The sequence below is a fragment of the Nuphar pumila genome, chromosome 6, assembly GCF_984573655.1.
Source record: "Nuphar pumila chromosome 6, dmNupPumi1.hap1.1, whole genome shotgun sequence".
Lineage (NCBI taxonomy): Eukaryota > Viridiplantae > Streptophyta > Magnoliopsida > Nymphaeales > Nymphaeaceae > Nuphar > Nuphar pumila.
The window spans coordinates 44,193,243-44,337,421 of NC_143254.1; the positions used below are offsets into that span (position 1 = coordinate 44,193,243).

Sequence of the window (144,179 nt, forward strand, 5' to 3'; positions counted from 1 at the left end):
TAATTGGGTGAAAATAAAATTGATAAATTATCTTTACATCTAGCAGGTCACACATCAATTAATTTTTCTAAAATTTTCCATCGAGATTAGCTGGTTTATGTGAAAGCAAAATCTAAGATGAGCATAACATCACAATATGACAAAAAATCACACAAAAAACCAACATCCTCACGCCTAACAATGAAGACATCATCTTCCAGTGCAGTTGCAATGAAGACATCTTCCATATTGCATTTGATTACCCAACCATGAATTCTCTGACCCAAGTCCAATTCTTCCAATCCAGCACAAGCTGTTAAGGCACTTGAAAACGTAAAGGAATTTGGCAACTAATCAGTAATTGTGCATAAATATAACTGCTCAAAAATCAGTAAAAATTGCAAAACAACATTAGCTGAAAACGCAACTGATCAACAAGAGAGGTTAGGAAACCTAAGGCACCAATAAACAACAAACTTATTCCAGATGTATGGAGGCAAAAAATGCAATTGATCAAAATGACTTGTACTTACACTATTGATCAGAAAAAAAAACACTCACTATTAGCCAAAACTATATCTTTTAATTGCATGTTCATCATATACAATAACTCAATACATGCACAAAAATGCATTTTGAATAGCAAAAGGTTTGATAACTGAGAATTAGAAAAAAGGAAGAACACACACCTCATTAACTGCAAGTGTTTGCCCATTACTCTTCACTTTCTTCAGCTTCCTCAAGCCTAACCAAAATGCAGTCTCCAAACCAATTAACGAAACAAATAAAAATAAGAAACCAGAAAAGACTAAGGGAATATTCTCTCAAAAAGCTCACTGAATCTCCCAGCATTGCATATTCTCTCAACATTAGCTCACCGTCAGAAGCATATTCCATTACTATGGCTCACTGAGTTGGTGTAAGGCTAAGAAACACCTGGAACAGTCAAGTTGGTATTCCACTAAGAATACCAAGCTACCAACAGAGGGAAAAAATACATGACTAAAAATCAATCATCCATGTGAAGTTGTATTCCCAGATCTTAAGTTGAGTCAGAGGTATGATACATATATCTTAAGAGGCTAACCCAGATCTTAGAGAAGCTGTATTCCCTGGATAAGAAGTAGACCAAATGCATATTCCACCCCTGAAATGAGAAAAACATATTGTAGAAAAAAAGAAAAGCACATAGAAGATACTTTTCATATGCCACTGACCTGATTCTTCAAAATCGTGCACAAATATTTGATTAGGACCAAATGTAAATGCTAATATGTGCTTATGTTTGTGCCAACTTATAGCTTGAACACCAATTTTTGATGGTAACTACACCTAAAAAGCATGAAGTGATACCAAAATATCATCAAATGTATATATTCTCATCTATCAACATGACCATATGCCATACTAGGATATGTTTTTTTGAATTATCGATGAAAACACACTTGAATCAATTCAAGTGGCCAGGCAAGAATTTTTAGGAAATGAAGATGGACATATACAAGATGACAAAACATTGCATAAAAAAAGATGAGAAAAATAAAACCATTAGCAACTTTTTATAATGTTTTGGAATCTATTTAACCCATAATGTATATTTATTGGCAACACAGCGTGCACATGAATCATAGTATGCAGAGCACACGATTAAAATCACTAAAAAAATGGCTCCTATATGCAACAGAAATTGATAAGTCTTATGAAGACCCTTGGTGATCCCGGATTTCTGGTGGCCTATTATGAAGAAAAATAAAAAGACCCAAGCATTACCGTCATAAGGTTTCAACCAACACTAGAGAGAGAGCAGTAATATACCAGTGTGACAGTGCCGCCAAACGATGGGAATGGGAAGACCTTTAAAAAAAGCGAAGAACAAACCCCATACTTATTCCAACTCCTCCTTCAAGATAAAAAAAATGAGGTGCCTTCAGCGGGAGAGATGAAACGTTGGATTGAACTTGCTTTGCTTGGGTGCCATTGCCAAACCAAGAGGAGGAACAAGTTGCCAAACCAAGAGGAGGAACAAGAGGGAGGAGAGAAGAGGGTGGTGGTGTGCGCCTGTGCGGTGAATCGTGATGGCAACGAGAGGTGGAGAGGACTCAGAGGAGACTCAGGAGAGGTCTCCGACTCTTCGGCTCTCGGCTGCGGCTGGGTAGGAAGAATGGATTACACTTTAGGAAATTAGGGTTAGATAATGAAACATATACGGGTTGCGGGTGGTCGGGTTTGGGTAAACAGGTTGACCCGCCCGCCTAACCCGTTTATTAAACGGGTCAGCCGGGTTGGCGGGTTGGCATACCCCTAACCCGAACCCGACCTGTTTAATAAACGGGTTACGCGAGTCGACCCGTTTATTAAACGGGTTGGCTTAAGCCCAACCCGAACCCGCCTAAGAGGCGGGTTGGCGGGTCGTGTCAGAAATTGCCACCCCTAGTGAGCACTGATCGATCTTTTGATTGATTGCCTGAGTTTTAGGCTTGATTGATCACCGATTTACTGAGTTTCCGGTTTGATCGGTTGCTATCTACTGATATCTCCGGTGAATATTGATCGACTGATCTCAGGAGTTCTGGATCGGGTTTGAGTAGCAAGATACTGATTTTCGGATCAGTTTTATTGATTGATCGACTGATCTTAGGAGTTCTGGATCGGGTTTGAGTAGCAAGATACTGATTTTCGGATCAGTTTTATTGAATGATTTACTATTGGATTTCTAAGCATTATGCAACTTCCGATGATAGGGTGTCATCTACTGAGTTTTTCGATTAGCTATTAGTTAATTGATGTGTTAACTGTTAGTAATTGATTTGTTAATTGAATTGATTAATTGTTAAAATGATTTGTTAGTCAAATTGAGTTGTTAGTTGATTGAATAATATTGTTAACTGATTTGCAATTTCATTTACTTAGTTGAGTAATGTAAGATTTAAGGTAGTTAGCATTAATTTTTTTTCTTTTCTTAGATGATTAGTATTATTACTTTATAATCAATTACATTAGTGTTTAGCATTTAGTTTAACAGTATTTGATTTCATTAGTATTTGTTCAATTTAGCATATAGTTTCATTTAGTGAACATTGCATGTATAGTTATACTTACACTCATTTAGCATTATCATTGCTTATTTCAAGATAATTTTTAGCATTCATTTAGTGCATTTTAGATAGCATCATTCTAGTCTTTTCTCGTGTACTGCTTGTATGTTGTTGCATTGTGCAGGAAAGCACGGAGCAGAAGCAAGTGTTACGTTGATGCAAGCTTTCAATTATATTACACGAGAAGCACAAGCATAAAAGACTTTTGCTTTTATTTTAAAATTAGGAATTTAATTCTTGGTTCGTAAATATTGCATTTTATGCCCTCTGCGAAGGGTATTCATTTGTTGTAATAGTTAGTTGTTCTTACTTTTCTCGTACATTTTACATTCTGGCAATAAAGAAATAGTTTAGTTGTTTGTTTGAATACGAAATATTCCCATTACCTGAGTTCGACCCGGTCTCATCCACTAGTGAGAACAGGTTTTAATTATTTGATGTCTGGTTTTCACATGTTTTACATATAAAAATCTTTTCAAAATTACAACGATTTCAAAATAGACATCAAATTTTTGGAGCCGTTGCCAGGGAACGATGAAATACTAGTATTCACTTTATTGCCTAGTGTTTGTTGCATTTAGGTTTAGAACCACGTATATGCATATCGTAGAGACAAGCTTACTTTTCTGCACAACCCACCAACTAGGATCCCCTTAGAGGTGACTGTGTACGATTGGTCCCGTATACATAGATTTCATATTTTCTTTGCACAATCTCTGCTATGTGCAACTGCATGGTGTTTGTTTAGCTTTTATTGTTTTAGTTTACTCGCTTTGTGGTTTGTGTGGTTTGGCCGCTAGCGCGTTAGTTAGGAAGAAAACCCAAAAATTAGGACATGTGCTACATCGGTCTACTTTGAGGTGTATGCACGGGCCACAATCACTCGACCCAAGCTAATTGAGTCTCGAGTTTCTTGTTAGGAGAACCCCTCATCCTATCACCATGGTCGAAAATCGGTCGTTGTTCCGTACCCTTAAGGAGTACTTCATGCCTAACATATACACTCCCACCTCTTGCATCACGAGACCTGATATAGGAGCCAATCAATTTGAAATAAAGGCCAGTATCATTCAAATGCTATCATCCTTTCATGGCCTTAGCAACGAAGACCCATATACTCATCTTGATGATTTTCAAGAGATCTACTCGACAGTGCGAATCAACAACTTTGGAGATGACGCATTGAGGTTGACGTTGTTTCCGTTCTCTCTCAAAGATAAAGCTAAGCATTGGCTAAAGGCTCTCAATACAGTTCAGATTACCACTTGGGAAGGAATGCAGCGCGAGTTTCTTAAAAAGTAGTTCCCAATTGGTAAGACGAATCAGTTTCGTAAATCCATAATCAGTTTTTCACAGATTGAGGGCGAACAATTCTACGAGACTTGGGAGAGGATGAAAGATCTTCTCCACAAGTGTCCCCACCAACAGGTGCCTCGCTGGCAACTAGTGCAGTATTTTTACGATGGCCTGACCGAGAAGGACATGGAAATAGTGGATTCGTCATGTGGGGGCACTTTTATGCTAAAAAGTGAGGATAAAGCGTGGTCGCTTTTTGAGACATTGAGCGAGAATTCGATGCACCATGCAACAACTTCACGGTTTGATAGGGCTGCACCTGCACAAGATAGTACTAAGAAGGCAAGTATTTTTGAAATAGGGGTAAACCTTGAGTTGAGCAACAAGGTAGACCAACTGTCCCAGAAATTAGATCAGTTTTTTTTGTCCCTCTGCTGCCATGCAAGTGTGCCCGTTGTGTGCGAGTTCTGCACACCATGTCCTCGAGTGCCCAGTTGCGCCGCAGTACCCTGAGTTTGTCCAAGAGCAAGCTCAGATGGCTCAAAACTTTGCTAGGCCCGCACCCAATCTATTTGCCAACACTTATAACCCGGGCTGGCGAAACCACCCCAATTTCTCATGGCGCAACCCACATGCCTAACCCCTTAACCCTTCCCAGAGCCAACTCAGGCAAGGCGGTTATGCGCCTAGATTTCAGCAATCAAGTTATCCTCCAAACCAACCTGCTTATACTCAACCCCATTTTCAGAAGCCTTCACCTAGTCAGTCCTTTGAGGACAAAATTTTGCAAGCGTTGAGCTCACATACCCAGTCTATTGCAAAACTAGAAACCCAAATGGGGCAGCTTGCTGAGGCACTTAGCAGGCGAAGTGAGGAGACATTGCCTAGCCAGCCTATAGTTAACCCTAGGAGTAAAGAGCCAATTCATAGCCTGCATATGACCGATGCACATCAAGAGCAGGCTCAAGTGGTAACCCTTAGGAGTGGGAAGCAGTACCAAGCGAGGGAGGTTGCAGAAGAAAGAGAGAAAATAAGTGAGAAGCAGTCTGTCCCTAATGATGTACCTCAGGAAAGCGAGAGGGTTCTTCCATCTGAGCCTTCACCATCCTACATTCCCAAAGCTCCCTTTCCTGAGGTGTTAGAGAGACTGAGAGCACTAGGTAAGTCCGGAGTGAACATGCAAGAGATGCTTGAGATATTCAAGCCCGTTCAGATAAACCTTCCCTTACTAGATGCCATCCAGCAAGTCCCTGCATATGGAAAGTTCCTCAAAGAGCTTTGTACGCAGAAAAGGAAGTTGAGGTCCCATGCGCAAAAAAAGATTTATTTAACTGGGCAGGTGAGCACAGTATTGCAACACCAAACCCCACCTAAGCTCAAGGACCCAGGGACTCCTATCATCTCATGTGTCATAGGAAATATCACTGTTGGGCGTGCATTGCTCGACCTTGAGGCAAGTGTTAACATCTTGCCAGGTTTCTTCTATGACCAATTTGGATTGAAAGAGATGAAACCTACACCTATGACTCTTCAGCTTGCGGATAGATCGATCAAGGTTCCGAGAGGGATACTTGAAGATGTTTTAGTCAAGGTGGAAGATTGTTATTTCCCTGTTGACTTTGTGATATTAGATATGGAGGGAGCTGATAGCCTACGACAGACCCCTTTTATTCTTGGTCGACCATTCCTAGCTACCGCCAATGCGTGCATTAATTGCCGCACTGGTGCGATGGATGTGTCATTCGAAAATAGGAAGATGAGGCTGAACATTTTTCGTGCTGCTATGGGGTCTGCTGTTGAGGAGGCTTCTTTCGAGGTTGATGCTGTTCAAGACCTCTTAGAAGCAGAATATGCTTGGTTATTGAGTGATCCACCTCAGAAGGAGGATAATGAATCACTCAAAGAGGATCACCTAGGATTACTTAAGAATCAAATAGGTGATTTGAGTTGGATCGGGCACTTCGAGCCATTTAGAGGTAGACGGGATGGGAACACAGTGCGCAGTGTCATAGATGACACTATTTTTCATAGAGAGCCCGATTGAGCCTGACTTTATGTCCATTGATCTCATGGACGATGAAGGTTTTTCCAGGTATCCGTCTGGCTGGGGACGTGAAACTTAGCGCTTTATGGAAGGCAACCCATATTTTGTACAGTATTACATTCGTTTTTAGGATTTGTAGATTTTATTTGGTTTTATTTTTCATTTTCTATCTCTTTTTATGAGTTTCATGTTTTGTCATGTACACATTGCATTCATATAACATGTATTTTTAAGTTGTTTCTACTCTTTTCCCTCATTTATTTTGTCTCATGTGCATTCATGTAGTTTCATATAAGCATGGGGGAGTGTCACTGGGACAGTGTCATTCAAGCATGGGAGAGGGTGTAGTTTGCTCACTTGATATTTCTGTTTACGTTCTTGCACATGTTTACACATCTCTCATGAAAAGTAGGTTTTTAAAGAAAGAGTTTGAACTTATATGAATGCTATTTCAAATCTAATGTTTTTAGAGGATTTTTAAGCCCCATGAAAATTTTTTCTAACATGAATCTAGAAATTATGGTTGTTTATGCGAATTTTGAAGAAATGATGATATATACATGTTAGAATTTATTTTGAATCGCAAATATGAATATGCACAGTTGTATTTTTGAAAAACTAAGCAAATGAACAAAAGCGAAAAAAATGAGCTCAAAAAGTGAAAAAGAGCATGTGTTAGGTTGTTTGAATAATTCCACAATCCTTAGTAGATGGGACTTAGATGTAAGTTGAAACTTTTGGATTCCATTTCGAAAAGGAGAGTGGAAAACTTCGTGATCCTAAGTAGCTGAGAACAGATACAAGTTGAAGTGTTTGACTCTCATGTTGCAAAGGTAAATGAAGGAAGTCACTTTTATGTCTTAGTTGATATCTTTTGGTATACATTGAAAAGGTATAAAAGATATTGACATTGCACAAGGCATAAAAGCAGACCACACGCAAGCTATAAGAGAAGAATGAATGCTCAAAAAGGAAAAGAAAATGCGTGAAAAATGAAAAATCAAGAAAAGAGCTTAAAAAGAAAGAAAAGTTTAGTGCTTAGAAGTGTGATTGAGAAAATTTGTGCAGAAAATATATGAATGAGGATAAGTAAATAATAACTTGTTTTTATTGGATTTTCTAAGAATAAAACATAAATAATTGTGATATTTAGAAAAGTGAAAGAAATTCTTTTTCTGTGGTGGGATATAAAAGACTCTAATTATGTTTTGATTTTTTTTGTAACATGAAATATTTGTGAAAACAAAGTCTTTAATTAACTACTACTTATAAGGATGTGTAATATTTTGCATACATGACAGAGATGTTTGTGGGTAGCATCACTGCAAACCCTCACGAGACCTTACTCGTCCACTGGGGTAACCCAGGGGTTGAAAGGGCTTGTTGCATGAGCTAAATGCAACCGTGATTCCTACGAAAGTGGGTTAGGTGATAGTTTGATTTCTTGCATTTTTCTAGTTTGCTCGAGGACTAGCAAAACATAAGCATGGGGGTATTTGATCATGCATATATTTTAGGGATATTTCAGATAAAAATATGCATGATTTCATGAGAAAATGATTTAAAAACCCAATTTTATGTTAGTTTCGAGTAAAAGTGCTAAAATGATTTAAAAATAGAAAATGCTTGAAAATTAGTGTTATTTTGCAATTTAATGAATATTTTAATATTTGTCATTAATGTAGCATTGTGAGTTTCTAAAAATAAAATAAAAATTAGAGTTAAAATAGAGTTAGTTTAGTTTTGTTTAAAAACAAAAGTCAAAATGAGGCATTTTGTAAATAATTTTTTAGAAAGTTTTTTTTAGAATTTTAAAATTTCAAAATGACCATCTGATGGCTTTGAAAACTCAACGAAGGGAATTTTTCAAAGGGTATTTCCCCTTTGCCTATTTCCCTCTCTTTTTCCCCTTCCTCTCCACCACTTCTTCTTCTTCTTCTTCTTCTTCTCCCTCTTTCTCTTCTCTTTCCCCTTCCTTCCTTCTGGTGGAGATCTTAAATCTAGCGGCAGCAATCGTGGAAGTCCGATTTCTCTTCTAACCCCTCTTTACAGTAAGTCTTTCTCATCTTTATGTTCTTCCCTCTTCTCCTCTTTCATTTCTAGTTTTCTTTTCATTTTAGTTTTAGAGAGAGTTAGATTAGATCATTGAATTCAAAATTAAAATAAAAAAAATCACATCATGTGAAATTCGTCATCGTGCATCATAGTTTTCTTTGCAATCTGCATAATCAAAGAGTAGCAATTTCTTTTTTTGTTTTATCTTGTATCATGCATCATATTTTCATTTTTGAAGCATCTTATGCATCTATCATCGCATCATGTGAAATCCTTCATCGTAAAGAGTAAGGTTACTGAAATCATTACTGGCCGGAATCCAATTTGCTGTAATAGGAATCCACTCTGCTTTGCCGGAAATTTTTTTCTTCACCGTGAAAATCTGTTTCATGGTGGAATAAGATCATCAGACTTTTGGCAATTGAAACCTGACCTGTGTGAGCACTGATCGATCTTTTGATCGATTGCCTGAGTTTTAGGCTTGATTGATCACCGATTTACTGAGTTTGTGGTTTGATCGGTTGCTATCTACTGATATCTCCGATGAATATTGATTGACTGATCTCAGGAGTTCTGGATCAGAGTTCTGGATCAGAGTTCTGGATCGGGTTTGAGTAGCAAGATACTGATTTTCGGATCAGTTTTATTGATTGATCGACTGATGTCAGGAGTTCTGGATCGGGTTTGAGTAGCAAGATACTGATTTTCGGATCAGTTTTATTGAATGATTTACTATTGGATTTCTAATCATTATGCAACTTCCGATGATAGGGTGTCATCTACTGAGTTTTTCGATTAGCTATTAGTTAATTGATGTGTTAATTGTTAGTAATTGATTTGTTAATTGAATTGATTAGCTGTTAAAATGATTTGTTAGTCAAATTGAGTTGTTAGTTGATTGAATACTATTGTTAACTCATTTGCAATTTCATTTACTTAGTTGAGTAATGTAAGATTTAAGGTAGTTAGCATTATTTTTTTCTTTTCTTAGATGATTAGTATTATTACTTTGTAATCAATTACATTAGTGTTTAGCATTTAGTTTGGCAGTACTTGATTTCATTAGTATCTGTTCAATTCAGCATATAGTTTCATTTAGTGAACATTGCATGCATAGTTATACTTACACTCATTTAGCATTATCATTGCTTATTTCAAGAAAATTTTTAGCATTCATTTAGTGCATTTTAGATAGCACCATTCTAGTCTTTTCTCGTGTACTGCTTGTGTGTTGTTGCATTGTGCAGGAAAGCACAGAGCAGAAGCAAGTGTTACGTTGATGCAAGCTTTCAATTATATTACACGAGAAGCAAAAGCATAAAAGATTTTTGCTTTTATTTTAAAATTAGGAATTTAATTCTGGGTTTGTAAATATCGCATTTTACGCCCTCTACGAAGGGTATTCATTTGTTGTAATAGTTAGTTATTCTTACTTTTCTCGTACATTTTACATTCTGGCAAGAAGGTCATCTGGGTAGGATATTACTGAAAAACCATGCAGCAAGACTGCCATCGATTTGTGAAGAAGTGCGTCAAATGCCAAATGCATGTGTCTTCCATCCATGCGTCCGTCGCATATTTGCAGTCTGTGGTTTCTCCTTGGCCTTTTTCAATGTGGGTCTTCGATGTCGTAAGCCCAATTACTCCTGCTTCTAATGGCCACAGATATTTTCTTGTTGCAATGAAATACTTCACCAAATGAGTTGAAGCTGTTATTTTGCGTACAATAGATGGCCGACATGTGGTTTCTTTTATTCACAAGAACATTCTATGTCGTTTTGGCATACCACATGATATTGTTTCAGACAATGACAACCACTTCAAGAACGAGAAGATGAAAACCTTTTGTTCTAAATTCAGAATTTGCCATAATTTCTAAGCTCCCTACTATCCTCAAGGGAATGGTCAGGCAGAGGCCACCAACAAGACCCTGATTCGTATTTTGGAGAGAACTGTGAAAACAGGCCATGATTGACACGAGAAAATGCACGATGCACTTTGGGCATGCCGAACTACCATTCAGACTCCAACCAACGCTACTCCTGCAGAGGTTGTTTATGAGACCGAGGTGGTATTATCTCTCCACGTTTAAAAGCCTGCATTCAAATTTGCATCGTTCATAGAGCTACCACTTGATCAGTATCAACAACAGAGGTTGGTACAACTTGATCTACTAGACGAAACAAGACTCAAGGCAGCAAAGCATGCTCAAGCTTATCGTCAAAGGATAGCTCGGCATTACGCCAAGTCTGTCATCGAGAGGAAATTTTGAGTTAATGATCTAGTCCTCAGATCGACAACTCATATCAAGCATCGCCTGCGGGGCAAATGGTCACCCAATTGGGAAGGTCCTTATGTGGTTAAGGAAGCATTACCCCACAATTCATATCGTCTGATCAATGCAGATAGGGTGAAACTGCTGGATCCTATCAATGCTCTGCATCTAAAGAAATTTTACACCTAAATTATCTATTCTATCTTTGTATTCTTCAAAGAGCTTCCTTCAAATACAATGATCAGTCACTCTTTTGTCCAATGTCTTCCTTCCTTGTTATACTGGGGCATCTTTTGTTATGAGGATTTATCTTCCTTTCAAAATTTCCATGTGCAGGCAAGATAAAGCAAACACTTTTTCCTTAATTTTCTATCGATTTTCATTAATCAATTCTTGTCAATATTTTCAATTTCTATCAATTTTTAATAATTTTATCATTTTTATCAATTTTTATCAATTTCCATCAATTTTTCATCAATCTTTATCATTTTTCATCACATTTTTTTATTCTTTATGAATTTTTATTGATTCTTTATCAACTTTTTATCAATTTTTGTCAATTTTTATTCCCTTTCAGGTTAAGGGATAAACCTGAACCTCATTCTTTGAGGTCTTATTCCCTTTCAGGTTAAGGGATAAACCTAAACCTCATTCTTCGAGGTCTTATTCCCTTTCAGGTTAAGGAATAAACCTGAATCATTTTTCATGATTTCCTCAAAATTCTCATCAATTTTATTTTCTCGTTCAGGATAAGGGAATCCTGAGACCATTATGAACAATTCTAATCTTAAGCTGTTTTGGATCAAGAATTTTGAATAAATTTCTCATCTTTGGAAAATTCATAATCTTCGGATTCAATTCATAGGTTTTGTCTATCTCTCTCAAATCCAACTTCCAGGTTAGAATTATTATTAGTTTTTTTTTTTTGAAAATCCGAGTTTTGACTCTGGTTTTCCTTCAATTTAATTTTCTTTTAAGGTCTGGGTTCCGACTCGGGTCTTTCTTCAAATTATTTTTCCTTTTGAAGATCTGAGTTCCGACTCGAGTTTTCCTCCAATTTAATTTTCTTTTAAGGTCCAGGTTTCGACTTGGGTCTTCCTTCAAACTCTTTTTTTTTCTTTGAAGTTCCAAGTTCTGACTCAACCTTCCTTTTTAATCCAATGCTCGAGTTGGACTAATTCTTTTTCCTTTGAAGTTTCGAGTTGACTCGACCTTCCTTTTTATCCAACACTCGAGTTGGACTAATCTTTTTCCCTTTGAAGTTCTGAGTTCCGACTCAACCTTCCTTTTTAAAATCCAACACTCGAGTTGGACTAATTCTTTTTCCTTTGAAGTTCTGAGTTTTGACTCGGCCTTCCTTTTAATCCAACGCTCGAGTTGGACTAATCTTTTTTTCCTTTGAAGTTTTGAGTTCCGACTCGGCCATCCTTCTTAAAATCCAACGCTCGAGTTGGACTAATATTTTTTCTCTGACGATCCAAGTTCTGACTCAGATTTTTCCTTCAAATTATTTTCTCTTTGAATATCCGAGTTCCGACTCAGGTTTTTCTTTGAAGTTTCAAGTTCTGACTCAGGCTTTCTTTTCCAAAAATCCAACTTTTAAGTTGGTCTGATTTTTCATTAAAAAGTTCCAAGTTCCGACTTGAGCTTTCTCTCCCCGAAATCCAACTTCTAAGTTAGACCTTCCTTCGAGATCCAGCTTTTCGGTTGGTCCCTTCCAAGTCCAACCTTCAGGTTGACTCTCTTCAAAATCCTTTCATTCTCCTTTCAGGTTAAGGGATAAACCGAAACCTCATCCTTAGAGGTATTTTCATCCCCTTTCAGGTTAAGGGATAAATCTGAACCTCGTCCTTCGAGGTATTTTCATCCCCTTTCAGGATAGGGGATAAACCTGAATCTCATCCTTCGAGGTACTCTCATCCCCTTTCAGGTTAAGGGATAAACCTGAACCTCGTCCTTCAAGGTATTTCATTCTCATTCAGAATAAGGGATAATCCTGAAACCATTCATAGAAGTAACATGGTTTCTCTATAATGGTTAAACCTCATGCTTGATGACAAATTTTTACAAACAGAACTCCGAGTCGACTAATCATTTTCAAACCTTTGGGTTGCAATCTTACCAATGTCAATCATTTTTCAGCCTTCAAGTTACAGCTTTATCAAAAATCAATCATTTTCTCTTGCGAATGTCCCTTTTTCTAGGAAGAGTTTGAGGAAGCTCGTTCCTTTCGCATGCAATCATTTTTATTGTTCGCAAGAACCCTTTTTCCAGAGAGAGATTGAAGGGACTCTTTTCTTCGCGAACTGTTTGCAAAACAACAACCCAATTTTTACACAAAGAAACCCTTTTTTCAGAGAGAGCTTCGACGGAAGCCCGTTTCTTTTTGTGGCCCATGAATCGGTCTAGAAAAAACCTGAACAAGAGTGGCATGCATTGGTGACTAACGTTGATGTCCAGACCCAGCTGGCCATCAACGGACGACGTTGACTCAAACTCGAGCGGCATGAACTCGATGGAAAAGAAGAGAAACAAGAGGAAGATTCTAGTGAGCACATGTACGTCTTTGCACCCACAACCATAATACGCACAACAAAAGCCTGGTGAGCCTATAACCTAATGCTAGAATAAAAGACTAGGATAATGCCACTTACTAGAAGCGGCCATTGTCAATCCAAATGATGCTTCAGTGGAGGTGAGTTGTCAGCATTCTCCTCAGTCAATCAACGCCTTTGATGAGCCCAAACCATCAAGTCATGAGGTGAGCAAGACCCTTGAACCCTAGAGATTGGGAGAAACCAATATCACATAGCCCCCATCAAACTTTTGTGGTGATTTATATACTGGGAGGTTTTCATGCATGGACAATTATGTAATCTCTTCATATTCTGATAATTTTTCTGTAACTGAAACCTCCAAAACTGAAAACCTTACATCTTTTATGTCTTCTCTTGATGTTCCCATGTCAATACAGGTCACATCAAGTTGATTATGATCCCAACATGATCATGCCATACATTTGATGTCTTATGCCTTTTCATTATATTAACATATGCAGCTTCTGGTGATAGAACATACACTAATTAGACTTTCCTTCATTTGAGGATATGAGTGCCCTTAATGTCTATATCCTTTAAGACCTTCATATCCTTCAGTTCGAATAACACAAAGTATCATGCAATAATTATTTGAGGCACAAATATAATTTTTTAGTCATACCTAGAACATGGTAAACTTCTCGTATAATATGATTTTTACTTAATCTTGACTTTCAGATTTACTAAAAACATTGTTGATTAGTGCATATACTTTAAGGCTAATGGGAGTAAGTTCATAACTTTGATTTTGTATGTTAATGATGTTCTTCTTACATTTAATGATTTGAGTCTACTATATAAGATAAAATACTTTCTTTTATCTCATTTTGATATGAAGGACATGAGTAAGGTCATTTATGTCCTTGGAATTGCGATCTGTCATGATAAAATTAAGGGTGTACTTAACCTTTCTAAAAAATCCTATATCCTTAAATTTCTTAAAAGATATGGGATAGAGAATTGCTCTCCATATTCATCACCTATAGTAAAAGAGAATAAATTGAGCTTAAAGGATTGTTCTCATGATGATAATAAAAAGGTTCAAATGGCAAGCATCTTGTACGCTTCGACGATTGAGAGTTTATAATATGCATATACTTGCACGCAACCTGATATTGTATTTGTTGTTGGAATGCTTGGTAGATATTAGTTTAATCCAGGCATTGCACAATGTAAGATTGTGAAGAAGGTCATGCGTTATTTGTAAGGAACAAAGGACTATATGTTGACCTCTAGAAAGGTAGACCACTTAGAGGTCGTTAGATATTCGGATGCGAATTTAGGAAGAAGTCTCGACAGTGGAAAGTCTATTATAGGATACATCTTTCTGTTAGCAGGTAGTGTTGTCTCATGGAGAAACAAAAAGTAGTCTACAACCACATATCACACCATGGAGGCAAAAATTATTACTCTATATAAGACTCCATCTCAGGTCATATGGATTAAAAACTTTATTTTGGGTCTTGGTATTATACTCTATTGAGAGGTCACTAAAGATCTTTTGTGATAATAAAGTTGTGTATTTCTCTAATAACAAAATGAGTTCTACTTCATGTAGACACATGGAGTTAAAATACTTTATTATTAAAGAAAAAATTGAGAATCATTTAGTATAAATTGATGCAATTAGTATAAAGAAAATGATTACATATCCTCTTACTAAAGGGTTAGCATTGGATTGTATTCCCAAAATGTAATGTAGATGAGTTTATTTGATTCATTTTGATGTATGGCAATACATTATAGTTTAATGTGATCACATTATTAAAAGTAAATTGATTCTCTATATTTTGTGCATTGTTGAATTCTTTGTAAAGTGTCTCGTTTTAGAAGAGATAATAGCAGAATAACAATATTAAAAGGACAAAAAAGGATGGGTCAAAGATCACCCTATTCATAAAGGTACTCTTAACATGCCAAACACTTAAAATGAATGATATTGTAGTACATGAAAATATGATATCTCATATAAAGATGTTCATTTTCATGAATTGTATGATTCATTCTCGTGATTCAATATAGCATATTAACCCACATGAAACTTGATTTGAGATAACAGTAAATAACTTTGATAATGAGTTTTTTTCATGTCAATGGGTCAAGTAAGAGAGTGTTGGACTTTAGATCAGATCCACTAATGTGACCCGTATTGATCCGAGTTTGGACCCACCCATTTTAACGGGGTCCAGCCCATTGACACTCTAAACCCGCAACAAAGGACTTAGGGTAAAGAATGCAATGTCACCAACAAATTGGTGATCTCGCTATGACACCAGCTCTGCCTTGCCCAACAAAGAGTACCCCTAGATTTGGAGGGCAGATCAGGTACAATTACATTGCACATTTTGAGGCTGCACTTGACCACCCTCCATCTCCACGGTACAAGTTGTACGCCTGCAGCGGCATACTGAAGTGCACAATGTGATTGCACTTAGACCGTCTGCCTAGCGGCCTAGCGGCCTAGAGGCCTAGGGCCCAAACCCCATTGGGGCAAGACGAGTAGAGCCTTATGAGTGCAAAGTTGTCAAAGTTAGCCAATATTTCCTAGCAATTAAAAGATAGAAGCTTGACTTTTATGTACTACACTTGACATAATTCACTCACCTAAGTATATCAAAAAGGTCACAAACATCAGCGACATTGTATCAGTATTGTTACCATCTTTGTTTTGATGCTCAATGAATGCATTTTCTTTATGTAAAAACGAAAAAACATAACACCGTATAAAGTGAACACATATATCCACCAAGTTATTGCACCATTTATTCACACCCAACAAACAATTTTTCACAAAAATTATGAACGAAAAATAGGTCTACAAGCAGCACTCTTATCTAGCATCTAGCTCAGAAATGGTCACATCATTTATAGAATGAGGCATTGAGCCACCCTTTGATGCATCAGATTTCATTGTTACCGCAGAGGATCCACTGGTCGATGTTTAGGAGTCCATCGTGCTTCTCCCCACAAAGAAGGGAGGGGCGGAAGGAGCAGGAAGGGTCATAGAATTGCTACTGAGCATGAGAATAACCGAGGACATTGTTGGCCTCTTTAATGGATCCTCTTGAACACATAGCAAGCCGATATGAATGCTCCTTAATACTTCACTTGTTTGGTACGACTCAGCCAATGCCTCATCCAATAGTTCTGTCGCCCTGTTTTCCCTCCAAAGCCTCCATGCCTGCATTTTTCCACCATGGGCATCAAAATTTGAAAGCGGAATATGTATGACCATGTTTAGAAGCAAGAAAATTTCTCATAGAAAAAAACAATTTTGCCTATGAGTTTTGATAACTTTTTCAAATGCAAAATTTTCAGTTGTTTGTGTAGCATGAAAAAAACTGTGAAATTTTTTGAGAAAAAGAGAGACCTGAAAATGGTAGTGGGTGAAACGAAGATGAATATGGAGGAAGCTCTTCCTGTGGCAGCCCAAAGAATGAGGTGTGCTGTTGGTGAAAATTTGCTGTAATTTTCTATAAAAAATCAGACCTTTTAGAAAATCTTTTATTCCAAAAAATTTATTTAATTTGGAACGATTGAAAAATTAATAATTTTTTCTCTTTCCTACTTTCACTTTTCCTACTGTTTTCTCACTTTCAAACCTTCCCTTATAAATCTATAGTACTTACATAGCCAAGGAGGTCTTGAGCATGCTGGGATTGATAGAAAGATGCGTTCTGCTGACCGCTCACAATCTCTAGTAGCAATACCCCAAAGCTGAACACATCTGACTTAATGGAAAATTGGCCTTGCATTGCATACTCCGGTGACATATAACCACTGGCATAGTACAAGCAAAATGAGCTATTGTTAGTAATTTGTAGTATGATAATCATTAGAAATATGCTTGCACTTTGCAACAATGAAAACAGATTAGCTGATTAAAGCCTTTCTAGCATTAGGGTTTTTCCCAAGGTAGTGTTACTGTATATTCAAAGATACTGAAAGGGGAGGCTTGGATAAGCCCAAGTTGAAGTGAAGACTTAATGAACTGACATAGTCATTGACTGAGCATTATCTGTGATTTTCAATTTCCAAACGTGGTGTCTGTTCTGCTGCATGTTAAGCTTTATCTTAGAATATTCAACTCAAAATCACAAAATAACCACATACTTAATAACGCTAATAATAATGCTAATAGTGAAACAAAATTATAGTTGATTCAGTGGTATCTGACTTCTAAATTACTGAGTGCTTGTAATCTAATGCATTGAGGTAAGATTTAGAGCTTACTATGTCCCAGCAATCTTACTTGTACTGCCTCGTGTTTCATCCATCCCGACAAGCTTTGCCATTCCAAAGTCTGAAATCTTTGGGTTCATGTCCTTATCTAATAATATGTTGCTGGCCTTGAGGTCCCTGTGGATGATCTTGAGTCGTGAATCTTCATGGAGATATAGAAGCCCTCTTGATATGCCAACTACGATCTTGGTCCTTGTCAGCCAGTCTAATTGCACCCTTTTAATTGGATCTGCTCAGCAGGAAGCAAAATTTGCAAAACTATCATGCCTGAAGAAAAAGTATATATTATACCAACTTTTTCTGTTGTCATGTAGAAAAAATGAACAGACAGAACAATCCAGCAGACAAAATAAACTGGTATTGGGACGTTTGGAGAATGAGGTAGGACAGTGAAGGCTGAACGATATGCCACCAGGAACTGCCAATTACAAGGGACTTTTACACGAAGATCACTCTCACGTATTCTGACCCCACACACTTCACTAGTCACTCACCATACTCACGAGGCCCCCCACACGATTTCACTTGTTTGCAGGGGCCAAGCCAGAAATCCCAGCTAAGGTGGGCACACACACACATATATACAACAACAACTATGCCTTCATCCCAAAACAATTGGGGTCGGCGATATGAACCAAAAAAGAAAATCATTCTGGGTCTTCCACATGAATCCTTCTCCTCCAATCATTTCTATCCAATGTCATGTCCTCGGTGAGGTTCAAAGCATTCATATCCTTTCCTATCATCTCCATCCAAGTCTTCCAAGGCCTACCCCGACCTCTTTTAACTAATATATATATATATATATATATATATATATATATATATATATATATATATATATATATATATATATGTATATATATGGTTGAATTTAATATGCCCCAGAATGAAAATATGAACAATGGTCAAATTGTCATGTCTAGGCATCTTTATTGGGAGAACGAAATAAGATAAGTTAGGGTACTAAAGGTAGATCTCCTATTTATAGTTAAAGGTGTGGTGACCAGTACCACCCTTTAATAGAAACATACGAAAATAAAAATATTATTTTATTTTATTGTAACCCATACCAACTAAAGATAGTCGGTAGGAGTATTCACGAACCTGATCTACCGACTTCAAAGAATCACTGAGACTCTTCGAGAGAGTTGGTATTTGCAGACTTCTTAAGAGTCGAACATGTTGAAAAAATTGTGTGGGCCTACATACGTTGAACCACACATTATAGATTGTCTTAGATTCAGGCCTGGTTTATGTGATCGAATATGGTTGATCCCTGTGATATCTCATATGGTATGGTACATCATGTGGAGAGACTTGTTCTGTCTACAATTCTGTAATGGGTTGAATTGAAGACAGACTTCTAATCGCATTAGGTTATGGTTCCCAAACCTTATTTAATGATCATATCTTCAAACCCCCTATTATCAGAAAGAGAATTCAGTCCCTCTCTCATTAGGTTTAGAGAAAGGAAAATAATCATATATATATAGGTTCTGGAAGATCATACCTGTCAATGATCTACCGAAGCGCTTATGGATTCAGGGACACTGCCACATTAAGTTTTGTTTCAGTTTTGATCTCAACGGTTTAGTGAGAACATGAAAATCAATCCTCTTTAGTTATTTTGGTGGATTTACAAATCCAACAATTGGTATCAGAGCACATGTTCCCGATTAATCGTTGAAATAATTATGATTTCATATATTTTGTATTTCTTTTCTTTTCGGCGATGATCCATCGGGATCGTCGGATCGCCGCCAAGCATAATGGGGTTATTGTTCCCCCATTCAGATTGTCAGACAACACCTATCCATTCAGATCGTCGGACGGTGCTCGTCTATTCAGATCGCCAGACATCACTTGTCCATTCAGATCACTGGATGTCACCTATCCATTTAGATCTTTGGACGATGCTTGTCTGTTCAGATCATCAGATGGAGCCTGTCTGTTCAGATCATCAGATGCAGCCTGCCTATTCAGATCATTGAAAGAAACTTACCTGTTCAAATCTTCGGATGGTGCTGGTAGGCAGCCAATCAGTCTAGACAATCTAAGGTTTAGTGATATCTCAGTGCCAGTTTTGGGCTAGCGCTGATGACTTTCACCAACTAGCGCCTTATGTAGTGTGATTCGGTCCTTCGGGCCGGCAGACATTGGCATCCGGATTCGCCGTCCGCCGACAGGATCTTGAGTTGGGCTTGGTCTTCAAGCACGTCTTTCGATCGGTAACCCTCGACTGATTCGCAAACCTGTCATTATGTCATCCCTGGCCGGTTCAGTCGTTTGGTCAGGGTCGTCACTCCACCGACTGTTGTGACTCACCAAATAAGCATTTGGTTGATATAGCATAACTCGGTTCAGTTCGGCTTTCAACCGAATCGACAACCTGGGTTATAAAGTGTTGCATCAATGTGCAAGCCAGTTTAGCATATTGTCGGGCGTCTCGACTGGGGCAAACCGACTTGGCTGACTGTCCCAAGCCGGTTCGACTTATGGTATGGGACGGATCAGCATTTTTTGAAGTTGCTGCCTGGCCGATTCGACCTTTGTGCACGAGACCGAATCAATCACCTGGTTCAGTCCTGATGCACATGGTCGGTTTGGCCCATTGATGTGCAGGGTGCTGATTTCACCTGCAACCCGAGCCAATCTAGTGCTCAGTTAGAGGCCAGACCGGATGAGACTGCATACGGAAAGTGGCAGGGTCTCATGACCTGGTTTAACCCCATTCAGTTATGGGGTTGAGCCATGTCAGATGGCATACTTTATGGGTTGGGCCTGGTGAAGACCCGACCCACTACTTAGGTCATCATCTGACTGTGTATAAGATGGTCAGACCCGATTTGGGTCAGACTATTTTTTTTGGACCCATGCACTATGCATTATAAAAAAAAAATGAGGATTTTATAGGGCTATTTGGCGTGCATTACGGGTCACTTTAGTGGGCCGATATTCAATTACTTTTCGGCTCATGTATATTATTGTGCTTGCTTTATTCTTTATATGCACTTATTGACATATTTAAACATTGGTATTATTTTTTATTCTGGGTCCAATATTCTAAATTGAATTAGTTGAATTAATACGTCTCCAAAATAACCTCTGCTGTGTAAATTAGTTTATTTTGGAATATTCTGATGCGTATATGTTTGCGGTTCATGCAAATAGTGATCGGCCCAAAAGAAGATTACTATTTGGCCGAACCCAAATATATACTTTCAGTAATAAATATGGGACGATTGTACAGTTTTTTTCATGTGAATAACGAGTCGGTCTAAAGAAAGGCGCATTGTTTGACAGGACTAATTGTCCATATTTGATTATTATATGGAGAGTATCACTTACAAGTTTACACTTTTGTCCAAAGACTAAGTGTCAATGTTGTGTTGGGTATCTTGTAATGGGGTTTACCATTGTTTAAATATGTTACTTTTTATATTATTGCATGTGAAAATGTATGTTAATCGTGAGCCTGTTTGTTCTTGATTCAGTTAATGCTTCTGCTTCTATGATATCTGCAAACATTAATTATATTCATGTTTTGAGTGGTTCTAATTTTAAAAATTAGAAAGAAAACATTATGATTGTTCTTGGATGCATGAATTTAGATCTTACACTAAGAGAAGATCAACCCCCTGCTCTTACGGATAGAAATTTTGTTGAAGATAAAAAGAACTCTGAGCTGTAGGATCAATCTAATCGCATGACACTACAAAAAAACAATTGATTAGCGACGAAATTTAGCGACGGCGTTATATCGTCGCTACTTAGCGACGGATTAACGAGAGAAATGAATTCGTTGCTATAATTGGAGAATTTTACGAAACTAGCGACAAATTATATTCCCTCGCAAAATCCGTCCCTAAGTAGTGACGGATTTTGCGAGAGAATATTTTGTCGCAATAAAGACGGCAGTTCGCGACGGAATTGCGACGGATAAAATTCCATCGCGAAATAGCGACGGCCTAGGCGACATAATATTTTCTGTCGCCTTTTTCATTTTTTGAATTACGAAATTAATCCGTCGCTAAATGTCGCATTACCCCTAATCCCAGCCCTCTTTTTCCTTTCTTCTTTCGCTGCTCCCGCCCGCCGCCCTCTCCCTCCTACTGCCCTCTTCCTTCGGCCACCCTATCCATCCCGTCGACCTCTCTGCCGGCCCCCACCGTTCGCCGGAAGTCGATCTCCGTCAACCTTCCGCCGCCGCCGCCCGGAGGAAGCGCAGGTATTTCTGGGCCCCACCGTTAAATGGATTGGGGGTCGACCCCCTGCCGTGTTCGGCCGGGGGTCAACCCCTTGTCATGTCCGGCAGGGGGTCAACCCCGGTAGAGGGTCGACCCCGGCAGGCGCTCGACCCCGTCAGGGGGTCGACCCCGGCAAGGAAAAGCCCTTTCCCATTGCACCCTCTCCTTCGTTGCGCTTGAGTTCAACCCTCACACCTCTCCATCCGCAACCTCTTGAGCCTCTCCCATGTCCATCGGAGCCTCATCGGAGTCATCTACATGTGCCTCCAATCGCCAGAGCCACCTCAACTCATCTTCCACAAGAGCTGAGCCCCGTTGAATGCTCAGCGGGGCCCCTCCACACCTCATTTTCCAAATGGCGCTGCCCATTAGGTCTGATAATAAAAATATAATTAAAAAAAGTAAAGTTCTAATGTTAAGTGCATTTTCAGCATCAAGAAAGTTTGATTTCACATTTAGAAAAACAAATTTTTCATTTTTGAGAAGTGTCATTATAAGGTTTTATAAGCATAAAAAAAGTTGTTTGAAACAAGCTTCTTACCTTCCGCATGGCAATTTCTGCCATCCCTAGTATTCATTGATTCTTTGTAAAGGTTTTTTTCTCCATTACAATGGGGAGGTCATCCGAATGACTTCTAACTGGTTCAAGTCATGAGCAGTGATGTGTTGTTAATGGATAGAACCTAGAAGTAACCAGCGTGGTGAAACTCGAGCAGTACTATAGTTAGGTGTGAGCACCAAAGGTGGATGAGATAGGAGATTTGGTTCCTATGCTAGGCTAAGTTGGCTTAGCTAGGCTAGAGGTATTAGGTCTAGTGCAGATAATTCAATAGTGTAGTTATGTCCAGATCTCATACTTCATATACTGGAATACTGGTGGGGTAGACCCCAATTTATAACTTTTCTAGCAAATTTAGTCACAATTCCTACAAATATGATATTCGTGGATCCATATCCGCCCAAGGATGAGTTGGCAGGATCCTATTGTCCTAAGTTTGAAAGGGTTTTTTTTCATGGTGACTTCATTTTAAAACATCATTTTTTTTGTGCAGATTTCTCAACGGAACTCGCTTGTGCCCCGCCACCCGTGGTAAGTAAGTGACAAAAACAATGTAAATCGGGTAAATACCCGTGGTGAGTAAGTGATGCAAGCGCATCACATGTTATTTAATTTATTAAATGTAACACTTTATTGTTCACACACTCACTTAGTTGTTGATATCTAGGACTGCTTTGTTGGAGTTCGGAGATCATGCTGAGCATGATTTTAATATATGAATATGGAAGTGTTCTTATTTTTTGAGTACGGAGTCCATGCTAGGCATGGTAGTAGTTAGTGGGATATTGAAGTGTGTTTGCTGCAGGTACATGTTTGACATTTATTTGATATGAATTATTTCGATGTATTGTAATGTTTGATGTGATTGTATCCATGCTTACATGTAGTTACTTTCAATTTGATTATGTCTTTCATGTGAAATTGTATACTGAAGGCATGCTTCAAATGAATGTATCGTGTCATGAATAGTTTGCACATGAAAATATTAAGTTATCAATGCATGCATCATAATTCTTGTGATTGTATGACATCATATATTGCATGATAAATTTGATATTTTCTTCATCATAGCATTCTGATGGTTCTCTTTTAACTGGTTAGGATACTATTCGTAACATCATACGACAAAATGACTGCAAACCGTGAATGGATGTACCGTAGGATAGTGGACAATGAGTTATCGCATGAATATATGGATGGTGTTGACAATTTTATTGAATTTGCAACGGCAAGTGTCAGTACAGTAGAACCCACAGGTCGGATTAGGTGTCCCTGCAAGATTTGTAAGAATAATTGATTTGTAGAACCTCATGGCGTTAGACATCACCTATACAGGAAGGGTTTTGTGAGTGATTATCAGAACTTGACGTTTCATGGAGAAGAATTTAGAAACGATTTTGATGCACGGGTGAATATGGTGCACGATAATCCATATACGAATTTGATATTTGATGCCGCAGGAACAGAACTGGGTTCTGCTATGAGTTCTAGTGATGTAAGAACTACCGTAGATGAAGAATCACCAAACGATGCAGCTAGTAGATTTTATGATTTACTTAGAGATGCTGATGAGCCACTTTGGAATGGTTGTGAGAGTCACACTATCTTGTCTGCAGTTCTTCAACTAATGAATTTGAAGTCCGAGTATAATTTGAGTCAATCATGTTTTGACCGTTTGTGCATGATTGTGAAGAGTATGTTGCCCAAAGATGAGAAATTGCCACAAAATTTCTATCGTGCGAAAGTTATGGTCAACGCTCTAGGTATGGGTTACAAAAAGATTGATGCTTGTCCAAATCACTGCATGTTGTATTTCAAGGAGCAGTAAAACAACATATCATGCCCGTCATGTGGGCATCCTCGGTTCAAGCCAAAGACAAGAGGCAATGGTAGCATGAGATCAAAGGAAGTTTCATACAAGTCGCTCCGCTACTTTCCTATCACTCCTAGATTGCAGTGATTGTATATGTCTTCAAGGACAGCTAAACACATGAGATGACATACAAATAAAGTTCGACACGATGAAAACAAGATCACGCATCCTGTTGACGCTGAAGCTTGGAAGCACTTTGATCGTACTCATCAGAACTTCGCAATGGAAGTGTGAAATGTTAGACTCGGTCTATGTACAGATGGATTTAATCCATTTTGGGGTAGATCAACTATATACTCATGCTGACCAGTATTTGTAACTCCATACAACCTTCCACCAAGCTTGTGTATGAAACGTCCAAATCTTTTTTTGTCTCTGTTGATCCTTGGTCCGACCTCACCTGGCCAAAATCTTGATGTATATCTAAGGCCATTGATTAATGAACTAAAAGTACTGTGGGATGACGGTGTTACCACGTATGATGCCCACAAAAAACAAAATTTCAACATGAAGGCCGCTGTTCTATGGACAATCAGTGACTTCCCTGCATATGGTATGTTATCTGGTTGGAGCACACATGGGAGGTTGGCTTGTCCATACTGCATGGAGGATTCCAAAGCTTTTAGATTGAGGCATGAAAGGAAGCCTTGCTGGTTTGAGTGCCATCGTCGATTTCTACCCAGAGATCATCCGTTCCGACGTCAAAAGAATGCATTTAAATCAGGCACAACTGAAATGGAAGGTCCATCCTCAAGATTGTCCGGCATAGAGATTCTAAGAATATTGCGATACTTTCCAGATGTATTAACAGATGCCCGCAGTCCTACACCCTTCCATGGATTTGGGAAGGATCACAATTGGACGAAAAAAACTATTTTTTGGGAACTACCGTATTGGCCGACCCTATTGATACGACATAATTTGGATGTGATGCATGTAGAGAAAAATGTGTTTGATAATGTGTTCAATACAATAATGAATATTAAAGGAAAAATGAAGGATAATCCGAAGGCCCGTATGGATTTAAAATTAATATGTAAAAGACCAGAATTGGAACTCAAAGAGTATAATGGCAAAGTACTGAAACCAAAGGCGAAGTACGTGCTCGGACCTGATCAAATAAAACATGTATGTCAATGGTTGAGACAACTGAGATTTCCAGATGGATATGTCTCTAACATTGCTCGGGCTGTGAAGATTGACGATGGACAGTTATATGGGTTGAAGAGCCATGATTGTCATATCTTTATGCAACGATTGATACCCCTAGCATTCCATGATATGTTAGACAAACCTATATGGGGGGTATTGTCTGAGTTGAGCGGATTTTTCAGAACATTGTGCGCATCGAAGGTCGTTGTATCAGATGTAAAGAATCTCGAGGACTCTATCATCACCACTGTTTGTCTGCTAGAAAAGATATTTCCGCCAGCATTTTTCGATGTTATAGAACATTTGATGATACATCTGCCATATGAACTAAGGGTTGGTGGCCCTGTGCAATATCGATGGATGTACCCATTTGAAAGGTATATGTTTTTTTATATTTGTCTCTTTAATGACAAATATTTAAAATTTGAAATGTATATTCTTGTCAGATGCATGTTCGACCTAAAAAAAAAGGTTCGTAATAAAGCAAGAGTAGAAGGCTCTATTTGTGAGGCGTACACTTTAGAAGAGATTTCAAATTTCTCATCTATGTACTTCGAACCTCATATTCCAACACGTTACACATGCCCGTCCCGTAACGATGATGGAGAACAAGTAACTGTAGCTGACAAGCTGTCGATATTTCAACCACTTGGGCATGCATTTGGTAGTTGCCGATCAAGGCTATTGACAGATCGAGAGCAAGATGCAGCACACATCTATATTCTTTTTAATTGCTCAGCGATCGACCCATACATCGAGTAAGTATATGTATATGCAACTTAATTATAAATCCTTTTATGTTCTATATGTAGATACATGGCTCGGTAATATAAGTATTTGTGGTTTGCAGACGATTTGATCTGGAGTTGTAAAGCGAAGTTTCACATCTCACTAATGCAGAAGTACAAAAAGAACATGAAACTAAGTTTGTGGAGTGGTTGAAACAGTTGGTAAAGAAGCTAACATAAATTTTGTACTTATAAACAACACTAAGTTACTTAATTGATCGTGATCACAATCATTGTTTATGTTTGTGCGTAGGTTCGCCATGGTGATGTTAAAGATCAAGGAATATGTGATTTAGAAAATGGTTCCATCAAAGTTGTGCAATGCTACAACGGGTATATCGTAAATGGTTATCGATTCCATACAAAAGACTACGGTATAAACAAATCAATGATAAATAGTGGTGTGTGTGTCAAGGGTAGCAGCTACGGTGAAAATGAACATGATTACTATGGTGTTATAGAGGAAATAATGAAGTTGACTTACTTAGGCATGAATAACAGGGTTACGATATTCAAGTGTCATTGGTTTGATCCAACTGCAACAAGACTCGACAAAGCTTCAGGCATTGTGGAGGTGAATCATAAATCCAGGTTTGGAACATATGAACCATTCATATTAGCCTCGCAAGCTCAACAAGTTTATTATACTTCATATCTGAGTATAAAAAAGTCAGATAGAAATGAATGGTGGGCAGTTTGCAAGGTGAAGTCCAAACTATACCCCGAGTATGATCAGTTACAGGAAGATGAGTTAGCTGAAGACAGCGATTACTATCAATCAGATGATGTCTATGACTTCGCTTATGGTCACGATGTTGCGCATGATATGCATGTCATATCTCCATTGGCCGATGAAACATTCATAGAGGAATGTGATCCAAATGATGTACCAAGTGGATGGGCAAACAATGAAGAAGAAGAAGAAGAAGAAGAAGAAGAAGAAGAAGAAGAAGAAGCAGAAGAAGAAGAAGAAGAAGAAGAAAAAGAAGAAGAAGAAGAAAAAAAAAGTCAAACTAGTGACGAGGAAGAATTCTCAAGCTAGTGAGCAAAATCTTATACTACAAACCTCTATTTAAATGCATTGCAGTACTTGATGTGAGTTGTATTGCAATACTTGGTGTGAATGATTAAAAATTTTATTTGAATGTATTGTAATACTTGATACGAATGATTCGAATGCATTGTAATACTTGATGTGAATGATTTGAATTATTTGAATGTATTGTAATACTTGATACGAATGATTCGAATGCATTGTAATACTTGATGTGAATGATTTCAATTATTTGAATGTATTATAATTTATGCAACGAATGATTTGAATTATTGCAATACTTGATGTGAATGATTTGAATTATTTGAATGCATTGTAATACTTAATGCGAATGATTTGAATGCATTGCAATGCTTGATGTGAATGACTTGAATGCATTGTAATACTTGATGTGAATTATTTGAATGTATTGTATGACATATGTTATTTGTTAGAATATGGTTCGTGGAGGTTATAGTGGTCGCTCATCCAGTAGTAGCCAGGCTCAACCTTCATCTTCATGGGCTCCTGTGATAGGTATATCATATAACTAATTGGATGCTTGATTAGTTCAAATGCGCATTCTAAGAATTTCTAATGTATTTTTTTACAGATGATGTTGCGTCTGTACACGACCCACCTATACCAGTTGATCACACAAGTCAAGAGCCAACACAGGAAATAGGGTCTTCTCAGGCTGGCACAAGAAGACTCATTCGAATAGTGTATATCGATAATCGACCGTAAGTATTTTGTTTTCAATTATTGCATATCTTTTAAATATTTTATATTGATATTTATTGTGTAACAATTCATGTGCAACATGAGGTTTGAGCCACAAGAAGTAGTACGGGAGATTAGGAATTCACTTCTTCAACATCTACCAGGACCAGTTGCTCAATGGAAAGAGTACCCAAAGGAGGTATTAGACAGATTGTGGTCCTCATTCATGGTATACAGTTGTTCCTCATAGTTAATGTGTTTCATATTTAATTTATTTAAGTAATGTCTACTAACTTTCTAAAAATATTTGTAGGCTTCGAATCGCTTCGCAACTACGGTGGAAGAAAATGATGCAAGGAAGGTGTGGCAGAAGGTGGCTGCCAATCGATTTGCAGACATGCTGCACACTATGAAGACTGCAGCAAAAAAAGCATCTGACATAGTAGATGATCCATTACTGTGGAAGGGCCATGGTCCTATTATTATCAGGAGAGATTACTGGGATGAAATGTGCGATAAGTGGGCGGGAAATGCATTTAGAAATCGCTCTGCGAAGGCTGCACAAAATCGATCGAAGATGCCCGAAGCCCATCTACACACAGATGGATCTAGGACATTTGGGAGCCACCTGAAGAAAATGGTAACTCATTAATATGTAATATTAATTTTATAAGTATTGTTGCAAACTTGTGTACTAAATCTTTTGTTATTTAACTTCACAGGAAGCAGAAAAAGAGGCAGTGTACCATGAAAGGATGTGTTTGTTGAAACACATAAACGGAAGACCACGGGAGTCTTCGTATCAGAGAAGGCGAGAATGACAACGGTATGTATTAATTCTATTAATAATCATTGCAATATATATGCAAGTTATCATAATGTTATCATTAATTATTAATGAATACTTTAAACATTATTTTATAGGAGGCATATGAGCAACAGATGGTAGAGCGATATGGCGATGACGCTACTCAGCATCCATCATTTGATCCTACAGCATGGGTGACTGCAGCAGGTGAACCCAAAAAAGGTCGCGTGTTCGGGTTTGGGAGTAATATGAACACTTCACCAGTTATTGGTTCTTCCAATTACGGCTCACCGACTTCTTGCGCCGACATAAGCTCCAAGCAGCCGACTATTCTTTCCGGTGATGATGTACGCCAGATCGTTAATGAATCACTGAATAACTACTTCCAATACACCGTCGCCCCCATTCTTCGAAATGAGATCAACAATCTTGTTCTGAACAGGGGATCTTCGATTCCAGGTCCCTCTCAGGTATAATCACATAATCAGTTTTTTGTCTACCTTAGAACACATATGAGCATAATCGAATCACATATATAACTTTTTGTCTGCCTTAGAGCATATATGAGCATGATAGAATCACATAGAGTTTTTTGCCTGCCTTAGAGCACATATGAGCATGCTATAATAACATATAGAGTTTTTTTATTGCCTTAGAGCACATATGAGCATGCTATAATCACATATAGAGTTTTTTTGACTGCCTTAGAGCACATATGAGCATGCTATAATCACATATTCAGTTTTTTGACTGCCTAATAACACATATGAGCATGATAGAATCACATATAAAGTTTTTTTGACTGCCTTAGAACACATATGAGCATGATAGAATCACATATAAAGTTTTTTTGACTGCCTAAGAACACATATGAGCATGCTATAATCATATATTCAGTTTTTTGACTGCCTAAGAACACATATGAGCATGTTATAATCACATATTCAGTTTTTTGACTGCCTTAGCACACATATGAGCATGATAGAATCACATATAGAGTTTTTTTATTGCCTTAGAGCACATATGAGCATGCTATAATCACATATAAAGTTTTTTTGCCTGCCTTAGAGCACATATGAGCATGTTATAATCACATATTCAGTTTTTTGACTGCCTAAGAACACATATGAGCATGTTATAATCACATATTCAGTTTTTTGACTACCTTAAAACACATATGAGCATGCACAAATCACATATAGAGTTTTTTTACTGCCTTAGAACATATATCATTTATGATAGAATCACATATAAATTTTTTTGCTTTGCCTGCCTTAGAGCACATATGAGCATGCTATAATCACATATTCAATTTTTTGACTGCCTTAGCACACATACGAGCATGATTGAATCACATATATAGTTTTTTGTCTACCTTAAAGCACATCTGAGCATGGTAGAATCACATATAGAGTTTTTCTAGCTGCCTTAGAACACATATGAACATGCTATAATCACATATTCAATTTTTTGACTGCCTTAGCACACATATGAGCATGATAGAATCACATATATATAACTTTTTGTCTGCCTTAGAGTATATATGAGCATGATAGAATCACATATAGAGTTTTTTTATTGCCTTAGATCACACATGAGCACATGATAGAATCACATATAGTGTGTAATTTATTTCATTATATTTTGTTTATCAATACTGATTGTTCTTTTCTTGTGTAGGCTGCTAGCGATAATCAGCGTAGTGGAGTTGAAGGGACAAATAAAGACAATGAACAAGAAGACGCACAAAATCTTGGCGATGATTAGAGAACTGTGTTGAAGAAGTTCTATTTTTTTATGTTTCTTAATTGTAATTGTTGAATTGTAAATAATTAAACTTGTTAAATTTAAGGTGAAACGATTAATTTTTGTAGATTCTTGTTATATGGAATTTTTTGTGTGGTTTGTTTTTTATTTACCGGAAATATAAATTGTACCGTTCTCGGTATTTAATTTTCAAATAAAATTTTTTTTTTTATTTTTTTTCGTGTTTGCGACGGCTTGGCGACGGAACCATCCGTCGCTATTCATATAAATCTAGCGACGGCATAGCGACGGAAGTAAATCCGTCGCCAAGCCGTGGTCACCGTTTAGTACCGGTGGATTGGCGACGGAATATAGCGCTCGTTAGTCTATCGCAATTAGCGACAGACCTGGCGACAGAATAAATCCATCGCCAGTTAGCATCGAAATATTCGCGACGTAAGCATACCGTCGCCTCGTTGTCGCTAATCCGTTGCTAACATGCGTAGCAACGGATTAGCGACGGAATGTGGTCGTCGCTAATCTACTGCTTTGTTGTAGTGTGAGTCTCATGATCATGAAACATGTAATTCTTGAATTCTTCAGGGGCACCATGTTTGAAGAAGTGAATGTCAAACATTTTCTTAAAGAAATTGAAAAACATTTTGCGAAAAACGAAAAGGCTGAGACAAGTACTCATCTTTTGAGTCTTGTCTCAATAAGGTATATGGGCAAAAAGAACATTAGGAAGTACATTATAGAGATATCCCATCTTGCTTCAAAACTCAAGGCACTAAAGTTAGAGTTGTCTGAGGACTTGCTCGTGCACTTGGTTTTGATATTACTTTCTATACAATACAATCAGTTTAAAGTCAGTTATAACTTTTAGAAGGAAAAACAGACTCTTAATGAGCTCATTTTACACTATGTGCAAGAGGATGATAGGATGAAACAAGAGAAGACTGAGAGTGCTCATTTGGCAGTATCCTCTAAGAATAGGTTTAAGAAAATAAAAGGACTAAAGAAGCTACAGTTGACCCTCAATCACAGAAGAAACAAAAAAGACATCAGGACCCAAAGTGTAGTTGTTTCTTTTATAAAATGGAGGGTCACATGAAGAAGGATTGTACCAAGTATCATGCTTGGCGTGAGAAGATAGGTACACTCCTTACTTTGGTTTGTTCTGAAGTTAATTTGACTTTTGTGCTCGAACACACTTGGTGGATGGATTCTGGTGCTACCACTCACATAAGTGTATCTATGTAGGGTTGCCTAAGTTGTTGACTATCAATTGGTGCTGAAAGATTCATCTATGTGGGCGATGGCAAAACAAATGCAATTAAGGCAATAAAGACTTTTAGGTTACTTTTAAATACTAGAAATTATTTATATTTAAAATAAACATTTATTGTGTCATCTTTTAGGTAGAATTTGGTTTCTATTTCTATGTTAGACAAATACGGTTATTCTTGTTTATTTAAAAATAATAAATTTAAATTATTTATTGATTCAAATCTTATTGAGATTGATTCTTTATTTGTGGTTGATAACCTTTATTTGCTTGATATTGTTGTCGCATATAATGCAATCTTGCATTCTAGTTCATGTGGTACAAAACAAAAATTAACAAATAAGAATTTTGCTTTATGCATAAGCGCTTAAGTCACATTTCTAAACCAAGAATTGAAAGGCTTGTGTCGAGTGAGATTCTTGATTCCCTTGATTTCACTAACTTTTAGGTTTGTATTGAGTGTATAAAAAGGAAAAGAACAAACATAAGAAAATTAGGTGCAGAAAGGAGAACATACGTCTTAGAACTAATTCATACAAATATGTGGGTCCTTCCCTACGACTTCTTGGAATGGTCGATAATATTTTATTACGTTTATAGATGACTATTCTCGTTATGAGTACCTATATTTAATTCATGAAAAGTCTCAGTCCCTGGATATGTTCAAGTCATTTCAGGCCAAAGTTGAAAACCAACTTGGCAAAAGAATTAAGGTCATCAGATCTAACCATGGTGATGAGTACTATGGTAGATATGATGTATCAGGTGAACAACGTCCAAGGCCCTTTGCTAAATTCCTAGAGGAATGTGGGATCGTCCATCAGTATACCATGTCAAGCACTCATAGCATGAATGGTGTTGCTGAGAGACGAAACAAGACTCTTAAGGATATGGTAAGGAGTATGATTTCTCATTCTACTTTACCAGAATCCCACTAGGGAGAAGCATTAAAGACTGTAGCCTATGTATTGAACAGAGTACCCTCTAAAGCAGTAACCAAGACCACATATGAGTTGTGGACAAGCAGAAAGCCTAGTATGAAACACTTTCATATTTGGGGATGTCCAGCTGAAGCTAGGCCCCACATGCCATATGAAAAGAAACTGGATTTCAGAACGGTTAACTGCTATTTTGTTGGGTATTCTGAAAGGTCCATGGGTTATAAGTTTTATGACCTTGTGAATAAGTCTTTTTTCAAAACAGGAAATACTTGTTTCTTTGAGGGTGTTGAGTCTGGGGGGAGTGATAAAGTAAAAGACATTACTTTTGAAGAAAAATCTATTTCTCTTCCTACAGTTGTGGTTGACAATGATCAGATTTTTATTCCTGACATTGTTTCCACAAATTCGGATGAAGGCAATGCTTTAGATCTCCCTGTCCAAAATCAAGCTTTTACTTCTGGAGTTCAAACTCAACAACCTCAAGAACCAGTATCATTAAGAAAATCCATTAGAGAGAGAAGAAGAAAAATTTTAGATGATTATATTGTCTTTCTACAAGAACATGAGGGTGATACTGGCCTAAGGAAAGTTGATCCAATCAACTTCCAACAAGCCACACAAAGTTCTAACTCTCAAAAGTAGATTAAAGCAATGCATGAGGAGATTAAATCCATAAGAGACAATGACGTATAGGATCTTATCTCATTATCAGAAGGTGTGAAACCCATTGGTTGCAAATGGATATTTAAAACCAAAAAGGATTCAAAGGGTAATATGGAAAGATATAAGGCCCACCATGTTGCAAAAGGGTTTATGACAGAGACTTTCTCTTCGATTTTTATGAAAGACTCTTTTAGGATTATGATGGCACTTGTGGCTCATTATGATTTAGAGTTGCATCATATGGATATTAAGACCGCATTCCTTAATAGGGACATCGATGAGACAATTTATTTCAAGTGATGCTAAGAAAATGGTTTGCAAACTAAAGAAATCCATTTATGAACTTAAGCAAGCTTTTCATCAGTGGTATCATAAATTTTATCAAGTTGTTCTCTCATTTAGTTTTGAGATGAATGTAGTTGATGAATGCGATTGATGAATGCATATACCATAAGTTCAGTGAGAGTAAATTTATTTTCTTGGTTTTGTATGTGAATGGCATATTGCTTGCCAGTAATGATATAGGTATACTGCACCAAACCAAGAGATTTCTGACAAAGAAATTTGAAATGAAAGATCTTAGGGACTTTTCTTTTGTATTAGGGATCTAAATACATCGAGTCCGTTCTCGAGGTATTCTTGAATTATCGCAAAAGAGCTATATTGAAAGGATTATGGATAGATATGGCATGAAGGATTGTAAACCAGGGGATACTCCTGTTGCTAAGGGAGACAAGTTTAGTCTTGCTCAGTGCCCCAAACACTAGTCTGAAATTAAGGTTATGGAACAAATTACCTATGCATCTGTTGTGTGGAGTCTTATGTATGCTCAAGTATGTACACGTTCGAATTTAGCGTATATTGTTGGGATGTTAGGCAGATATCTTAGTAACCCAAGTATAGATCATTGGAAAGCAACCAAACGGGTTATACTGTATTTACAGAGAACAAAAGGTTACATGCTCACATACAGGAAGTCAGATCAGTTGGAGATCATTGGGTATTCTGATTCTGACTTTACGGGATGCCAAGACAGTCGCAGATCCACGTCAAGTTATGTTTTTCTATTGGTCAGGAAAGTTATTTCCTGGAGGAGTTCCAAGCAGACACTCCATGCTTCTTCTACCATGGCAGCAAAATTTATAGCTTGTTATGAGGCATCCAATCATGGGATATGGCTACGTAATTTTGTCACAGGGTTGCGGTTTTGGATAATGTTGAAAGACCGCTAAAGTTATTTTATGACAATAATTCAGAAGTGTTATATTCCAATAACAACAAGAGTTCCTCGAAGTCAAAGCATATTGACATTAAATTCCTTGTTGTTAAAAAAAGAGTGCATAATGATCAGATATTGATAGAACATATTGGCACAAACTCCATGATTGTGAATCCACTTACTAAAGGTTTGCCACCCAAAGTCTTTCACCAGCATACTGCTTGAATGGGTGTTTTATCATTTTATGAGATGTTGGTTTAGTAAGAGTTTGTATTTAGACATTCTATAATATAATAAAGTTCTTTGTTTGCAACTTTAGTATAAAGTTAAAGTTTCAGTTTCATTCTTTACTCATTATGTTGTGATCTCACTAAAGTTTCCAAGAATGACCAGTTGGAAATAGGCATGTTTGATCACATTGCATGTAATTTCCATGTTTCATATCCATACTTGATCCATGTTATTTGGTTATGTCGATATACGCAATCATTGATGGGTCCAATTATGTTAGTTGTAATGAAGATCACTTTGGTTCTATGTTGGCATGATCAATGAACCGGATTGGTAGATATATCAATTGATAAGACAATATTTTTGAGCTCATAAAGATATAATGTGTGATTATAAGGGTACGTATGTGGCCCAAGTGGGAGATTGTTGGAAAAATTGTGTGGGCCTACATACGTTGAACCACACATTGTAGATTGTTTTAGGTTTAGGCCCGGTTTATGTGATCGAATTCAGTTGGGCCCTGTGATATCTCATATGATATGGTATACCATTTGGAGAGACTTGTTCTGTCTAATTTTGTAATGGGCTGAATTGGAGACAGACCTCTAATCACATTAGATTATGGTCCCCAAACCTTATATAATGGCCCTCTTTTCAGACTCTCCCATTATCAGAAAGAGAATCCAGTCCCTCACTTATTAGGTTTAGAGAAAGGAAAATAGTCACGTATGCATGTTCTGAAAGATCATACCCGTCAACAATCTATCGGAGCGCTTATAGATTCAGGTACGCTTCTGCATTAAATTCTGTTTCAATTTTGATCTCAATGGTTTAACGAGAACATAAAAATTGGTCATCTTTAGTTATTTCGATGGATTCACAAATCCAACAGAACAATGACTTCATTCCCTCATTGCCGATCCTTTATTCATAATGCCGAGCATGCTCCTGAATTTTAAGAACTTTGGAAATGGTAGTCCTTTAGTGAAGATATCTGCAAGTTGTTTATCTAAAGATGCCGACAGAAAATCTCTCTCCTCAAAGCACTTTTTCTTGAATGAAGTGATGTTGCACCTCCATGTGCTTAGTTCTTATATAAAACACTAGATTTTTTGCAAGTTTGAGGGCACTCTTATTGTTGCCATAAATCCTATTGCGTAACTCATATATTTCTTGATATGTGCCATCAACTGCATGAGCCAAACACTTTCTTATACTGCCATTGACGCTGCTCGGTACTCTGCTTGAGTAAAAAATAGTGAAACACTCTATTGTCTCTTGTTGCACCATGAAACTGCTCCAGATCCTAAGCTGAAGGTGTAACCAGTGATCGATCTTCGAGTTTATGTGTCTCCAGCATAGTCCACATCATAATAACTGACTATTTTACATGTAGCTCATTTTTTTTTTGTAGAGAATGCCATAATGAGTTGTGCCTTTCACGTACCTTAATATCCTCTTGATAGCTTCCAAGTGTGACTTTATTGGACTTTTCATAAATCTACTAATGGGTCACGTACCTTTCCAAGGATATCTGAAGGAACTATCACCAAAGGCGCTTTTGCCAAGTATTTTGACTCCTGAAATGGTTGCCTATGTGTTTTGTCATACTGACACCCATCACACACCTTGTTAGTACAAACTTCAAGCTTTGGCATACCAACCAATTGACCTTACTTTGACATTTCAAGCAGCTTGTTGTACCCAACATGATCGTGCCATAAATTCAACGTCTTATGCTTTTTCATTCTATGAACATATGTAGCTTCTGGTGATAGAACATACACCAATTAGACTTTCCTTCATTTAAGGATAGGAGTGACCTTGATGTCCACATCCTTGAAGACCTTTACGTCCTTCAGTCTGAATAACACAAAGTATCATGCACTAATTGTTTGAGGCACAAATAACAAGTTCTTGGTCATACCTAGAACATGGTAAACTTCTTGTATAATCTGATTTCCACTGATGTTGCTTGGGATCTCTGCTTTTCCAACATGCATAACTGGGAGCTTTATGTTGTTAGTGGTAACAACTACTCGATTGCCTCCCTATTTCTTCATATTTACAAATTTGCTCTCATCAGCAATCATGTGATTTGAGCATCCAGAGTCAACAATCCAATTATTTTGATAATTAATTTTTTTTCTCTAGTGGAGGTATAAAACGCTAACAGAATTACAATGCTCAGTTCTTCCTGAACTTTCAGAATTTTTGACTTTCATAGAATACAGGAAAGCATTTTCCTGTATCTCACATCGAGCTCCCTCATACTTTGAACTAGTGGAAGCTATTGCATTTCCTTTGGCAAACTTCACTCTGCAAGCTCAAAAAAAGTGTCAATTCTTTTCTTCTTGTTGTTGCCAAGTATTTTTTTCTCTCGTCACCTTGCATTCAAGGCTCTATTTGTTCTTTTCTATACTTTTGTTAAGGTTTCAGCATAGGCCCTGCACTTCTTTTCAAGTTCTGACCTTTACTAAAAAGAGCCTCATCATTATCTTTAATCGACAGCCCTGCCATTTGCTTAACAAGAGTTTCCTGATTAGCTAATAAATGCTCTAATTCCAATAGAGAAGGTTTGTGTGGACCGTCATCTATGATCTGCTGCTATAAATTCAGTGTACTCGTTTTAATCCTCTGATAAGGATTTACCTCATACGTGTATATATATATATATATATATATATATATATATATATATATATATATATATATATATATATATATATATTGTAAACCCAAATACCCATCAAGGGTATTTTGGTCTTTTTATTGTAATAGGGATCAGCCCAAGACTGACAACCTTTTTCTTTTTCTTTTATTTTTTGTATTTTTTATATTTTTGTTTTTTGTGTTTTTAGGGCAGCTCCAAAGTAGCTGCTGGAGCTACTCCTAACGGTTATAAATATGATATGACCGTTGGGAGCCGCCCAACAGCCACTTTAGGCTGCTCCCTGGTGGTCCCATTCATTATAAATAGGCCCCAAGGCCTTATATTGTTGTAGCTCTCTCAAGAGAGGATTTTTATTGAATAACAAATATATTTGACCCTTGCGTGGGTGTTGTGGCTTATTCAATCAAGTGTTATACTTGATTGAAGTGTGTTCTTGTAAGTCCATAAGTGACGTATTTTGGTTTTGATCCATTTCATTATATGGTATCAGGGCTTTAGTGCTCTAAAAGCAATTTTTTAGAGGAAAGATCATGATAGCATCAAGAGAAGGATCATGAGCTTAGTGAATTCAATGAATCATGGATAGTTGCATCGGGAAGAGCACCACCTCTCAAGCAAATCTTGTATTGCATTCTCTTTGTCTTCTTCTTTTTTTTACTCTCTTTCCCTCTATCTCTTCTCTTCGTATTGTAAAGAAATGGAGAATGAGAGGGAAGTAATAGTCTTCATTTCATTATGCCTAAATGATACGAACTATGTGATGTGGGCATTCATAGTAAAACACAAAATATGGAAAAAGGGACTATAGGGTTTGGTGGATGGTACAGAAAAAGAGCCTAAACTCATTCTTACAAAAAATGAGAATGAAAAGAAAGTTGTTATTCAAGGAGAGAAAATGGCTAAAGCCATTTCTGATTATGAAAAAAGATGGAAAGAATGAAGGATGGGTCATTCCAAGATAATTGGATGGCTCATCAATAGTGTGGACATCCACAAGTGTTCTAGTTTGATGAAATTTGATTTCGCTAGTGATGCATGGAAATATTTTAAAGACATATATAGTCTTAAAGATATTGCTCACATATGCAATGTTCAAAACAAGGTAAGAACCATGATTCAAAGATAGATGAGCATTAAGGAATACTACAATGGCCTCTTTCTTCTTTAGGATGAATTGACTCTTCTTGAGCCAAAATAACATTATCCACAAGATGTAGAACACCGTAAAAATCAAATTAAAATAGAGCACTTCTACCAATTTATTAATGGGCTTAGGCCTTAATTTGAAGGAACCAAGTCGGCTCTCCTTAATAGAGAAAGTGTACCATCTATAGTAGAAACTCTTGAAGAATTGACTATGAAAGAAAATATATTGAAGAAGCCTTATGCTTCAAAAGATGAAGAATTCGTGCTTGCCATATCAAAGCCTGGTAATCATATTAGAAACTATAAACCTCCTCATTTTGTAAAAAATGAGAATAAAAGAAACCCCAACAACTATGAAAGGAATGAAAAGAGGGGTGACCATGAATACAAAAATGGCAGAAAAATCATTTGCTATCACTGCTATGAACCGAGACATATCAAGTCATTTTGTCCCCAAAAAAAGAAAGAAGATCATAGAGATGATAAGAGAGTTGCTTCGATTGAAAGCCATGATGTAGACGACTCCAAGTGTATTGACTCACTATCTTTGGCTCAACTAATAGAAGCACTACAATCGATGCTCAAAGGTCAAACTTCTTCCTTCTTGTGAGAGATCATATCTACAAACGGGGACCTTGGTAAGACTTCTTAGATACTTGACTCTGGTGCCTCTTTTCACATGACTCCAAATGAGTTCATATTATCCAAATGTCATACTAACTCAAATGATTCTTATGTTTCAACCACCAATGGAATATTTTTGAAAATCAAAAGTCTTGGAGTATTTAAAAAACAATCAATTTTTCACTTACCAAATATTCGAGCGGTACCAAAATTGAATTTAAATCTTTTATCCGTTTATCAAATTACGAATCATTGATGCAAATTCTTGTTTTTATCTAATGATTGTTTAATACAGGATCTCCAGTTTGGGAAGTCTATTGAGCAAGGCCATAGAAGAGGAGATCTCTATGTAATGGGCAATCATGAGCTATCAAAACATAGTTTTATAATTTTATAAAAAAGAAAAATAAAAAAAATTGGTACAAAAGACTAGGACATTGTGATCATCGCAAAATTTTTCCTCTCGTTCCTCTTTTCCTTTCTCTTTGCCTTTCTAGCCTCTATTCCCTTTTTGAAGGGGAATAAAAGATAGAAAAGAAGAGAGAATGAGAAAAGGAAGAAGAGAGAGGAACTCTTTTGCAAGGTCTCATTTGACCAAGGAAATGTTTTGAAAATCACTCGCCTCTGTTTTGAAAATTTGCGGAAAAATGGAGAGACAAGATTCGCTCGTCGGTACGAGGTTCGACCGTTCCTGGCGCCTTTACCAGGGGTAATCGAACCAAGGATCGAATTTATGCCTTTTTTGCTTTGCTAAAATATTATCTAAGAATTTATTCTAAGTCTAAAAATGCACAGAGAATCATGCTTGTGCAATGTAAATGCAGAAATGTATGCTTTTGAGAAAACACTTTTGGAAATCTGAGATTTTCCAAGTGTTTCTGAAGTAAATGTGATAATGGAATGAAGAAATGATTTTTGAATAGTTGAATCTAACTTAGAACTTGAGATAGATTTGAAAAGATATTTGAAGTTCTGAGTCTTGAAATAATCAGATTTGGGAAAATAAGTCTAGAATTGAAAAGAATGAAGAGAAAGGGGATTTGAAGCTGAGATAGAAAAAATGAAGTTTCAAAATCAAAATGGACTTTGAATTTTGAATCTGGATTTCGAAGTAAAGATGGAATTTTGAAATGGAATTGGATTCCATATTTAAAGTTTGAAATCAGGATGGAATTTTGGATTTAAGAAATCCAAATGGAATTTGAAAATAGAATTGGATTTAAGAAGTCCAGATGTGATCTGAAAATGGAATTTTGGTTTTTAAATCTGAAATTGGGAATAGAATTGGATTTGAAATTTGGAATTCCAGATGAAATTTGAATTTGAAGTATGAATCCTACATGGAATTGGATCCGAAGTCTGGGATCCAAGATGGAACTGAATCCAAAATCTGGAATCCTAAATGGGATTGGATCCGAAAACTTGAATCCAAGATGAAGTTGGATCCAAAATTTGAAATCCTAAATGGAATTGGATCCGAAGTTTGGGATCCAAAAATGGAGTTGAATCCAAAATCTAGGATCTTAAATGGAATTGGATCCGAAGTCTGGAATCCAAAATGGAGTTGAATTCTGGAATTTTAAATGGAATTGGATCCGAAGTCTGGATCCAAAATGAAGATTGGATTTGGAAGTCTGGATCCAAAGTGAAATTGGGTTCTAATTTTGGAATTGGATTTTGAAAATCCAAATGGGATTTTTGAAGATGGATCTGGGTTTTTAAAAACCCAGATTGAATTTAAAACTTAGGAAAAATCGAATTTTGAGATTCAAAATCAATCTCAAAACTTTGATTTTGAATTTGAGAATCAAGACTCAATCTTTATGTAGAACTTTGAAGATAAAGAATAAACCTGATTTTAAAGTTTGAATTTGAAATCAGAAGATGAATCAGAAATTTCAAAGTTAAATTGAACTTTGAAATTGAATTTTGAGATGATTTGAATTTGAAATTGAATCCTGAAAATGAATTTGGAATTTCAAAGTCAAATTGAACTTTGAAATTTGATTTGAATTGGAATTTTGAATATAAAATGAATTTGAAATTTCAAAGTCAAATTGGACTTTGAAATCGGATTTTGAACTTTTGAAATGAGATAGAATTGATGAATTGAAATAAAAATTGAAGAAAGATATTCAAGATTACTTGGATTTTTGAAAAGGAATTTTGAAAAGGAATTTTGAAAATATGATGCAATTCTATCCTAAATGATGAAAAGATTTTTGAGAATGTATTTTGAAAAAACATATTTGATTCTTTAAATGAATTGAAATAAGATTGAAGATATAATACATCCCTGACTATGGTCATTGAATGTATTATATAATAATCATATTTGAATTCAGGTGAAGAATGAAACATATTTTGGTGCTTTTATAGAGTTTAAAATGAAATTAACTCTCAATATATCCTGACTATGGCCATTGATATATATCTTGAGTTAATTTTAAATTAAACTCTAATAAAGGAAGAAAATATTTGAAAATATGATGATTTTGAAAAGAGATCCAGTGTGGATCCAAGGTTATTCCATAAAAGATGAAAACCCTAAGTTTTGTTCACACCTTGACTATGGTGATTGATGCAAATCATCAACTTAGGATTTAATCACCTATTATTAGAATGGTGCACGTGCCATTCATATTCCCATTCATGAATTTTTGAAAAAAGGAAAATGATATGAGACAAGCATTTCTAGAAAATATGCATGCTCATACATTCTAATCTACTACTCGAAATATAAAATTTTCATTATAAGCTAGCTATTACCTTTTCGAAATTGCATTGGAATTTAGATACTTAATCTAGAAAAAGGAAATTCAACAATTTACAGCTCTCCTGCAAAGGTAGAGTTAGTTTAAAACAAGCTTGCAAATCTAAGGCAAAATCTAGATATCATATTTACATTGAATGAGAAATGCATGAAGGCATTCATATCTAAACAGGAAACGTATGAAGGCATTCATCTAAACATATAAAAAAATACATTTATCTAACTGAAGATAATGATGGAACAAGAAGTAAGATGAGGCCATGGATTAATCATTATAACAACACTTCAATTTCGAAAAAAAGTGAGATTAGTAGCACAACATCCTATGGATTCCACATATCACGACAATACATTGATTTTAGCAAAATGAGATCAACAACGTAGCAGCATTTTTATTCTCAGCAAGGTAAAACAATGATCATCATAGCAATATAGTGATTTTGGCAAGATGAAGATAGTGGGTGCATTGTGTATATATTCAGTGATGTTTAGTGATATTATCAAATGATACCTGGTGATTCACTGGAAGCATGAGTGCTTATGCTGATGAACAGAGGTGATGCCGAGATGACATGGACTGATATCCCTAGATGTATCATGATGCAAAAATGCAAGTATGGGTGCAGTAGATGGATGAGCATAAGTGGTGGGATACCTGTGTTATGTAATGAGTGAAGTGGGTGGCAGTTGGAGTGGCTATAGATATGAATATTACAGGCAAATGAGTGAAGACGGATTTGCAGCAGCTCATGATAGTGATGTTAGCATGTGCTGGAGTTGGAAGAAGATGGATGCTATGAAGGGTGAGTGAAGGGCTGGTGCACAGTGGAGCTGGGGTAATGAGTTGGGTAATAAGGTGTAGTTGTAGTGTTATACCTATATACAGATGGAGATTATCACATGTATTAGTCTAATAATATTCAGAAAATGCAGGTGGTTCGGAGAATGTGGTATACATCCATTCAGATTTTTAAATCAATCCACAGCAGGATGGTGTATCCCATGGGCAGCAGCATTGAAAGCTACTGCAAATGAATTACAGCAGGTTGATTTGCTAAAAAAAAGATGGGTTACTTGGCAGCAAACTGGTCTACAGTGAGTCGATTGCCCCCAGCAAATCGACCCCTGTAAACTGACTTCTGCATATTGATTCCAAAGGGTAGCCATTACCATGACTAGCGATATGCCAGAATATACAGATAGAAACGTACAGATATAATAATGCTTGTTATTACACAGATGCAAATTATGTACAATATAAGGCAACATGCAGGAAATGTAATACATAAAAGGAAAAGTAAAGAATTAACTCTACTGTTGCACGACTTTGGTATGGAGATTTATAATACCTGGAATTCCCAAATGAGCGAGAGACATGGGTCCTATCATCCAATTCTTTGCTTCCCCACGAACACCATGGAGCTTGGCATCGAAAATAGATGAAAACCTCTGGATATTGATTGCTTGTCTTCCCTTCCAATGTCGATCATAGAATAACACTAGCAGGAGGTCTTACCAATAGGCCAGGAGTTTATCGCCCACAACCCCAACCCTTTCTCAAATACCAGAACCATAAGAAATAAGGGTATATATTAATGAGTAATGATCTGCCCAAGTAAAGATAAGAAAGAGATGAAGAATAAAAGGGAAGAGAAAAAAAGGGAAAAGGAAAGAAGGACACACGATCCCAATACCTGGCAAGAAATATTTGGCATAGGCCTTTATGAGTATTTTGATTCAAGCAGACATCAAACCAACACGAAACATATAATGGTATTCACAGGGTTACAAAAAAAAAGTATATATATATATATATATATATATGGATTAAATTCAATATACAGGGTAAGGAATTAGAATGAGCTACACAGAAATATGTGCCGAAATCAGTGTCATATGATGCTGGGTGTTTGACACATTCTGCAAAGTGAACATATCAAAATGAATACAGCAGGAAAACTAATTGAAAACAGGAGAATGATGGAATCTACTAACTCTACAGTTCTGAGAAAGTGTCCAGACTGTGACAATGATTTTCCAGTTGATTACAGGAATCAAAACATGGTTATATTGCAAAGGGGTGCACAATATCCTCAATACCAGTATAAGGGTAAAGGTGAATACTCATGCTTAATATATTACAGATTCAACTTTATGGATGCAGGGGATATTAACAAGATGCAGACGCTGATGAAGGTGTGATGGGTGGAATGCTTCCATAAGTGGGAGGGTATAGCTAATGGGATTTGATCCCACAAAGGGTTTAATCACGCAAAGGATCCATGCAACTATGACCCTTAGTGAAATCTGAGTGGACTATGCGACACATTCACAGAAAAATATAAGATCAAAACCAGAGATTCATGAGAGATTTAGGCTAGTGTAAATAGTGTGATGCTATGAGAGTGAAATGGATTAGCGGGAATGAAGTTAGAATTTGGTGGAACGCTAGCTGAACTAGAGCTTAGTACCTGAACCAATCATGGAAGAAATGGCGTCAGCATCTGTGCTCACGAAGATGGGAGGCTCAAGGGAGCGCATCTCAACAAGTGATTCAATAATCAACAAGCCACATACATGAACCCAACAGACGAACCAACAAATTTAAATGATTGTTAATAACCCAGCACGTGAGCCAACAAGTAAATCTGTGAATTCAAACCTCTGTTAGTGGAGAAAATTTGTAGATCCCACGAGGAGCTCAATGGGTATAAATGACAATTGATTAGCAAAGTGGTCAGCAAATTTTTACAACTGATCAACAAACACAAGCAGATGGATCGAGGGATTAACTAAGTAGTCATTCTCCAAAATCACCTGCCATAAAACCCAGACTTCTCATATCTGTCAACTAACGGTGATCAAAGAGAGAAAGAAAAAAAATGATAGAAGGGATTGTCAATTATATGAAATGCCTTACAGAATCAAAAGAAAAGGGAAGACGATGATGATAACATGACATCAAAACAGGAAATTAACTATGCAGAGACCGAAAAATAAATAATAAATGGAATTATCGATTAATCTAAAAGGAAATTAAAAAAAAAAGGAAAAAAAAAGAATTGAAGAGCAAATAAATTGATGTCAGAATCAGAAGACTCTGATAATGTAGCAGTAGGTGGATCAACACTGCTATATGCAGATTGATCCTACCCTAGATGCATGAGAAAAAAGAAGAAGGAAATAGCTAAAGGGAAACAAAAACCGTAACAAAACAATGCGGTAAAAAAAAAGGAGAAAAGGGAAATCAAAATAAAATTATATACAAATTGGAAGATGTAGATCGACGATAGTATTGAGTTAAAGCAGAACAATAATGAATTGCCAAAAAAAAAAATGTCGGATAAAGAAAATGGCGAAATCAGAAAGGGAATTGTAGGAACATGAGTGTTTCGTTGATGTCGCATGGAGATGTGTTGGGGTTGCTACAGGCAACCCAACATTCATCTATGGTGCGTTGATAAGGGCAAGAATCAGGAAATCAGAATAGACCCAAGAAAATAAAGGGGAAGTAGTAAAATGAATGGAGAGGCAAAATCAAAATCCTGATGAATCAATGATGCCATTACAAGGCATCGTTGATCATCTATATGTAAGGAAGGATATTCAATGAAATCAGAAATCCACGAAAACAGATACTGGAAATCAAAATGCAAAATGAAGAAAACGAATAACAAAAATGAAAACAAAAAAAAAGTTGAAATGTGTGTGTGTGTGGGGGTGGGGGGTGGGAGGTGTGGGGGGGGGGGGCTTCTTACCTTGGTTTCGCAGAAACTCTGAAGGAGGGAGGAAAGGGGAAGTGAAGACAGATCACAGAGGCGCAAGAAGGGAGAAGGGTACTGGGGGAGAAGAGCAGATCTGAGGGAAGAAGAAGGAAGAGAAGCCCGATGGTGGGGTGAAGCTGGATGGGATATCGGTGATCTGCGGTTGCTTATGTAGAAACGGGAGGAAGGGTCGAGAATGGAGAGCAACGGTTAGGGATGGACGGGTTGAGGAAGATGCCATCGATCGGAGGGTCATGAAGAAGTTGATGGAGGGATCGGGCGAGGTTGTTGGTGATGGAGGGATAAAGGAGAGAGTGCGATGGAGAGAGAGAGAGAGAGAGCTGGAAGAGGGAGCCACCCGACTTTCTCAAAACCCAGCGTGGTTAGGGTTTTCTCTTTTTTGAAGTTTCTCAAAACAATGGTTCTTTTGTAAAAAAAATTTCTAAAAGAAGGTTTTCACTAAAACAACTTTCATAAAAAGGGGTTTCTCAACCATTTTTTTTGTATTTTTCTTTTCTATTTTTTATTTTTTTGGTTCTTTTCTTTGCATTTTCTATATTTTTTTTTGTATTTTTGAAAATAAAAACTCTAAAACTATGGGATTTCTAAACTATTTATAAAAATTTACAAATATTTTACAAAAGAGGGCTTTTCTGAGAGTTTGAGTTTATCTTTTGGAATTTTCTTTAGAAAACGGGTTTACATCCGAATTTTGAGGAAATATTCGAGTTTTGGATCTCAAATCGAGAAATATGAGACAACGGATCCAAATGGATACCAAATGGATGGATCTGAGCCTGTCAAAATTTATTTTTGATATTTTTGTAAATTTTGGTTTAAAACTTGGATAACGAGGCTCAGATTTAGATTTTGACACTGGATCCGAATCTGAAATCGAGTCAGGTATATAAAATGGAGTTTATTTCAGAAAATCCGCAGAATAACTAAAATTTATATTGAAATTGACTCAACTTTCTCAGAAAAATGAGCCCATGGGCAAAAAGGAAATATTTACAAAATTTTTAAAAATTTGGGGTGTTCACAGACATCCTAGCGTATCCAAATTATAATTGTTTCTATTTCTTATAAGTTATAAAAGAAAAAAGTGTTTTTGAAGATTACATTCTTGGTAAAATGAAATCCTTATCATTTGGACCAAGACATTTTATATCTAAAAATTCATTTGATTTAGTACATTCGAACGTATGGGGACCGACTCCAGTTGTATCTAAAGGAGGTGTATCTTATTATATTGTATTTGTGGACAACTATAATAGACACTCTTGGATAAAAAAAAATTAACAAAAATCAGAAGTGTTTGATTGTTTTAAAAAATTCTATCACTATACAAAGACTCAATTTAAAACCAATATTCAAATATTTAGAACTGATTCTGGAGGAGAATTTGTGTCAAAAGAGTTAAAAAATTACCTTGGCCTACATAGGATTATTCATTAAAAATCATGTTCATACACTTCTCAACAAAATGGACTAGCCGAAAGAAAGCATAGATATCATTAAGACAACTAGAACACTTCTTATTTCAAGAAATGTTTCAAAAAGTTTTTTGGTCGAAGCCGCCCTTACGACAGTTTATCTGATAAATATAATGCCTTCAAAAAACATTGAAAATGTCTCTCCAATTGAAAAAATACTTAAAACATCACTCGATTATAATAGGTTAAGAGTCTTTGAATGTAAATGTTTTATCCTTACTAATAAAAATGACAAACTTTTCCCAAAAGTATCCCTTGTGTCTTCTTAAGCTATGTCGAAAACCAAAATGGATATATATATATATATATATATATATATATATATATATATGTTATGACATTGAAAGAAACAAATTATATGTTTCACGAAATATTATGTTTCTTGAAAATAAAAATGGTTTTATCAAAGAAAAAATCCAAGAGAGTTGTGATTATTCATTTCTGTTTGACTTTATCAATGAACATGAAACATGTATTCACGATGTGCATGAGAGTAAAAATATAGATGGTCTTAGTAATGAAGACATATCTCATGATAATATACAAACCTATATTAGACATACAGAAGACCACCCACCATGTGCTTTGGAAAGATATTTACAAAATCAAGATATTAATTCTTCTAGTATTAGAAGATCCATAAGAATTTCAAAAGCTCCTAATAGATTTGTATCCTATGATTCTTTTGAACCAAGGTATAAATCATGTCTTATGGTCATACATTCATATATAGAACAAACATCCTACTACGAAGCCAAAAATCATAAAGAGTGGATTAAGATGATGAATTAGAAGCATTAGAAAAAACAAAAACTTGAAAAATCCAAACATTACTTAAAGGTAGGAAAACTATAGGATGTAGATGGGTCTACAAGGTTAAAACTAAATGGGATGAAATATTAGAAATACATAAAGTTAGGCTAGTAGCCAAGGGATACAGTCAAGAATATGCGATAGATTATGATGAGATATTTGCTCCCGTCGCCCGAATAACCACTGTTAGAGCCCTGAATTCTATAGCCTCAATTGAAAAATGGTCAATCTTTCAAATGAATGTAAAAAATGTCTTTTTAATTGGTAATCTGGATGAGGAGTTGTACATGGATCCTCCACCAGGTTTAAGTTTAGCACATGGAAAAATTCTTCATCTACGCAAAGCCTTGTATGGTTTGAAGCAAGCTCCCAAAGCTTGGTATGATAAATTTAGTAGTATGATGACACAATTTCATTTTAGATCTTGTTATGCTAACACTGCATTGTTTGTTAAGTCTTCCTATGCAGAAATAGTGATATTACTACTCTACGTAAATGACATAATTATCACAGGAGGTGACAAGCAAGGAGTAAATTAGATAAAAAAATGCCCTTAAAGATAACTTTGAAATGGTAGATCTTAGTTTTTTATGTTACTTTCTTGGAATAGAAGTGACTTACTCACCTCGTGGTTATTTTTTGTCACAGACTAAGTATGCAACAAAAATTATAAAACGATCAGGACTTTCAGATGACAAACAAGTTGATACTTCAGAGGTCATCAATGCAAAAATGAAGCTAGATGATGGAGAACCTCTGAAGAATCTAACTCCATACAGACAAATGATTAGCACCTTGTCTTATCTCTCAATTACTCGTCCTGATATTTCTCATGCTATTCATTATGTTAGTCAGTTTCAACATACTCTCACTACAGTATATATAAGTACTGTAATAAGAATTATTAGATATATTAAAAATTCTATTACTTATGGATTATTTATATCATATTCTTTCTCATTAGAAGTCATTGCATACTCTGATTCTGATTGGGGAGGGAATATAAATGATAGACGCTCAACCACTGGTTCTTGTGTTTTTGTAAGTAGTTCTTTAATTTCATAGTGATGCAAAAAGTAGTAGGTGTCTCTCTCCTCCACTGAAGTTGAGTATCGTGCCATGACAACAACTACGTCTGAGTTGGTGTGGCTGAGACAACTTCAAGAAGACTTGGGAGTTCATATTGCAGAACCTTCAAGATTATATTATAACAACAACAGCGATGTATACATTGCAAGCAATTATACATTTCATGAGATGACAAAACATAGTGAAATGGATCGTCACTACGTTCGTAAAGAATTTTTGAGAAAGACCATTACATTGCCCTATGTTTCGTCTGAGTATCAACAAGCAGACTTCTTCACCAAAGCGCTCTTGTCCCCCAGATTTCATTTCCTACTTGGCAAACTCTCGATTGTTCCACAATGAGTTTGAGGGGGGGGGGTTAAGATACATATATATATATACACATACATATATTGTAAACCGAAATACCCATCAAGGGTATTTCAATCTTTTTACTATAATAGGTGTTAGCTCAGTGGTCCCATTCATTATAAATAGGCCCCAAGGCCTTGTATTGTTATAGCTCTCTCAAGAGAGGATTTTTATTAATAACAAATATATTTGACCCTTGTGTGGGTGTTTGGCTTATTCAATGAGGTGTTATACTTGATTGAAGTGTGTTCTTGCAAGTCCATAAGTGACGTATTTTGGTTTTGCACTACAAGAAAAATGTGGATTAACGACGGACATTTGCGACAGATTTTTTCTACGGCTGAGACAGAAAAAATCTGTCGCAAATGTGTGACAGATTAGCGAGAGAAAACTATCCGTCACTGACATTCAAAATATTTTGAAAATTAGCAACGGAAATATCTCCCTCGTAATTCCATCGCTAATGAGCGACAGATTAGTGATGGAATCTTTCTGTCGCCAAACACTATAAGAAAAAATGCTAATTAACGACGGAATTAGCGAGGGAATTATTTCGTAATTAATCTGTCGCTAATTAGCGAGGGATTAAAGAGGGAATTTTTCCCTCGCTAATTAACGATGGATTAGCGACGGAAAAATTCCATCGCTAAATTTCGATTTAAACTGTCCCATCTGAGGCACAAAATTTTTCCTCTCTCTTCATTCAAAATTTAAATCGATGATGACTTATTGTACATCGTGGCGGAGGAACGCGAGGAAGAAGAGGAGTCAGAGTCGCCCGCCGGTGCTGGAGGACCAGGTCAGCCCGAACTCTCCGGTCCGGTAAGTCATTTTCTTTTCTGAGCGTCTCGTGGCTACCCTCTTCAGCAATCACTCCATTCTTCACCACGGCGATCACGTCGGTGCCCCTGATCGTGGAGAGGCAGTGGGCGATGGAGACGGTCGACCTGCTCACCATCACTCTGTCCAGAGCCTCCTGGACTACGCACTCTGACTCCGCATCGAGCGCAGAGGTGGCCTCATTGAAGAGGAGGATCTTGGGGTCCTTGATGATGGCGATCCTCTACTTCTGCCCGCCGAAGAGTTGGACGATATGCTCGCCCATGTGAGTGTCGTAGCCCCATGGGAGAGCCGAGATCAACCGGTGAGCATTCGTTGCCTCTGCGGCGGCGACGATCTCATCTTCAGAGACAGAGTCGTGCTTGTCGTAGACGATCTCGTCTTCAAAGACGGAGTCGTGCTTTTCGTCGCCTATTGCTGCCGGAATACCGCCCCGGTAGGGATCAATTTTTTTTTAAATTTTTTAAAAAAATTTAGCGACGAATAATATCCGTCGCTAATTTAAAATAGCGACGTACTCGCGACGGGTCATGTTTGCAAATTAGCGACAGAAGTAGCGACAGATAAGTTCTATCTCTAATTAGCGACCAGGATTATGCGACGAACGCTATCCATCATTAATCCGTCGCCAATCAGTCGCTAAACTGTTTAGCGATGGATTAGCGACGGATAGCGTCCGTCGCTAATCCACATTTTTCTTGTAGTGTTGATCCATTTCATTACAATACGAATCTCACTAATCTTAGACTTGGGATTAATCTAAGATATCTCACTACATATATTCTTAACTTTCATAAAATATTGAAATATTGACTTGTTACCTTGTGTGAGCATACCGATCTCATTTTCAAGCAGTTGTAACTGAGCATCATTTGCTCATGAAAATAACAACACAAATGAGTCCCAAAGCATCTTTAGGAATTTGAGCTTCTCTTATATGCTCCAATAATTCTTTCTGAAATGTGGCCTTAATTTTTATTTTTATAGTTAGTGGCCTTAATTGCAAACAATGTCTTACCTACTTTAAATTTTCATTTATTTGCTACTTCAAGCTCGATAAACATCGTTGTCTTATTGCCTAACACAACATTTCAAAGACCCTGAACATGGAAGTAAGATTTCATGCAGAACTTCCATTAACCATAATTATTATGGTTTAACTTCTCAATTCTACTTAATGTAACTGTCAAATCTACCATTATCTCTTTATAATACCACCATCAAATGGAGCTGAAGTATTTGTTAAGATACTTGACTTAGCTCTGATACCATTTGTTGAGTTCAGTGAACTCTCACTGAGCACTCACCAATACTAATTATAGACATTCTAGACCTATACTCTCAATACTAAACTAAGTAATAGACCCTACACGAAGTGTGTATTTAATGATCTAATGCCAAAAAGCTCATTTGTTCTAAAACCAATTTGGATTAAGATTCAATAGAGATCCGCTATCCAAGATCCAAAATAATATATCCACAAAATAAGAATCCAATATCCAAATAGTATATCCAGAGATGATGAGTGAGGACGTACTTGACATCGTGCAATAGCTTAACCGTGAGCTAAACTATACCGAGTTGTGTCGAAGTCAAAGTGCTCACATAGTGAGCTTAAGGAAGAATGAAGATTAATAAAATTAAATAAGGTTTTATTTCTTCGACAACCAATTACAAGGGACTCACTCTTACGAAAGATCACTCTCGGATGTACACTCGACCCCTAACACTTCACTCATCACTCACCATACTCACGGGGCCCAACATCACTTCACTTTGCATGCAAATATTATAGGCAGATCCCCTATCTATAATTACAAGGGGCGGTGACCATCACTGCCATTCAACAAAAACATGCAAAAAAACAATATTTCTATTCTCTACAACAACAATGCCTTTATCCCAAACAATTGGGGTCGGCGATATGAACCAAAAAGAAAATCATTTTGGGTCCTCCACATGAATCCTTCTCCTCCAATCATTTCTATCCAATGTCATGTCCTCAGTGAGGTTCAAAGCCTTCATATCCTTTCTTATCATCTCCATCCAAGTCTTCTTAGGCCTACCCCGACCTCTTTTAGCTAATATAGTTTTCCATTTCTCCATCCTTTTAACTGGAGCATCATTAGGCCTTCGCCGAATATGCCCAAACCATCGTAAACGATGCTCACTCATCTTATTTTCAATGGGTGCAACGCCTACCTTCTTACGTATTTCCTCGTTCTGAATCTTATCTTTTAGTGTCTTTCCACACATCCATCAAAGCATACGCATCTCAGTTACACTCATTTTTTGAAAATGATGTCTCTTGGTAGCCAAACATTTTGTACCATATAGTAAAGCGGGTCTAATTGTCGTCCTATAAAACTTTCCCTTCAACCGCAATGGCATCCTACGATCGCACAACACTCCAGTTGCACTTTTCCATTTCATCCACCAAACCTTAATCCTATGATTTACATCTCCATCAATTTCTCCATTCTTTTGAATGATAGATCCCAAATATTTAAAACAGTCCTCCACCGCTATTTTTTGCTCACCAAGCTTCACTACACTCTCATCACTACTTCGTTGCTTACTAAACCGACATTCCATATATTTTGTCTTACTCTTACTCAACGTAAAACCTCTTGCTTCCAAAGTCTGTCTCCATAATTCTAACTTAGCATTAACCCCAGCTCTAGACTCCTCAATCAAAACAATATCATCAACAAACAATATACACCACGGCACATTTTCTTGAATTGATCTCGTAAGTTCATCTAACACTATAGCAAAAAGGAAATGGCTTAATGCAGATCCTTGATGTAACCCAACCGTTATAGGAAAATTGTTTGTCACCCCTCCACAAGAGCGGGCATTGGTTACTACTCCTTCGTACATATCTTTAATTATACTAATGTACTTGAGAGAGATACCTTTCTTCATCATTGTCCACCAGAGAACATCCCTAGGTACTCTATCGTATGCCTTCTCCAAATCAATAAAAACCATATTCAAATCTTTGTTCCCCTCTCTATATCTCTCAATAAGTTGTCTAAGAAGATGTATAGCTTTCATAGTTGATCTTCCAGGCATAAAACCAAATTGATTCTCCGATATCATGGCAACCTTCCTCAACCGATACTCAATCACCCTCTCCCAAAGTTTCATAGTATGACTCATGAGTTTTATACCACGATAGTTTGTGCAATCTTGTATATCACCCTTATTCTTATAGAGAGGTACCAAAGTACTCTTCCTCCACTCATTAGGCATCTTATTTGTCCGTCAAATCTTGTTAAAAAGATTTTCCAACCATACTAAACCTTTCTCACCCAAGCATTTCCAAGCCTCGATAGGTATACCATCCGGGCCTACTGCCTTTCTGGATTGCATTTTCTTCAAAGCCTCTGCAATTTCTTTCTTTTGAATCTTGCGCATGAAGTCACGATTCATCTCATGAAAAGGAATGGAGAAGTCTCTAAGATCCTGGGCATGCCTTCCATTAAATAACTTATCAAAATAATCTTTTCATCTCTCCTTAATCTCCTCATCTTTAACTAAAACCCTTTGCGTTTCATCTTTGATACATCTAACCATACCCAGATCCCTCGATTTCATATCTCTTATCTTTGCAAGCCTATAAATATCTTTTTCGCCCTCCATGGTATCCAACTTGTCATAGATCTCCTTATATACCTTATCCCTCGCGTTTCGAACTACTTTTTTAGCTTCCTTCTTTGCTACCATATACTTCTCCAAATTCTCATTATCACGACTCTTAGATTTCTATAACACTCTCTTTTAACCTTAATAGTTAATTTGACATCTCCGTTCCACCATGATGTATCCTTACCTAGATGTGCACCGCCTTTAGACTCACCCAAAACCTCCTTCGTCACCTTTCGCTTGCAACCCGCTATCTTATTCCACATTGATTCTGCATCCTCCTTGAGACACCAATTAGCTTCCTTAGCTACCCGTTCTACAAACATTCCTTGTTTAGCTCCTTTCAGTGCCCACCACTTAATTCTAGGATCAATCCTATGTCTATCCCTTTTGTGGCATTTTCTAATTTTAAGATTTAAAATTAAGACTCTATGTTGTGTAGCTATACTTTCTCCCGGTATAACCTTACAATCGATGCAACAACCCCTATCTCTCTTTCTGAGTAGGAAAAAATCTATCTGACTCTTATTAACCCCACTTTTAAATGTTACTAGGTGAGACTCTCTCTTCCTAAACCACGTGTTGGCTAAGATCAAATCATAGAACAAACCAAAATCTAAAATCATTTCTCCACTTTCGTTTCTTTCTCCTATACCATAGCCTCCATGGATACTCTCAAATCCATCCCTACTAATGCCTACATGTCCATTAAGGTCTCCGCCGATGAAAATCTTTTCTCCATGAGATATCCCTTGTACTACTCTGTCTAAATCTTCCCAAAATTGACGCTTAATGAAATAATCTAAACCGACTTGTGGTGCATAAACACTAATAAAATTAATAATATCCGTACCTACTACTAATCTAATAAGTATAATCCTATCCCCCTTCCTACAGACCTCAACTACATTATCTATAAACTCACGACTGATAACAATCCCAACTCCATTCCTATTCCTCTGTATTCCTGAATACCAAATCTTATATCCCCAATGTTGTATTACTTTTGCTTTCTCACCTACCCATTTGGTCTCTTGTAAACATAAAATATCAATCTTTCTCCAATACATAACATCTACTAACTCTACCAACTTACCAGTTAAAGACCCTATGTTCCAAGTGACTAACCTAATTGTATGGTCTTGAACTATCTTTTTTACCCTCACCTGTCCAACAAAGTGCGGGAACCCTTGCCTATTTGACCCCACCCCCGGGCGTCGGTTTGACGCATCGCTTCTAGGCAATGTCCTAGCTACCCTTGCCCACTTATCACTGTCTCCAGGCCTATAGAGTATAGAGCGTCGCTTAGTAGGGAATGCCCCAACGAAATTCGCATATTGGTTTATATTCATAGGGTGTGACTAAGTTTTTACGTTGGCTGTCACTGGCCTACCGCAACCCTCCGCCGTTATCCGGGCTTGGGACAGACAGTGTATAACTAAACAGTTATGCACAGGATAAAAAAACACTGCCTAAAAATATATAAAAAGCAAGTTTTTTTTTTTTGAAAAGAAACAACATGAAAATGTCACAAAAGGAGAATTTGGCGGAAGTACATAAAAAATACTTTGAATCGTCGCTCATCGAGGGGGGCTACCTCCGTTGCCTGTGTCGGATCTCCCAAGGCGTGAAAACCTCCTCCCTCTCGCTGAAAGAGAGAGAGAGAGATGTACGGTGGGAGCTTCGTCTGCCTTCGGCGACCCTGGTTTCGACGAGCTTCCTGCAGGAGAGAGAGAGAGAGAGAGAGAGAGAGAGAGAGAGAGAGAGAGAGAGAGAGAGAGAGCAGTTAATCGGGTTTGAGGGTTGGGGGAAGGCACCGACGAGCTTCGTTTGCCTCCGGCGACCCAAAGAGAGAGAGAGAGTATCCGGTAGTCGAGGGTTTCAGATTGCGTCCCTGCTCTGGTTCAGGCTACCCCAAAAAGAGAGAGAGAGTATCTGTTAGTCGATGGTTTTGCTTCACTGTTAGTCGGCGACCCAGGTTCCGACAACCCAAATAGAGAGAGAGAGAGTATCCAGTAGTAAAGGGTTTCAGATTGCGCCCTGCTCTGGTTCAAGCGACCCCCCTTGATTTACACCAAAAAATTGAATGAGAATCCCCGAGCCTTTCAGAAATCCACGAAATCCCCAAATCCACTACGCCTATGAATGCCGATTCACGAAAATCTCAACCCCTCCTGGTTACACTCATCAAAGAAGAATGAAATCCCTACCGTACCGGAGGGTGGGAGAAAGAAATAGGCCCAGTGATGAAGCCAGTCGGCCACAGGGGCGGTCCGGCGACGGGAATTGCAGCGAGAGGGAGACGGTCAGGGTAGTCAAGGAGCCTTCGGGATGCAGAGAAAGGGCAGTCCGATGGGTGAGAGAGGGGTAGTCGCAGAGAAGGGGTGGGTGAGAGAGGGGCAGTCCGACGACGGCACTGCAGTGAGAGAGGAGCAGTCTGCTTCCTATGAGACTTAAATAAACCTTAGATCATATCAATATTTCTATTCTCTAAAAAAAATATATAAACATACAAAAAATAAAATAGGCGATACGACTGTTCACGAACCCAATCATCTGACTTCAAAGAATCATCGGCACTCTTCCAGCAAGTGGGTATTTGTCGGCTTCTTAAGAGTCAGACAATGACTGTTCAAAAAAAAATTTGTTTTTCTCGGGAAAGTCCTGAAACTTTATCAGATCATGTAAAAAAGTATTTACAAATATAGAAAAATAAAATAAAAAAAGTATTTTTATTGCATTAATATTGCAATAAAATCATATTATTTTTGAAATATCCAATATATTTATTGTTGTGGCTGGAATTGGCAAGAGATTTGAGTTGAGTCGCCATAATTTGACTATGTTACCTGACTATGTGCTAACAAAAGTGACAGATGACTGGAGATGTAGTCCAGGATCTGACATTAAGTGTACCTTAAGGGCATGTTTAATGGCTCATTCAAGATTGGACAGAATGAACGAATATAATAGACAGAACTCATGTTATGTCTGTTCTGTAACAACTATACTAAGACCAATATTTGTTTTCATTGTACAAGAAGTTGTGCTCCTTGTATTCAATGTTTGTTTTACGTACACACGAATAATGGGTCGGATAACTTCGTTTTGAATCGTACGACTCAATACGCCCAACCATATGAGTGTTTTAACAAACACATTATTGATTCCAGCCCCGAAAATGGATCTCAGATTTGATCTAAAAATTAAAAAATATTTAAAATTTAGATAATTTGAGAAAAAATAAGAATTGATATTTTTTGATATATAAATGATTTAATCAATGTCATATTACATCTAATTATGAAAGTTTATCATAAAAATATCAAACTCTAACATCAAATTAACTATAAAAATTAAATAATCAAACATATTAAATCATAAAACCATAAAATATAAGAAAATAAATCATAAATAAACCAAAAAACCTAAACTATAAAAAATAAACAATAAAATTAAATGAAAATTCCTAATTTAAAAAATTTGATTCAAAGCCCTAGTCAAAGAAAATCAAATAAAAAAACCTCAATCAAATTAATTATAAAAAGCCCTAATTTAAAATTTTTGATTCGAAGTCATAAATAAAAAAATCTAATCAAATTAACTATAAAAAGCCCTAATTTAAAAAATTTGATTCAAAAACATAAATAAATAAAAACTAATCAAATTAACTATAAAAAATCTTAATATAAAAAATTTGATTCAAAGCCCTAAATAAAAAAAATCTAATCAAATTAAATATAAAAAGCCCTAATTTAAAAAATTTGATTCAAAGATCTAATCAAAGAAAAAAAATCAAATTAACTGCAAAAAATACTAACTTAAGAAATTTGGTTCAATTTTCTACCAAGAAGCGAAAAGAAAAAGAAAAACTAAAAATGAAGAACAAAGAAGAAGGGGGTTGAGAGAGAGGGAAGAACGAAGAAGAGGGGAAAGAAAAAAAAGGGGAAAGAAGGGAAAATGAAAAAGAAAAGGAGAGAGAGAGAGAGATAAAGATACAGGAACAAAGAACGAAGAAGAAGAGCCTAGAAGAGCCTGGGCGCTGCTTCACCCCCGTCAGTCTCACCCCTCGCTGCCTAGCTGCAAAAGAGAGAGAGAAGAGAGAGAGAGAGTTGGGGGACCCCTCCCCTGACTTTTAAAAAAAAATGTCCCCCCGTCCCCCGTTCTAACCCTAAAGGGGGTGAAACTAAAATTACCTTGTAAAAAGGACGCAGCTGACGCGTTCTGCACATCAGCCGCGTCCTTAGTTTGTTATATCCCCCTTCCCCACACTATTCAGGTCTTTGCTATGGTTCCAAATGTACTTGGGTTTGGGATGAAACACGTCTTATCTGGCTTTACGAGAACTAGTTCAGGGCAACCTGCAACCTAAATCTAAGCAGGACATATCTGGTTCAGGTCCAACTAGTACCGCACATCCAACCAAAGAAATATATTAGGTGCTCATAATGGGTTAAACTCATGGAATTTTCCACGTGGCATAGGCAGGTGACTAGCAAATTTAGTTTTACTATCAAATTGAAATGACTGTGTACCCGCTCTTTGGGGCTTTGCTGTTTCTATGGTTGTTGGTTTTCTTCTTGTTTAATGCTTGAGTGTGACCATAGAAGGACGGTGGATTTCCACGAGAAATGCAACATCATTACCTAACGAACAAAGTAGAGAAAAAAAAAGCTTGGAAACTATTTGAGATATGGACAGAATTGACTGACCAAATAAAATTGTATCTAAGCTTCTGTTGGCTATATATTCATAGACGAGTATCTTCTCATGTCCTTCCAGGCAACAACCAAGAAGCCGAACCAGGTTCCTGTGTTGGAGCTTTGCGACCAACAGCACCTCATTCTTGAACTCATTTGTTCCTTGCCCTGAATTGCTAGACAGCCTTTTCACTGCTATTTCTTGACCATCTGCCAACTTGCCCTACAAAACAACCCCACATTGAGATCAGATTTGACTGAAGTAGTTGATAGTAAAGAAAACTAGGGGTTCTTAAAGATAGAGAGAACCAGTACCTTGTAGACAGGACCATACCCACCTTCTCCGAGCTTGTTTTCTTGAGAGAAGTTGTTGGTAGCGGCCCTAATGCTGGCCAAGTCAAAAATTAAAGATCCCTTGCTCTGGACGTTACCCTCGTCTAAAAGAGCAACTTCACCCTCATCTAAACAGAGGTTTCGTATCATTGGACTTTGAAAAGGTCTAAAAAATGTAAGAAATGGTTCACAGATGTTTATTAGCTTACTTTGAGTGGCGCTCTTCTTCGCTTTCTTGATCAATAGGAATACAGCCAGGATGCATAGAATAAATGCTGATGGAACCAAGATGGAGACAATGATGATGACCAATCTCCTTGTTGACTTGGACGTGGAGGGATCTGAAATCATGCATTAGGTGGGAATTAAAATCATCATGCTTTTTTTTTTTTTTGAGTTTTCCATGTGCCGTAGCATTTTTTTGACTTTCATAGGCAAGTGGCCCTATGCCAACTTACACAGCCTAACCACCTCGATAATATATTTCATGCCAATTTTTTTTTTAAAAGAAAGTAATTGAAGTGGACGATAACTTATTGGTCATGAACGTCTTTGGACCTGTTAAGGTTTTTTTGGGAGATTTTCTCTGCAACGTGAAAAATACAGAGGAAGGAAAAGCGTGGAGACACTAGGAATAAACAAAATGTTTTATATGTAAAATAATAGAACAATAGATCAATACAAAACTATATTTATTTTTGTGACGAAGTACCTTACATGAAAAAAAAGTGCACCATTTTTCTTATCTTGTCAAGGGAGAGAGATTAGAAATATTAAAATGATGTCATATTTTGAAGAAACCTCAAATATATGCCACCGTCGAGCACTTTAATTTTCATGTTCATTCATAATTACGAGAGTGAAAAGAGGGTCCAAGAAGCGCAATTCAAGAGCTGAATCCATCTATCAGATCGTCAACGAGATGCTACATAGGGTATGATGACGGGGGTTACAAGGGGATGAGTAGAACCAAGTCAGCTTTCATAAGGACATAATGCAGGACCAGGAATGTGCCAATGTGGTCGATGGATCATGGTCTTCTGACATGAAAAAAAAAAGTGCCCCATAATCTGGGGAGGGTTGTGTATGTTCGGCCCCGATGATTCACTGAATCCCACGTCCGTGTTCGGGGGATCGAATGAGCGCCACGTATTCATGCACATGGGGCTCGTATTCCCGTGTATGTTGACATAACTTTGCATCGGACTCTGGTGCTGTTGCAAAGACTTAATCACCCTTACTTGCTTTTCTTGCACTGAAATGACGGTTCGAGGAAATGACAAAAATATCCTTCATTCAAAAGTTGTGAAACGACGGGTGGGGAAAAGGACAAAAAAGTCCTCCTTCCAGAAAGTTTGATGTTAACCATTTAAAGTGGAGACGTTCGCCTGCGCCATCTGCTGTAACAGTGCTCCCATTATCAACGCAAACTTTGCCTTCGTCTCCAGTCGAGCTTTCCGCCTTGTTTTTTATCCTGTTGTACAACACACTGTCGCCTTCGCGTGCCTGCCTTGTGTTACAAAACATTCCATTGTCTTCTCTTCATTTCTGCTGTCGTTGGGCATCATGGAAGAAAGCAATGATTCACAAACATTCCAACCAGTGCCATTAAGGCACCGTGAGTAGCTTTTCATCTCATCATGCTATCGATGAAGAAGGCATGTCGTCTTGTGTGCCATTAAGGCATTGTTTGGTTATTGCAGGTAGATCTTGTTATTACGAAGGTTTGAAACTTATCGATATTTGTAAGACGCTATGACCTGTTGACAAGAACGCTTGTTTGCAGATGCTAGGAAGGGCCTCTACCCCATCAGGTATCCTACAGTCACTCATCATATGCATTGTATCTCAAACCGCTGTATTAGTAACAGACTCTCATTTTTGTGAGATACATTTTTGTTAGTTAATATCGATTTGTTTGCTATTATGTTCAAGTTCTTCCTTATCGATTTGTAATTTATTGTGCGATATATTTATCGACCTTTTAGATAGTATGTTTTTGTATCGTCGAGTTATAAGTTATAAATACTGAACTGCTGTATCGATTTTCAATATCTGACAAATCGCTATACATATCGTTTTGTAAGATATTATATGTTTTGTAATATGTATTTGTAAGATATTTGTACACAGACTTTGAAAACGTTTGGGTGCAGAAACACATCTTGACACGCATGGCGGGGAGATTTTCGCATGCATATCGTTGCTCTCTCAGCGACTTCTATTGAACTCGCTTTAGAGCCTCGTGGATATTATGAGAGCGTTATCGTCAACACACATGTACGACATGTTTATTTTATTGGCATGGTAAGTGACACGTCGATGCTCAGCATAAGCAAACATCAAACCGCACTTGCTTTGATACTTTCATTCATTAAATCGTTGCTTTGACTTGCGTAACCCTAGTGGTATCCATTCTTATAAGCATCCTGATTAAATCGTAGTAAACCTATGCCGCTTGCTAACGAAAATTGATATATTGCTTACAAAACATTCCACTGTCTTCTTTTATTTGTCGTTGTTGTTAGGCATTAAGGAAGAAAGCAATGATGCACAAACATTCCAACCAGTTCCATCAAGGCGGCGTGAGTAGCTTCCCAGCATCATGCTATCGATGAAGAAGGCATGTCGTCTTGTGTGTCATTAAGGCTTTGTTTGGTTATTGCAGGTAGATCTTGTTCTTACGAAGGTTGGAAACTTATCGATATTTGTAAGACGTTGGGACCTGTTGACAGGAATGCTTGTTTACAGATGCTAGGAAGGGCCTCTACCCCATCAGGTATCCTACATTCACTCATCATATGCATTGTATCTCAAACCGCTGTATTAGTAACAGACTCTCATTTTTGTGAGATAATATCGACTTGTTTGCCATGTTACTGCAAACACAAATTGATATATTGCTTAAAACATTATTGAGCTTATCATCAGGTTGTAATAAAGACGATGTAGCTCAATCAATAGAAAGATCTGGAGAATTGAATATCTATACTTATGACCCAACTGAAGAATTGAACATTTGCACTGACGATGCACATGAAAAGAAGGGTGCAGGCATTAGACCCACTATTGACTTGAATGTTCCAGTGGAAGAAATGCAATTCAATGATGAGGTAGACTACCATGACAGCGCACATAATAAAAGTGTATGCACCGGGAATGTACACGGAAGTACACCTGACTTCAATGTTCCAGGAGAAGAAATGCAATTAATAATGATCCTGATTTTGATGTCAGTACACTTAATAAAACCGTAGGAACTGGGAATGTACATGGAATTGCACTTGACTATGTTCCTGTAGAAGGAATGCATTTTAATAACGAAGAAGATGCATATAAATTTTACAATGATTATGCCTTAAAAGTTGACTTCAGTGTGAGAAGATTTTCTTGGTCAAAAAATGCACAGGGTGTCTTGGTTAGAAAGACATATGTCTGTTCCAAGCAAGGTTGGAAGAAATCAATGGCAAATCCAACTAGGAGCACGCCAGAATCAAGATGTGGATGTCAGGCGAGATTGGTTTTGAGAAGACATCTGAATGGGAAATTTGTCGTGCGTACTTTAATCAGTGATCATAATCATGATTTATCTGCATCATTTATGACTCCTATGCTAAGGTCACATCGTAAAGTAATTGTAGCTCATGTTGCAATGACTGAAATAGCCGATAGCGCCGGCATTGCACCAAGGAAGACATACAATTTGTTTACCCGCATTGATGGTGGTCGCGAAAATGTGTCATTCACACCTTTGGATCTTAGAAACCACTTGAGCAGGAAAAGGACAGATAACATGAAAAATGGAGAAATATGTTGTTTGGTTCGTTACTTACAGAATAAATCAAGTAATGAACATGGTTTCTTTAGTGCAATGCAAGTGGACGCAGATGGATATGTCGTGAATATGTTTTGGTCAGATTCAAGGTCTAGATTAGATTATGAATGCTTCAATGATGTGCTTGTGTTTGATACTACAGTAAAGATTAACACTGAACAGTGGTCATTTGCGCAGTTTGTGGGAGTGAACCATCACGCACAGAGTTGTATATTAGGCGGTGCTTTTGTGTATGACCAGACCAAGGAAACCTTTGAGTGGTTGTTCAGAGTATTTACACAGGCAATGAATGGGAAGCATCCTGAAACTGTACTTACAGATGGTGATCACGCAATTGCGGCTGCAGTGCTTCATGTGTGGCCAGATGCACATCATCGCCTGTGTTTGTGGCATATCTTTCAAAATGCAGCAAAGAACATAGGACAAATATTTAATCAGAATACAGGTTTTGACAAACATTTTACAAGGTGTGTACTTCATAGCGTAGACGAGGTCACCTTTAAGTCAGATTGGGACAAAATGATTAAGACATACGACCTTGCTGACTGTCTGTGGTTACAAAATTTATATGCAGAAAAAGAGAAGTGGGCATTGGCATATGGAAGATAATACTTTTGTGCAGGTATGATAAGCACACAAAGAGCCGAATCTATGCATGCCACGCTGAAGAAAACCCTGTATTCATGTTTAACAATGTTTCGTTTCATGGAATAATATGAATTATTTGTAGACGGTCTAAGACAGAATGAGCTTGAACAAGACGTGAAATGCTTCAATACACGACCTCTAACTTTTGGCATGAAAATATTGATGCGACCTGCAGCTCTGTATACACTAACTGCATTTGAATGGATCAAGAAAGAGGTGTTGCGTGTCATGAATTGCAGAATAGAAGAAGTGGTGCAAACCGAGAATATGCACAAATACCATATTTTTTGTCAGGGCGAAAAGCATCAGGAAAGGCAAGAAGCGCATGTCACGTACAATGTCAACAACGGAAGGGTAGAATGTTCGTGCAAAATGTATAAATTCAAAGGTATCCTATGCTGTCATGCATTAAAGGCACTCAATCAAGAGAAGATACAAGAAATACCTGAGTCTTACGTAATGCGAAGATGGACGAGATGCGCGAAGATTGAAAAACTCGTTATGGACAATGCGAGTAAATCTGGTGTTGACGAGAAGTGCCACATAGCCTCCCGTTACCAACAACTGTGTAGGTCATTCATGCATGTTGCTGATTTGGCATCGAGAAGCGAAGAAGGCTATGCATGTGCGAGAAAAGCTGCAACGGAGTTACTTGAAAATGTGGAGTTAATTCACATTAAGTCTGTTGCAGCGAATGAATACCAGCCGAAGATAATGGGATCGAACAACGTAGGTCAAAATCATGTCTCGCTTGACACTCCCGAGAAGTTGCGCCGAAGCGTAAACATTATCTTCAACAAGTCAGTAGTGAACGTTGTTGATTATGATGGACATATTCATGAAGCGCAGGGTATCAAAAGAAAACCTGCCTCTGATCGCAGTCGTCGGAGGGCAAAGGGTGCACTAGAATTGGTTGGCAAGAAAAGGACTAAGAAACAACCAACCTGTAATAAAAAACAACAAAGCCCTTCGAATGAACAGGTATGTAAAACATTATATTGCTTCCCATTGCGTGAAGCTTGTCAAATAGCTAACTCATGTAATGTCCATCATGCAGCAATACCCTACAGAAGTACCGGCAAACGTTCAAACCTACATTCCTCCCGACCAGATTTCCGGCAACGATCGCTACAGTTTTACAAGGCTTTTGGTATGTAATCGATGTTGCGAGGAGGTACGCATTTCTTGTGAAACATAATTCAGTGTCTAATATTTTCTCTTTCATGACAGGCTATGATGCAGTCGACAGATAGGTTTGGGACACAGGAATCTCGTGTGGGCTATTAACTTAGTTGTCATGCCTCTTTGCATGACCCGATCTCCACAATGCCAGATTTTTTGAGAGTTTATAGTCGTTTTTCATTGACGACTTGTGGTTCGTGGTTGAATTTGTTCAAATCGATAGATAGCGGGTTTTTGCTTCTGCAGGAAGGCGAATGATGACATCACTGTATGGCGATTTGTGGTTATCGTTGAATAGCGATATGTGGCATCGCAACGTAGAACGTTGTTGATTATTGTTGGACTGTCAATCTTAGCGTGATGCGAAGGATTGTTCAAGTGTGCTGCGATGTGTGGCATCGCAGCGTAGGACTGTCAATCACTGTGCTGCGATGCCACAGATCGCTATTCAACGATAACCACAAATCGCCATACACCTCCAGTCAACTTCTTCTCCAGCAAATCTTTCGCGTTCCCGACACCTCCACTTGCCTTTTGAAATCATTATTGTTATCTTGTGAAAAGTTGTATCCATATATTATAAATAAAAGGCTACTCAATGTGTATTTTCCAACGGATACCCATAAATGTTTGAGTTGTCGTACAGTATTCATTGATCATGTTGGTTGAGTAGTACATCTTTTAGGTCATAAATAGTCGCACAAGCACTGGAAGGTGTGTTTGTCTTCTACTTCGTGAACCAGCAACAACCAAACCGACGGTTCCTTCATAAACCTGGAGATCCGCCCTCGAACATAGAAAATTATAGTCGGTGAGGCAGACGAAGACAGCTACACGACCAACAATGGCGAATCATGGGTATATTGTCTACACATAGTCTACATGTTCAGCAAAATCCGTATCTTTCATGCATTTTTTGTGATTTGTTTTTGTGTACTATATAATGTAATTTAAATATCGGTTGTTGCAATGTCCGCATTCATTTCAGTCGAACATCCACCGACGAAGTTGGGCGAAAACTTAGTCAATCACTCCTGGAGGACATCAACCGAATGCGCAGTGAATTCGCACAATGCAACATGATCAGTAATTTTGTTAGTATGAAACTAGTAGTAGTTGTCTATAAACGTATGCCATGTGTACGTATGATCAATACAACACCATATTTGCTGCAAACAGACTATATCCGATTTCGTAAATTATATTAAAAGCAACGCACCAAGCCAGACTGTGAGCGTCGTCAGCCCATATTTCATGGTATATCGGTTGTATTTTATGTTGCTTTTCATTATTGATTTAGTCCAATTGATTCGTATGTTAACGTTGGTGTTAGCAATGTTTCTTTCGGTTTGCAGACTATATTACGTCGTTTGCCATACTCCAGTGGATTTCAAGATGGCAAACCTTATTGGGTTAACGGTAATCACTGCAGAGACCTTATGACAAGTGAAAAGGTAAGCAAACAAACCTACAGTGCAATATTACAGCGTGACAGTGGTAACAACATTTTTTCGATCTATTTGCAGATACTGATTCCTACACTCTGGCAGTCTGAAAAGCATTGGGTCTTATACGTGATGGATTTACGCGAAAAACAACTATGGTGTTACAATTCGTTGGAAGTTGACAGTGGTTTACGGCTAGACATTTCCCATCTCGTAAGATTCCATCTATATGAGTATAGTGTAGTGTACTGGGGTCATGAATTTACTTTCGGTCGCATTATTCTCAGATTGGTTTCCTCATAGCCATTTTGGGAGTCGATGTCAGCGAGTGGATCTATCGCACGACATACCATGCTCCTTTACAAGATAATGGCGTTGATTGCGGCGTATTTGTAATGAAGTACATTAAAGCGATATACAATGGTGCAGAACTCTGTTTCGACGTTGTATGTCATTCCTTGGCCTCTGTTATTGGCAATTAAGGGCATGTCTATTGCTTCTAGTTTACAATCTGTTTTTGCAGGTTGATATATCCGGATTCCGCGAAGAACTCTGCAAAAAGTTGACGTCCTTTCTAATTTCGGAGGAGAAACTGACGGAGGCGAGGATCTAAAAGGCTTGTAATTGATAAAAGATGTGCGCTCAACCCGCGTGATTGACAGTCGCAGGGTGAGACTGCGATGTGTGCAATGAATAAAGACTTCTAATGTTCGAAATGATAATATTCAACATCGCTATGAAATGTTGTATGCTTAAACATTGCTTTAATGTCGCGTTCGTATTTTACGAATAGTACAAAGCGATACGCTTGGTGGTCTAACGTCAAACTACACTGCTACGACCATGAAAACCTGTGCCAGCATTTGAAAATTGCTTGAATTTTAAACGACGGTTTCTTCAATTATGATCTTACAGACCTATGAAAAAGGTATAGACGGATACGACAACTGCGTCGAAGCCGCCTATGCACTCGATTCAAGAATAAGTCGTGTATGCAGGAATTGTCGATTATGTCGGTTCCTTATTCGCGAAGCAAAGTGGAACTGTGTGTTGTGTCATTCAAATATTAATGAAACGTCCTATCACCCTCCGTCAGTTTTCGAGTATATACGTCAGTTTCATTAAACCAAAAGCAAATCTTAAATAAAAAAGCACTCCGCATTAATGAAAACAATGTCATGCCAGAGGGCTATTCTGAATGGTAGTCATTTCGAAATAGCCCTCTGGCATATACGTATAATAGAAACTACTATAACTCTTCTAATTTCTAGGGACATTCCAAAAAAAATTTGGGCCGAAGCTGTTTTAACCTCAAATTAATAAATAGAACTCCATCTTCTTTACAAAATGTTTCCATTTCAAAAACTTTTTAAAATGACTCAATTTTAAAAGACTAAAAATATTTAGTTGTAAGTGTTATGTGCTTAATCATAAAAATGATAAACTATCTCCAAAATCCATTGAATATGTTTTTTTGGGCTATGGTGAAAATAAAAAAGGGCACCGATACTTTGATCCAATAAAAAACAAACTCTATATTTCTAAAAATGTCATCTTTCTTGAAAATAAAGATGGGTTTGATAACAAAGGACCTAAAGAAGAAATTGACTATTCATTTCTATTTGATCTATTGCCAAGACATGATGAGTCTAACTCTATTGATGTGTTTGACTCTTGGATAATAACTCTAGTATCATCCGGTTGTTGTTGAAGTTAGTCATCAACATGAAAGTTTAAATAAAATTGCATCTAATGATATGCATGTGTATACTCAGCGAGGTCAAGGTAACCATCCATGTTCTCTGGACAAGTTCTTTCAAAACATATCCTTAGAGGAATCCCAACTTAAGAGATCTAATCGAATCTCTAGAGATCCTAATAGATTTGTATCATATGACGCATTTTCTCCAAACTTTAGAGCATGTTTAATAACATAAGAGCCATCTCATTATAATGATGTCAAACAATATCATCATTGGAACAAAGCAATGAAAATAGAACTTAATGCCCTTAAGAAAGCCAACACATGAAATATGCCAGAGGGCTATTCCGAATCTTTGGGTCTCAAATAAATCCACAAGTACGTCTAAAGAAATCGCCTTAGGTGTACATTACCGTCGGTTCATCAATACAGCGATTTCTAAGAACAAACCTTTCTTATTGATAAGTTCACGTAATGTGATATTTAGAAATATCTTTCGCCGTACAGTATTCTTCATTGCTTAAGAACAACTTTACCAGCATTGGTTATGCGTATACAACACAAAACTATTTCTGAATACAATTTACTTTTCATAGAACACCCGTCAACGGAACGAGATGAACACCCGTCACCGGAACGACAAATCCGCTTAGACCTCGCTAGGGAGAGGAAGAGGACTTGGCGGAGCTCCTGCTGGCCACTCTCAGCGCGACTGCACCTACTGGGTTATTGTCGAGGAGGACGACGAGAACGGTGATGGAGGGCCTCGTTAGGTTGTACAGACAGAGCAATCGATAGGTTTCACTTTATACTATTCTGTCTGCGGTTCGTTTTAAACTCAATCAATTTTCCGCATATTTCGTCGCGTATTACCGGCATATGTTCCTGCAACAAAACAGGTAATGTGAAACCAATATATAACAGGAATACCCAATAACATCGGATACGAAGCTCATACAGCGTGGAAACAAGGTTGTTCTCCATTGTATATTGCTTCAATATGCTTCATTACGAATATGCCACAATCGACCCCATTACTTTGTAACGGAGCATCGTCAGCACAGAGCAACATCCACTCACCAATGTCGACACCCATTTGCCCGTTAAGGAATCCCGCCTGTGAAAAAGGGATAATATATTACAGTCCGGTCCACCTCGAATAGCTACTTCACCTTTGGGTACAAGCTTACCAAATGCATAGCATCGCGTTCTACGCCACTGTGGCAGTCCAATGAGTTGTAGCACCATAGTTGTTTTAGCTGAAAATTCATCTCGTATAGGACCCAATGGTCTGGATGTTGCCAGAGTGTAGGAAGTAAAATCTGCGAATCGATAAAATCATTTTTCGTTCCAGAGACTTATCGTGATGGGGATGTTACGAATAAACCTTGGATAAGAGGTTTGTTCACTTACCTTTCCAAATTTCGAAATGTCTATGCACTCATCATCGTTGTTCCAACAAGGTAGTGCATCTTCGAATCCTATGTCGTATGGCTTTCGCCGGACGTACATCTGTTGCACGAAATAGCAAGGTTTAACCACCAAGAAACAAGAGTACGTCATGAAAGCAAACAGAACAACAGCGGCACAGACATACCATGAAATACGGGCTGATGATGCGTACTGTATTGCTCGTTGGGTTGCTCTGAATGTAATTGACAAAATCATACATTGTCTGGTTACACAAAGTTACGAACTTCAGAACATGCAAACCGATGACCTAGAAATTGATAGTGGACAAATACTTACAAAATTACTGATAGTGTTCCCATATGCAAATTCATCTTGCATCTGCTCGATGTCATCTACGAACTCGTCAGGGCGTTGCCGCCCACCCGAGACTGTGGATGTTGCACTGAGTGCACCATGAGCATGGTATTCAGGATTGGACATTGAAATTATTGTCTATAGTAAAAAACACTAGTCCAAATACGACATGAAAAGCCAAATGTTCACTAAACCGCTCAGGCGTTTCAAAGAATATACCTCTTAAGCGCTAGTCCTGGTACTGTGGATGTGGTTGTCTTCTTGTTCGGAGCCGTGCGTGGCCGTTTTGCTGCCATCGTCCACTCCATTGGCAACGTGCCTGGTCGTTTAGCTCCCATCCTCCTATCCGTTTGCTCCGTGCCTGGTCATTTTTCTCCCCTCGTCCACTCCTCTGGCGCCGTGCCTGGTCGTTTTGCTACCATCGTCCTCTCCGTTGCCGCCGTGCCCGATCGTAGTGCTCCCATCGTCTTTGGCGTCGTGCCGGGTCGTATTGCTCCACTAGTCCTCTTCTTGTCCGCCATGGCTGGTCGTACTGCTCCGATTGTCCCCTTCTTCGGCGCCATGCCTGGACGGAGATATCGATGGCACCTTTGCAACGGAGATACTGAAACGCCGTCCTCACCTACAAAGGTAAAGTCCTTTAACGTGCAGCCATTTTTTGAAAACAGTCCGCTAATTAATTGATTGCGTTTAAAAAAAATATAAATACGGCTTTTCGCATGCCGCCTTTTTTTGATAACCGCCGCCAAATTAAATGCTTGCGTTCGAAGTATTCAAAAATATGTCTTTCCATGCCGCTCATTAAGTTTTAAATATTCAAAAATACGTTTTCCACGTGTGATTAGACATTCGAACAATACCCATAAATCACTATGCTGCGATGCCACAGATCGCTCTCCGACTCAAAGCACGAAGCTAATTAATTGATTGCGTTTAAAAAAAATATAAATACGGCTTTTCGCATGCCGCCTTTTTTTGATAACTGCCTCCAAATTAAATGCTTGCGTTGGAAGTATTCAAAAATACGTCTTTCCATGCCGCTCATTAAGTTTTAAATATTCAAAAATACGTTTTCCATGTGTGATTTGACATTCGAACAATACCCACAAATCACTATGCTGCGATGCCACAGATCGCTCTCCGACTCAAAGCACGAAGTATCCAGCGATGGCAACAAATCCTTTCCTTATCTATTGATTATTTAACACAAATACCTTTTCACGATTATCGTATATGGATACAAACCTTTGTGCCGTCAGAACTCGTTAAATTATTGTTCATGGCTTAGATCGCCAATACTTTGTGCGCTATTCTTTCGAAGCGAAGACAAATACAGCGATTGCGAAGACAAAGATCTCTGTAAAAGTAATTTCAATTGTAATCATTGCATTTTTGGAAAAATGAGAAGCTTGACTTTTGAACAAAGATCTACGTTTACAAACAAATCTTTTGAACTTGTGCACTCGGATTTATGGGGACCGACACCCGTAGTATCTAAGGGAGGATTTGCTTACTATGTTATTTTTTTTATGATTATTCAAGATTTTGTTGGATATACTTCCTTAAACATAAGCATGAAGTCTTTGCATCGTTTAAGACATATCATATTATGATTAAAAATCAATTTAATGATAATTTAAAAATCTTTAGAGTTGATTCCGGAGGAGAGTATCTTTCAAATGATTTTAAAAACTATCTTGAAAACCATAGAATAGTTCATCATAGATCTTGTCCAAAAACACCACAACAAAACAGTCTAGCTGAAAGAAAACATAGGTATATTATTGAAACAACTAGAACTTTACTCATTTCTCAAAACATTCCAAAAAGTTTTTGGGCCGAGGCGGCTCTTACATCCGTTTATCTTATAAATCACTTTTCTTCAAAAAATCTAAACAAAACTTCAGCTTTTAAAATTTTATACCAAAAGGAACCTGACTAAAATAGGTTAAGAATCTTTGGATGTAAATGTTTTGTCCTTACCGACAAAAATGACAAACTCTCACCAAAAGTCATTCCTTATGCATTTCTTGGATATTCTGAAACTCAAAAAAGATTTAGATGCTATGATGTTAAGAACGACAAACTATATGTTTCTAGGAATGTGACTTTCTTAGGAAACGTTAGTGGTTTTGAGAAGGATGAATCCCATAAAGAGAATATGGATTACTCTTTCTTGTTTAAGTTACTATCTAGAAATGATGATATTTTTAGTGATGATGAACTCAATTAGTTTAGTAAAAAAGAAAATATAGATGAAGACAACCATCCTTCTTATCAACCTACTAATCCTCCCATAGAGAAAAGTTTATTTATTACCGAGACCCAAAGTCGGAAAGATGTAATAATAAAGAATTAAACAGTAAAAGAATTTCACGTTACCGCAACTCATTATACAATTACAACAAATGTATAGCGTGATAAAAATGAAAAATCTAGGATTTATTCTGAGTCACTGGACGAATCTGATGAAATTTCATAGACTTGTCTCTCACTTTTTATTGGTGGACTGTCTATCCTGGGTGGCCTACTCGTTGCGAAACCTTGCCTAAGAAGACTGGTCATCATGTCCACCACTGCATTCAATTGGGTCCCCATAGTGCTTACTTCTGTCCTTAATTTCTTATTCTCCATCTCAATAAGTTCGAACCTTGCGGCAGAGACAGTCTTCTCTTTTGGAGCAAGTGTTCGGTCTTCCTCGTGATTTGTTACTGATGGACTAGTCGTATTAACCAGAGCGAGACGACGTTTTGGTTGTAGAGGCTGGGCTACAACATGAGAAGAGACAGTTGGGAGGCATGGGTTGACAATTTTCTCAATCTTCCGATTTCGCCGCATTGGTTCCCAATAGCTTTCGAAATAGAAGGGATCAAATTGTCATCCTTCATGATCATACGGTACGGCAGGGACACCACCTGAGTTCCAATTTAATAATTCGTCTCTGTAGAGATCGCTCCAATTCACGTGCCTGCCCCCACCAATATTCATCTTCCTTCTCACCTCCAAAGGCTTATTTGGGATAGACTGCCCCAAGCCAGATTGTAGGAGAACTCGACTACCTTGCTGCAACTCGGCTTCAAAATTGCAGAATAGCCACAAATCGCGGTCAGACAATCTGGCAGCCTTCGCAACAACGTCTTCATTATCGCCGCCATCTCCATAAGGTCTCTACAAAACCTGTACATTGGTAATTCTTTTTAATAACGAATGACAAATATATTAAAATTTATTTACGCATGATATAGCAACAATGATATGCACTACAGAAGACAATCATGCAGCGATGTATACTTAAGAATGTTGAACATTACAACGACTTATAATACTCAATGGTAAATGCTGACGTGATTGTAAACAATTTTAGAACGTTTACCTCGTTTAATTGCAGCCCATCTAAAATGGACTTAACATTATAAACTGCGACATTTATTCTGGCCCAGCGACCGATCTTTGGAAAACCACAAATCGGAGGGCCACACCGTGGACGCAATGGGATAATATGTTCCAACGCCCAGGCCTAACAAAAAAAATATTATTAGCAACGCCATAGACTGCAATGAGATTTGTCTACAAATACTAAGTATGTAATCAACAAATACCTGAACAAATGGTCAAAATCCGCCAACTGTTTTCGTACCATTACTCGCACGGTGGAGTTGACTGTACAGGTGTGCGAGCATAGCGGCACCCCAGGCATAGTTGTCGACTTCGTCTAAGTCTGCCAGGTACTGCAGCCACATGGAACTTATTCTCGAACCAGAACAATCGGAAAATAATGTAAGAGCAAAAAAATATAGAAGGAAGCCGCGCAACTCTTGGTCAGCTGTTTCAGATGCACAAGTAGCGGATTGGCCTTCCCATTTATTATGAAAAACTGAGACCTTCATTGATGTGGAATTGCTTCCACCAGAAATACATTGACTTCATTCGTCCATCGACATTCCTAGAAGGGCAGTGCAGTTTTCCCTTGCGTTATAGTTTGAATGCCGTAATAGGACAGCACTGCCATCGCACTTAAGGCCAGTGATCCTCGCCACATCTTCTAGAGTCATGGTGATCTCAAAAGAATCAAACTGGAATGTGTTAGTCTTATCATTCCACTTATTTACCAGGTGAGTCATGGTATTCCAGCAAGTTTCAAAATATTGCTGGTCCAAAAGGCCACCGAAGTGCATATTTCGTAGTCGGTCCTTCTGATATGCACTCAGTTGACCATATCAAGACAGAACTACAGGCCATTGACAGCGACCTCCGAGCTTTTCACCTGGTGCTCTACTTCTCCTGTGACCTCCCTGTAACACAAAATAACATATTATTCCTATAAATTATAAATTACTTCTATTTGTACTTATAAATACTATTCTACAAACCGCTATAAATAATATCGGTTGCAGACATACTATCGCAGTAATTGCTATAAATATCAATACCTAACACAGTAATCGCTATACCAAAATCGCTAAACATATTATTAAATCTTCGCAGACAGGACGGATATATTTACCTTGGTCGCTATTTTCTGCTGTTCTCGCTCCAACCTGGGACTTTCTGGTGGATCCAATGCCTCGAACTGCCTTTCAATCTCCATCTCTACCGGCTCCACCGTCGCCTTCCTTTCTCTCGCCTTCCTTTTCTCATCCTCCTTCTGCTTCCTTTCTCTGTCCCTATTCTCCTCCTCCTCCTTCTGCTTCCTTTCTCTCTCCTTTTCCGCCTGCTCCTTCTGATTCCTTTCTCTCTCGCGTTTCTCCTCCTCCTTCTCCTTCCTTTCTCTCTCCATTTTCTCCTCCTCCTCCTTCTCCTTCCTTTCTCTCTCCATTTTCTCCTCCTCCTCCTTCTCCTTCCTTTCTCTCTCCCTTTTCTCCTCCTCCTCCTTCTGCTTCCTTTTTCTCTGCCTTTTCTCCTCCTCCTTCTCCTTCCTTTCTCTCTCCCTTTTCTCCTCCTCCTCCTTCTCCTTCCTTTCTCTCTCCCTTTTCTCCTCCTCCTCCTTCTGCTTCCTTTCTCTCTGCCTTTTCTCCTCCTCCTTCTCCTTCCTTTCTCTCTCCCTTTTCTCCTCCTCCTCCTTCTGCTTCATTTCTCAATGCCTTTTCTCCTCCTCCTTCTCCTTCCTTTCTCTCTCCCTTTTCTCCTCCTGCATCCTTTCTCTCTCCTTTTTCGCATCCTCCTCCTTCTCCTTCCTTTCTCTCTCCTTTATCTCCTCCTCCTTCTGCTTCCTTTGTCTCTCCCTTTTCGCCTCTTCCTCCTGCTTCTTCCTTTCCCTTTCCTTTTCTTCCTCCTCCTTCTCCTTCAGCCGCCTTTCTTTCTCTTCGATTTCTTGTTTTCTTCTTTGCCGCAGTTCTTCCACCTGCTTCTTCCTTTCCCTTTCCTTTACTTCCTCCTTCTCCTTCCGCCGCCTTTTTTTCTCTTGCAGTTGTTGTTTCCTTCTTTCCTGCAATTCTTCCTCCTGCTTCTTCCTTTCTCTTTCCTTCTCTACCTCCTCCTCCTTCTCCTTCCGTTGCCTTTCCTTCTTTTCCTCATTCTCCTTCTGCTGCCTTTGCATTTCCTTAGCTTCCTCGAACTCCAACTCCCTCCTTCGCCTTTCCTTTTCTTCCTCAAACTGAGGAATATTCTGTTCCTTCTCTTCCGCCTCCTTCAGTAGCCTTGCCTTGTGTCGCATTGCTCTACTCTCCAAGTTTCTCCTACGAGCCTCCGCCATCATATTGCTAACATCCCTTTCCCACTCCTCCGCCTTCTTCTTCCTCTTTTCCATCTGCTGTGCGTTAATCCTCCGCCTTCTATTTATATTCTCATCAATATTTCTGGCCTTTGCCTTCTCTTCGTCATCCTTGTTCTGCATCTTTCGTTCTTCAGAGTTCTTCCTTTGGTCCGCAGCCTCGATATCTGATGGATAATCCTCCGCAAAATACGATTCCAAGGCTTTTTCCCTATCTTCATCGTTCTCAATCTTAAGTATATTTTGGTATCTTTCAAAAAATTTAGATAGATGGGACTGGCGGATCACTTCTCTAATAGACAACCCATAGAACGACGGGGTATCTCTAATCTGATGAGGCGCAGACATTGCTAACCTGCACAACACAATACACGATCATCATCATTAGAAATCGTCGGAATATTTGGGTTCATAATACAAATCCTTGTATAAGAACCAATCTTCAGATTGAAGAAAGAAAACTTACACGAAACTCACCGAAACGATGGGAATTTGGATATTCCAACTGTAGAGTAAGCAACAGTAACAACTAATACGCAACAGAAGGTGGCAACGATGCTGCGACTGCGCGGAAGACGGAAACAGATGCTCTGGTAAAAAGGAAAGGATGCTCCGGCAACTCGAGATGAAAGCAAAGAATCTCCGGTAGAGTGCTTAGAGCGAGAAAGGATTTTTTGGGAGGGTTTTTATCATAAAACATAACGCTTGCTACATACGCAAACTCTGCGGAACGTTTTCCCGCGATATCGATGGAGGGCAGTTTTGTCATTTTCACGAACCGACGATTCAGTTTTCTATAAGGAGGGCATTTATGTCCGTCCGAGGAAGAGGAACCGACGATTCAGTTTTCTAGAAGAGGGCATTTATTTCTGTAAATTTTCAGCGATTTCTATTGTCATTTCATTCCCCATTTTAACTTCAACGATACATTACAACCACCTGCGGAATATTTTCCCGCGATATCGATGGAGGGCAGTTTTGTCATTTTCACGAACCGACGATTCAGTTTTCTAGAAGGAGGGCATTTATGTCCGTCCGAGGAAGAGGAACCGACGATTCAGTTTTCTAGAAGGAGGGCATTTATTTCTGTAAATTTTCAGCAATTTCTATTGTCATTTCATTCCCCATTTTAACTTCAACGATACATTACAACCACCTGCGGAACGTTTTCCCGCGATATCGATGGAGGGCAGTTTTGTCATTTTCACGAACCGACGATTCAGTTTTCTAGAAGGAGGGCATTTATGTCCGTCTGAGGAAGAGGAACCGACGATTCAGTTTTCTAGAAGGAGGGCATTTATTTCTGTAAATTTTCAGCGATTTCTATTGTCATTTCATTCCCCATTTTAACTTCAACGATACATTACAACCACCTGCGGAACGTTTTCCCGCGATATCGATGGAGGGCAGTTTTGTCATTTTCACGAACCGACGATTCAGTTTTCTAGAAGGAGGGCATTTATGTCCGTCCGAGGAAGAGGAACCGACGATTCAGTTTTCTAGAAGGAGGGCATTTATTTCTGTAAATTTTCAGCGATTTCTATTGTCATTTCATTCCCCATTTTAACTTCAACGATACATTACAACCACCTGCGGAACATTTTCCCGCGATATCGATGGAGGGCAGTTTTGTCATTTTCACGAACCGACGATTCAGTTTTCTAGAAGGAGGGCATTTATGTCCGTCCGAGGAAGAGGAACCGACGATTCAGTTTTCTAGAAGGAGGGCATTTATTTCTGTAAATTTTCAGCGATTTCTGTTGTCATTTCATTCCCCATTTTAACTTCAACGATACATTACAACCACCTGCGGAACGTTTTCCCGCGATATCGATGGAGGGCAATTTTGTCATTTTCACGAACGTCGTAAATGAGGCAGAGCACGGCCGGAGCGAGCGCTACGGAGTGGCCTAGAGAGAGGCGCACCGCCATTTCGAAGACTCCCCTCCTCACCCACTGCCCCCTCGAGCAGCAGATCACGCTGCGGCACAGCCACAACACCAAGAACGCCTGGTTCTCTTGCATGGAAGGCTCCTTCTCTTCTTCTTCTTCCTTGCCTCGCGCCCACTCTTCCATCCACAGTTCAGTTTTCACATATGATCAACTCACACGAGGGGTTGGCAAAACCCGAGCAGGACAAGTAGCAAGCGCATTAGAAACACTGATACTGAACTCCTTCGCATATTTGTCATTATTATAATCATTTGAAGAAACAACCTGCAAATGTAAAGAGTTAGCAGCAAGAAGGACTACGGATCTTACTGGTGGAATCTCAGTAATCCAATCGAGATGAGCATGAGGGCCAGATTCTGCTTACTGATAAGCACTTAAGCAGCAAGCAACAAACACAAACAATCAAAGCAAGAAAGAGATGCTTCAAACATTGCAATCAAAACAGATTCAACTAAAGCTGGCATTATGATAAATAACCTTTGAAATGTTGTTTTGCCTATCAGTGGGACGTTGACATGTTGCTCTGAGCATAGCTGTGACTTGCAATAAATTTAGAGGCAGCTCATCAGTAAAGACCCACAACAGTCAATGTGCAGGTCAGTCGGTGCTTGATGGAGCAATATAGGATCTTGTGATGGATGTGCACAGAAGCAGAAATAGAAGGGAGAGAGAGCGAGAGATGGTTGATGAGCCCGAACGGGTAGCATCCTGTGAGGGCAAAGGGCCATGAACATGCTGGGAGGAGCCCTCGGACCCCCCTTCTGTAAGGGTAAAAGCTCTGAATCAGACTCCATAACTCTTCAAGTTGAATGATGCTACCCACACTGAGAGGAGCCCCCAGACCCTCCTCCTGTAAGGGTAAAAACTCTGAATCAGGCTCCACAACAGTAAATGTGCAGGTCAGTCGGTGCTTGATGGAGCAATGTAAGATCTTCTGTTGGATGTGCATAGAAGCAGAAATAGAAGGGAGGGAGAGTGTGAAAGGGTTGATGTCCAGGGGAGATATCTTTCTCGGATAATCCTGTAGTGCAGAGACTGGGTCTTAAATAATCATCTTCGGGGCACTTAAGTCTTTATAACCACTCCTTTTCAAGAACCATCATTTTTTTTTTGCACCAATGGAGGAGAGGGTACTTAAGTCTTTGCAATCGCATCAAACTCCAACGCTAATTAATGCTGACAAACATGGGGATACGAGACGCACATGCTTACATACGTGGTGCTCTTTGGGACCCCGATCATGAGATGTAGCTAACTGCCCTGTTCGGGGGGGAACATATAACCTGCTTCGCATAATCTGAAGCTCGTTTTATACTAACAAATCATTTTTTTTAAAGCCTAGGGTATCAACCGCCAGAAACATTCAGAAAGTATCTCCTATTGGATTAATTACACACCAAAACCAGGAACATGGCTCTAACGATAAGAAAAAGGAAGAAAAAAATGAAAAGAATCAAAGAAAGAGGTGCCAACCAGAAGTTGTGTTGGAAGGACGAGGAGCGTCGACGCTGTTTGGCTGACTCGCCGGTGGTGGAACCGCTCCAGATGGTGGAGGTGACGGCAGAGGCACCACCGATGCGTTGAAGAAAGGGTTCACTTCGAACCTTATATTGCAACTTGCCGTGAGAACCCGACCCCCCTTCTTCCCATTGCAGCACGTCGGGATATCAGAGATGACGTTGGTCAGGCAATTGCTGCAGCCACCGGAGATGTCCCTTGTACACTGCACCAACCCATATATCTTCTGAAAATCGTTGAGCATAACGTCTCCTGTCGCAAACAGCCGGCCGGAGGGATCGGTCGTCGCTCTCGAAGAGAGGTTGCTCATGAGAGATCCGAGCAGCGAATTGAAAAGAACAGGGTCCGATGTGTTGTCTGTGTTCCACATGTAGAACTTGTTGCTGGTATCCACCGTTCCGATGAAGTTCTGGTTGGAGTAACGCAAGAGGCAATTGTCGAACCATATGACTGCAGATTTTCTGTTGGGGCATACTTGAACGATCTGGGTTGTGGCATCGGTTGTGCAATTGGCACAGTCGGCAGCGGAGACATCGCCTCGGCAGAGGACGAGACCGTAGACTTGATCGGGGCTTCGGCCGGCCGTAGCAGTGGTGAAGCCGTTTATGGATGCGTTGGAGGAGAGGGAGAAGAAGAGGGTGTTGATCAGGTTTTGTTGGTAGGTGCTGTTGGCAGTATAATTAGAGGAGGTTGGGCACATAAAGAACAGAGGAACAGCAGCCATGCTGAGGTGAACGGAAGCTGCAATTAAAAGAAGGCCAAAGCAGAGCTCCAATCTCTCCATTAGTTCGTTTCTTGTTTAACAGCAAAACACAGGTGTGGTAATGGGCGAGAAGAATAGCAAATTTTGGTGTTGCCAATGGTGGCGTGCTCCACTTTTAAAACCTCATAATCTGCAACTGACTTTTATCATTGGTTAGTGAGTCTTCGTTGACTTTTAGATCTTTGCAAAAGCACACCTTTGGGAATAATTACCGTATTGCCTGTTTCGGAAAAAATGGGTCGGGCATGGCTGTATTTGAGCCGATCCGTTTCTTCATTAATGCAATATGATAGGGGCATAATGTTGTCAGTAGGGGTGGGCATGGGCCAAGCCGGGTTTAGACCAAGGTTTTAGGCCCAAGAGCGTTAGGTACGGGGCCGAAACCCAGCTTGTTATATATATGTGGGATGGGCCTGACTTATTTATTAATTTTTAATAATATAAAAAATAAAAAAATTAACTATTGCATTAATTGTATGGAAACTAGAAAGATAATTAATTGGGTGCACGGGAAGTTGACAACCTGTTAATTAATTATTACTGTTTACAAATAGATTTGGGTCAGGCCGGGCAGGACCAGACCTGACCCGATTCACATTATGAGACCATTAAGAATCAGGCCAAAACCCGGCCCGTTAGTAAATGGGTTGGGTGATCTCCGGGCTGAGCCGCACTTAAAGCCCGGCAGGCCAAGCTCTAAACGGGCCCTGGCCCGATGCCCACCCCTAGTTGTCAGTATCGGAATCGAACCTGTATTGTTTGGCTGGCCAACGATTCAAGTGATCATTGGCCGATACCGATTCTCAAGTGAATCATTTTGAATTAGCCAAAAAAAATCATTAAAAAATATGATGTGTCAATTAGAACGAGACACATGTAAAAGCTATTAAAATAATATAAAAAAATTTAATTTTAAGCATTTTTTTATATTTATTAAAAAATAGTCAATTCAGGTCAATATTGTATCGATTTTTTTGGTGATACAATAAGTATCGGCCGATTCAGGCTGATACGCACCGATACTACATCACTGGTATCGATTATTCACCAAAATACATTCAGATTCTAAGCTTCTTGGTTAAGAATTGAGATAGTGCAGAGATCCAATCATATTCAATTATCACCAAAAAATTGGTGATGTTGAGTTTTGACCACAAAGGTGTGTGTCATTGTGGTTAGGGGTATCAGCAGGTCGATCGGGTTTGATTCGGACTCAGGTGAAAACAGACTCAGACTTTATTTGAGATGCTAATACAAGGTCTGTAACCGAGTTCAATCGGACCTACCAGACCCAAACCATACCAAGTAAATTTATATTTTTTATGCTTTTTACATTGAAGAAATTAATGCGGATCTTAGACGGAACTTGGGTCGGCCCTGGTATGTTATGAAAGTTCATAAACCATACCGGTTTTCATATATTAATGGAAGCCGCCAGGTCTGACCCAGATTCTATTTGAACCTTGCTATCACCAAACCCTGACCCTATAGGATTTGGTACGCGTCAAACACGACCCATTGATACCGCTGATTGCGGTCCCAACCTGATGTATAGAGAATACATCCGGACGCGTATTGGAGAGAGGACACTACAGGAAAACGCGGCATTACTGGCGCAGCGCGTGCACATTGAAATAGGAAAAATTTGTGTTCAACAGTTATCAAATGAATAAAAAGTCCTTCCTGCAAGGTCCCCAGCCCTAGTAGATGTTCAGAAATAGCAAGAGAAAAAACAAGCCTTGATTTTAAGATGCCCATGTGCAAACATGGCCATGAGAATGACATTTGCATCTGCCTCCGAGGCACCTTGGATGAATGACACCCATCAAAAACAGTGAATAATCTCATTGTGAGCCATTCATTTTAAAGTTGTCCATTCAAGATACAAACAAACATTGGAAAAAAAATAGTGGTCTCATTCAAGTGATGGGCATTTCATTGGTACAAGTTTTGGATGGCGTTCATCTTGAGATTTAGGGCATCTAATCTAGAAGTACCGTAAGAGCACACTCTAACCTGATCCCATCTTCGTGTTTTGCCTGTTAAACACCTGACATAACGATCTCCCTCCCTCCTGTCAGATCAAGACCATAACAAAAGACACGTGTGTGATAAAGATAATATTTTTATTAAAATTTGGTGGTTCGGATAAGACACCAAATTACAAAACCAAATGAATAGTAGGTACTTAATTAGATTTATATGCAAACATTGAATTGGTCAGGAAGCTCCCCTGAGAAATCTAGGCGGGTCTCATGAATAGATGTGGAGAATTGGTTCATCTCCTTATTTATAGGTTTTTTTGATAGATCTTGAAACATTTTATGTACATTCCAGATCCAAAGACAATGGACAGTTCCTATTGGATGAGTTTGAAATGAAGAGCTATGGCTTATCCAAGACATGTTTTCTTGAATAAAAGTTTTATCTTTGCAAATTAATGGGATTTGAAAGGAAGGATATTTCGATTTAATTCTGAAAGTTTACTACGTGCATATGCATATGGGGATAAGATGTGCTTTTTTGAAAACATTTAGAATTTGATGATGACAAATAATGTTAATGATATTTTTTTCAGATAAATATAAATTAATTGTATCGTTATCCCATCTAATAGCGACAAATCATGAAGATGTCAAGTTCTCGACAACAATAGAATGTGTCGTCAAGGGGGGTTGGCATCATGACCCGAAAAATAGTTACTTTAGACAACAATTCAAAGGGGGTGATGATAATTCAAAAGACTAACGACAATTCAAGGTACGGTAACGATAATTAAATGTATTGTTATCAACCAAAAACTTGTTTTGATCATAACTTTTAAACGGGGTGTCTTTGACCTAATTTTTGGTGCAAAAAGCTAAAAACCTCTTCTTTTGTCTTTTATTTTGGTCAAAATCCTTGAAGAGGTCATTTTAAAGGTCTAAATCAGATTGAAATATGTCTTAGTGAAAAAAAAAATCACAGCTTTTGACATTAAAAAATATCTTTATCCAAAATAGGGTGTGTATACAGTGTGAGCATGAACCTCGAGGGATCATGTACAGTGGGGGCTCCATCAAAGGGTCCACTACAATGTACCTCTTATCCAATCTCTCAATGGTGTGATGATATGTTCGAACTAACTCGATCATTCTCCCCATTGCTACGTCGTTAACAACCTACGATGGACCCATTCTCGTCCAATGTCAGCAGTGGATGAATGGTTGCATGTTGGTGGAACCAAATTCTCTAGCAGCAAGACCTTACATTTCGACAAGTGTGGTGCTCCTCGAATCGTATAGAGGCTTAGGCTAGCCAAGATTGGGATACAAGGGAGGCAGTCCTCCTAAGGGAGAACCAATGGCTAAGCTGGTAGACAATTCAAGCTCATCAAGCTCACACTCGTCGAATGCTACCGGACCCAGTAGTCACAGGATAAAAGCATCTTGATAGTGTTGTAGAAGGGACATGGTGTGTGCAGCAAAGTCAACTACATCATGGCGAGAGCACAAGTAATGGTCCCGTATCTAGCGGAGGTGATAGCATGTATTGGAGCCTAGGTTGACGTTCTCCCAATAGGTCTTACTGTCCAATCCCGCAGAGTCCACCGCACGTCAGGCTTTCGTTGATTAAGGAAATACTGAGGTGGTTGTGCCTGTGAGACGATAAAAAGGGGCAAAGCATGGATTTTGATCTTTACGTTGGGGTTAGCTTTCCTTTGTTTAGACATCTTGAAAAGGCCATCGATGGTTATGCAGTTTTCACTAGAAAAATGAAGGGCAAAAAAAGGTCATTTTTGGATTTCCATCTATTCGTTTGATTCTCTAATTTACCAAGGATTGATAGGTATAGGAACCCAATGTTGGCGAATCCCTGAAAAAAAACAACATTGACAGGAAGTGTACCTGAATTTGCCATAGTTCGTGTAGGTAATTTGGCGTTCTCCTTAGCCGGTCGACGCCCACAATGAGCCCAGGCCTTAGGTCGACGGTGAGCAGGACCCTTTCCGCAGAGTTCGAATGCGGAACAGAATTTTGGCAGGGAAATGCTACGAGTTTCTCATCATCCTTGTAGCCCCTAACCCCTTTATGTAATGAGAGATTAGGCAGTTACGTGAATGTGGTTATTCCACATTCACGTAACTCCCACCCACTACCCCATTATGTGGTCACTAATGTGACCCACTAGGAGGGTGTCAAACAGGATCACATACGTGGGTTGAACCCATAACTGATTATGTCCAACATTCTCCCACTTGACCCATTGACACCAAAAGTGTACTAAATCGAGGTGTATATCGTTATCTCGATTTAATTCTTTATGTGGGTTCACATGCCACCCTTTATCACAAGGATGAATCGTATGAGTCAAAGATATGAACACCCCTTTATGAAATGTCATATTTCCTTGTACTACACTACAATTCACCTTCAATGCTTAGGCATGTAAAGAAATTATCTTTATGAATAGGTTGGTCTCTCACCTATTCTATTGGTCCTTTAATATTGTTATTCTGCTATTCTCTAACCCATATGAGAGATTCTTTGTGCAAAATCAACAATAACACAAAACCTTAGAGAATCAAAATATAAACACAAATGTGATCACATAATGTATTGTCATACATCAGAAGGAATGAAAAAGACCCATCCCCTTTACATGTTGGGAATACAATCCCGGTGCTAGCCCTTTAGTAAGGGGATCCGCAGTCATTTCCTTCGTCCCAATTGTATCAATACATACCAGATGATTCTCAGTCCTTTCTTTAACAACAAAATATTTTAACTCCATGTGTCGACACGATGTTGAGCTTTTGTTGTTATTTGAAAAGGACACGACTGCTTCATTGTCACAAAAGATCTTTAGTGGTCTCTCAATAGAGTCCACTATACCAAGACCCATAATGAAGTTCTTTATTCAAATGGCCTATGACAAAGTCTCGTATAGAGCAATAAATTTCGCCTCCATGGTATGAGCAACAGTGGTAGACTGCTTTCCACTTCTCCATGAGACAACACCACCCGCTAGAAGGAAAATGTATCCAGTAGTGGATTTTCTACTGTCAATACACCCTCCTAAGTCCGCATCAGAGTATGCAACGACCTCTGGTGGTCAGTTTTCTTGTAAGTCAACATATAGTCTTTCGTTCCTTGTAAATAGCGCATAACCTTCTTCGCTGCCTTCCAGTGCGCAATGCCTGGATTTGACTGATATCTACCAAGCATTCCCACAACAAATGCTATATCAGGTCGAGTGCAGGTCTGCGCGTACTGTAAACTCTGAACTGCTGAAGCATATGGGACAACATCCATCTAAGCCTTCGCAATATCATCCTGAGGACAGTCCTTTAAGCTCAATTTATCCCCTTTCATTATAGATGTCGAACTAGGAGAACAATTCTCCATCCCATATCTTTTAAGAACCTTAAGGATATAGGATTTCTGAGATATGCCAAAGACACCCTTAGTTCTGTTACGACGGATCTCGATTCCAAGGAAATAAGTGGCTTCACCCATGTTTTTCATATCGAAATGAGAGAAAAGAAAATCTTTTGTTTCATGTAAAAGACTCAAATCATTAGTTGCAAGAAGAATATCGTCAACATATAAAACCAAAATTATGAACTTACTCCCACTAGTCTTAATGTAAATACACTGATCAACAATGTTTTCAGTGAATCCAAAGTTCATTATTACCTGATTGAACTTCTTATACCACTGGCGGGAGGCCTGTTTAAGTCCATAAATTGACTTATTCAATTTGCAAACTAAGTTATTCGAGTCATCTATACTGAAACCAAGAGGTTGTTGCATGTATACCTCCTCATCTAGATCCTCATTCAGAAAGACAGTTTTCACATCCATTTGATGCAGCTCTAAATCAAAATGAGCTATGAGGGCCATGATTATCCTCAATGATTCCTTAGTTGAGACAGGAGAAAAAGTCTCATTATAATTAATGCCCTCTATCTGTGTGAAACCTTTTGCAACAAGCTTAGCCTTGTACCTCTCCACATGACCTTTAGAGTCTGTTTTGGTTTTATAAACCCATTTACAACCAACAGGTCTAATTCCATCAGGTCGAGGTAGAAGATCCCACACTTGGTTCTTTGCCATAGAGTCAAGCTCTTCTTTTATGGCATTAATCCAATGTGTTGATCTTTCACTTTCAATGGCTTCTGCAAATGTGAAGAGATCTTCATCAATGTCTATAAAATCATTTGACTCTTGTAAATACACCACATAGTCCGGATGGATAGTAGATTTCTTAATTCTGGTGGACCTCCATACAGGTGCTACAGGTGGTTCAAAATGAGCCTCTGTATCCTGTTGTTGTATATCCTCATCAACAACCGAATCTATTTGGGATTGATGTTCATTGACTGGACTTTCTCTTACATTACTCGAAGGAACAATGATAGAAAAAATCGAGTCTTTATTCTTAGCAAGTATGAAACTTGAATCCTGAATTTCCTCAAAATCAATATTTTGAGACGCATCTATCCCAACAGAATCATTTTCAAGAAATCTTCCTTTATCTGTTTCCACTATCTATGGTGTATGAGATGGACAATAAAATCTAAAGCCTTTCGATCTTTCTGGATAACCAATGAAGAAACCACTAGTTGTCCTAGAATCAAAAGCTTTTATATGTGGGTTATACAATTTAGCTTCTGTTGGACATCCCCATATGTGCATATATGATAAAGAAGGTTTTCTACCTGTCCAAAACTCGTAAGGAGTCTTTTGAACAACCTTCGTAGGAACAAAATATGCACTGCTGTCCTAAGAACTTCACCCCACAAGGTCAAAGGGAGGTTTGAGTGATTCAACATCGCTCGAACCATTTCTTTAAGCGTACAGTTTCTCCTTTCAGCTACACCATTCTGGTAAGCACTACCAAGCATGATATACTGAGGTACAATGTCTTCTTCTTTTAGAAACCGCACTAATGAACCTTCCTTTTGTCCCATCTCAGTGAAATGACCATAATATTTGCCACTTCTATCTGACCTGACAACCTTAATAACTTCACCGGTTTGTCTCTCTACTTCTTTCTTAAAGTCCTTAAAAACATGAAAGACTTCTGATTTTTCAAATAATAAGTAGAGATACATATACCATGAGTAATCGTCTATAAAGGTGACAATATTTTCCACTTGTATAACACGGTGAAAAAGGGCCGCAGACATCCGTATACACTATTTCTAACTTTTCATTGCTGCGTTTGGCATCTTTCTTATATGTGTTAGACTGCTTAACCTTTATGCAGTCAACACATGACTTTATATTCGTAAAATCAAGGGATCCAAGGATTCCCTCTTTCACGAGTCTTTGGACTCTCTCTTTCGAGATATGTCCTAACCTTTGATGCCAAAGCAAATAGGATTGATCATCCTTTAGGCCATGTTTATTGCCAATCATTGTGTTCTCAATGGAGTGAGATTCCTGAATTTGGAGTTTGGTTCTTAATCGATACAAACCATCACTCATATATGCAGAACCTATATTCATTGAATTTTTCATAATAATAAGTTCAATTTTTTCAAATTTAAATACAAAGTCAAACTTATCAAGTTTTGAAATTGAAATTAGGTTCCGACTATAAGATGAAACATAAAAAGTATCGACCAAATACAATATAAATCCTGACTCCAACACAATTCTGTAGATCCCAACGCTCTTGACATGCAAACACATCTTATTTCCTGAGAAGATGCTTCTTTCATGCTCCGTTAGTTCCCTTTTGTTCAGAAATGCCTGCAAAGAGTTGGCAATGTGCACCGTGGCACCAGAATCAATCCACCAACTATGAAATGGAACATGAATTAGATTTCACTCATGAGAAACAAATGACTTATTACCTTTATTTTCGAGCCACTTCTTGTACTTCAAACAGTCCACCTTCTTATGCCCCTTCTTTTTGCAGAAGAAACACTTTATAGAAGGGCCACCTAATTGGGATTTAGCTTTCGCCTGAGAGTTTGAATTATTCCCAGTGACTCTCTTCTGATTTTTTCTTTTGAATGAGTTTTTCTTTGGCCTCGACCTTTGTTTATCTTTATGAGAGGACATATGTGCACTAGGCACCCTCTCACCCTTCAATCTCTCCTCTTCCTCAACACACTTACTCAAGAGGTCATTAAAAGACCACTCATTATTATGTGTGTTGTAAGAGATTTTAAAGGGTTCATACTCAGTAGGTAACGAGGTTAAGATCAGATGGACTAAAAAGGAGTCAGAGATGGCGAACTTCATGTCATTCAGTTGAGTCGCAATATTCCTCATTTTCAAAATGTGTTGTCGGATGTGACTGTCACCAACATATTTCATAGACACTAATTTGGACATGAGCGTACGGGCCATTGCCTTATTAGAAGTGACAAACTAAGCCTTAATGGCTCCCAGAAATTCCTTAGCAGTCCTACAATGAGGAATGACACCTCAAATATTCTTAGCCACCCGAGATTGCAAAAGCAACATGCTAAGTATGTTCAAGCGCTCCCACTTCTCAGAGGCAACCTTCTGATCAGTTGTGCTCTGCTCTGTAAGAGCGAGAGGTTCGTCAATTCTAAGGGTCAGATCTAAATTCATATAGCCCAAAGTAAATAATATATTTTCTTTCCAATCAGAAAATTTTGATCCGTCTAAGATAGGGATACTACTTGAACCGTCGATATGGAAGGAACCTGATAAATCAATGAACGAAAACGGAAAGACATTACTATTATTGCTCAGACGAGACTCGTGTTGAAAAGGTAAAAGTGAGACCCTTTATTTTCACCTTTTCTGAGACAAGCGTAGTTGAGCCATTATTGTTTCACTTTGGTGAAAATGACAATACTCATAATTGTTCTGTCTCTTTAATTCTCAAAGAATTGACTTCAGTTGGTGAAACTAGTAGATCATGAATCCAGAGGCAATTCAGCACTGTACCTTTGGGTACAAACATGCTTCATGGGCTGGAATACACATCTACTATCACACCCTATGTAAATTTGGAACACAACGACCTACCTTTGGGTAGAATCGATGTTTCATAAATTCACACACAATCATAATAACGAATCTTAATACGGTCCAAAGAATCCTTAATTAACACGACTCAGATCACTTTGGTGATTACATGAATCCGTCAACCAAGATCTTTTACCGAAAATCCTATTCGTATTATAGAGCACGCCCATGCATACATTTTAATGCATGTATATTCATGACATAATATCAGTTCATACTTCAACAAATATGCATAAACTAATTGTCATGAATTTAGTTACAATTCGTGCTTAAAATCATCATGCACAACTTAACCAACGCAAAATACATGAATTAACATGCATAAGTCATGCATTATTCAAAATAAATACTTTATAATGCATAAAAAATAACAAAAACATGCTCATATGGGTAAAACTCAGGGTCCTCAAGTAGGAACCGGTCTAGAAACACTCTGAATCGGTCTGAAACCGCCCCGAAACGATCATCTAAGGGTCTGAATCGGTTCAAAACCTTATGAACCGATATTTAATATGAACAAAAGTTCATAAAACCCTATAACTGTATGCCAAAATCCCTGTATTTCTTTATATTTATGAAAACAGGATCTCGGCATCTCGGAACCGGTGAAAAACTAGAAAGAACCGGTCAAAAAAGGCTCTGTACCGGTTCCAGAAGGGGTCGAATCAGGTTCCTGATCCGATTCAGTCTTAATAGTGTTCGGATTCTGCTTACATGGATCCGACCCGGTTTAAATGGGATCCGGGTCTGACCCATACTTGATACGGGTCGGACCCGGCCCGAACAGAACCCGGGTTAGACCCGGTCCGAAACGGACTCGGGTTAGACCCAGTCCGAAACAGACCCGAGTCAGACCCGATCCAAAATGGACCTCGGGTTAGACCCGGTACATAGCAGAACCGGGTTAGACACGGTCCTAAATGGACCCCGGGTACGACCCGGTCCTAAATGGACCCTGGGTACGACCCGGTCCTAAATGGACCCTGGGTATGACCCGGTCCATAACAGAACCGGGTAGACCCGATCCTAAATGGACCCCGGGTATGACCCGGTCCATAACAGAACCGGGAAGACCAGGTCCTAAATGGACCTCGGGTACGACCCGACTCTTAATGGGTCCGGATCGGAACCGGTCCTAAATGGACCCGGGTCAAACCCGATTCAAGAGAAAGACCCGATTCTTTCCGGATCAGACCCAGACCCGGTACCATTATGGGTCCGGGTCAGATCCAAAAAAGAATAGCAGACCCGATCCACCCAAAATGGGTTTGGATTGGGTCTGTCATCGGGTCTTCTCGTCGGACCCGATCCGATCCCCTTATAAAAAATGAAACAGAAACCCGATGGGTTTCTGTTTACATTTTTAGGGAAACCGAAAAGGGTTTTCGCCCTTTTCGGTTCCACGGCGACCCACGTCGTCGTCACGGCGACCGACGCCAGTTGCCGGCGACCTGTGTCACCCCACGGTGACGCCGATTCAGCGACAACCCCCCCGTCAAAAGACGTCGCCCCACAACGACGATTCGTGGCTTTGTCGTCTGATGGCTGAAGACCGACACCGTCTGCCGGTTTAGCGGCAGTCCCGACGATGTCAGCAAGGCTGCAGCCTACCAACGGCTGCCCTTGCCGGCCAAACTCCCCACGACAAACTCACTTCCCCCGGCGACCCACCCCCTCCTAGCGACAGGTAAGGGTTAAACATTTTTTTTTATTGTTGCCGGTTTACAGGTTATTCCGGCGATGAGGTGGGGCAACATGAGTTCCGGCAAGGTCGCTGCTGCTACGTGCAACTCATTACAAAAGCCCCCTGCAGGCCGACAGCTACGAGGAATTTCAGGCGATGGATCCAGCGACCATCCCGGCAACATCGGATCATCCCTGCAGCCCGACGGCCACAGATATATTCCGATCATCCTTTCTTTTCTTTTATAAGGATTTGATCTGCCGCTTAGCGGTGGTTGTCGCCCCACGACGACTCCACCGACGCCCAAAATGCCAAAACGGCCTACACAGCCATGCACAGCGGAAATGCATGGGCTGGTGGGCCCATAACCCTATATTGGCGAATCCCTGAAAAAAAAACAACATTGACAGGAAGCGTACCTGAATTCGCCATAGTTCGTGTAGGTAATTCGGCGTTCTCCTCAGCCGGTCGACGCCCACAATGAGCCCAGGCTTTAGGTCGACGGTGAGCAGGACCCTTTCCGCAGCGTCCGAATGCGGAACAAAATTTTGGCAGGGAAATGCTACGAGTCTCTCATCATCCTTGTAGCCCCTAACCCCTTTATGTAATGGGAGATTAAGCAGTTACGTGAATGTGGTTATTCCACATTCACGTAACTCCCACCCACTGCCCCATTACGTGGTCACTAATGTGACCCACTAGGAGGGTGTCAAACAGGGTCACATACGTGGGTTGGACCCATAACTGATTATGTCCAACACCCAAAACCAAATAGTCTTCAGATTTCCTCCTCACATATTTGAACATGATTTTCGCACAGGCAACACATGACAAAGAATAGAAAAAAAGACCAGTTGAATCAAGTTTGTAATATCTTAACATAACGACGACCATCTCGCTTTGGACTTTACAGAATTTTATTACCCACTTTGTTGGAGATTTGAGTTCATCAGTGCAATCCGCCAAGCTTGAGTTCACCCATACCAATTTCAAGTGGTGGTCCATTTGGCCCATTAAACTATCAAGTCTAAACAAATACTAATCTTGGTCTGATCAATTGGCCCAAAACACTAGAAGTGCCCAAAACGCCAGAAGGAAGCGGACAACCTACACACGAGAGAGAGAGAGAGAGAGAGAGAGAGAGAGAGAGAGAGAGAGAGAGAGAGAGAGAGAGATCTTAATATTGAACTTGAACTGCTGATGAGGATCATGCAATTATTGAAATGAAAACTTTATGTTCCTGATACAGAGATAACATGCCCAAAAATCAATCTTACAGAAAGCTGGGGGTAAGGGGTCTTTGTGTATGGTCAATTAACAACATCCCAGTGCCATATGGACCCATCCTCACAACAGCTGAGTATGGTGCTGCACAGAACAAAAAGCAGCACAATTGGTATCAGCAAATTTAAAATTTATTAACCCATCTCAGCAACCAGCCATGACAAACTTGTCTAGTTTCATTGGTTGCACGTACGTAAAGGGAGTTTGAACCAACACCACATTGTACACTGTTGAATGCCAGCATTTCACACACACACACACACACACACACACACACACACACACACACACACAACAAAATAAAAAAAGAAGAGCACTATTGGCACCTTCCGTCAAAGGACATTGTTGTCTGTCTGATTGGGGACTTACAATGAGCATGAGACAACCTGACAGAGAATATATTGCAAGGCAATTTAATGATGCGAGTTATCATGAAATTGACACACAGAAGTTTGTAGAACTCGAAACTGAATAGTGGAAACGTGAAACTGGTTTAACCTTGCGATGAGATCAGGTGGACTTGACTGCAGTTCCCAAACATAAATCTTCCCTTCCCTATTCCCTGATTATCACCAAAAGCAAAGACTTCAGACATTGTTTTCAGTTCTTTTCCCACCTTTAGTTAACAAGAATTCACAAAGACCTTTTGTTGCTTTTGAGTGCATAAGCTCTGAAGTGGAAAGTATTTCTCCTTGTTATGGTAAGAAAGCCACAACAACGGACTAAAAAAACACGCAATTGGTGCCAACTACAAAGAATATCCTAAGATGTTGATCACATCACATTTTTCTCCACACTCCAAATATTTTAATGGTAACAGCACACAATGCATTGGAAAACTAATAAACAAAACGAATTTAATATTACCTACTGTAGCAGCGTTGTAATGAAAATCACATGAAAACTTGATAAACCAAATATCACATTCAGGCACTGGGTATTTCTGAAGAATGTCAACCATGCCCAAGATAGAAAAGAAGAAAGAAAAGTTCAGAAAAGACATTCATAAATGATGTCAAAAATATGTATATACTGGAAATGTTTGACTTAACCACTAAATAACAAAAAAAAAAAGAAACTTTTGGTACTTCTATTCACAATATTGACTTTAAAATGATTGTCTTCTGATTTCTTTTACTAAGCAACCTTAACAGGATTAAAAGGTTTAAAAACCAAAAAGATAATGCAAGGATTTATTAGATTGCCATAAAAGGTCCAACAGAATGGTGCATGAAATATGCAATTCAGGTACAGTAGATCTTCTAAATTTTATATTTCTGAAAGCCATATATACTGAAAAATAATGAAAAGCATATAAACATGAGTCAACACAGGAAATGTACCTCTCCAGAACTCTGTTCCTTGGTTAATGGCTCCCACAAGACCACCTCATTATCCACACTCTGCAGTTGTAAAATAGTGTGACAAAAAGAATAAGTTTCATGCAATCCATACTTCATATTCACGTAAACCAAAAATCTGACCACCTTAACGTGAATGATCATCTCAGACAAAAAAACTACAAATTAAATTAGGCTATTAAAGTGGCAGTAGACAGAGAACTTGGAAATAATATTATAATTAGCTAGCAGTAGTAACATGGAAGGTTCAACCATAATCATCAACTCGTTTGAAAGAAAACAATAATCCAATGTACCTGAAATGCACATTACAAGCCCTCAGTTAAAACCCAAAATGCATTCCCAGTTCACCAAACCATACAAGGTGAAAAGATGAGAAAAAATAAGGACACTAGACCAGTCACATCCCTCAATGGATTTTGGGACTAAATTAAAAGAAATTTCAGATAATGCAGAAGAAACATTGCATGTTGCAGCCATATAAGCATTAGGAAAAACATGAGGACAATGAAGTGCCAATATAAAACTACATATACTGGTCAGGTTGTCTTCATAGTCGAGGAACATACACCAAGCTTCACCATCTTTCACGGAACAAGAAAAAAGGTACTTTTTACATAGCAACACAAAACAAAGTACCTACAAGCATGACACCACATGTCCTCTGCAAAAGAAAAAAAAAAAACAGACGGAGCAAAACAAAATGACACTCCAATTCATGAGAAATTCCATGTCAATGAATGAATCTATCAGGTTGACCATAAATAAACTGTGTACCATTATGAGTATATACATGCTACCACGTAATCCAGATGCTGATCATTTTCCTTCAATTGTTTGACACATTTGTCAACCTCCTCTTTGAAATTGATCTTGTACCAGAAGGAAAATTGAGTTTCTTATGGTGAAGAGGCTGCATCCAACAATGATCCTAGAAGAGCAAATCATTATATTTTCTGCAAGAGATGTACACAGAAATGTCTTCCACATTTGTTTCTGCTCCAACTTGCGACATGCTCTCTACCATATAATCTTGTGCCTACTGCCTACCATGTTCCTCGTAAGGGCTGCATATCATCAGACGCCATTTCCAACTGCACCAACCACAGTTCATTGTTTTACAGGCTACTGACAATTGGTATTTTGCTTTTGGCCAATGATTTTCACAGACCTAAGAATCCCCATCATATGCTTTAAGGTAAAGGAATCTAAATGCCCTTCCCAAAGTCGGATCCACTAACCCATCTGAAAAGGAATCCAAGTCCATGGCAAACTACAATTGTAATCTACAGACATGATCCACCAACTATCCAAAATCTTTTGACAGGAACTCCTACCATCCCACTAAGAGCACCTTATTAAGAATATTCTCCATATAACATACAAATAACCTATATGAATTGGAAATATCAGCATCTGCAGCATACAAAGGTTTACCCTAAGTTTTTAAGGCATCTTTCCAATATAAAGTGCAGAATTCATCATAAAAACTCTTCAAATCTTCATTTGTTACTAAAAGTACCAAGAAATGGAAACTGTACGAGTGACTTTGCAGCAAAATAACATGTACTATCCATTCTTCCAGTCCTGTATGCTTTATTCTCACTATTGCTGATGATTACCTCATGTAGGATAGCCACTTGAAGCATAAAATGCTCTTCTAGTGATTTAAAAAATTTTGGTCTTTAGCAACTCTGCACATTGATTCTGACCATCTGCACCATCAAAACTCTAATGGAAACTCATGGCTATGTCACCACCCTATCATCAACATATTGCATCAAGTGGAGGCCTAGGTGTTAAGTTGTACATGTATATATATGTATGTATTTTCATACATATATATTTGTTTCATATTGTACATATATATGTATATATTCATATATTATTTATAATGATGTAATAAGTAAATATTCTCTAGGGATATTTTCATCTTTTCACTAGTCATGTAATGGGTTGTGCACATTAGGGGGCACAACAATCGTTTATTTATTTTTTGTACAAACTAGATATTTAGTTTGTAGTTGAAGGCATAGTGGTCAAAGACACATAGAGTTGTTGGGACCTCCGCAATGGCTAGGCATAGTGGTCAAAGACACAGAGAGTCGTTGGGACCTCCTCAACGGCTTTCTAGCCATTGGGGAGTGTCCCAAGGGCTCTATGGCTCCTTTATGTGTATAAATAAGGGTGTTCCCCCTCCTTGTAATTCAAGGCTTCTCTTAAGCATTTATGCTCAATAAAGATGAGTATTTTTATATGTTGTATTTTTTTATTTAGGTCCTTAATGTTTTATATGCACTTAGTGCTTGTGTTGTTGCCCCTTGTTGGGTATTGTTTTGTCTTATAGTGGACTTGGGCTTGTGCACATTTTGATTGTGATCTCGTAAGCCCTTAGTGGCATTGGTTTATGCATATGCACTTTTGTGATCATGATCTTGTGAAGCCCTTAGTGGCATTGTTTTTGTATTTTTTGCTATTTCATTATATGGTATTAGAGCCAAGAATTTTTTCTTAGCATTTTGCTTTTTTTGGGTCTTGGGATTCTTTGGTTTGAGTTTGTGCTTTTTGAAGGATTCATGATCGTTGTGGCTGAGATTCAAGGGAAAACTAGAGACGATATGTATCTTATATTTTTAAGTATTTCTTGTGTTATCTTTTTCATGCATTATGCATGAGGAAATACTTATTTTCTTTAATCTTTATATATATATATATATATATATTTGTTGTTTTTATTAAAAAAAAAGAACTTTTAACGTTTTTTTATTGGACTTGTTCTTATAAGGTTTATTTGTTTAATCTTGTGAAATTAGATATATGTTTTTTTGGAATCATGTTTGAATCTTAATTTTTCAAAAATAAAAACTTGCTTTATTTGATATATATGTATGCTTGAGCATTTGTTAGCTTTTGTTCTATTATTGAACTTTGTTTTGTTCTTTCTTGAAAATTTGTGATATATTTTAAAACATTTTGAGATATTTTAAAATAATAGTCTTGTGTGTATTTCATAAGTATGACCTTATAAAATTTTGCTTACAATTGTTTTTAATTTTTCTCTTTACTCTTGGTGTATTAAAAGTAGCATATAAAGTGTTACAAATTATGATCCAGCTTATGAAAAATAATAATAATAATTTTTTGATATTTGATCCTTATGCACTTATGATTTCCTTACATGATTGTTTATTCATGCATAAGGTATTGAGCATAATTTCTTATGGAAAGTCATTCACTTTAATAAATACCTTTTATGGTCCTTTTGTGGGACAATAGTTATGATATTGGGTGTTTCCCTTGTTTTGTTTTTTTTTGTGGTCCTTATGATTATGTTATTTTCCTAGTCTCATGGGTCTTTAATGAACATTATCTTACATGTTTTGCATGAGATTTAAATATACTACACACTTAGTTTTTTAATAAAATATTAGGTTGAGAATTATGAAAAACTTCTTTGTGTTTTCCCTTTGTGGGTGTTATAAGTGTTTCTCTTATGGTTCACTTTAGTACTTATCCATTATTGATGGACATGTTTGTTCACTTAGATCTTTGGTGGACATGTATGTTATTGATTAAAGACTCTTGATTCATTGCATACTTGTTATTTATAAAATATAAATTTTTTATATTGTGCCCTTAGTGCCTTAAATCTATCACTTGCATATATGCTTAAATTTGTTCCTATGCATGTCTTTTGTATAAGATATGTGGCTTTAAGTTATATAGACTATTGCATATACATGAGTTCTTTTAATCTCTTTGTGAGTATCCATTAGTTGTACTTGTGTATGCACTTGGTTTTCTATATGGTTCTTTGAAAATCTCTATATATGTTTTGGTCCTCTTTAGTGTTATATGGCATTAATTGTCCCATAGTAGACTTGTAATCTAGATTGAACTCTCTCTATATAGCTTGCTTATATTAATGATGTTTATGATTGCATCAATTGACATCTTGTTGTGCATATGAATACATTATATTCAGTTTAAGTTTTTTATCTACTGTGATTGGATTGGATTTGAAACTTTTTTTCAAATTGGTCCTTATATTTGATCTCACTTATTTGAAAAATGATTTCCGTGAGATTTATTGCCTTCTCATAGAATTTGTTGTGTCCATCACAGAATTTTATATGATGCATCATTTCTCTTAGCCTTGTTATTATTGAACCAAAGATTGTTTGTGAGGATGAATTGTATGCACCTTAGTTATGTCAATTTAGATTGTCAACTTATAGTTTGGATTTAAATGATGATTGTTTGATCTTTGGTTTTATGAGCCTGTTGTATCACTCATTTGTTTATTTGGCCATTATTATATTGAATGCTCGTAATTATGTTTAGCTGTGATGACTGCCTATTTTTTAAGCCATGGTGTTTTGAAAGATTGTGCGAATTGATAGGATTAGTTTGTTTTCATTACAAGCTCTTTTACCTTTTGTATTTCCTCCTATTATGCCTTTTATTTAAGTATCATTATATGTAGACAAAATATGTTTGTTAACACTTTCGTGTGTGTTTTTAGCCCATTGTGATTATACTCTTGATCTAGTCGCTGATAAACTTGATTTTTTAGTGGCATTATATATAGACAAGAGATGTTTATTCATACATTCGTGTGTGATATTAGCTCATCATTGTCATTATGATTATGCTCTTGTTCTAGTCGTTGATACACTTGTTTTGACTGTCATTATATGTAGACAAGAGATGTTTATACACACTTTCATGTGTGTCTTTGGCCCTTTAATATCATGGTGATTATGCTCTTGTTCTAGTCGCTGATACACTTGATTTTTTAGGTTTGGAGACCCAATGAGGTGATTGCTTGTGGTGGTCAAACTATTGTTAAAGTTTGCAAAATATCACTTCTTGATATTTGGCGAGAATTTAAATCTCTTTATATTTTTTGCAAATTGGTGTTGATTTGCAAATATCATTATCTTTGTTATGTGAGATTTTTAAAATCTCTCCTTGAAATTTCTAAACTTTTACTACTTATTTTTATAAATAAAAACTTCAAGCATTCTTTAATACTTATGATAATCTTATTTCTTTATATTGTGAGATTTCTTGTGTGTGCCCCTTTGTGGGTTTTGTAAGTGTGTTTATTAAGTAAACACTTGTGTGTTGTTCACTTGATATTGATGGGCACTTTGGTTCGTAATTGAAGGCTACTTGATTCTTTATATTAAATTCATACATGTTATGTGTATTTTATTGATAAAAATAGTTATCTTTTTATTGTCATTTCATGTGCATTAAATATGCATTAATTGCATGATACATATATGTGTATTTCATATTAATTAGCTTATTCACATATAATTAGCTCCTCTTTTTTAGGCCTCTTTTTTATTATATGCATGATTGAAATGCTTAGGGTATTATTTATGCATAATTGTTTATCGCTTCTCCATGATTTATATGTCCGTTAATGATTAAATTTTCTTATGATCAATGTTATGCCTTCTTGAAAAATATGTTGATTTTAAGGTTATGATTTGATTTCATAAAAAATTGTCTTTGAGAAATACTCTTATCTTTCTTAATGATTATCTAATGTTTCTAAAAATTCTTATTACTTTGTTTGAAAAAATCTACTTAAGTGTTATTCTTGTTTTTAAAATATATTGGTTTTAAAACTTTATAACTATTGGGTTAGGATATTTTCCTTGAATAGTTGATTTTTTTTTTGGTTTGTTCACTCTGCAGGTTCTTAAAGATGCAATGGATTGAGAAAGGATATCTTCGATGTATCATGGTATGAAGATGGAGATAGCCGATGAAGGTGTTTGGGGATGATCATGGTATGGAAATTGAAGTTTGTAGTCCATGCCAGACAAACCAAGATTGTAAGTATCATATCGTTACCCATATCGGTCTGGCCTAAAGTAACATTGTATCGTATCATATCGTAAACGTATCATAAATTTTTAATAAAAAAATTAAAAAATTCAGGAAAATTTAGCATAAATTATAAAAAAATCATATCGCATAAAACAATGATGAATCACACAAAATACAACCATAAATTCATATATGAAGACAACTATATAATTAAAATTAATAACAAACCATGCAACTGATAACTGACAATGTAAAAAAAAGACAACTACATAATTTAAATTTTAAACACAATTAAAGCCTTACATTTAACCAATAAGAGTTCATGATAACTAAAAACATTACATTTAACCAATGTCTTAGATGCCAATCTTATCTCTAAAGTTCTAAACTATAAAGATCCTAAAACTAAACTATCTTTTAGAGCCTATTTGTCAAACATCAGGATAGCATTTCCTCAGTTCTGCATCCAATTGTCGCTCGATAATCTTTTTATGTTGGGCCATTTTTTTTGGCAAGTGGGTCATCATCGTCATCTTCTTCAGAATCTGGAACAATGGTTGGAAGTCCTTCATCTTTGCATTTTTGCAAAATTTTTCTTAGAATTTCTTTTATTTCAACAATAACATCAACACAAAAAGTTGCAGGAATATATGGAGAATCACATGGACGTACATTTTGATCTTAACCTATAATGTGTTGCTTAAATCTATGCAAACGAAAAGTTGCAGGAATAGATAGAGAATCACATGGACGTACATTTTGATCTTGACCTATAATATGTTGCTTAAATCTATGCAACCCACCTCTAATAATAACACTACAAAACAAACATCTCAAATTCAATGATAACCCTAGTCGTGGTACATCATCAATGCTTTTGTAGTATTGCCATGCAGAATCATCTCTAATATAACATGAACATGAAGATGATATAAAAAAATCTAAAATAAAACAAAACCAATTAAAAAATTCAATAAGAAGCACCAAACACACATTTTCCCAAAAACACTCAATAGCAAAGAATAGAGATTTTGTACCTTAACCCACTTTCTTAAGTGAAAAAATGGTGTAAATGCACTTTTGATAAAATCGTAAAATCCCTCTCTTGCGCATGAATCAACCCCTAAATCAATTTCACGAAACTTAAGGTGTGTGGCATCCCTTCTAAAAGACTCTAGACATATGGAGAACTCGGCCCTCAAGAGGCTTTTTAAACCCAAAATGAAAAAATACAACTTTCGACCTTTTTCAAGTGTACCAACATTGTATCGTATCATACGATACACCTGATACGGATACGATACACACTTGTATCGCAAAATACAAAAATAACGATATGTATTGTATCATATAATACAATATGGTACGATACCTACAACCAGTGTTGTGAAAAGCGTTGAGGCGAGGCGAGGCGCTCCACCAAAATCTGAGGCGAGGCGTAAGCCTCAAAAAAAAAATTTAACTTAAAAAAACTATAAAAATTATCTAAAATTATAAATAAATAAATAATGTTTTATCGATGAAGCACCAACCAACACGAAATAAAAAATCTCAAATAAATATGGAAAAAATATGAGATTAACATGTAAAAGTAACATTAATGCAACAACTTGATCTATGTAAGTATCTAAGAAATAAAATATGAGCATTCATTCAATAAAAAACTAACATTAACAATAAAATGCATATTAGCACTAACAACATCAAGTCATAATTAGAAAATGCATGTTAACATTAACAACCAAATGTTAATGCATTTGTCCAAAACTCTTCAAAATGAGAGTGTTAACATTCACAATTACAACTGAAAGACCCAAAAAACATATAAATGGATAATAGCTCTATGATATAAATTAGGGCCTAGGCTTTTGTTGTGTCGTCATCATCAATATCTAAGTCTTCAATATCATCATCTGAAAAATCCATATAAATAAGTTCTCCTTCATCTTCATTCTCTGACTCTTCATCATCTACACTTTCTTCATCCACATCCTCAGTTACTTCTTTTGCTTTTCTTTTTCCTTCAATAAAAAATCATGTATTAAATATTTATGTTATGTAATTAAAAAAATACATTTATATTCATAGCTAGGTAAAAGGAATATAAGTTTACCTCGATCTCTTGAAGACATGTCTTGCCTAGAACAACTTTGTGAAACATGAGGTGAAGTGACTTTTTCAATAGACACATGCTCAATGACATCTATGTCAAAGTTCGGATCCAACCAATTGGGATCACTTGGCAACACTGGATCTTCCTTCTCCACAATCCACTTATCGTCTGAGTCTATATGATCTAGACATATAGGGTCTTTGGTAGCCCTCCTCTTCATATTTCTCTCTCTTAATTTCATATTGTACATTACAAAAACCAATGCATTCATCTTCTCTTGTTTAAGTCTATTTCTTCGTTTTGTATGCACCTATAATTTCAAATCATTGATAATCAAATATAAGATAATTAAACTTATAAAAATGTATTTCAAAAATAAAACACAAAGTCACAAACCAATGAGAAAGTATTCTAATTCCTCTCACAGCCCGATGCACTGCATGTCAAACTTAGAATTCGAATTACAAAATTCATCAACTCAGGATTTCCGTGCCCAAATGTACTCCACCAATCAGCTGCATTCAAATAAAATAATAAAAAAATGATAAAAACATTAAGAATGTCATAATTAACAAAAACATAAAAAAATATTGACAAATAACAACATAATTGCAAACTTACTAGGACTTTTTAATTTTCTTGTTGTAACTGCCACCTCTCTGCCAAACAACCCCTTTGCTTTTTTAAATGCATCGATTTGTGTTGTAATTTTCAACCGAATATTTGCATCAGAAACTAATTTTTCAACACAATCATAAAAGTCACTCATAACTTCTCCATCAAGGTTGAAGTTGTCAGCATAATGAAAATATGGATTTAAATAATAGGCAGTTGCATGCAAAGGCTTATGAAGTTGCAAGTCCCATCGTCTATCAATGATATCCCAAATAGGTTTATATTTTCTTTCAACATTGTCAAGGTTTGAAGCAATTTTCTGCTTTGCTCTATCCATTGCCTCATACAAAAATCCCATAGCAGGTTCGTCTGCATCAATGAGTCGCAATATTTTCACGAGATGTAGTGTAGCTTTAATTGCAATTGATATGACAGCCTAAAACTTATGATCATTAAGAACAATATAAGAAATGTTCTTAGCATCAGATTTCTTATACTAATTAGATGATCTAAAATTTGAAGATAAGAACATCGACTTTAACTCTTTCTTATAACATCAAATACTATGAAGTGTAAGATATGTTGTGGCAAAACGAGTGATGACTGAACGCATAAGTTCTTTCTTCTTTGTGAATTTTCTCATTAAATTTAATACTCATGCATGACTATAAATGTATCTTGTAATTTTTTTTGCCTTTTCCACTGTATCTTTAAAAATTGATATCTTTCCAATATCTTCTAACATAAGATCCAAGTAGTGTGCTGCACATGGTGTCCAAAAATATGTTTTTCCTGTTGTTAACATATTCCCAGCTGCCACATAATTTGGTGCATTATCTGTAATGAATTGCACCACATTACTTTCACCAACTTCTTCAAACAACTTACATAAATTTGCACTAGTTTTTTTTATGTCGCTGATGTCAACGGACTTCAAAAATAATGTCCCAGATGAGTTGTTCACAAGAAAATTAATTAAGTTTCTTCCTTTTCCATCTGTCCAACTATTTGCCATAATGCTGCAACCAACCTTTGGCCATTCTTTTTTGAACTCTTTTAAAATTTCATGAGTACAATCTACCTCGTCCTTCAAAATCCACATTTTGATATCGTGATAAGAAGGCAGTTTGAACCTTCGCTCATAATTTGTAATAGCTTCTACCATTGCACTAAAATATGGATTGTTGCAAAGATTAAATGATAAGGCATTTGCATAAAAAAATCTACCAATGGCACGACATACATTTTTTCTTTCATCCCTTTTGAAAGCAGTGTTTAATGTGGTTTGTCGTGCTTCTTTGTTCACAAAAAGGTCCATAGGACCACCTGTACTTGTTTTTGCATCACTACATGATCCACTAGTTTCTTTATTCACATTATCATCTGTTAATGATCCAAAATAGACAATTCTCCTGATATCCAACTTGTTTTGTTCTAACTCTTTTTTCTTTTGCTTCTGATCCATTAGATGATTCTGAAAAAATCTTTTCACATCAGGTGGAACCGCTTCGCACATGCTTACACCATGTTTTGTGCCAGCTAAGTGATGTTTTAGCCTATAGATGTCTCCTGTAGTCTCTTTATGACAGTAATTGCAAATTACATGTCCTACGAGTTTGGGATCTTTAGTAAGATTTGGAACTTTAACTCCATGATTCCATCCTACATCTTTTGCCATTGTTCAGCTGCAAAAATACATATAACAAAATATATATTAACATCATGCATTTTGCTGACCACATTACATGAAAAAAATGCAAAATAGACAAAGGGAACCACAACCAAAAAGACCAAATAAGCTTGTCCATGATTTGGCACAATCATTTTATTTAATTATGGTTGCTCCATTATAATCCTGGTGTATAAGCTATATAGGAACCCTAGAAAAAAACATAATTGAGCAAAAGAAGCTACGCTGCTCATGTGTGCCAAAGTAATAGAAATAAAACAATGACAACATACATAACTCTTCTGTAATGTAACAGACTAATATACAAGATGCTAACTGAAAGCATAGTAGTCAGGAAGTTGCAAATCTATCAAAATATAATGTGAGTTGAAAGGTCCTTTAAGTAATTTGTCCATCTTAACCAGGTTTGGTCTGTTGCAGGTTTTGTAAACCAAACCCATGATTGTGATCTCTTTAGTTCTTTTAGTTGAAAACACATACCACATTCAAAACTTGTCATGTTTAGTAAGATTTTTAAAGAAATCTAAAAATCAGCATACTGTATTACACTAAAACTTCAACATAAGTATTAATGTACTGCAAATTTTTTAACTAGTCTCACTAGTATTAATGTATCTAAAAACGATAATTAATAAATTAACAACTAAATTCTAATCTAAATACAGGAAATAAAATTTCTGAGATTGAAAATAAACTTAACAAGAAAATGTAACAAGAAAATGATGGCAAATGCAAGCAAAACAATAAGACACCCGATGCAGAGAACTATTAGTAGTGATGCAAACACAGATTAGCAACTAAAAGTAAAGATACAAGTTTAGCAATCCACAGGAATGTATTACAATCCTAATCAATTCAAACATTTGCATGATTTTTTTCACAAAACAAAGCAATGTAAAGTAAAGAAAGATATTACATATGAAAAGGATAAAAAGGGAGAAACATAATAGAACTATTAATGAACCAGCACTATAATCAAGTAAACTACAAAAATCATCAATGCACAAAGCACAATCAACAGAACCAACTCCAACCCCCCTGTCGACAAAGCAAATGGCAGGGGAGTTGGAGCCCCCTGCTGGCAAAGCAAGAAAGGCAAAGGGTGCAGAGCCCCCTGCCTGACGACAAGGTGAGCGACAGGGGTAGAGCCCCCTACCGAAAAAGAAAGAGACAGAGGGATTTGCCCTCCTGTCGGTCGACCCCAAAAGAAAGGCAGGGGGTAACCCCCTGCCGATGAGAGGCAACGACAGGGGGCAGAGCCTCCCTGTCGGTCGACCCCTCAAAAGAAAGGCAAGGGGTAACCCCCTGCCTGACGACAAGGTGAGCGACAGCGGACGGAGCCCCCTACCGAAAAAGAAAGAGACACGAGGCTCCGCCCCCCTATCGGTCGACCAAGAGAGAAAAGTAGAGGGGGGGAACCCCCTTCCCACGAAAGGCGACAACAGGGGCTCCGCCCCCCTGTCGGTCGACCAAGAGAGAAAAGCAGAGGGAGGGGGGGGGACCCTCTGCCGACGAGAGGCGACGACAGGGGGCTCCGCCCCCCTATCGGTCGACCCCAAAAGAAAGGCAGGGGGTAACCCCCTGCCAACGAGAGGCGACGACAAGGGGCTCTGCCCCCCTGTCGGTCAACCCCTCACAGAGAAGAAGAAGCAAAGAAGAGGGTTTACCTGTCACTGGAAAACACAGAGGAAAGGCGGCGTCGGAGATGTCGATCGAGGTCACCAGAACAGACAGCGGTGGCGGTGAGTCGCTGGTGCCCTCGCAACAAAGAAAAGAAGACGGTGGTGGCTGGCGGGTCGTCGACGCCTTCTCAGCAGAGGAAAGAAGAAGGTGGAAGAGGCGATGACCGGCAGCGGGTGGTGGCCGGCGACAGCGGTCGCAGGGGACAGAGTGGAGAGAGAAGGGGCGAGGGCTTTTGCTCCTCGTCCGAGGCGCCTGTCTTGTTTAAAGACACATGTTCTCGATCCTTTGAGAATACGGGCCCGGGTCTGGGTCGGACTCGGGTCCGGGTCGGACTCGGGTCCGGGCCATCCAATTTGTTAATGTGCGCCTCACGTTGAGGCGCGCCTCGCCTCAAGGCGCATGAGGCATATGCTTTTATGTTTTTGCGCTTTTTGAGTGCGCCTCAAGGCAGAAAGGCCCTGGCCTCGAGGCGAGGCGCTTTTTTTGCTCCTTGAGGCGTGTTTTTAACAACACTGCCTACAACCATGAGACAAACTATTAGGTATTCTTAGAATGGTCAAATTTATAGTTCTTGTTTGCTATGTTTTGAGTGCTTCTGATTTGCCTAAAAATCTGAATCCGCATAACTGACTAGGCAGACCAAAGTTCTCTTTTCAAACTGCACAATTGTCAATGGAAAAATAAAGAAATTAACAAGGCTATGATGTTTAGCACCATATCACCTTTGATAATATGAAGTCACCAAGCCATCGATTGCAATCAACATAGTTAGAATGAACAGAAGCTATAAAAACCTGAAGCATTAATAGTCAAATTAAGTAAAAAAAGAATGCTGGATATTTCAGTCGAACTGATGAATTAGAAACTCACAGGGAACTGAACATATTTTGTGGGAAACTTAGATGGTAGGTCAGTCCATGTGAATGACTTCTCAACATATGTCCAAAATTCTGCACTATATTTATAAAACCCATAAGTCCAATCATATAAGCCGCAACAACATAAGCAAAATATTGGCATTATATAGCTTATTCGCCCTAATCTCACTGGAACAATAGTGTCGTGCTACACGATAGGATATTATCATATTACAACAGTAATTACATTCTGTCTTGTGCTTAACAATTCAAGCTTTTTCTGGTCATTTTTCTTAAGCACTGATGTTCTTAATTTCCTGACTAGCAAAAAAGAAAATTTTTATTTGCGTTCTGCTAACTCTGTTTTCTTTCCCCGACAGAATAAACACCAAATATGATCATCAGATCTAACCACATATCTATCTCGAGGCACAAAATGTTAACCAAACCTCTGTAGACCAGCATCTTAGACATTGCTGCCTTCAGTTCTCGCCTCCAAAGAATTTTCAATAAGAACTGAAACAAAGTGAAGCAATGAGAAGCCATTGCCATTGATGGATAAAAGAGCTCTGGCATGTCTATATGAAAATCCAGGACTTTTTGTTCATACATTAAGGCATAGCCACTCAAACTGAAAGAAGACTTTAGAAACTCACGACCTTCAACAAGGATTCCCAGGAAAAATGTTTGTTAAACAAATCAGAGAGGAAAAACCTGGGACGAGCAAGTCAACACCATTGTTTGCAAATCACAACCTTTTTACGACTAATCCTTGAATAATTCATAATTACATGGCAAAAAAGTGCAGTATTAGAATACAATATTACAGTGAACTGCATACCTTTCATTGACCAAATTTTGACAGTGTTATCCATACCACAGCTTGCAATGCGATAAATATCTGAAGGATGGAAGTCCTAGAAAACCCAAAATTCTTTCAATTAATTTAATATCATTCAAAAACCTCACTCCAAAAAATGGCCTTAACATAAATATCATATAGCATGAGAAATTATGCATCTATATCTGCACTTACTACACTAAGAACTTCATTTCGGTGACCTCCAGCTCCAGCAAATATAAGAATGCAAATCCCAGTATCCACATTTCATAACCGAACAGACTCGTCCTAGTCAGATACTCACATATATCAAAATTTAATCAAACAAGGTCACCATCTCATGAGGCAATAAGAACAAAACTCACTTTGCTTGCAGAAACTATTAGGGAAGGTTTCAGTGATTGAGTCCTAATCTCATTAACTGAGTCCCCGTGGCCCACAAAAGTCTGCACGAATTGAGCATTTTAAAGAGTTTCAAAGCCTGATTAGAAAGCTATAGATCAAAACTCTGCACAAAAAAATTGATTCTGGACCTTGTGTATCTTTTCATTTGCAGCATTAATGTCACGGATTATTCCATTGCTCCCACCAGCAACTACGAATGGAGTGCCATCCACATCACAAGCCCAACTCATGGTGTAGAATGACTCTTCCTTCTGAGCTACAACATAGTCATGAAGTAGTTAACAGAGATCATAAATGTTACAAGTGACAGAGGAAAAAAGGCAAGCTTTCACATACTTCTTCATCCACGTATGCTTGTAATACAGAAATAACACCTCCCTCTAGGCAGTGATATACAGTTACCTAAGAAATATCACGTCAGATTCAAGACTGGAACTATAGATCACTCATAAGACCATTGCAGGTAAGGAAAAAAAATAAGAAAATGGAAGCAAAATAGGAAATGTAGACAGTGGAATGATGGGGTAGAGTGAAACTGCATCATCCAATCTATGTGCAACACAATTAATTCAAAATCTTCTCGAGTGCATACACTAATTTTTCTGTCTATCCAATCAAAATAAAACTTTTTTCCATTAACAGGTGACATACAACTGTTCTTTAATTTATTACTGACCCTAATTTAGTTTGCAGGATACAATTTATGAGTTCATTAACATCCAAGTAATAAACTTATACTCCAAAACTTGTCCTTCCATTAGAATTAGCAAAAGCAATGTCTGCTTATTTTCCAGTCCCCTATTATCCATCCCGGGGGAACAAAGGAAACAAGCCAAAACGATCCAACGATGGATCATCATAGTAGATGATCAGTTAGCAGTTATATGTCACCAGCCCTAAATGAATCAATCAAACCAACGAATTGTCATGCAAAAAGAAAGTGGGTACACTCAACACGCACATCAACAACAAACGAGCAATCACACTCCCATAGCACTTGTACTCCTACAATTGTGCCCATGACATAAGGATAGTGTAAAGATTCAAGAAGACTTCAATCATGCAACCAAAACATTGTAAAGATTCAAGAAGACTTCAATCACGAACAAAGAGTTCTCCAATCTTCAACTTGAGTAGATAACAAAAGTGTTCTCTCAAGGAACAAACCAAAGAGAATCACAACACACTCACAAACCCCACAAAAGGGATACACAATAGTAAAAAATATAATTTATTTAACAAAAAGAGTGTGCCAAAAGGCTTGCTTTACAAAGGGGAGAACACCCTTATTTATACACAAAGGGAGAGGAGTAAGAGATTAAAAGAGAGAAAGAGAGAGAGAGATCATAACATGAGAGGGAGCAATGCTCCCAACGGCTAGAAATTTCAGCCGTTGAGAGCAGTCAAACTGAATTTGACTCTCCCTAAATTACATATATATTTATATGAATAAATAAATAAATATATGTAGTATATATATATATACTATGTCACATGGGTGCAGGTGCGGGGGTACGGCACTTTCAAAAAACTTGGGTGCGAGGGTGCGGCAAAAATAAAAATTTATATATATATATATATATATATATATATATATATATATATATATATATATATATATATATATATATATATAATTTTTAAGTTTTAACAGTTAACAACATTAACACTAATGAAATAAAAAACAATTATCACAATATCATCAAATTAATACATCATCATGCATGCAATAAATCAGATTAACAATCTACAATTCTATTCTACGTCATAAAAACCAACACCACAATTATAAAAACAATTAAACAAATAAAGCAGAAAAGAAGTAAATTATATAGTATACTAACAAAAGAAACAAAAAATGCATTATTACATACCAAAAGTATATCCTACACAACGTATATGACGATGAGGTAATGGATCCTAATAATTTTCTTCTTCATCATCAAATGCATCGGTAGAAGGAAGGCTGAGCTCAGATAAATCCATGTTTGTAATGTTGAAATCATGCTCTCCCTCAAAGTCACACTCTTCTGGGTTTACATACCAAAATTTGGATGATCCTTGTCTGCATTACAAACCCAATTTGAAAATGTTAAATACAAGTATATTTAAATGAAAAAACTAAGAAATAGTTAAATAACTAAGAGAGCAAATTAGTACCTATATTCATCATTGGTTCACAAAATTAGTCAAAGATTTGAATGAACATATACTAAATCCTCTACACGCTTTCTGGTGAGTTTGTTTCTCTTCATGTTATGGATTTGAGAATATGTGCTCAAATTTCTTTCACAACATGATGAACTAGCAGGTTGTGATAGCAATCTCAATGCAAGACATTGGAGAAGAGGTGCTTATGGTCTAAATGTTGACCACCATACAATAAGATCTATATTATCCTCCTCTCTCGCGAGTAATGTTTGTCCATATAATCTCGACTATGTCACATGGGTGCGGGAGAGGATGCGGGTGTGGGGATACGGCACTTTAAAAAACCTTGGGTCAGGGGGTGCGTCGGGAAAAAAATGTAAAAAATTATATATATATATATATATATATATATATATATATATATATATATATATATATATAGTTTCAACAGTTAACATTGTCATAATATTATTCATCATGCATGCAAAATTCACCCTAAGCATCGGTTAGTATTGTTAGACAATAAAAAGAAATAGTGATTCATCAAAATTCCTTATCAACATTAAATTCAGTTTTTGTTTTCTTTATTATTTTTCATTAAGCAATGAAAGGCCCGACCAAGCATACATTTGTTTTCCTCACCCATCACCCCAAAACCATTAGACTAGACACTAAACTTATCAGAAAGTGGTAGAAAAGAGTGAAAATGCACACTTGCTTCCAACATTCTGTTCACGTTGATCATTGTTGCCCAACAGTAGAAACAATCATTGAAGCGAATATGAAATTTGTTATTGACAAGAAATTTAAATAATCAAGAAACTCAAACTGAATCACTCTTAAACTAACACAAATACAGAACCAACAAGCAACCATTGCTTGCTTGCTTTGCTTGGACTCCTTAAATGTTGGGTGACAGCATCAACAATGAAAATGGCACCACGGGAACCAACACTAAACAACACACAACCCAACAAAAGATTACACCAACGAGGCATTATTATCAAATGCCTCGAAACCAATCAGACTAAACCTTCAGCCACATCGAATGTGAAGAAGCAAAATTTGGTCACTATCTTATTGTTTGCATAATTTTCTCACAAATATTCATGCTCAGCAGTGCCGCAACAATAGTAAAAGAAGAATAAAGAATTCTTTTTAGTATATAATCCAATGTTTTAAAGGAAATAACCAAAGATTTCCTCCCAAATTGGAAGCGTTTTTCTTTGAATTTAAACCCAAAGAAATTCTAAAAACCGAACACACACAATTGATCGACCAAGAAACCAAAAAGATGCAAAAAGGAACCCTTCCTGATCGAGTTCCATTCTCAATGTCTAAAAAATTCACCAGCCCAACATGAGTATGAAGCAATCCAATCCTAAACGCCATCATAACAAATGCAAAAACGACGGATAAGAATGCAAACAAAGCAAATACTTGTATTTTCAGCAACCGCTCGACTTCTGCCTCCTGCCGATGCAACTCCACGCTGATCTCATCATCAAAGAAACCAAACGCCATCAGCAAAGAATCCCCCACCGATGCCAATTTGCTATCGTCGAGCGCAAGCCCTGCACTCTATGTTGGCAAGGGAGGGGCCGAGCCCCCTCCCTGCGCCCTCTTTGTGCAGGGGAGGGCTCAAGCCCTCTCCTGCCTGTTGGCAGGGGAGGAGCCGAGCCCCTCCCTGCGCTCTCTGTGAGCAGGAAAGGGGCCGAGCCCCCTCCCTGCACTCTCTGTTGGCAGGGGAAGGGTCAAAGAGGAGAGAAGGAGAGCAAAGGGAGTCAGAGAGGAGAGGAGGAGAGCAGAGGGGATCAGAGAGGAGAGAGCATACCTGAGGAGGAGAGGTCCGACGGAGTGGTCGGAGGCAGTGTTGGGGTCCGACAGAGGTCGATCGGCGGAGGCTTCAAGAGACAAGGTCGGGAGTAGAGGATTAAGGCAAAACTCTCCTCCGCAAAATATTTCATCGGGATTTTTTTTAAGTCTAAAAAGTGGACACAAATGACCCTGGGTGTGGTCAACGCACCCAGGGTCCGGTTGCACTACAAGAAAATTGTTAATTAGCGACGGAAATTAGCGACGGATTTTTCCCGTCGCTACTTAGCGACAGATTAGCTAGAGATAGAATCTGTCGCTAATTTGCGACGGATTAGCGAAGAAACGACTTTTATTGCTAATCTGTCGCTACTTAGCGACGGATTAGCGACTGCATGTTTTTGTCGCTACTTTTGATTACAAGAACACCATTTTAGCGACGGATTTAGAGAGGGAACTCTGTCGTCGCTAATCCGTCGCTCATTAGCGACGGATTAGCGACAGTATATATTTCGTCACGGTTTTTGTATTTTGATTTAGCGACGGTTTAGCGACGGAATGTTTCCGTCGCTAAGCCGTCGCTAAATATCGCGTAAATCCCTAATCCCATCCCTCTTTCTCTTTTCCCTGTTTCTCTGTATTGCTCCCTCCCGCCCGTCGGCTCTCGCCACCGTCCGGCCACCGCCGCTCGCCAGCCGCCGCTCCCCGTCCACCGCTCGCCAGCCGGCGCTCGCCAGCTGCCGCTCCCCGTCAACCTCCCGCCACCGTCCGGCGAAGCGCAGGTAATATTCTTCTTCTTCTTCTTCTTCTTCTTCTTCTTCTTCTTCTTCTTCTTCTAAACGCAGGGGGTACGCCCCTTCCCTGCCGGAAACGGAGGGGGTTTAACCCCCTGTCGTGCTTTCCGGCAGGGGGGGTCGACCCCCTGCGTTTCCGGCAAGGGGGGTCGACCCCCTGCCTATGGCGGTGCCGCACTGCCGGCCTCCAGCCCGATCCGGAGGAGGAGGTTCGCCTGTTGTGCATCTTCAACGCGCGGTCCCGGTACATTCCGCCGCTGCCGCAGGGGTACTACGGCAATGCCTGATAGTAATCCCGGCAGCTGTCTCGATAGCGGCGAAGCTCTGTGCGAACCCACTAGGTTATGCGGTGGAGCTCGTGAAGAAGGCCAAGGAGGAGGTGACAGACGAGTACATGAGGTCAGTGGCGGACCTCATGGTGCTCAAGGGCCGGCCTAACATCACGGTGGTCCGCACCTTCGTGGTCTCGGACATCAGGCATGCCGGGTTCAGCGAGCTGGACCTCGGCTGGGGAATGCCGGTGTACGGCGGTCCAGCCAAGGGCAGTGACGGCCCAATCCTCGGCTTGGTTAGCTTCTACGTCAACTCCAAGAATAACGAAGGGGGAGAAGGGATGGTGATCCTGATTTCCTTGCCTGCTCCAGCTATGAAGATCTTTGAACGGGAGCTCAAAAAGATGCTGTACGGACCCGCCCCGGATCAAAAGTCCACAGAACCTGTTTTTATCTTATCTGCTTTGTGAATAAAGATCAATTCATTGCCAAACAAATTTGTTATGAGATACCTACGTTGCCTATGTGATCTGTTTTGAAAAAAAATTTTGTTATGGATACCTATGCTGCCCATGTGATCTCTTTTTAAAAAAAATTTGTTATGAGATACCTACGTTGCATATGTGATCTGTTTTGAAAAGAATTTTTGTTATGGATACCTATGCTGCCCATGTGATCTCTTTTTAAAAAAAAAAAAAGTTATTATGTGATCCCTATGTTGTCCATGTGATTAGCTTGAAAAAAAAGTTGTAATATGTGTATATAAGATGTCCATATGGTTTTAAGTGTAGTTTGCATATATGTTGTCCATATGGATTTTAAGTTGAAATTTTTTTTGTAATGTATATATACAAGTTGTCCATGTTGTTCAATTTGTTAGTTTGTTAATGTCTACTGGTAGTTAGTTTTACTTCAATTTGTTTTCTTGAAATCTGGTTAGTTAGAGTATTTCAATCTATTAGTCTTTTATAATTATATTTTTCTTAGATAGATTGGTATTTAATGTTCTCACAATCAGTTAGTTAAATTAGGGCTATTTGAATTCTTTATGATAGTGGTGGTTAAACGGAGTTCACATCTTTTCTAGTAAACTAATTAATTGATTTACTATTCCTTTGCTAAGTAGTTCAGATTAGAAATTGTCTATGACTTTATGTTAGTCGACTGGTTCAACATGTTATAGCTGGTTTGTTAAATTAGCATCTTCTAGTTAGATTTGGCTTAACATATATACTATTTTTCTTTTCTCTTCTTTCAATTAGTTAGAGTTGTTTTAATTTGTTTTAATTTTTTTAGTTAGTGTTTCATCTTGTTTCATGATTAGTTAGTTTGTTACTTAATTTGTTTTGTTTTTGTGCAGATTTTTCAACGAAACCAACTCGTGCTCGGCCACCTGTGGTAAGTAAATGACAAAAATAATGCAAATCGGGTAAATACCCGTGGTGAGTAAGTGATGCAAACGTATCACATGTTATTTAATTTATTGAATGCAGCACTTTATTGTTCACACACTCACTTAGTTGTTGATATCTAGGACTGCTTTGTTGGAGTTCGGAGATCATGCTGAGCATGATTTTAATGTAGAAATATGGAAGTGTTCTTATTTTTTGAGTACGGAGTCCATGCTAAGCATGGTAGTAGTTAGTGAGATATTGAAGTGTGTTTGCTGCAGGTACATGTTTGCCATTTATTTGATATGAATGATTATGATGTATTGCAATGTTTGATGTAATTGTATCCATTCTTGCATGTAGTTACTTTCAATTTGATTTTGACTTCCATGTGAAATTTTATAATAAAAACATGCTTCAAATGATTGTATCATGTCATTAATAGTTTGCACATGAAAATATTAAGTTATCAATGCATGCATCAAAATTCTTGTTATTGTTTGACATAGTATATTGCATGATAAATTTGATATTTTCTTCATCGTCGTATTCTGATTGTTTTTTTCTTAATTCGTTAGGATACTATTCGTAACATCATACGACAGAATGACTGCAAACCGTGAATGGATGTACCGTAGGATAGTGGACAATGAGTTATCGCATGAATATATGGATGGTGTCGATAGTTTTATTGAATTTGCAACGGCGAGTGTCAGTACGGTAGATCCCACAGGTCGGATTAGGTGTCCCTGCAAGATTTATAAGAATAATCGATTTGTAGAACCTCATGGCGTTAGACATCACCTATACAGGAAGGGTTTTGTGAGTGATTATCAGAACTGGGCGTTTCATGGAGAAGAATTTAGAAACGATTTTGATGCACGGGTGAATGTGGTGCACGATAATCCATATACGAAATTGATATTTGATGCTGCAGGAACAGAACTGGGTTCTGCTATGAGTTCTAGTGATGTAAGAACTGTCGTAGATGAAGAATCACCAAACGATGCAGCTAGTAGATTTTATGATTTACTTAAAGATGCTGATGAGCCACTTTGGAACGGTTGTGAGAGTCACACTATCTTGTCTGCAGTTCTTCAACTAATGAATTTGAAGTCCGAGTATAATTTGAGTCAATCATGTTTTGACCGTTTGTGCATGATTGTGAAGAGTATGTTGCCTAAAGATGAGAAATTGCCACAAAATTTCTATCGTGCGAAAGTTATGGTCAACGCTCTAGGTATGGGTTACAAAAAGATTGATGCTTGTCCAAATCACTGCATGTTGTATTTCAAGGAGCAGGAAAACGACATATCATGCCCGTCATGTGGGCATCCTCGGTTCAAGCCAAAGACAAGAGGCAATGGTAGCACGAGATCAAAGGAAGTTTCATACAAGTCGCTCCGCTACTTTCCTATCACTCCTAGATTGCAGTGATTGTATATGTCTTCAAAGACAGCTAAACACATGAGATGGCATGCAAATAAAGTTCGACACGATGAAAACAAGATCACGCATCCTGTTGACGCTGAAGCTTGGAAGCACTTTGATCGTACTCATCAGAACTTCGCAATGGAAGTGCGAAATGTTAGACTCGGTCTATGTACAGATGGATTTAATCCATTTGGGGGTAGATCAACTCCATACTCATGCTGGCCAGTATTTGTAACTCCATACAACCTTCCACCAAGCTTGTGTATGAAACGTCCAAATCTTTTCTTGTCTCTGTTGATCCCTGGTCCGACCTCACCTGACCAAAATCTTGATGTATATCTAAGGCCATTGATTGATGAATTAAAAGTACTGTGGGATGACGGTGTTACCACGTATGATGCCCACAAAAAACAAAATTTCAACATGAAGGCCGCTGTTCTATGGACAATCAGTGACTTCCCTGCATATGGTATGTTATCTGGTTGGAGCACACATGGGAGGTTGGCTTGTCCGTACTGCATGGAGGATTCCAAAGCTTTTAGATTGAGGCATGGAAGGAAGCCTTGCTGGTTTGATTGCCATCGTCGATTTCTACCCAGCGATCATCCGTTCCGACGTCAAAAGAATGCATTTACAGCAGGCACAACTGAAATGGAAGGTCCATCCTCAAGATTGTCTGGCATAGAGATTTTAAGAAGATTGCGATACTTTCCAGATGTATTAACAGATGCCCGCAGTCCTACACCCTTCCGTGGATTTGGGAAGGAACACAATTGGACGAAAAAATCTATTTTTTGGGAACTACCGTATTGGCCGACCCTATTGATACGACATAATTTGGATGTGATGCATGTAGAGAAAAATGTGTTTGATAATGTGTTCAATACAGTAATGAATATTAAAGGAAAAACGAAGGATAATCCGAAGGCCCGTATGGATTTAAAATTAATATGTAAAAGACCAGAATTGGAACTCAAAGAGTATAATGGCAAAGTACTGAAACCAAAGGCGAAGTACGTGCTCGGACCTGATCAAATAAAACATGTATGTCAATGGTTGAGACAACTGAGATTTCCAGATGGATATGTCTCTAACATTGCTCGGGCTGTGAAGATTGACGATGGACAGTTATATGGGTTGAAGAGCCATGATTGTCATATCTTTATGCAACGATTGATACCCCTAGCATTCCATGATATGTTAGACAAACCTATATGGGGGGTATTGTCTGAGTTGAGCGGATTTTTCAGAACATTGTGCGCATCGGAGGTCATTGTATCAGATGTAAAGAATCTCGAGGACTCTGTCATCACCACTGTTTGTCTGTTAGAAAAGATATTTACGCCAGCATTTTTCGATGTTATGGAACATTTGATCATACATTTGCCATATGAACTAAGGGTTGGTGGCCCTGTGCAATATCGATGGATGTACCCATTTGAAAGGTATATGTTTTTTTATATTTGTCTCTTTAATGACAGATATTTAAAATTTGAAATGTATATTCTTGTCAGATGCATGTTCGACCTAAAAAAAAAGGTTCGTAATAAAGCAAGAGTAGAAGGCTCTATTTGTGAGGCGTACACTTTAGAAGAGATTTCAAATTTCTCATCTATGTACTTCGAACCTCATATTTCAACACGTTACACATGCCCGCCCCGTAACGATGATGGAGAACAAGTAACTGTAGCTGACAAGCTGTCGATATTTCAACGACTTGGGCATGCATTTGGTAGTTGCCAATCAAGGCTATTGACAAATCGAGAGCAAGATGCAGCACACATCTATATTCTTTTTAATTGTTCAGCGATCGACCCATACATCGAGTAAGTATATGTATATGCAACTCAATTATAAATCCTTTTATGTTCTATATGTGGATACATGGCTCGGTAATATACTTCATATCCGAGTATAAAAAAGTCAGATAGAAATGAATGGTGGGCAGTTTGCAAGGTGAAATCCAAACTATACCCCGAGTATGATCAGTTACAAGAAGATGAGTTAGCTGAAGACAGTGATTACTATCAATCAGATGATGTCTGTGACTTTGCTTATGGTCACGATGTTGCGCATGATATGCATGTCATATCTCCATTGGCTGATGAAACATTCATAGAGGAATGTGATCCAAATGATGTACCAAGTGGATGGGCAAACAATGAGAAGAAGAAGAAGAAGAAGAAGAAGAAAGTCAAACTAGTGACGAGGAAGAATTCTCAAGCTAGTGAGCAAAATCTTATACTAGAAACCTCTATTTAAATGCATTGTAATACTTGATGTGAGTTGTATTGCAATACTTGGTGTGAATGATTAAAAATTTTATTTCAATGTATTGTAATACTTGATACGAATGATTCGAATGCATTGTAATACTTGATGTGAATGATTTCAATTATCTGAATGTATTATAATTTATGCAATTAACGAATGATTTGAATTAGTGCAATACTTGATGTCAATGATTTAAATTATTTGAATGCATTGCAATGCTTGATGTGAATGACTTGAATGCATTGTAATACTTGATGTGAATTATTTGAATGTATTGTATGACATATGTTATTTGTTAGAATATGGTTCGTGGAGGTTATAGTGGTCGCTCATCCAGTAGTAGCCAGGCTCAACCTTCATCTTCACGGGCTCCTGTGATAGGTATATCATATAACTAATTAGATGCTTGATTAGTTCAAATGCACATTCTGAGAACTTGGTGTGTATTTTTTTACAGATGATGTTGCGCCTGTACACGACCCACCTACACCAGTTGATCGCACAAGTCAACAGCCAACACAGGAAACAGGGTCTTCACAGGCTGGCACAAGAAGACTCATTCGAATAGTGTATATCGATAATCGACCGTAAGTATTTTGTTTTCAATTATTGCATATCTTTTAAATATTTTATATTGATATTTACTGTGTAACAATTCATGTGCAGCACGAGGTTTGAGCCACAAGAAGTAGTACGGGAGATTAGGAATTCACTTCTTCAACATCTACCAGGACCAGTTGCTCAATGGAAAGAGTACCCAAAGGAGGTATTAGACAGATTGTGGTCCTCATTCATGGTATACAGTTGTTCCTCATAGTTAATGTGTTTCATATTTAATTTATTTAAGCAATGTCTACTAACTTTCTGAAAATATTTGTAGGCTTCGAATCGCTTTGCAACTACGGTGGAAGAAAATGATGCAAGGAAGGTGTGGCAGAAGGTGGCTGCCAATCGATTTGCAGACATGCTGCACACTATGAAGACTGCAGCAAAAAAAGCATCTGGCGTAGTAGATGATCCATTATTGTGGAAGGGCCATGGTCCTATTACTATCAGGAGAGATTACTGGGATGAAATGTGCGATATGTGGGCGGGAGATGCATTTAAAAATCGCTCTGCGAAGGCTTCACAAAATCGATCGAAGATGCCCGAAGCCCATCTACACACAGGTGGATCTAAGACATTTGGGAGCCACCTAAAGAAAATGGTAACTCATCAATATATAATATTAATTTTATAAGTATAGTTGCAAATTTGTGTACTAAATCTTTTATCATTTAACTTCGCAGGAAGCAGAAAAAGGAGGCAGTGTACCATATAAGGATGTGTTTGTAGAAACACATAAACGGAAGACCACGGGAGTCTTCGTATCAGAGAAGGCGAGAACGACAATGGTATGTATTAATTCTATTAATAATCATTGCAATATATATGCAAGTCATCATAATGTTATCATTAATTATTAATGAATACTTTAAACATTATTTTGTAGGAGGCATATGAGCAACAAATGGTAGAGCGATATGGTGAAGACGCTACTCAGCATCCATCATTTGATCCTACAGCATGGGTGACTGCAGCAGGTGAACCCAAAAAAGGTCGCGTGTTCGGGTTTGGGAGTAATATGAACACTTCACCAGTTATTGGTTCTTCCAGTTACGGCTCACCAACTTCTTGCGCCGACATAAGCTCCAAGCAGCCGACTATTCTTTCCGGTGATGATGTACGCGAGATCATTAATGAATCACTGAATAACTACTTCCAATACACCGTCGCCCCCTTTCTCCGAAATGAGATCAAGGCCGCTGTTCAGGATAGGGGATCTTCGATTCCAGGTCCCTCTCAGGTATAATCACATATATAGTTTTTTTGACTATCTTAAAGCACATCTGAGCATGGTAGAATCACATATAGAGTTTTTCTAGATGCCTTAGAACACATATGAACATGCTATAATCACATATTCAATTTTTTTACTGCCTTAGCACACATATGAGCATGATAGAATCACATATAAAATTTTTGGCTTTGCCTGCCTTAGAGCACATATGAGCATGCTATATTCACATATTCAATTTTTTTATTGCCTTAGCACACATACGAGCATGATCGAATCACATATATAGTTTTTTGCCTGCCTTAAAGCACATCTGAGCATGGTAGAATCACATATAGAGTTTTTTTATATGCCTTAGAACACATATGAACATGCTATAATCACATATTCAATTTTTTGACTGCCTTAGCACACATATGAGCATGATAGAATCACATATATATATATTTAACTTTTTGTCTGTCTTAGAGCACATATGAGCATGATAGAATCACATATAAAGTTTTTTTTATTGCATTAGAACACATATGAGCATGCTATAATCACATATTCAGTTTTTTGACTGCCTAAGAACACATATGAGCATATTATAATCACATATTCTGTTTTTTGACTGCCTTAGCACACATATGAGCATGCTATAATAAAATATAGAGTTTTTTAACTGCCTTAGAACACATATGAACATGTTATATATCATTTATGATAGAATCACATATAAAATTTTTGGCTTTGCCTGCCTTAGAGCACATATGAGCATGCTATATTCACATATTCAATTTTTTTACTGCCTTAGCACACATACGAGCATGATCGAATCACATATATAGTTTTTTGCCTGCCTTAAAGCACATCTGAGCATGGTAGAATCACATATAGAGTTTTTTTATATGCCTTAGAACACATATGAACATGCTATAATCACATATTCAATTTTTTGACTGCCTTAGCACACATATGAGCATGATAGAATCACATATATATATATTTAACTTTTTGTCTGTCTTAGAGCACATATGAGCATGATAGAATCACATATAAAGTTTTTTTTATTGCATTAGAACACATATGAGCATGCTATAATCACATATTCAGTTTTTTGACTGCCTAAGAACACATATGAGCATATTATAATCACATATTCTGTTTTTTGACTGCCTTAGCACACATATGAGCATGCTATAATAAAATATAGAGTTTTTTAACTGCCTTAGAACACATATGAACATGTTATATATCATTTATGATAGAATCACATATAAATTTTTTGGCTTTGCCTGCCTTAGAGCACATATGAGCATGCTATATTCACATATTCAATTTTTTTACTGCCTTAGCACACATACGAGCATGATCGAATCACATATATAGTTTTTTGCCTGCCTTAAAGCACATCTGAGCATGGTAGAATCACATATAGAGTTTTTTTAGATGCCTTAGAACACATATGAACATGCTATAATCACATATTCAATTTTTTGACTGCCTTAGCACACATATGAGCATGATAGAATCACATATAGAGTTTTTTTATTGCCTTAGATCACACATGAGCACATGATAGAATCACATATAGTGTGTAATTTATTTCATTATATTTTGTTTATCAATACTGACTGTTCTTTTCTTGTGTAGGCTGCTAGCGATAATCAGGGTAGTGGAGCTGAAGGGACAGATAAAGACAATGAACAAGAAGACGCACAAAATCTTGGCGATGATTAGAGGACTTTGTTGAAGAAGTTCTATTTTTTTTATTTTTCCTAATTGTAATTGTTGAATTGTAAATAATTAAACTTCTTAGTTTTAAGGTGGAACGATTAATTATTATAGATACTTGTTATATGAATTTTTTTGTGTGGTTTGTTTTTTATTTACAGGAAATATAAATTGTACAGGAAATATAAATTGTACAGTTCTCCATAATTAATTTTTAAATAAATTTTTTTTGATTTTTTTTCGTTTTTGCGACGGATTAGCGACGGATGATTCCGTCGCTATTCATATTATTCTAGCGACGGCTTAGCGACGGAATTAAATCCGTCGCCACGCCGTGGTCGCCGTTTAGTACCGGCGGATTGGCGACGGAATCCGTCGCCAGTTAGCGTCGAAATATTCGCGACGTAAGCATACTGTCGCCGCGTTGTCGCTAATCCGTCGCTAACATGGTTAGCGACGGATTAGCGACGGAAGGTGGTCGTCGCTAATCTACTGCTTTGTTGTAGTGTTGATCGCACCGGGTGCCACACCCGCACTCGCACGCACACCTGCGTCGATGCGACGCGGTGCGGCACCCGGTTTGCAAAGTCCATGTGACATAGAATCTCGAAGATGCAAAATTTTCAAACTCTTGTGTGACTTGATTTAGAATATGTGATTCTGGATAAAGTCTTGTCATACACATATTTTTATGCCTTGATAGCTCTAGGTCTAAATTTGGAGGGACACGACCAATACCACCTTCCTGCTACTTTTTTGCATAATATTTTGAATTTAGATAATGTGCCATGCAATGCAAATGAGTGTTGCTTTTATCCCATCTTCTGACTAAAACTAAATGAATATGGTTAAATTTTTTTGAATCATCCAATGTAGGATTTTTTTCTTCATGCTTAAAAACTACAACTTGTATTGTTTCAATCATATTATCCCACATTTCATAAACTTTGTGAAGCATGAGCTCATCCTTATCAACTTTTCTCAACATTTCCCAAATAGGTTGAGTAAATTGAAGGAAATATACGACCCTATCCCAAAACTCATCATGAACAATAAATTTCTTAATTTCTTGAGCCTTGATATCATCATCAGCATAATAGAATGTCTAATTCTCATCAGTCACCATGCTAACCAAAGCATTCTTCACTTCCTTAATCCTCTTCAACATCACAATGATGGACATAAAATGTGTTTCAGCGACCTTCAACAATTTCATGTCAGAATGCCTATTAAATATAGCATTAGCATGATGATGGTTGACAATAAAATTCTTAATACTTTTGACATTTTTTTATAATTCTTCAATCCATGAACATAGAGTATATGTTGGTGAATTTTCTTCTTCTTCGGGGTTGCAGATGCTCTTGAGTGCCAAATTCAAGTTGTGTGCTACACAGGGAGTCCAAAACATATGAGGATACTCACTCTCCAAACTCAATGATGCACTTTTACAAACTAGAGCATTGCCTGTAATGATTTATACTACTTTCTGATCACCCACTTCTTTTATTACTTCTATAAACAACCCCTTCAAATACTTAGCAATTTTATATTCTCCCGATGCATCGACTACTTTCAAGAATACTAGGCCACTAAGCGAAGAAGCAATCAAATTGATTAGTGGACGCCATTGAATAACTGTCAACCCATCAAAAATAATGGAAACTCCATTTTGCTCCCATGAATATTTTTTAATTTCTAGCAATCTCTCAACATTTGCCCTCTCTTCTGCAAGAAGTGTGGTTCATATTTTTTTTGAGCTCGGAGGTACATAGCCACTCAAATTATAATTTGCCAAAGAAGTAACTAAATCCTTCCAATAAGGATTTCTAGTCGAGTTAACTAGAATAAAAATACCTCACCTACTTTTCTATCCATCTCCTCCCTTTCATATGTATTGAATAATGCTTGTATCGTTCCTCTTCCTCTACCTCCTACATTCGCTTTTCTTTTTTTAGCATCTTCTTGGTGGCTTAAAATTGGTACACTAATCGCACAAGAATCACTCATTGTCTTCCTCTTCTCATATTCTTCTTGTATTTTCTTATATTATTTTCACATTGCCTCATCAACTCTTTTGCATCCTGAAATATAATAACTTCAATTTTTGACAATTATTTGTTTAAATTTATTTGAAAATAATAGGTATTTTTCTAAAGTTGGACATGGGATCCGAATTTTTGGATCCAAGATCCATAAAGGATCCATATTTATATACGTATAATAAATTATATATATATATATATCAAAGAAAAATAACTAAGGATAATACAAATAATATTAAACATAATATATAGATGTATATAACCTGTTAATATGTGGACCCGCAGGTGGATCCATTTAGATCTAACTGGCAGATCCACACCGCGAGACCTATAGATCCAAACTGTGGGCAAACCATGGATCCACGCTACAACTGGGACCCGGACCCAGACCTAGGCCATGCCCCGTTACTGTTAAGTGCTAAAAAAAAAAGATCCTTTTAGACCCGGGTCGGATTCGAATCTGACCCAGATCTATAACCTACTAGGAATAAAGGGGTCGTGGGGAGAGGGTTTCGTTAAGCCCCTCTTTCCCCCTTTTTGTGCCGCACTTCCCCCCCTTCTTGCCTCTCGTTAAACAGGGAAACCCTTTAGGGTTTCCCCAATTGCCGCCCCCCTGAGCTCTTTAAGAGCAACGTAGAGGGGAGGGAGGACTCACATTGCAGTCACCTTCTCCTCCTCCCTCTCTCTCACTCCCTGTGTGCGACGCCGACCAATGATGATGTCTCCCTTGCTTCCTTCCGTCCGAAGTACCTCGACGATCGTCCGACCCCGCCAGCGACCTCGCACGACAGCCTACTCTCCTCTCTCTCTCAACTGCGTGAGGCTTCGTCAGAAACCGACAAGTTGTGTCGCCTTCCATTTCATCGAAGCCCTCTTCTTTCGCGTCTCGCCTTCGAAGCCAACCACCAGGACCATGGCCCTCAACGACGTCGGACCCTACACCAAGTTCGCTCACCTCACGACCAACCAGACTATCCTCGAGGCCACTGAATCAGCATCCCGGATACACATTGTTGGCTTCGGGATAGACCAAGGCATCCAGTGGGCTGCACTCCTCCAGACCCTAGACACCCGTTCGTCAGGGAAGTTGTCGAGCGTCCGGATTTTTGGCATCCCCGCAGCGACCTTAGGTTCGAGCCCACTCCCTTCACTCATTGTCATCGGGCAACTGCCTCTAAGGCGTCAATTCTGAGGTACGGGTTTTTCTATTGAATATAGGTGAGAAATCGAATCCCGGTTCGATTTTCATGCAATAACTTGGAATATATATATATATATATATATATATATATATATATATATATATATATATATATATCCATGTAAGGACGTGTAGGTGGTGTTTTGTCCCTAAGCTACATGGATCTTTTCACATATGGTTGTATTTCATGTTTCCTTCATCATGCATCATGGTAGTATCACTTGCATAGAAACAAGGGCCTTTTCAATGTTAAAGTTGACGAGTTTAACGAATCAAATGGTCTAGCGTATTATTGAAAATGAACATGTTGGATTGAAAATTTTCTTACGGAATTTTAATAGGTGGATAAATGAGAGAGAATGATCAGATGGTCCTCGGACAAACCTCTGCTAGGGAAGAGGGCAATTGCCCCATCTTTTGGCGGTAATTGATACATTGAAGGCCACCAACAACCGGTCTGATATGTGGGGTGATTTGATCATGAAATGGCAAAGTAGATGTAAAATGGCATTTTAGCCAAGAGAAAGCTTGACAAATAAGTTTAGGCTTTCTGGATTCTATTGTGCGTCCATGGGTATATGCAACTTGATGTGTGAGTCCTTTCACTTTTTAGATAAAAAGTTTCTTTTTGATTGCTGAACCTTGTGCCTTCATGTGCCACTTGTTAATGGTATTTTGATTGTTGCATATGTGTGACGGCATAGCAATAGTGCTGTTATGCTCTTTTGGGTATGTGGAGTGTTGATTCGAGGCACTCGCTTAAACCTTTTGTGGTGATTGCTTGTATTGACTGGGTGGGTTTGGTGGTATGCCAGGCCCAACCGACTGGGTCGGCTGGGTTACATCTTTATAAAAGAAAAAGAGAAAAAAAAATCTTTGATTGTTTGATGATACATTGGAAGATTTCTTGATTTGATATACATGTGCACATTGGATTATATTGTTATCTTAATTGATAGTTTTCTGTAGGTAGATTTTAGCTTAAACAGAACTTACAATCTCTATGTTCTTGATCATGTCCATATTTGTGAGACTTGATGGTAGTGTTTGGGGGTTTTTTGTTTCCACACGGACTTATGAAGTTCATTTATTTTTTAATTTATTCCTTCTTTTCTTATTTCTCTTTTCCCTATTCGTGGTGAGGCAACTATCAATTACAGAATGTGTCACAACATGCTCTCACATGCACAAAGACACATGGTTTATAAAGTTATTCAGTCATATTTTCCTAATACTACCATAGAAAGGTTGCCTTTAAACCCCCAAACAAGGAGCATCATGGGTCCGGTCTCATATACTAAAGCGGGTCTAAGAGCCTAGTATACCAAATTGCTTCTAAACAATATCCAGTCAAACTTATCTGAAACTGAATTAGTCCTAAATAAGTTGCCTACTCGCTACCTGACTGGGGCAAAGAATGTCTTGACCTTTCGAAGGGCCCAACCTTAGTTGGAGAAATTGCTTCTGACCCAGTTGGCCAGGTTGAGAACAAAAAGCCTCCATCCTCTGTTGCTGGCCATTACCAATACAAGGTTGCATGCTGGAAACTAGAATAAGTTAATTGAACCCATGTCTTCTATTGCTAAGCCTATACACTTTTTAATCCTAGAAATATTCTAGTCCATTCCCATCTGAGGTAAGGCACAATTATCTCTATTGTAGTCAGGATCCTTAAAAGAGAGTCATGAACAGGGGTTGTTGTTTCTGCTTTGTCTGCTGGTTGATCATGTATACTAAGTTGGTGGCTTTGGATTTTATTTGGATACTTGAGCATTTACATTACTTCCTCTGACCACCAATGCTACTTAGACGATGTGCTTAATATTCATGTTATTGTCAACCTTCATAATTCTTGGAAAATGTTTTGGTGCTTGAGGAATTTTCCATTTTATTCTTTATGAGCAACATTTTAACCATCATGCCAATACATCTTTGAAACAAGCAATAGATCTGCATGTAGGTTTTGAAATGAATGGAACTTGAACCAGTTGTGTGGACTCCCATTGCATTACCAAGAATATCCTTGTAGCATTCTATTTTGAAAAGATGGTTTAGACTTTGTTGTGCAGTAGCCTGAAATCTGGAAATGATCTGTTAGTACCTATTCTGATTTGATATTGCATAGTCCAAAGTGTTGTGGTGTGAGGTATTATGTTTTTGTTAATGAACTGTTAGTGTTTGGCTTGTTTGCTTCTTTGGGCTGAAATTAATCTGGTCTGGTAGCCTATGACGCGTTCTTATTTGAATAAGATCTCACGATTGAATGAAACGTGGTTGATCGGATCCGTATTTGTACTTTTAATCAAAACTATTTCACACCTTCAGAAGCCAGAATAAGGTGATACTGCATCTATGCAAAACAATAGATAACATATTATTCCATCTTGAATTAAGACAAGGAGAAAATTGTCCCGGTGCCAAACAGAAAATAAACTTTCTGCATGGAACTGAAGGGATGTGTTGACCTCACTGAAGTTGTAACATGCATAACAGCAGCCCAATGCGCGTTGGTATACGCTCAATAAGTTACCTATGTTTGTCATGGTTGATGTTGTTCATAATGCTAATACTGTTCATCCATGTTAGGTTAACATAGGTGCTCATGTACACAATTTACAAGTTCTGCCCAATGATATGTATATGTTATTGATCTTGCTAAGTAGTGGTTCATTGTCCTGGTTATGCCATCATTATTATGAGCATGTGCTGTCATTTAACTATCAAGTTATTGATATTGTGCAAATAATGTAAGCATGTACACTCGATAAAAATGTGTAATTTTTGTGTACCTGCACACACTCGAAGGAGATATGCATTGGTGGATACATGTATGTGATAGAGGTAGCACACATTAGTGATAATGCATAAGATTGAAAAATGACATGCTTATAATTGGGTTTATGTTTGCATGAGTGCACCTGCTTTTGGAACTTTGGCCTAGTGTTATGAATAAAACACTACTTTGGTTTTGTTATTTGATGCATTGATGGCCTAAATGGACCATCACCGGCCTGGAGAGCCGTGGGTTTGATTCCTTCTCATATATATGTATATTTTTTATTTCCATCACTTAAACCACACAAGTTGATATGGCACACTACTACACTGTTCCTGTTGTCCTCACGGGTTGGAGTCCCGTAAGGGTCCCTACAAGGGAGGATGCAGGTTTCCATTTTACTTTTGCATATCGTGTTGCAAACTTAAAGAATTGCCTTTAATAAAAATATAAGAAATAAGAACAGTGTAACATATGTTCTGGGATCTTCCATCTAGAGAATGGAGATCTTAGAGATCCGATCTTGGGGAGACTGTGAGGATACAAAACCTCGGTGTGCTTAAATTTGGTCCCCTAAACCCAATATTGAGGTTCTTTCTCTTGGTCACAGTTTTAGGGAGAGTCTGTCACTTTACGTGGGGGTGGTGTGTTTGTCACAACTGTGATTGTTTTGGTACTAAGTGACACTTTTGGGCGTGGGGTGTCCCTTGTGTCCCCGATATTAGTGTGGAGGTCTAATATTTCGAAGGTGATTCGGTCGAGGGCTAAGTTGGAACCCAATAATAAAATACAAATTTGTGTGCTAAGCTACCCTGGGAACCTAACTTGAGCTCGGAGATTTTACCCGTTTGGTGTATCCGCGGGCGATGGTAATTAAAAAGATAAACTTAAATTATATGCATTTAATAGAGCATGCATATAAAAACAGGAACTTAAATGAAAGACAATAAGGTGTTCATACATTGCACATAAATTATGCATAACCCTGCTATGCATTAAGGCATGAATAATTTACTTCTTCCCTTAAATGTTATATGTTGTTGGATGGGTGATGGTTAATTTTTAATTCATGTGGAATACATTGCTTACTCAAATTGAAATAACTATTGTTGATTAAGGTTGTTGTATACTTAATAGATGTTGTATGAATGCTTAAATCAGATTAGGTAATTGTCACATTTGCATTCCTCTGAAAAATTGTACCTGCGTTCTTTATGCTCACTTATTTTCATTAGAAGAATCTGTATGCAGAATTCTTTGGATTTTTGACCCTCCTCTTTTATGGTTTTTCGCAGAAGCAGAAAATCAGTGAAGCGACTGACATCTGAGAAAATCACGGATGTCACGCACTTGCTAGACAGATCACAAATGAACAACGTTGGCTCTACTTGTGTTTTCTCTTTATTTCATTTAATTATTGCACTCTGAATAGTTCATTTATGCAATTGTCTCTAGACTTATTATCAATATTTCAATAAATGTTCGGTGGTTTAGACGATAAGTGTAAGCTCTATTGTGGTGTGTGGTTATCTAGTTGGAATTGGAACTGTGAAGACCCCGGGTCTCTGAGAAGCTTTCCACACTGTTTAAAAAAAAAAATTCTGCATTTTCAAGAGGTATGAGTAGGGGTCGTTACATGAAATGTCATGTCCTGGTATCTTCAACAAATAAGCCTTAACTCTTGTGTAAGACCCAACAAAATCTCTTTCACAGAGCTTGCATCGAAATCTCTTGTTTCCACCACCTCCTCCAGTTTTTGCAAGCTTATCTACATGTACCGATAGTGGCCCCACATCACCACTCCCACTACAATTAGCATCAACACTAGCAGCAGAACTCACATGTGGGGATGAGGATGACGCAAGTCCTTTCCCTTTATTTGTCATTTTTGTCTTGAAAACACAAAAAAAAATTATATTAAAATAAATTATGCACAAAATCAAGATTTATTTTTGACGGTTAGGTGAATGTGCAAATGTAATGCAAGGGAAGGGCTGAGCCCCTCCTTGCACTCTCTATGTGTAGGAGAGGGGCTGAGCTCCCTCCCTGTCCTCCTTTGTGCAGGGGAGGGGCTGAGCCCCCTCCCTGCACTCTTTGTTGGCAGGGGAGGGGTCGATCCCCCTCCCTGCGCCCTCTTTGTGCAGAGGAGGAATCAAGCCCCCTCCCTGCACTCCACGTTGGCAGGGCAGGGGCCGAGCCCCCTCCCTGCACTCTCTGTTGGCATGGGAGGGGTTGAGCCCCCTCCCTACACCCTCTTTGTGCAAAGGAGGGGTCGAGTTCCTTCCTTGCGCTCCCTGTTGGCAAGGGAGGGGCCGAGCCTCCTCTCTGCGCCCTCTTTGTGCAGGGGAGGGGTCAAGCCCCCTCCCTGCGCTCCCTGTTGGCAGGGGAGGGGCGCTCTATTTGTGCAGAGGAGGGGTCGAAGAGGAGAGCAGAGGGAGTCAGAGAGGTCCGACGGAGCGATCAGGGCGGCGGGGTCTGGCAAAGAGGTCGATCGGTGTCGGCTTCAGGAGGACAGGTCAAGAGGAGAGGAAGAGAGGATTAGGGCAAAAAAATTTTGCCCTAATCTTCCTCTTAGCAACTCTTTTCATCGGGCGAAATAATTTTTTTTAAGTCTAAAAACTAGACAAAAATGACCCTGGGTGCGTTGACTACACCCAGGGTTGGGTTGACTGCATCGGGTGCCACACCTACATCGCGTCGATGCGGCACCTGATTGGTCAAATCCCTGTGAATTAGTATATATATATATATATATATATGCATATACATGTACATATATAAGACCATATATATACAAATATAAATATATGTACAATTTAACACTCCCCCTTAAACTTATGGTAGGATAATCAAAAGTTTGCTTAAAAATAAGTGAAACCTAGGAGCAGAGAGAGGTTTGGTAAAAAAAAGTCTGCCAACTAGTACTCTAATGAGACATAAGGTAGATGAATAGTTCTTTAAAGATATTTCTCTCAAACATAATGGCAGTATATCTTGATGTGCTTTGTTCTTTCGTAAAAAGTATTGTTGATGACAATGTAGATAGCACTCTTGTTGTCGCAGTACATCTTTGAAACTCCTAGAATTTTGATTCTCATATCAACCAGCAGTCTTCTCAGCGACACTACCTCTATTGTTTTAGTAGTCATGTCAGTACTCAGCTTCAGTTGAGGAAAGAGAGACCTTCTGTTGCTTTTTGCACCTCCACGAGATCAATAATTCACCTAAGAAAACACAAAAACTTGTGCTTGAGTGTCTATTGTTTAGATCACCTATGCAATTTACATTTGTATATACAAGTAAATCTAAGGCAGAAGAGGAAAACATAACCAGGCCTCTAGAAAGAGAATTTTTAAGATATCTAATAATACGCAAAACAACTCTCATGTGAACATAAGTGGGAGCGTGTTGAAACTGGTTAGTTGTGTGTACAACATGTGTTATATCAGGTAGGTAAGAAAGAGCTCTAATAAGCTGTCTATAAGGAGTTGGATCATCCAGAGGCTACAATTCATTAATTTTGATCTTAACATATGCTACTTCAAGAGTATCAACCTTCTTATCATCTGATATTTCAGACATAGATTAATATCATAAAGAAACTTATACTGAGATAATAAATACTTTTTAGGGAAATGAGCAACTTCTATTCTAAAAAAGTAACGTAGAAAACCCAAATCAATCATTTCAAAACTAGTTCTAAGAATATTTTTGATATATTGAACTCCCTGTTTGTCGCATCCAACGATTATCATATCATCTACATACAACAACAACAAACAACAACAACAACTACGCCTTCATCCCAAAACAATTGGGGTCGGCAATATGAACCAAAAAAGAAAATCATTCTGGGTCTTCCACATGAATCCTTCTCCTCCAATCATTTCTATCCAATGCCATGTCCTCGGTGAGGTTCAAAGCATTCATATCCTTTCCTATCATCTCCATCCATGTCTTCCTAGGCCTACCCCGACCCCTTTTAACTAATATATTTTCCCATTTCTCCATCCTTTTAACTGGAGCATCATTAGGCCTTCACCGAATATGTCCAAACCACCGTAAACGATTCTCTCTCATCTTATTTTCAATGGGTGCAACGCCTACCTTCTTACGTATCTCCTCGTTTCGAATCTTATCTTTTATTGTATTTTCACGCATCCATCTAAACATACGTATCTCAACTACACTCATTTTTTGAATATGATGTCTCTTTTCAGCCCAACATTTCGTACCATATAGTAAAGCGGGCCTAATAGTCGTCCTATAAAACTTTTCTTTCAACTGCAATGGCATTCTACGATCGCACAACACTCCAGTTGCACTTTTCTATTTCATCCACCCAACCTTTATCCTATGATTTACATCTCCATCAATTTCTCCATACTTTTGAATGATAGATCCCAAATATTTGAAACAATCATCCACCAGTATTTCTTGCTCACCAAGCTTCACTACACTCCCATCACTACTTCGTTGCTTACTAAACCGACATTCCATATATTCTGTCTTATTCTTACTCAACTTAAAATCTCTTGCTTCCAATGTCTGTCTCCATAATTTTAACTTAGCATTAACCCCTGCTCTAGACTCATCAATCAAAACAATATCATCAACAAACAACATACACCATGGCAAATTTTCTTGAATTGATCTCGTAAGCTCATCCATCACTATAGCAAATAGGAAAGGGCTTAAAGCAGATCCTTGATGTAACCCAACCGTTATAGGAAAATTGGTTGTCACCCCTCCACAAGTGCGGACATTGGTTGCTACTCCTTCATACATATCTTTAATTATACTAATGTACTTGAGAGAAACACCTTTCTTTGTCATTGTCCACCAGAGAATATCCCTAGGTACTCTATCATATGCCTTCTCCAAATCAATAAAAACCATATGCAAATCTTTGTTCCTCTCTCTATATATCTCAATAAGTTGTCTAAGAAGATGTATAGCTTCCATAGTTGATCTTCTAGGCATAAACCAAATTGATTCTTCGATATCATGACAACCTTCCTCAACCTAGACTCAATCACCCTCTCCCAAAGTTTCATAGTATGACTCATGAGTTTTATACCACGATAGTTTGTGCAATCTTGTATATCACCCTTATTCTTATATAGAGGCACCAAAGTACTCTTCCTTCACTCATTAGGCATCTTTTTTGTCCGCCAAATCTTGTTAAAAAGATTTGTCAATCATTCTAAACCTTTCTCTCCCAAGCATTTCCAAGCCTCGATAGGTATACTATCTAGGCCAACTACCTTTCTTGATTTCATTTTCTTCAAAGCCTCTGCAATTTCTTTCTTTTGAATCTTGCGCATGAAGTCACGATTCATCTCATGAAAGGGAATGGAGAAGTCTCCAAGATCTTGAGCATGACTTCCATTAAATAGCTTATCAAAATGATCTTTTCATCTCTCCTTAATCTCCTCATCTTTGACTAAAACCCTTTGTGTTTCATCTTTGATACATCTAACCATACCCAGATCCCTCGATTTCCTATCTCTTATCTTTGCAAGCCAATAAATATCATTCTCGCCCTCTTTGGTATCCAACTTGTCATAAACCTCCTTATATACCTTATCCCTCGCGTTTCGAACTACTTTTTTAGCTTCCTTCTTTGCTATCATATACTTCTCCAAATTCTCATTATCACGACTCTTACTTAGATTTCTATAACACTCTCTTTTAACCTTAATAGCTAATTTGACATCCTCGTTCCACCATGATGTATCCTTACCTAGCGGTGCACCGCCTTTAGACTCACCCAATACCTCCTTAGCCACCTTTCTCATGCCACCCGCTATCTTATTCCACATTTATTCTAAATCCTCCTTGAGACACCAATCAGCTTCCTTAACTACCTGCTCTACAAACATTCCTTGTTTAGCTTCTTTCAGTGCCCACCACTTAATTCTAGGATCTATCACATGCACATGACTTGTTTGACTAAAACTTCCAAAAAAAAAAGGGTAGCATTGTGTTGATGTGGAGTAGAAAAGACTTTCAAATCCTACCATGACAATGTTTGGATATAGAGAGTAAGAAGAGTTGGGAAATGTGGAGATTGAAAAACCACTTGCAGCTTGGTAAATAATAAGCTGAACTAAGGTATTTCAAATTCCCATGATTCTTATATTTCTCCAAAGGCGAAAACACTGTTGGTAGGACTTTTGGATTCTTCATGTAGTACCATTTTCTTGAATATAAACAGGAAGTAAAATAGGATCAAAGTAGTAGCCACCTACACCTCAATACCCTCATGTGTTATAAGCACCTGACCCAGCCTCATCCTAGGATCGATCAGTTTTATCTGACTAATTCTACTCTCAAAGTTCATAAACATCTCCCAATCAAAGATGAGTTTAACTACTATTAGTTGAACTGTGTTAGAATTAATCAATAGATAAGTCAAACCAACAGATGCTTAACCAAGATTAAGAGTGGAGTTCAGGCATACACACAACCACTAGTCTAAAGCCAATACATAAGGTAGACAGTCAAACAAGCTATTTGCTAGCCGGTCTTTTTTTGCAAGGGAAAAAGCTAAAAAATGAAGATTGAATGACTGTGTCAGTCTTCTCCTAGTTGAGATGATAAAATATGATAGGGGTCCAGCGGGGTGGTTGTGAAGGCAATGACATGAAGGCGTGGGATCAAAGCCAGCTGGGGTGGGGGTGTGTCTATAGCTTTAGAAGGTGGGCCACGTAAGACAGGGTGGTCGCGAACCTCACCTGGGTTTTGACTAGCTGGAAGGTGGATCCATTAAATGGCCCAGTTCATCGTCATCAAAAAGAAAAAAAAAAAAAACTCAATATAGATCAGAGTCGAAGATGGCAGACTCGATTTTGAGTCTTTTGAGTTTTGTGATTTTTGGCTATTCTAACCCAATAAAAAACACTCTCCCATGTATTTAGCTGATTCGAATCCGATCTGTTTGCATCCCTAGTCTGATATCCAACCAAATCTGAATACATTTAGCCGGAGTCAATATAACAAACAACATCAAATTAATAAATGAATTTAGATTTCATATAAAATTGTATATTAAACCAAATGTTAATCCAACAAATATCAGAATCGTATTGCATGTAAAAAGTATATAAGCAATAGTCATATTTGGATTCAGTACTTTAATCTGATTGGCTGGAGTTATATTGGATCTATGGAGTCTTGGCTTAAAAGGGCATGATCATGATAACTGGTACACCAGAGGTGCATCCTTGGCATTCCTCTTTCCAACCTTTCAATGAAATGCAAACTTGTTCATGAAGTACTCACACCAAAATGTGGGCGTTCATGTGAGTGTCACCAATTTACCAAGTCAAACTCGATTTACATACAGAGCCTTGTCATATCTGAGCTTTACTTGCTAAAGTTTGAAATCTGGTCATTTGAACAGACAAGTTTAGATCTATCATCAATCCAAAAAGTGGCTGAATTTTCTTATTTCTTTATAGTGGAAGAAAATATTTCGGCACTAATATACCTCTTTATCGCAAAAGAGAAGGAAGAAAGTGTTTTGGATTGAAATATTTGTTTTTTAAATTTTATAGTTAATATTTTTCCTGGATTTTCTTGAGAAAAATGATTTCTTAAATTATCACTAAAATCTTTCACACTGAAAAAACCCTAATATGAAGTTCCCGACATTGATTTGAGCCCGCCTATCCCTTGAGACCGGGATAACTTCCTGATCATTATGGAGCGAGTTGCCAGTGTATCGAACAGGAATTTTTCCTGAGGTTCCAGGACCCTCAAGGATTGCCTAGATGCAAAAAAAAACGAAGATGACAATACCAGATTTTTTCACCAAAATGACCTCACAAAGGAAGTGAGTTAACCCTATCAAATCCCTATGCTTTGAAGAGTCAAATAGTGTTTGGTTATGAGATGTTGGTCGTGATTATTTCAAAGGCATTTTCACGAAGCGGGATTCGAACACTGGTTCGCGCTTATTCAGGCACCATTCACTGAAATTGAAGTGCAAAATGTTGTTTGAAGTCTTTCTAAACTCAAATCACCCAGTTTGGATGCATGGGTTTCCAGTTGATTTGTTTTTATAAATGGTATTGAAATGAGACAGAGACTGTGAGCTTATGACGGTGTTCTATGAATTTCATGTTAATTGTTGTTTGCTCAAAGCCCTTGATAAGTTCGAGATCATATTTCATTATTTCTAAGAAAGCAGCTGGGAATGACATATCTTCCTTCAGACCAATTTCTGACCAGCTTGGTTCAGTCTACCGGATTCTCACCAAAGTACTTGCTAACTGGCTAAAGCCTCTTCTTGCAAAGCTCATTTAGTGCTTCGCAAAGGGCCTTCATCCCTGACCTAAAGGTGCAAGAGTGTGTGGTTTTGGCTAGTGAGGTCATTCATAATATTAAGCAGTCGAAAAGGTCTTCATTTATGCTTAAGGCCAATTTAGCCAAGGCTTTTGATTCCATCTGAGTGTCCTACCTTTTTGAAACTCTCTATTGCTTTGACTTTGGAATGAAATGGTGCCAATGGATATAAAATATCACTACAAGAAATTCCCTTATTACTGGCGCATTAGCAGTTTTTGACGCCATAATCAGTATGGATTTACTGGCGCAGTATGGTCCAACATAGGATTGTGGTCTTTACTGGCGCAAACCGCTGATGCCAAAGATTATTGGGTTTCACTGACACAGAGCGGAAAGATGGCAGTGAAGATAAACCTTTTCTGGCATTTAGTATTCTCGCGTCAGTGAAGTCTAAAATATTTTCGCGGGAGGGGACATTGTTTTATCCCTCCCTTTTTTCTTTTTCATTTCCCTTGTTGTTCACCAACGTGGGAGGAGGAGTTATTCACTGTTGTCAGACATGGGAGGCCGAAGACCTCCCCAACCCTTGCTGTTCAAGATCGCAAGACGTCGGATGCCGGACGCGGGATGCCTGAGGCTCTCTCTTTGGTTCAACGGTCTTCCTTAGGGCTTCTTCTCGCTTTAGATTCCAGGTGTTTCTTTACCTTCTTCTTGCACCATTGGGTTTTCTGACTAAACTTTCCTCTTCGTTCGGTCTCCCTAGGGCTTTTCTCCCTTCTCGTTGCATGTTTTTGCCATAGGGTTTCAATTTTCATTTTCAGACTAGTTTTTAGGTTTTAATAGATTTTTTTTTTCATCTTCAAAGGGCTGCATCTTCTTTCTTCTTCTTGTCTTATAATGTTATTTATTTATTTATTTGCATAAAACTCTCCATATGCGTGTGATTCGGAAATTTGATATAGCAGAGATTGAACATTTTGCCATAGGGTTTCGATTTTTATTTTTTACACTAGTTTTTAAGTTTTAATAGAATTTTTTTTTTTCAACTTCTCATTGTATCGATTTTCATTTTTCATCTTCTCGCTGCGTCTTCTTCTTCTTCTTGTTTTATAATTTTTTTTTTTGCACAAAACTCTCCATGTCCGTTTGATTTAGAAATTTGATATAGAATAGGAAGAATGAACATTTTTTTATCAAGCACAAAGAAAAAAAAAAGAGACCTAACTAACAATTTGATGCCAATCCAAGAAAGTTCAAGAACAGAGTATTTTGCAGTCACTTATATTTCAGATCCTGCACAAGATCCATCAATGGAAAGCACAAAATATAATTCCATGTTGTAGCATTTATGAGATTCATGACTATTATGACTAGATCCAAATGCCATATTTCTGTCCGAGGCAATCATGCTAAAAGATTCAATAGAAAATAAAATAGTGAAACAAATAAAGCAAGAACAAGCTCAAGTAACCTTAAAACCAGCAATCATGACTGAATCAAGCAATCACCTATAAAGAATCATGCTCCTCGCTTTCAGAACCAAGTCAAATAGGTTGGTAACAGATCTGTTCATGTTTGCAAAAGAACGATAACATCTTAAGCATATTCAAAGGGCAAGCACAAAAGACAATTCAACTGTTTAGTGACTATAACCAATAAATGATGCCTGAACATGTTGATCCCCTCCATCAGCTATGGATATTCAATTCTTTTGCTTGCTCGGTTCTTTTAAAAAAGTTTTTCTAATGACTTTTTAGGTGAAATGCAATTGAAATATGTGCTCTAAGTAAGACTCTTACAAGAATCTAAGACATTTAATAAAATTTATATTTGCACACTAATCTTCAAAGTTTCTTCATCAAATTCTTCAATTCTTGTCATCTTTCTTCATTGCCTTAGCTGAAATGCAGTTGATTCACTTGTTCATCATCAAAACCTTATACTTGAAGTATCGTGTACGACTACATTGTCGTAACACTAGGTTTGTGGTGTGAGTTTTATGAAAACGGTTTTGAAAACATTATTTTATATGAAAGCAATGTGAAAGCCAGACACCAAAAATATAAAAACTGGCTCGCACGAGTGGTGGAGTCCAGGTCGATCTTAAGGAACGGGAAATACTCGTATTCAAACATATAACTACGCTACTCTTTATTGCCAAAATAAATAAAAAGAATTAAATAAATAAATGAATATCTAAAGAGTACTGCCCTACACAGAAGGCTTAAACAAATAATTAAAGTGCCTTACTACAAACCCAAATGAATTGAATTAAATGAAATAAAATCTTAATCTAAAAAGAAAAGCAAGTCTTCAGTGCTTGAGGTTTTCTGTCCCTTCTTGAGGTAATGTATATTTTCTTGAGCTTTGGCTTTTCTGAGGGCTCCCTGAGGGACCTTTCCTGAGGGTCCCTTGAGGGGGCCTTTTAGGGACCTCAGAGGGCTCTTCAGAGGCTTGAGATCACTTCTCTCGCACGTCCAAACGCTTTTTTGCAAAACAAAAATACAAAATGAGCAAAACCACGAAAAGAACCAATACCAAAATCTAATAATTTAATAAAAAAAAAAATCAAAAGACTACTCTAACAAACTATAACAAACGACTAACAATCAACTAACATATAACAACTAAAGAACTACTAAAACCAAATATAAAACTACTAACTAATCTTGCAATAAACTAAAACAACTAACTACTCTTGATTCAAGAAAAAAAAATAAAAATAAAAAATAAAAACGTGAACCTAACTTATGAACAACTAAGGCTTAATGAAATCTGATTGACTATGCAATAAGTTACAACACTTTTGATTACTAAAATCAAGAACCGTGATGTCAAACTAGTTAAATCTACTAAACAACCAAAACTGGCACTACTTGCAATTCAAAACAAGTCAACCATAACTCATGCTAACAAGCTGAGAGACAAATCTTAATTAATTAATGATGTTAATTTAGCCACCTAATTTGCTACCTATAACTAACTCACGATTAACATGTAACAATATAAGAAAACTAGATAACTTGATTGAAACTAACACATAGCAGGATTAAATTAATAAAAAAAAGAAAAAAAACTGTATGACGTCTATCTACTGATAATTATCAACCGAAAACACAATCTAACTAGTGCTGAACACATCTAACTAATTACACAGTTGGTGAAAAGAAAAATATATATAGTGAATGCCAAAGAAGACCGTCCTAATTCAATCACGCTGGCCTGTGTTATCCTCGTCAACACACAATCTGTGTGATCTAGTCCGACAATTAAAGTATCTTATGATTCATGCCCAAAATTAACAAACAAAGGATGCATATTAGCGTGAAATCTGAAATTGAAAATTCTTGTGAACCGAATCAAAACATGACTAATCAAATCTGTCAGTCAAATCTGTCGATGATTTTGTGTGAGTTGTATAAACCACACAATATGCTATGATTCCAACATCAATAAAGGATGAACAAATATTTTCAGTCTGTTTAATCCCACAAATCGACCACAAACAGATCGGTTAATGCATGTTGTGTATTTCACTTTGGATTAAGAAAGCCAACGTCTCATGTGATATGTGCCTCCCGTGATCAAATGATCTGCATGAGCGGGCTGATCACATAGTATAGCTCGATAGCCTGGCTCATAAAAGAACTAAACCACCCACTGCGTTTTCTAAAAACAACTGAACAATAAATAAAACCATACCATGCAACTTATTCTATGAAGATATAAAATAAACTAACCTGGACATTACGAGACTACAAAGAACATGAAAACAATACTAACGTATGTTGTATGCAAAAAAATATATCTAAGAAATAAAATAACTATTAATTTAGAGAGGAGAGGGAGAAGAAGCTTACCCGAGAGTTGCTTCCAATAGAGGGGTTGAGAAAAGAGCGGCCTCCCACGATCTATGCCCGTCACGCTGCACCCTTTGATGAAGGAAGACAGAACCGCTGGCGAGAAGAAAGGGAAAAAGGGAAGAAGTAGGAGAGAGAGAGACGTGAGCTTCAAAATGGGAGACCCCTTTTTTTCTCAAACTTTCCTTTTTATAATGTTTTAATTAGGTTTGGGATTTTTTTTCCAAAAAGAGTCTGTATATTTTTCAAATATTTCAAACAACTCCATTTTTGAAAGAATTTTCTAAAAACTTAATTAATTTCTTAAAAAGGCTCAGAAAGGGTTCACATTGCTCAATTTAATATTTGATAAAAACTTTGAAAACCTTCGTAAACAAACATTTTTTAAGCAATTATTAACATGATCATGCATGAAAAATATATGAATTTGTGTTTAAAAATTATGCATGATCAGTTTGATGCAGGCTGTTGGCTTGCCTCACAACCAGTTGCGGTTGCAGCCTATATCTGGTTCCACCATGCATGTTTTAGCTGACCCTCTCATGCCCTGCTGTGAGATGGTGGCTGGACCATTATGGCAGCGGTCACGGTGGGTCATACCAGTTAGCAGATTCCCATTTGTACCAACATAGTATCTGGTATGAATCTGATTATTTGGGGTTAAGTCATTAGATGGTGGCTGTCACTGCTACCTCCTCACTTCTGAGTCCTGGGCGGCCTTGATGGTGACCACGCGATTGATGAAAAGGAGTGCCGACAAGGTGCATCTCCTTACAATAAGAATGGCAAGTGAGCATCGTTTGGTGATTGTTGCATAACTGTAAATTAATCTCTTGGTTATGCGTCATCACTCACATATGAAAGAATATTCATGGCAACGACTATATTTTGGCACTCGAGGCCACTACGGTAGGTTGGGGTATGCCTTGTCATTCATGAAATTAATAAATGAACTTTTAAAAGAAAATAATGAGGTGAGATCTGGGTATACTATGAAATGGTATATGTTACCAGTTCTTATCTTGATTCTGGGTATACAGAAGAGGTATATATTACTAGTTTTCCATGGTTCTGGGTACACCGAACGAAGGTGTATGCTACTAGACCCATGGTCCACCTTGGAGAGGGTGGATGGTACAAACTCCGTGGGACATCTTTGTTTTATGAGAGCGAGGCGTCTCACCCGGTCCCCAGTCCTCGAAGTTAGGGGGCCAGGACTACCATTGCGTCCTAGGTGGTAGGTCTGAGTCTTCTGCAGAAGTTCTATTGGGTGCATCCAAATTCTAAAATCTTTTCCATATGAGGATTACTCTCTCGATCGTGCACCGTCCTCTTTGGATATCCGTACAACTAATTATAGGGGGTATTAATTGGAATCGCATAATAGACCCCTTTGTAATCTCGGTCTGCTACGATGTCGAATGTCTGTGCGTACCCACAGGGTTAAGAAGAATAATAATAAAACAAGAAAAGACAAGAAGTAAAGAACTTAGGAAATGAACTCATCTGATCATTCCATATCACACCTTGCTTAGTTTTGGTTTCACAATTATACTGATAAAGTGTATGCTTGATAATTGATTTCAGTATTAGCAATATTTACTCCTTTGTTAATGTCATCACATACTTTGATTCACATGGCACTCCACACTTGTATATTAAATTGTATTTTCTACTCAAATAAGGGTTTAGTCTGACCCTTGGTGGCTTATCATTTTTCAAGTGAAGATTAAACAAAGCATACATCAGAGTAAAGGCAATGTCGTTCTCGATGGAGTCATGATACTACTTTTCATATTGTCCTGAGGAAATAAAAGGATGGCTTTAAAATCCTTAATTGTAATAATGTAGTAATTGAACTCTGACTGATGATATGATATTTCTGTTCTATAGCCCTTCATTTACTTAACTAGTAATGCTTTTATCTGTTTCTGCTCAAATGAAGAAGAAAAAATTGGTTCAAATTTTTTAGTTAAATAATTTGGGGGCATTACAGTTTGTCTATTCATCATGATTTAACTTCTCCTATGTCTCCTCAAGCATTGTATTTGTCATGGTTAGCATACATCTTTCCTTTTGTATAAAGCCTCATTTGAGAATTCCAAGACCACAAGCAGGATGACTTGCTTGAGGGATTTCCTCCCATGAGGATGATCCAAATGCAATTGATTTTGTACTGGGTCTAATCTCTCCAATTTGTTAGCATACGATATGAATCCAACCAAAAATATGGAATTGCAATAGCAAGTTGGGGAACATTTGCGTAAGGGTTTTATTCAAGAGAGTGTAATCCCTTGTGTTATGCATGCACTACTTACCAAAAAGAAGGATGGATTCTTACGCATGTTTGTCGATAGTCAAGATATCAATTGGATAACAATCAAGTATAGTTTCCTAATTCTTTGACTTGATGACATGCTTTATTTACTAGTCAAATCTGACATCTTTTCAAAAATTGATTCAAAAGGTGGATACCATCTAATTCACATTCCTGGTGGTGATGAATGAAAAATGGCTTTCAAAACTTGAGATGGATTTTGTGAGTGGCTAGTGATATCATTCAGTTTATCGAATTCACTGAGTACTTTCATGAATGTTATAACCCAAGTGCTTCTACAATTCTTGGGCAAGTTCATAATTATTTATTTTGATGACATTTTAGTGTATAATCTACTTATTCAGATCATGTTTCTTATCTTAGATAGGTTTTAGAGTTTTGCATATGAAAAAGTTGTTTTTCAATGTCAAGATATAACATTTGTAATTTTCCTGAATATTAAAGGAATAAATACATAGTTTTATGTTCAATTTATGTGTGCACATTTTTAATTAAATTATATAAAGATCTTGGATAGTTTAATTATAGATTTTGGATCTGAATCTAAACCCAAGTATTTGGATCTAGTTTGGGTTTGAATTTAATTTACAAATTTGGACTCTTAATTAATTAGTGGAATTAAGGATTCAGATCCAGTTGGTTCCTTATTTGCGCATTTAATAGGTTTTATTTTGGATCCAGATATTTTAATATATATCTACTATGGATATTTTTATTTAATTCATTTGCGGATCCAATTTGTGAATTGGATATTGAATTAGAGACATATGAATCTAAATTCTAATGTTCAGATCCCAAATATTCTAATAATGGATATAATTTATAGATTGGATACAATGTGAATCCAAGTTGGCACATTTGATTTGGTCTTTTATTTAAGAAGTTATATTAGACTCTTAATTAAGGTTTCCAAATAGGTGGGAGTCCTAATGGCTTTAGAGACTTTATGAGAAGTCGCTTACATTTTTTTGAATATAATAAAAGTTGGACTCTCCCTTCCCACACGAGTTGGGGAGAGAGAGTCCTCTTTCTAATGGGTAGAGGATTAGAAGAAAGGGGATATGGATTATATTAAGTCCCTCTTATATGCCCCTTTTAATTTGTCTCTTCCTCCCTTTCTCTCTCTAAATTCTTTAGAATTTCTTTTAGTTTTTTTCTATTTTTTTCTTTATTTCTCCCCATTCACACCCTTAGTAGAGAGATGTCCAGCAAGTGTTGTTGCAATTAGAGCTGCAACATGAAGGTGGTGGCATTGAAGTTGTTCTACACTTACCGATCTTGGTCTTTTTGCTTATTTCATATAGGATTTTATTGACTCATGTGTGCATAGCACCAAGAGTGCATATGCATAGTAGATTAGATTTTAGATCTATATTTTTGAATGATATCAGCCATAAACATGAGTTTGGACCGATATCCCATGATTTCAAAAGGCTATAGACCTCCAAATGTATTTTTACCAAAAGCATTTTCTAGGAAAAAACCTAACTCGTGAATGTTCTTCATAAAAATCTTGTTCGATATTCTTAAATCATGATGGATGTTTATTTGACATGATTAACATGTATAAACCCTATTTAAATTGATATTTATAGTTCTAATTAAAATAAAATTCAAAAAATATCGAAAACAACTGGATATTGAAAATCATTTTTGGGATTTGGAGTTTCTTTTTAGGAAAAATGGGTTTCAATGATTTATTATTGTTGTGTTTTATGTTATAATTTATGTATTGTATGATCCGAACCATATTTATGTTAGATGTATGATTTTATGTATAACTGAATTTATTTATATAAATAAATTTATGTAGATCATACCAATTAGGGTTTATGAGAGCCTTTTCAAAAAAATATGATTTATATGAGTTTATTTGTTATTTATATTTAATTAAATCATGATTAGCCTATGATTTGTTTATTATGTTAGATTTGATATACATGTGCATAATTTATTTTTTATTCAAAATAAAAAAAAATTTTATTCAAAATAAAATTTATTTTTCTTAATACATAATTTGGTGTACAAGTGCTTATTTCTGAATAAAATTGTTTCTTATGTGTTTCATATTCGATTTCATGCGTTAGATAATTTTGTATGCAACATAAAATTATATTGATGATGTTTATTATGATATTGATTGTATTGTGATGAATAAAATCTTGCAAATCATATTTATGTGGTTTATACAGTGAAAATATGAAATATACATGGTTTTTAATGAAGATAATATGTTCAATTTTCGTAAGCACAAACACTTTTCAAGAACTTTATCGTACACCCAAACAGTTTGGCAAAAAAATCTCAAATTTTAGAAAAATGTTTCAGACTCATTGAGAAAGTCCCAGAAATTTTTTTGGCTCTGTTTGAGTCCGGATGACAAAATATAGTCTCTAGAAGTCAAAACAAGATTTTTGTCTTGATAGAAATCCTATATTTTGACTGTACTATTTTACCGATTTTACTTCTCTAAACTTGTTTCATGGTTATAGCTGAGAAATGTAGGTGTGTTAGATTGCATATTGAAAAAGTTTTAATAAAAATTTGGTGCACAGATTCATTTTGATCTATGATTTAAAAATCACAGAATTTACCTCAGAAACTTCAAAATTTTTGTAGCATAGCCTTTCAAGATCCTGAATAAGTTGCGATCTATAAATTTTAATTTACATCTCCAATGGAATTTAGACCTGATCTTTGTGAGAGGTTGTTCCAAACATGTCCATCTATTTATATTAATTTTTACAGAAATTTTTTGGTTCTATAAAAATATTGAATCAATACTTTTTTGAAGGAGTTGAACTAGACAAGTCAGTTAACGAGCAAAAAAACTAGTTTTAGTAAAATAATTATTTCTCTCTACTTCAAGCTTCAATTGAGGCAAAGTTTGTGGCTTAAACAAATTTATTTATGCATCTACTATTAAATTTTCAATTTTTTTCTCACTGTAATATGACAGACATA

The 144,179-nt window shown here is 37.7% G+C and overlaps 1 protein-coding gene and 2 pseudogenes across 3 annotated transcripts; 1 reads left to right on the top strand and 2 right to left on the bottom strand.

Moving 5' to 3' along the window:
* Positions 1-16,003: 16,003 nt before the first annotated feature.
* On the bottom strand, positions 16,004-79,733 carry LOC149834752 (cysteine-rich receptor-like protein kinase 6). 2 transcript variants are annotated; one of them, XM_090011534.1, is made up of 7 exons: positions 78,827-79,733; positions 59,321-59,452; positions 59,094-59,239; positions 58,791-59,001; positions 17,575-17,812; positions 16,971-17,121; positions 16,004-16,522 (listed from the first exon to the last, which is right to left on the bottom strand). In XM_090011534.1, exons 1-7 carry the CDS (start codon positions 79,653-79,655, stop codon positions 16,283-16,285), a joined length of 1,947 nt encoding a protein of 648 aa, XP_089867660.1. In that variant the 5' UTR covers positions 79,656-79,733; the 3' UTR covers positions 16,004-16,282. The 2 variants fall into 2 exon arrangements, 1 of the variants encoding a protein (XP_089867660.1); XR_016432801.1 differs by having other exon boundaries at positions 16,386-16,522; positions 17,594-17,812.
* Positions 79,734-91,518: 11,785 nt separating this feature from the next.
* On the bottom strand, positions 91,519-107,665 carry LOC149834753 (polycomb group protein FIE1-like; annotated as a pseudogene). The gene is made up of 13 exons (XR_016432436.1): positions 107,609-107,665; positions 107,353-107,418; positions 107,145-107,267; positions 106,977-107,057; positions 106,807-106,899; positions 106,612-106,687; positions 105,784-105,863; positions 105,636-105,707; positions 92,946-93,004; positions 92,469-92,566; positions 92,100-92,163; positions 91,928-91,987; positions 91,519-91,685 (listed from the first exon to the last, which is right to left on the bottom strand). The product of XR_016432436.1 is annotated as a polycomb group protein FIE1-like (transcript).
* A 4,274-nt stretch (positions 107,666-111,939) lies between these two features.
* Positions 111,940-112,518, top strand: LOC149834754 (benzyl alcohol O-benzoyltransferase pseudogene; annotated as a pseudogene).
* The last annotated feature ends 31,661 nt before the right edge of the window (positions 112,519-144,179 follow it).

What these genes read in the sequence shown, in the direction of transcription:
- LOC149834752 (XM_090011534.1), bottom strand. Translation starts at nt 79,655, where the DNA reads ATGGAGAGATTGGAGCTCTGCTTTGGCCTTCTTTTAATTGCAGCTTCC. An exon ending in GAAGAAGAGCGCCACTCAAA is followed by an intron (nt 59,240 to 59,320) that starts GTAAGCTAATAA and finishes ACCTCTGTTTAG; the next exon opens with ATGAGGGTGAAGTTGCTCTT. An exon ending in CTTAGATACAATTTTATTTG is followed by an intron (nt 17,813 to 58,790) that starts GTCAGTCAATTC and finishes CCTGCTGAGCAG; the next exon opens with ATCCAATTAAAAGGGTGCAA.